We start from the raw sequence: 144,179 nt of genomic DNA, 5'->3' as shown, positions 1-144,179 counted from the left end.
TGTGATGATTATGATTATGACCTGTGCATTCATGTATGTGTTCTCGTGTGACGTTTTCATCACTATTCAGTTTACATATTATGCATGCATAAGCCCTTACATTTAGCATTACCTCGTCTACATACTTGATACATTTTTGTACTGACGCATTTGCGCTATGGTGTTTTATTTGACCCTATAGTTTCAGAGGCATAGGATTCAGAGTTTCCTCAGCAATTCAGTCCCAGTTAGCAGCAGTAGCAGTGAGTTCTCTTTCTTCGAGGATGAATCTCAGTTTAATTATTGCATCAGATTTTATTTATATTCTCAGTTGACAGAGTTAGTTGGGGACATGTCCTATCAACTTCATAGTTCAGATAGTTTAGAGGCTTTTCAAACGGATGTTGATGTATTAGTATTCAATTTTCAGTTTGAGTATGTATATATGTGTTGAACCTTATGGCCAGTTTTCGCATTTATTTCATATATAATGCAGTGTACAGGTATAGATACCAGTAAAGGGTTAGCATATGGTTTTTCGGGTCTATAAGCACCATGTGACATCACGAGATAAGATCTCGGGGCATTACAAGATATCCCATTGGTTGGTTCGAAGTGGGTGAGGCCGCAGTGGTAGGGCTTGACCTGATATTTGATGCCTTGGAAAAATTTCAGTTGATCAGAGAAAGGCTTAAGATAGCTCAGAGCAGACAGAAATCGTAAGCAGACGTGCGTAGAAAGGATCTCGAGTTCGATATTGGTGACTATGTATTTTTAAAAATCTCTCCCATGAAAAAGGTAAAGAGGTTTGGTAAGAAGGGGAAACCCTATCCCCAATATATCGGTCCTTACTAAATTCTCAACCATTTCGGAAAGGTAGCTTACGAGCTTGAGTTTCCTTTAGATCTAGCTTCAGTCCATCCAGTGTTTCATGTCTCCTTGCTAAAGAAATGCATAGGTGACCTAGCAGCCATAGTCCCAATAGAGGGAAAAGACATTCAGAACAGTCTCTCTTATGAAAAGGTTCTAGTCAAAATCCTTGACTATCAGATTCGTAGACTGAGGAATAAAGAAGTCCCTCTAGTCAAAGTTCTTTAGCGGAATCATTCTGTTGAGGGAGCTACTTAGGAAGTAGAAGCAGATATGCAAACCAAGTACCCTTACCTCTTCTCTGCCAACTCAGACTTATCTCAAGGTAACAGTTTTCCTTAAAAACTTACTCAAAATTCCCTTGCAAAACTCGGTATCAGTTACCATTGCATATTCAGTCATGCTTTCATGAATTGTTTTCAGCCATGTGTTCATTGCATTCAGATATGGATATTCTGTAAACAAACCTAGTTTGTCAGTATATTCAGTCATGTATTCGTTGCATTTAGATATGCATGTTCAGTATGAAAAACTCAGTATATCAGTAGTTTCAATCATGTTTCATTGTTCGTGTCCAGTAACTAAGTTCAGTACATTAGTAATCTCATCTTAGTCAGCCTCATTCGAGGATGAATATTCCTAAGAGGGAGCTATTGTAAGACCCCGCAAAATTCTAAACTTGACTCAGTCCTTTAAAGACTACTAAGAGGTCCCAGACTTAGAAAATTTTAGCTAAGTATCAAGACTTAGAATCATTTTAGCCTTTCAAATTTGGAGGTTTTTATTTCCAATCTTCCCGGCCTTAGTTAGTCGATTTTTAAATTGATTCATATCAGGGTTTCTTGTAGGTCATCTCAGGCGAGTTTTGGATTTTTCAGACTAGTGTAAGGGCGAATTTGGATGCCCAAAATAGTGAAGGTTTGCGATACCCCCACATCGTGAGGGCCAGTCAACCCAAGTAAAGGTCGCACCGCGATGGATACTTGACCCGAGTAGAGGTCACGTTGCAATTGCTACTTGACCCAAGAAAGGGTCATGACACAAGGGCAACCCTGTTCAGCATTATTTGAATACGGGTTATGGGGGGGCAAATGGGTCATTTTCTCCATATTATTCAGCCTTTTAATACAAAATTAATCAACCTATAGGGGAAAATCTCATTCTTTCTCTCAAACTCTCTCAAGAACAAGCATTAGGGTTTTTAATTCGAGATTCAAAATGCAAGAATTCTACCATCAATATTCTAAAAAACAAGCATAAAGGTATGTGAAGTGTTCATCCAAGGGCCCTTTTACCCTTGGAGTTCAAGAAACCCTTTTTAAAATCTTAAATCATGATTTCCATGTTGTGGGTTGTTTGTATTCATGTTAATCTTGTTGTGTGATTTCCAAGATGATTTCTTTAATGAATTTCATAAATTTATGTTAGAATGTGGGTTGAAATCTTTGAAATTGAAGTGATTAATGTAGACATGATGTATTGAATTTTTATTCATGCCCAAGTATAATGTGATGCCTCCCATGTGTTTGCCAAAAATGCCTAAGTGAAGTAATTGTGTAATTTGATCCATTGTTGATCTTAATTATGAACTCATGAAAGAACTACATGTGTAAAGGGCTCCCATGTTAAAGCTATGCCTTGAAGGTGTTTGTTGAAATGCCTATGTGGGGGTGGCATATTTTTGTTTTAACCGAAAAAACCAAAAAACCAAACCTAAATTAAACTTTGGTTTTGGTTTTTTTGTTTTTTGGATCGAATTCGATTTGTAATTTTAAAATTTTGATTTTTCGGTTCAGTTTTTTATTTTAAAAAAAATCAGTTAAATAGAAATACCAAAATTTTATAAATAAATAAATAAGATATATATTTTATTATATATATGTTATATATATATAATATTATATTATATTATATTATATATATCTATATAATATTTAGTAATTCACATTCACAATTAACATTTAACAGCAAATTCGCATACGTCGCAGGCTGTTTATGGATTGTTATAGTGGCTCAAATATTTTATGGACTATTTTGGTGACTTTGGACTTTTTTATGAACTATTTATGCAAGGTTATATTATATATAATGAATTATGATGTTATGTATTATGTTGAGCTTATGATTATTTCATTTCGTTTCATTTATGTTGAGTTATTTATAGTTATTTATATTTGAGAATGAAAAATAGGTTTGAAAAAAATATTGTTTCTAAAAAAACCATCAATTTTAAATGCTTAGTTATGAAAAAGTAACTACTTTAATATTTCAAACCAAAATAAAAATCCGAAATAACCGAACCGAATTTGTAAAATTAAAACCAAGTCGAATTTATTTCGGTTTGGTTACGGATGTCATTTTTGTTAATTCGAAAGCCGATAAACCGAACCAATATTAAACAATCAGACTGAACTGACCGAATGCCTACCCCTATGCCTTTGTGAATTGTTTACTCATGACATGATAGCATGCATCCCTATACATGTACAAGTTCAAGATTTACAAGTGTTTGATGAAATGTCTTAGAAAGTGAATTATGAACATGTGGCCATTGTTGTGCCTTCAAGATTTATGTTACGCTTTACTCTTTACGCTACGATTCCTAGGGGTATTTAACACCCAGAAATTTAGCTGTATTCCTAAAGGCAATGTCAGTTATAAAATAGTCTCAGTTAGGTCACGATCAATTGTACTTTTAGTCAGTTCCAGAATCTAGGAAAACTCAGTCAACTCAGTACTAATCCAGTCTAGTTCAGTAATAGTTCAGTCAAGCCTAGTATGAACTAGGACATCAGTTCAGTGTCTATTCAATTGGGAGTAGGATTCAGCACCGAGTGAACCCAAGGATGGGGACCCTGCCAGTAAAGGGTGTAATTCTTAGAAGCAATCCTTGCGTTCCAGAACTACGTAGCCAGTGTAGGTTGAGACATCAAACCTGCCAGTCGAGGGTTGATATGGTGTTTTAACCTATCAGTTGAGGGTTCCACCGTTCTCATTAGAGTACCTGCCAGATGAGGGTATCTCTTCAGTTATCTTTACCCATGGCACGGTACTAGCACCATTCCAACTGGAGTTATAGGATGGACCCCAAAAATCTATTTAGAAAAGAGGCATGTCGGTTAGATGATTACCTCCCACAGTCTCAGATTAAAACTCAGTATAGTTCTACAGACTTCAAGACTATCAGATACGATTATCCAGATAATCAGTAATATAGTATTAGTAAATTCAGATATCAGTAAATTAGTATTCAGACTCAGTATTTGGTATCATCACAATTTCAGTTGCAGTTTATGTATTCATGCATGCACTCTCATTTAGTCATATATACGTTATTTAGTTAGTATTGTTCATGCATCATGAACCCATGCATTTCAGCCTACCTCACTGTGCATACCAGTACATTTAAAGTACTGACGCATGCTTTTTACACTATGATGTTATATATCATAGGTTCAGACGCACGGGCCCCAGAGCATCCTCAGTAGTACAGCTTCTCAGCAGACAGTATAATGGTGAGTCCTCATATTTCGAGGATATGATTATTTTTAGCATTTTAGTTATTCCAACAATCAGTCGAAGTTAGTTAGAGACTTTTCCCATAAACTCCATATTTCAGACAGTTTAGAGGCTTATCAGACTAGTGTTTTTCAGACAGTTTTTTCTAGTATTTAGTTTTTTGTAAACAGTATTGTTTTCAGATTTGAACCTTATGGCAGTTTCTGATCTACTTCCTTATTTTGTTATTACAGCATCTTTATTATTCAATGCTCATAGTAGGTACCAGTCATGGGTTAGCTATTAGTCTTTTGGGATTGTTAGCGCCTTGTAGCATCCGTGATACAAACTCGGGGCATTACACTACCAAACCCCTTCCTAGTACGGAGAGGAGCAACTTCTCAATTATTGAGCCTAATATCTTAGCCGCTGGTTTGCATATCAACATGACTAGAACTTTCACCACTATCAATTTCCTCCACCATGATAAATTTATCTCAAATCATCTCTTCTATTTCTCTTTTCAAAGCACAATAATCTTCAATACTGTGACCCTAAACATCAAAATGATATGCACATCATACATTAGGATCAAAATTTCTTAAATATAGGTCAGGAGTATACCCAAAGAGAAGAGTGATCATGCCCCATTATACAAATCTCTGAAACATGCTGGTATACAATCCTCCAATTGGCGTAAAACTATCCCTAGTCTTCTGCCTCTTTTAATTGTTTGACTTAGAACGAACATCGGTCCAAAAAAGGCTTTGATATGTTTATGAAGTTGGAAGATGACTCTGAGGAGTTTGTGTGTGCCATTGTGGGTAAGATAGGGGTTAAACATGTGGTTGTGCGTTATATATTGGATATAAAGATAGGGGAATGGAGTATAATGGATTGTGGGAGTGATTATGTAGAACTTGGGTATGAAATTGGGCTTAAGCCTGAGGGTAAAGATGACGTGGTCTTCTTGACCATGTTCATTGTCCAACTATAATAGCAGCTACATCTTCCTCATTCTTCTTCCCTCCAGCATTTCCTGATCCCTTTTGACCATGCTGCAAAATTCATAATGCAACTAGTCTTAATGCCATCCCCTATCATCTCCCTTATTTTAAGGACCTCAATAAATGGCTTGCCTAATACAGGTAATAAGTGTTGATAATATGTTTGATCCTGTGTTGAATAAACACCTCCACTATCTTTCGTTCTTTCATTACCGGTTTCACACTAGTAGCTTGTTCACCCCATCTAATCGCATATTCTCTAAAACTTTCAGTACTTTTCTTCTTCTTTTTCATATTAGTTAGGGATTTCTCATCAGGAATCAACTCCACATTGTATTGGAATTGTTGTATGAACTCATTATCTAGGTCATCCCAACTATTCCACTTGTCGATGTCTTGGTCAATAAACCATTCCGAAGCTAGACCTGAAAGACTCTCATCAAAATAAGCCATAAGTAAGTCTTCCTTCCCTCCAGTGCCACTTAGTTGGTTATAATAACACCTCAAATATGCCACTGGGTCACCGTGCCCATCATATTTCTCAAACTTCAGCATTTTAAAATCAAGATAGAGATAACACCTGAAAACATGCACAGATCTTTATACGAGACACTTTTGTAACCTCCGAACCCCTGAAAGTTTCTCATGGCATACTCTAAAATCTTCAATTTTCATATCATGCCCTTCTGTTCGTCTATCACAATAATTTTTTCAGTGTTAAGAGAAAATTCAAGAGGTTGAGCATAGACATAAAAACTATTTGACTTAAATATGAGCCTGTGAGCATAATGTTAATGACCAAAAATATTCAATACAGGATCTCTCGTAGAGTAGGGAGGCACAAACGGTGGATAGATATCAAAAGTAGGAGCTTCAGGTAGGGGTGGTGATGCAAAAACATAAACAGTAGGTGGAGCCGAGTATATGGTAGTTTTGTGTTGAGAAGTGAGGAAATAAATATTGAAAGTGTTTGGATAGTGTTGCCCCAGAGTGGACCCTAATACATGTTGTAGCGTGTCAACAGAAATGGGAAATTATGCATGTGGCACTGGAGGCAAGCTAAAAATACATTCCAGATTATCGATGGGAAATGAAGGAGGTGGCAACCCATTAGGCCAAGGTCAATACATTTCTATCATATGCTGCCTTCATTTCTGAATCTCTTCATTAGGTACTAAATTCTCATTTCCTGAACTCTCTGTCTGATTAGCGACAACAACCTCAGTATCTTTGTTGGCCATGACTAAGTTCCTTTGGGACTTGGGTTAATATGAAAGACCAGCTAGAATTCCACAAACCAACCACCTTAAACTAACTGAATAAGAAATAACAAAGGTGTTAGAATGCAATACTTATCCAAAACCTTTTTTTAAAAGATCACCGAACCTTAATAGGGTGCCTACGTATCTCACCCTGAGAGGAAAAAATCAGGTGTGCGTAGTTTGTGAAGTTTGGACAAAGATGGCTAATCAAACGCTCTTTCTTTTTGTTTTTCTTTTTCTTGAAGCTTTAAGAAGAAAATAAAATAACAAATCGTCAAAAGAATTGACGAACATCTTTTTTATTTTTTTCAGCTTTAAAATCCCTATACAAAATGAAATCTATGATTACCAAAGAAGAATCTTTTTTGAATTTTTTCGATTTTGAATTTCATATGAAAATGAAACTTCAAACTATTAAAAGAAAATATTTTTTTATTTTTTATTTAAAGATGTATATAAAAACCTATTCTAAATGAAGAGTGAAGAAAATCTTTCGAATCTTTTAAATAAGATGAACGAATGCTAGAAGCGCTACCTATGTATCTCATTTCTGAGAGAGGAGAATCAAGTGTACGTAGCTCATTCAGTTTGGACAATTAAAGATTAAATAATTGACTAAACATTGACTTGAGAGACATGACCACAAACAGTCGATAAAAAATGTCAATAAAATCTTTTTTGAGTTTTCAATTTGACACTTTAACATAAAATGACACCAACAACTATGAAAGAAAATTTTTTTTGGTATGTACAAAACTTCTACCATTTCTTTTTTTGTTTTATGAATGCTGGCTAAAGAGAACAAAAGAAAAATCTTTTTGATGGTTTTTGTGTTTTTTTTTTTGTGAAAATAAGTGTAAAAGGTAAAAAAATCTTTTTGAATTTTGAACAACAAAAGCCATAAAGAACTCTAAAAACTATTAAACTATTTTTTGACTTATTTTCTATTTTTATTTTTTTCTCTTTTTTTTCTTTTCAAACTTTCCCTTGCCTACACACGCTTTCCTATAATTTTAGCACATGCTTTCCTCAAATCAATCCTCAAATGACCATTTTAGCCTAAAAATACAACATTTAGCACGTAAGAATGCTTTAGGGGTAAGTCTCCTACAAAGGACCAAGTGGGCCCTTCAAGGTATCAATATTATGCAGATAAGCATGACCTAAAGGCTGACCTAGGTTGGGGTCAACTAATAAGGCTATTCGGGAGAGCGTATGGTCGATAGTGGCTGCGACAACTTTCCACCTACTCCATACACCCAACGGCTCCCCCTCCTAAAATAAGAATGACTCAACTAGAGGTCGTGTACACACGTGTACTATGGAACTTGTTGTAAAAGAATTACTCGGGGTAATGCACATGATGCCAAATATAAAGCGGTAACATATAAGAAAAAACTTTAAATATGTAGCACGTAAGCACTAAACAATGATAAAATAATAACACAAATGATAACACAAACAAGGTCTATACACACATAGTGTCAAACTAAGCCAATACAATTTAAAAATTAAAGCTCAAATTCTAAAAATGTCTAGCAGAGTCGCGAGAGCTGTCAGACCCTTTTTTTACTAAAAAAGAATTAGTTTTAAGGTTTGAAAAGATTTTTTATTATTAAGTGATAAGAGATAAAGTTTTTTTCAAAAAGGATTCTTTTACATTGAACTTAGAGTCGCCACTTGACATAAATCTGGTGTGCTAAGTCACTTTTGAAAATCTTTTTTCGAAATAATTTTGACTCTTTAAAACTAGCCCACGAACAGAGATTTCAGTTAAGGAATTCTGTTGACCGAGGGGAAGGTGTTAGGCACCCTTCTGTCTCGTGGTTTGACCACGATCGTTTTGGGGAGTATATCGGCTAGTACGACACTATGAAATGCATAAACCACACGAAACACACAATGAGAAGAACAAAGAACCAAACAGTCCAAAGTCTAAAAAATAATGTTTAGTCCAATTTATTATAGACCAAAATGAAAATACTGAAACAAAACATAAACTATTCTAACTATGCTTTACCCCATGCCTTGGGCCTTGATCATGATCATCTTCCGCCAACATAATACATCGGGGCATTCCCCGATGAATAAATATAATTTTTCTCGGGGCATTCCCCGGTCAAATGAGTACAAGGAATTTAGATGCGATGAAACAAAGGTCATTCAATACATTCAAATGCTCAACAATCCACAATCCCTAAGTTTCGCCTACTCGACCTACCGTTTGCCTACTCATTTCGACTTATCATGATTCTATCACGTTGAACATCATCAATGAATCAAAATTAACAATCCAACTAAACAAATGAAATTTCTAGTTAGATAATTTTTCATACCGTCCCAAAATTAAGATTTATCCCTAAATTGAGCCCAATTCATTTAATTACTTAGTTCACACAATCAATCAACCGATATCAACAATCTTTCAAGATAATTCAAAATATATCAAATCGACAAAAATGAAATCCACACACGATAATATACCATACAAAGTATCAAATAATTAAGATTAATCGAGAATGAGATGAAGAATGAACCTTAATACACTCTCAATCAAGTATTATTCGATTAAAAGAGATGGAGTCAGTACCGAGAACCTCAAGTCAAAACCTCAATAACGAAACCCGGCTTCGGTAACACCTTTTATTATTTCTCGCCAAAACCTAACCAAAAATGACAAACCAATGAGAGACCTGTATCCAATTTCAACCAAGACGTCGCTTCTTCTTTCTTTTTCCAATGGGTTCTGCTAGTGGGGTGGATTTTGGTTGCTATTTTGATGTTTTCGATTGATTTTCAGCGGTTACAACCATAGGCGATGATTGGGGTATTCTCCAATTGATGATTCCGGCGATGGTTTCACCGAAAAACTGGACCAAAGCCCATTTTCTCTCTTTATGATTTGTTCTCTCTCGCTATTGTTTCTCCTTTCTTCCCCTATCTATCTTTCTCTTCTCCCTCGTCGGAGCTTGTTTGTTCTCAATTCCACTCGTCGTTCATCATTTTTTATTTTTTTTTATTTTTGTGTGTGCCCAGTGTATGTAGTGTTGTTGTGTGTGTGCATAGAGTTGTGTTTGGAGGTGTGGGAGTGTATAGGTGTAAATTCCATTGAGAGTCTCTCTCCTTCCCTGTGAGAATGGAAATGGAGGATTATATGAGAGGTCCCATGTGCGTTTATTCTAGAGTGTGTGAATTGTCCCCTTTTTGTATGATTCTATTAGAGTTGTTAGTGTGAGGATGAAAAATGTGATGGGGCAGAGGGGGGTGATCAGATGGGGTATGGGGTGGTTAGGATGAGGTGTCAAAAATGGTTATGAATTTCTTATTTTCTTGTGTGGAACTTATTACATGGGTGAGGATGCGTGATAAGGTAAAATAAATGCATAAAAATTTGAGAGGGATAAAATTATGTATCTACAATGTTCATTAATTTGTAGGGATTCAATGTCTATTTCCGAAGTATTGAAGAGTGCTTGATAATATTTCATTTCTTGGCACCTATAAATAAAGCCTGTGAAACAATAACTATTAAAACATAATTAAACTGCTCGTGCTTTCTTCCCAATGTAGATATATGTCATTATCACAACATAGTAAACAAATTACACACTTAATGGTTTAAATTTTTTAGATCAACTTAAGAAGAAACTTTAAAAGAAGAAGGCAATAGCTAGTTCACCTTTTTAGCTAACTAGTCACATGTTCACCCACTATTAATTATTATTTTCCAATATATATTCTTCGTTTATTTTTACTTCTTCATGTTTGACTTGATATACTTCTTAAAAATAATAAATATTAAAAAAAATAATTTTACTATATTACTACTATTTAATATTAGTATTTAATAACAAGGTAAAATAAAATAAAATGCTAAATTAGGTCTGAATTTTTTAAATTGGACAAATAAAATTGGACAAATATTTTTAATCTGAACAGGCCTTGATCCGACGTACAATTGGGGTTGGCACTTGGTTCCATTTTCTTTTAATTTTTTAAAGAGGAGTGATTATTTTCCTTTTTCCTTCAAAACCCTAATTAAGAAAATGGCTTACAAAAAGCAATTATAAATTGCAATCAACCGTGGAATCCAAAGACTTTATTAGAACCGGCAAATATAATGGTATCTTATCTCTGTTATCTTTTGGAAAATGATTAACAGATAACCTCCCATTGATCACTTTTTAAGGTTCTTTGGATAAGGCTAAACTCCTTTTCGTTTTGGAATCTTTAATTACCATTCGAGCTTTAAGAGAGTCGTTACTTCTCATATTTACTTGTTTGATATATTAAAAATTATAGCCTAGCTTTAGTGGTCCAATTTGAAAAGGAGATGCTATGTTACCATTTTGTGTATATTTTACCACATTTATTAAACGGAAAAGGCTTAAAATGCCCTTCAACTATCTGAAATGGTTCAAAAGTGTCTTTCGTCTACCTATTGGGCCTGAAATGCCCTTTATATCTACCTATTGGGTCTACTTTACCCTTTATTTTAACAGATTAATTTATAGGCAAAATTTAGAAATAACATACTTATTTTCTTAATTATGAGTTTCATAGCAACTGTTTCATAATTACATAATATAACAAGTTGTATTTTTATTTTTACAAACTGTTGCTACAAAAATACAAATACATATGATTTTTACTGCCCTTATGATCGATATGTATTTTGTATTTTTGTAAACTGGTGCTACAAGAATACAAATACATATGCTACAAAATGTAATTTGATAAAAGTGTTGTTATTTTTCGTAATTTAATATTTAAGTATGCTACTTTATGTATTTTTTTCTTAATTTATCCTCAATTCATTAATGACGGGGCTCTTCTAATTGGCCAACTAATAATTAATTAAATTAATTAATAACCCAACCCATTAAACCTGACCCACAACCCACCGAAACCTAATAATCCGACCCGTTAATACTCCAAACCTAATAACCCGCCCCGTCCCATCCAACCCTAATAATAACGTTAAAAAAAACCCAAATCAGTCAACTATTTTTTTTTCTTAATATTAAACCTCCATCTCGAGATCATAGTCAATGAGAGATGAAAAACAGATTAATCTAATGTCTAAACAGCATTGACAGAGCTCCATTTGGAGCTTATTTATTAAATCTCCTTAAACAGTTCCTCAAGCTTCATTTGAAGCTTCCTTGTCTAAATTATTTTCATGCTCATGCATTGCTGAAGTTTCACTTGACTTGAATTTGTTTAGATGATCTCCCAGTCTGATTCACAGAATCCTTCCTATGACAATTCCAACTTCTCGTTTGGAGAAGTTTCTGTCTTGTACTTTATATTTGAATGCTCTAATTTCACACTGTGATCTTCACATTTGGTCGCGTCCTTGTTTCTCTGTTTTCCTAGTTTTACTTTTAACCTTGGCATATTTTTCTTGTTAGAGATATGAACATCATGGAATTCAGAGCTTGAAAAGTCATTATCCTTATCAACCAGAACACAGTTTTCATCAAACTCCAATTCATAAATCAGATGTTCCACAGATGCTCCATTTGATACTGCTGGAAGTGCTGTATTAGAATTTATTTCGTCAAAATCAAGAACAACACCTTCTTGTGACTAAATAGAGTAAGTTGAACAAGTTAATGATGGGACATTCGAGGTGTTAAAAAATCAAGATCCATGAAATCTATAGTTTTTCGCTCTTGCATAGAAGGGTCAAATTCTAGGGATTCAAGTGATGATGCACTTGATGAAGATTTGGCAGGACCTTCTTCAACTCCTTTATTACCCTCACAAGATGGTGATGTCATTTTTAAAGTTTCTTCAGTAGAAGCAACTACTGCTGAACTTTTACAAGAAAAAAAGAGTGCCTTTTCCAAATTACTTTCAACAAACATCTTCATCGCCTTATCTGCTTGTGGCGGAAGTGATGAATCAACATGCACTCCTTCCATAATTTTCACCGTTAGCTCGAGACAGGACGAATTTCCATGAGAAAGTTCATCCTTATTATCTTTTTGCACACTGATGTTTGACAACTCAGAAGCTGGATGTTGTTCTTCTGTATTTTGTTCTGAAGATAAATTCTGGGGTTGTGGGTTAGGTTTAAGGGGTTGGGTTATTAATTAATTTAATTAATTATTAGTTGGCCAATTAGAAGAAGCCACATCATTAATGAATTGAGGATAAATTAATTTGTTAAAATAAAGGGCAAAGTAGACCAAATAGGTAGACATCAAGGGCATTTCAGGCCCAATAAGTAGACGAAGGGTATTTTTACACCATTTCAGATAGTTGAAGGACATTTTAAGCCCTTTTTGTTTATTAAATACTATTCATTTTTGAGTATTTAGATAATTTTTTCATATAAAGGATATAGTAAAATTATTTTTTTATTTATTATTTCTTAAGGTATATGTCACATTAAATATGAACAAGATGATGAAAAGAGTATATATATTCTTAACTTTCTTTCACTTTTATTTTTATAGTATTTTAGTGATATTTATGAACTTACAAAATGAAGACTTATATGATCGATCTCAACTTATTTGAGATTGAGACATAATTAATTATCATTTATTTATAAAATTTTATTATGTTTTTAACCTAAGATAAATTTTAAACAAAAGCTTTATAGTCTTCTGCCTCCAACCCTTACTGCGAGGAGATGCAACACTCAATCAAAGATTTTTTTGAACTAATAAAAGAGACAAAACAGCAAAAAAGAATGAAAAGGATAATATACATATGCTGACTCATGTTAAAAAGGAGTTGGAAAGAAGAAAAATTAAGGTCACGAAGGACATGAAATATTAGATTTGCACGTCAAAAGAAAATTCATTTAATACTGGTACCTTTTAAAAGCTACAATTTTGAGCTTATATTGCCTTCATACGTCCGACTTTTAACAATGGGCAGGCTGTTACAATAAGCTTGGCCTAGGCTGACTCAACTCAATTTTTCAATTTAATGGGATTGGATTAAGTTTTTTAATCAATTTATGAATGAGACTTATAAGTCCAATCTTACTTGATCTGTCGGCATCAGAGGTCTAATTCACTAGCCTCGGATGTCAGTCCATGGATCGTGACATTAAAAATAATTATTAAATATCTTTAAGTTGTTTATTTATTTGTTAAAAATTATGATTTTTTGAATCTTGCCTAACTAGCTACCTATTTTTTATCCATTCTTTGGTTGATACTAATTTTTTGAAAGTTCTTAGTGTATTTGAAATGGTTGATAAGCTTTGCTTTTAGTTGGGAACTTCAAAAAGTTGATTTTACTCGTGATAGTTTAGTGCTTGTTGCCTTTGCTTAACGTAACATTTGTTCTTTAAATTTAGGCTCTCTTCTATTATGATCTTAATGTTTTTATGTAGATACTTTGTGTATACTTATATTTATTATCTTGATCATATTAGAATTTTTTTTCATGAAATTTATAGCTAATTATCTTTTCTCTGCTTATTTCAGTAAATGCTACGAGCTAATTATAACTAAAGTAAGAGTAAGATGCCTATAAGATGCTAAAATTTAATAGGTGACATATTAAAGTGAAAACATAAAAGTTGATGATTGTGTAGTACTTAAGATATTTATGTTTATTATATTTCAGGATACTTTTTTATTTTTTGAAGGATCAACCCGTTTCAATCCGTTGCCCGCTTAGGGCTGGATTGAGCCGCTATTTTAAAGGTCTCTTTATTAGAAGGGCTAGCCCGTCCTAATCCGTTTAACTCTCTAACCTGCTAAAGTTGGATTGAATTGAGTTGAAACAACCTATTTTAACAGCTCTATGATTATCAGACAAAAGTAATCGCATTCTGTTATTAGATATATAAAATATATAAGTCATGTAATAATATATTAAAAATATGTATTTGTTAGTTACATTGAGAAGAGACATCTCTTGGGTCAAAAACAGAAATGAAACTTCCCCTGCTGCCTTCACACTGAATAATCAAATATCATAAAATCTGATTTTTCATTTTGTTCCCTGCTGTTTTCTCATGAAAATTCTCATATCAAACAAGGTGTCTTTCTTGTATTTATTTTTGTTTCAAACCATTGAAATTGTCCAAGTCGAAAAGTATATCAGAAATACAATTACTTCAAATAATTTTACTAATTTAAGGAAATGATACAACTTTATATTATGAGGTAATAAGTCACCAAGTCAATTATAATATCACGCTCGTAAATAATTCCACTTCACGATCTCGTTGAATTCTTTAATTTTTACATTAGACAAGAACTTAATAATCCTTAATACACTACTGGAAAAAAAAAATGAGCCATGGATAAATTCAGTAACTAAATAGAAAAGTTCATCACTAATTTTATTTAATGACAACTTATCAAATAATTCGATGACTTTTTTACAGGGATGCAAAGTTGTGTTTAGCTCAAAGCTAAAGCTAACTGATGTTTTCAAATGCTATACAATCATAAGGTTTTCTTTTTTTCCGACTTCATCATCCACTTCAAAATTTACCGATTTAATTAATTTAATTTATTGCACTTAAGAATAGAGTTTAGTGGTAAAAAGATAGATTGAGAATCGTAAGGTATTAAATTTAAATTTCAATCGAGGCAAAAGTATTAAATAATTTCTTTTTATCTTTTTAAATTTTAATAGACAAAATTACATAATAACTGTGTTGATGGACAGTAACCTGTATATATATATTCACACTAAAGAGATATACATATTACATTGTTCTGTTCCGCTTTTATAATTGCGTTAGGTACAATTGCATTATCAATCAAGCTAAGTTTTCATTTTGGTATATTCTTTAAATACAACAGTATAATTGCTATCAAAGCTACCTAGCTAGCTTCCATAATTGGTGCCTCACATATGAATAACTACTTTCTTTTTTCTTTTAAGATCTAATATTGGAATGACATGATACGTTGTATATCTCCCACAAATACACAAGTTTGCAGAGTACATAGAAATTATTAAACGGAAAAGGGCCTAAAATATCTTTCAACTATTGGAAATGGTGCAAATATACATATCTTCTACCTTTGAGCTCTAAAATACACTTCCATTCACCTATTTTAATCCTATTTTACCCTTCTCCTTAACGGACAAATGATTAAGACTTTAACGTAAGGTATGGTAATTTCTTATTGAATGATTTTTTATTAATCAAACATCCAAAAACAAAAAATCAAGTTAACCTAAATAACTAAAATCTGCCCGACACAAATCACTAAAAAAATTGATTGAACTTGATATTTCCACCAACAATTTGTCTGGCTTCAGAAATCACTAGAATAACACCACATCAGATTGATTTCTTGTTTAGCATGTACGCTGTTATTACAACTAAGACAAGAACAACAACAACAACAAACCTAGTGTATTCCCACATAGTGAGGTCTGGGGATGGTAAGATGTACGCAGTCCATACCTCTACCTCTAAAGAAGTAGAAAGGATATTTCCGATAGACCCCCGGCTCGACACACGAAATACTAAACCAATTCATAGTAAAGCATGGAACAAGATGCCATAACATAAATACGACACCCACAAGTAATAGTAAATAGAGAAAAGTAAACAAATTCATAATAAAGCATGAAACAAGGTATCATAACAAGAATAATACTCCCACCAAGTAATTCCCTACTCTAGCGACCCAAACTGACCCTAACCTTCTGCCCTAATTCGCGTCCTCCAGATCTTCCTATCTAGGGTCATATCCTCAGTGAGCTGTAACTGCTCCATGTCCCGCCTAATCACCTCTCCCCAATACTTCTTCGGCCTACCCCTACCCCGCTTAAAATCATCCAAAGCTAGCCTCTCACACCTACGAACCGAGGCATCCATGCCCCTCCTCATCACGTGTCTGAACCATCTCAATCGGACTTCCCGCATCTTAATCTCCACTGGAGTCACACCAACCTTCTCCCTGATAGTTTCATTCCAAACTCTATCCCCCCTAGTTAGCCCATACATCCAACGGAACATCCGCATTTCCGCCACCTTCATTTTTTGAATGTGGGAGTTCTTAACTGGCCAACACTCCATTCCATACAACATGGCCAGACGGACTGTCACCCTATAGAATTTTCCTTTAATCTTAGACGGCACCTTCTTATCACATAACACCCCCGAAGCGAGCTTTCACTTCATCCATCCTGCCCCAATACAGTACGAGACATCCTCATCAATCTCACCTTTACCCTGAATCACGAACCCAAGATACTTGAAACTATCCCTCTTACATACCACCTGTGATTCCAACTTCACTACCACCTCATTCTCCAGTCTTACGTCATTAAACTTTCATTCCAAATACTCTGTCTTGCTCCTACTCAACCTGAATCCTTTAGACTCAAGATTTTGTCTCCACACCTCTAATTTATCACTTATACCTCCTCGTGTCTCATCAATCAAAACTACATCATCTGCAAAAAGCATACACCAAGGCACCTCTCCTTGAATACGCCGCATTAACACATCCATCACCAAAGCAAACAAAAAGGGACTTAGAGTAGATCCCTGATGCAATCCTGTCAAGATTGTGAATGCTCTGAGTCTCCTCCCGCTGTCCTTACCTGAGTTTTAGCTCCATCATACATGTCCTTAATTGCTCTTATATATGCCACCAGGACTCTACTCACCTCCAAGCATCTCCAAAGCACCTCCCTGGGGACTTTGTCGTATGCCTTCTCCAAGTCGATAAACACCATGTACAGGTCCTTCTTCCTTTCCCTATACTGTTCTACCAGCCTCTGAACCAGGTGAATTGCCTCCATCATCGAGCAGCCAGGCATAAATCCAAACTAGTTCTCCAAAATAGATGCTATCCGTCTCAGCCTTACCTCGACCACTCTCTCTCAAATCTTCATAGAGTGACTCAATAACTTAATACCCCTATAGTTATTGAAACTCTGAATGTCACCCTTGTTCTTATAAATAAGGATCATAGTACTACACCTTCAAGCCTCGGGCATTTTTGCCGTCTTGAAAATTTCATTAAACAATCCAGTCAACCACATTGAACCAGCCTCGCCAGAATACTTCCAAAAATCCTCAGGTATCTCATCAGGCCCCGTCGCCCTACCCTTTCGCATCCTGCGAACAGTCTCTCTAACCTCCTCTACCTTAAAATACCTACAATAACTAAAATCCCGACACTCCTCTGAGTGCTCCAGCTCCCCTAACAAAATAGCTTTATCCCCTTCGTTATTCAAGAGCCTATGAAAATACGACTGTCATCTATTCTTAATGTGGCCGTCCTCCACCAACACTGTACCGTCCTCCCCCTTAATGCACTTCACCTGATCGAGGTCACGACCCTTTCTCTCCCTATCCTTAGCGAGTCTAAACAACTTTTTTCCCCTCCTTTCTCCTGTAACCCCGCATACAAGCTCTCAAATGTTGTCGTCTTAGCCGCCGTAACTGCTAACTTAGCGTTCTTCCTAGCTAACTTGTACTCTTTCCTATTTACCTACAACTAAGACAAGAAGCTGAAGATATTTCATGTTATTGTAAAATAAATTGTGTTTCAAAGTTAATCGTGGTGTTTTTTTTTTCTTTTTATCATATTGCTTCGTGATAGTTTCATCTACTTGTCATTATAAACTAATGGTAGTGCTCACAGTTCCCTTTTTAATTTTTTTTTCTTTCTTGAGTTGTTTTCTGTTTGTTATTAGTTGAGACAATTCCTTTTTTTTCTCTTATTCCAATCTACTTCCATGCTGCTAAGGGTCTGTCTTGGATGTTATGTCATCTGGTTCTCCAATATTGGTTGCGTGACTTGTAATTCGTTCATATTTATACTTCTTAACAAGAAACAATTTCTGAAGCCAATTAAATTATATTTGAAAATATCAAGCTCAATCAATTTTTTTAGTGATGAATGGGGTAGATTTTGGATTTCGGGTAAGTTGGTTTTTCTTTTTTGACTTTTGATTAAAAAAATTCAACCAATAAGAAACTGCCACGTGTTTAGTTAAAATCCTAATCATTTATCCGTTAACGAGAAAGATAAAATAGGGCAAAATAGGTGGATGAAAGGATATTTTAGAGCCTAAAAATGAAATGAAGATATATTTATACCATTTTCAATAGTTAAAGGGCATATTAGGCCCTTTTTTATTATTAAATGACATGAGTCTGTTGTCAGTTGTCTTTTGCATTTGGATGGCACATGCCATGCACGATTATATGTCTTCAGTCATTTTGATTAGAGGAATAATTTTTAAATACCCTCTTTTTAGTTTCTGCAATTGAGAAACACTACTAAAAAGTCCTGTTTTAGCCATGCAATTTAGTAAGGGACATCCCTCACTAATTAAGATTTAGTGAGAGCGGCCATATTCGATACTCAGTTATCGCTATTTTGATCTTACAATTTTACAGAAAAATATAATGTAGTGTGGGATGTCCCTTGCTATATTAAGAATATATTTAATATTAATTTATAATTTAGTGAGGGATGATCCTTGCTATATTAAAAATATATATAATATTAATTTATTATTTAGCGAGGAACGACCTTTGTTGTATTAAACATATATATAATATTAATTTATTATTTAGTGAAGGACAATGCTTGATACATGAAAATTAATACAAATTATAAATTTATTATAAATTAAACATATTGAGGGACATCCCTCGCTAAGTTAAATAAAAAATTAATTTGATATTTGAATATTTGGAGGGATATAGCTACAGAAATCCCTTGCCAATCTAGTGTTATTATTAGTTTTTTACTGCACTACAACTCAATAGTTAAATAGAAAATTAACGTACAACCAATATTAACCAGCGAAACAATAAGAAAAACACCTCCAAAATAATTTAAACATTAAAATTAAGCAACCAAACTTCATAAATATTCATTCAACTTAAAAAATATGCAAACAATCACCAAACAAATTCTTTTCATACACTCCAAACTAACAAAATTCAAACCTAAACAACAACGCCACCTAATACTTCATTACATCCTCCTAATCCTCTCCACCATCATCATCAAGGCTAGGGGGTGAAGAACGTGGAAGCTTGATTAAGGTATTTACTTGAGCCTTGAGTTCTTTGACGTCTGACTCAAGTGTTGTCCTATGCCGCTCCTCCTTCATCCTTCCTTTTTTGTTCCTCCTCGTACTTTCTAGAAAGCTCCAGAACTTCCTATCGCATCTCGTCAAATAACTCATCTGACATGGTGTCATAACTCCCTATACATTGCAATTCACACTGAAGATGGTGAAAGTTCTTCTTAGAGCAAAGGTTACATGCCCTTTCCTTATACACGCCCCTAACTATGTCTAACCAATAAGAGAGAGTTTCTTCCTCTGATGACATGATTGAATTGCATTGGTCATCTGTCGATTGACTCCTTTTGATCTCTTCAATTGCTTGAACATATCGATTCTACATTAAAAGTAAAATTAGTATATAATAAATGATATAAAATAAATTCTAAGATATGAACTTACGAATCCTCTACCCGTATTTCGACCCAGACTTTTTTTTCATCTCTAATTTTCATATAGGTCTTCTTCCATACCTCTTCATGAGATGTTTCCTGCAAATAAAATAAACACAGTGAACCACAATTACATAAATAATTTACTACCATCTAAGTGTATAAATAATAACCAGTATCTTCATCCAAAAGGTCTAAAAGAATAGCCCAAAAAGAGTGACATTGAGTCCCTGGATGTTTTAATTCCAAATGAGATAAATAATGTATCAGATGTTGTTTGTAAAACAAGTGTATCTTCTCAAGTGACTGCACTTAACTAATTTCAAAACACAAGTTCACATTTGAAGTACCTACACTTGACCATTTTCAAGTATCTAATTCACTTCTCAAGTGACCACACTTAACTAAATTCAAAACACAAATTCACATTTCAAGTACCTATACTTACACATTCTGAAGTCACTAATACATTTCACAAGTGACCACACTTAACTAAAATCAAAACACAAGTTCATCTTTCAAGTAACTAAATTCAAAACACTAGTCACTAATTCAAAACTTAAGTCCATACACTTAAACATTTTCAAGTCGCTAATTCACTTATCAAGTGACAACACTTAACCATTTTTAAGTCATGAATTCACATTTCAAGCGACTAGACTTAAACATTTTGAAGTCACTAGTCCATTTCTAAAGTGACCACACTTAACTAAAATAAAAACACAAGATCACCTTTCAAGTAATTAAATTCAAAACACAAGTCACTATTTCAAAATTCAAGTCCATACACTTAAAAACATTTTCATGTCACTAATTCACTTCTCAAGTGACAACACTTAACCATTTTCAAGTCATGAATTCACATTTCAAGCGACTACACTTAAACATTTTGAAATCACTAATTCATTTCTCAAGTGACCACAATTAACTAAAATCAAAACACAAGATCACCTTTCAAGTAACTAAATTCAAAACACAAGTCACTATTTCATTATTCAAGTTCATATACTAAAAACATTTTTCATGTCACTAATTCACTTCTCAAATGACAACACTTAACTATTTTCAAGTCATTAATTCACATTTCAAGCGAATAAACTTAAACATTTTGAATTCACTAATTCATTTCTCAAGTGACCACAGTTAACTAAAATTAAAACACAAGATCACCTTCCAAGTAACTAAATTCAAAGCACAAGTTACTATTTCATAATTCAAGTCCATACACTTAAAATATTTTCATTTCACTAATTCACTTCTCAAGTGACAACACTTAACCATTTTCAAGTCATGAATTCACATTTCAAGCGACTAGACTTAAACATTTTGAAATCACTAATTCATTTCTCAAGTGACCACACTTAACTAAAATCAAAACACAAGTTCATATTTCAAGTACCTACACTTAAACATTTTGAAGTCACTAATTCATATCTCAAGCGACAACACTTAACTAAAATCAAAACACAAGTTCACCTTTTAAGTAACTAAATTCAAAACACAAGTCACTATTTCATAATACAAGTCCATATACTTAAATATTTTCAAGTCACTAATTCACTTCTAAAGTGACAACACTTAACCATTTTCAAGTTATGAATTCACATTTCAAGCTACTACATTGAAACATTTTCAAGTCACTAATTCACTTCTTAAGTGACCACACTTAACTAAATTCAAAACACAAGCTCACATTTCAAGTAACTATAAATACACATTTTCAAGACACTAATTCACTTCTTTTGTGACCACACTTAACTAAATTCAAAATACAAGTTCACCTTTCAAGTAACTAAGTTCAATACACAAGTCACTAATTCACATCTCAAGTGACCACACTTAACTAAATTCAAAACACAAGTTCAGTTTTCAAGTACTTACACTATACCATTTTGAAGTCACTAATTAACTTCTCAAGTGACCACACTTAACTAAATTCAAAATACAAATTCACATTTCAAATACCTACACTTAAACATTTTGAAGTCACTAATTCACTTTTCAAGTCACCACATTTTACTAAATTCAAAACGCAAGTTTACATTTCAAATGCCTACACTTAAATATTTTGAAGTCACTAATTCACTTCTCAAATGACCACACTTAACTAAACTCAAAACACAAGTTCAAATTTCAAGTACCTACACTTAAATATTTTGAACTCACTAATTAACTTCTTAAATGACCACACCTAACTAAATTCAAAACACAAGTTCACATTTCAAGTATCTACACTTAACCATTTTCAAGTATCTAATTCACTTCTCAAGTGACGACACTTTACTAAATTCAAACCACAAGTTCACTTTTCAAGTAAGTACGCTTCAACATTTTGAAGTCACCAATTCACTTCTCAAGTGACCTCACATAACTAAATTCAAAACACAAGTTCACATTTCAAGTACCTACACTTAAACATTTTGAAGTCACTAATTCACTTCTCAAGTGACCATATATTACTAAATTCAAAATACAAGTTTACCTTTTAAGTAGCTACACTTGAAAATTTTGAAGTCACTATTTCACATCTCAAGTGTCCACACTGAACTAAATTCAAAATACAAGTTCACATTTCAAGTACCTACACTTAATATTTTGAAGTCACTAATTCACTTCTCAATTGGCCACACTTTACTAAATTCAAACCACAAGTTCAACTTTCAAGTTCCTACACTTGAACATTTTGAAGTCGCTAATTCACTTCTCAAGTGACCACACTATACTAATTTCAAAACACATGTTCACCTTTCAAGTACCTACACTTGAATATTTTGAAGTCACTAATTCACTTCTCAAGTTACGCCACTTAACTAAATTCAACACACTAGTTCACATTTCAAGTACCTACACTTAAACATTTTGAAGTCACAAATTCACTTCTCAAGTGACCACACTTAACTATATTCAAAACACAAGTTCACATTTTAAGTACCTACACTTAACCATTTTTAAGTATCTAATTCACTTCTCAAGTGACCACACTTTACTATTTAAAACACAAGTTCACCTTTTAAGTAGCTACACTTGAACATTCTAAAGTCACTAATTCACTTTTCAAGTGACCACACTTAACTAAATTCAAAACACAAGTTCACATTTCAAGTACCGACACTTAATCATTTTGAAGTCACTAATTCACTTTTCAAGTGACCACACTTTACTAAATTCAAAACATAAGTTCACATTTCAAGTACCTACACTTAAACATTTTGAAGTCACTAATTCACTTTTCAAGTGACCACACTTTACTAAATTCAAAACACAAGTAAACCTTTTAAGTATTCATTTCTCGAGTGACCACACTTTACTAAATTCGAAACACAAGTTCACATTTCAAGTACTAAACTTGAACATTTTGAAGTCACTAATTCACTTCTCAAGTGCCCACACTTAACTAAATTCAAAACACAATTTCACATTTCAAGTACCTACACTTAAACATTTAGAAGTCACTAATTCACTTCTCAAGTGCCCACACTTAACTAAATTCAAACACAAGTTCACATTTCAAGTACCTACACTTAACCATTTTCAAGAATCTAATTCACTTCTCAAGTGACGATACTTTACTAAATTCAAAACACAAGTTCACTTTTCAAGCAACTGTACTTGAACATTTTGAAGTCACCAATTCACTTCTCCAGTGACCACACTTAACTAAATTCGAAACACACGTTCACATTTCAAGTACTTACACTTAAACATTTTGAAGTCACTAATTCATTCCTCAATTGACCACACTTAACTAAAATCAAAACACAAGTTCACCTTTCAAGTAACAAAATTCAAAACACAAGTCACTAATTCATAATTCTAGTCAATATACTTAAACTTTTTCAAGTCACTAATTCACTTCTAAAGTGACAACACTTAACCATTTTCAAGTCATGAATTCACATTTCAAAGCTACTACACAAACATTTTCAAGCCACTAATTTACTTCTCAAATGACCACAATTAACTAAATTCATAACACAAGTTCTCATTTCAACTAACTACACTTACACATTTTCAAGTCACTAATTCACTTCTTAAGTGACCACACTTAAGTAAATTCAAAACACAAGTTCACCTTTCAAGTAACTAAGTTAAAAACACAAGTCACTAATTCACTTCTCAAGTAACCACACTTAACTAAATTCAAAACACAAGTTCACATTTCAAGTACCTACCCTTAACCATTTTGAAGTCACTAATTAACTTCTCAAGTGACCACACTTAACTAAATTCAAAACACAAATTCACATTTCAAGTACCTATTATTAAACATTTTGAAGTCACTAATTCACTTCTCAAGTGACCACACTTAACTAAATTCATAACACAAGTTCACATTTTAAGTACCTACACTTAAACATTTTGAAGTCACTAGTTCACTTCTCAAGTGACCACACTTAACTAAATTCAAAACACTAGTTCACATTTCAAGTACCTACACTTAAATATTTTGAAGTCACTAATTCTTTTCTCACGTGAGCACACTTTACTAAATTCAAAATACAAGTTCACCTTTTAAGTACCTACACTTGAACATTTGGAAGTCACTAATTCACTTCACAAGTGACCATACTTTACTAAATTTAAAATACAAGTTCACCTTTGAAGTAACTACACTTGAACATTTTGAAGTCAATAATTCACTTCTCAAGTGACACACATAACTAAATTTAAAACATAAGTTCACATCTCAAGTACCTACACTTAAACATTTTGAAGTCACTAATTCACTTCACAAGTGACCACACTTTACTAAATTCAAAACACAAGTTCACCTTTTAAGTAACTACACTTAAACATTTTCAAGTCACTAAGTAACTATACTTAATCTCTTTCAAGTGACTAATTCATTTGTAGTATAAGTCAAACAATTCAACATGTTTAATAAATCAAATAAGTAGACGCATCGCATGTCCCTTTCATACCATATAATCATCACAAAACCTATGGCTTTTAAAGCCTTCTACAGCAAATAATCCCACCTTAACACTACATTTAAATACTTTACTATAAGAAACTAATGAGAAATCAACTTACATTTTCTTAGCCTAAGTTGAGAGAAAGAAACAGGCGGTCACCGGAAAATAACAAAGCAATTCTTTTTTCGAATTCGGGTTCTGTCAAAAACCAACATCAAATTACTTGCTACTTCATATCACACAATAACACCAGCATCTTCAAATTACTTGCATAATATAAAAGGACACTAGCCAACTTATAGAAAAATACTATTGTACTATTTAATTAAATAAAATAATTCAGAAAAATTAGCACAGTTCTTATTCTCTGAGAATAACATAATATCCAATTCTATTCTAAAAAGAGCAAACACAAGCTTGCGAAGGAGCTGAAAAGTAGCTTTAGGAACTAATTGGGTTCTTGGATATGCAAGAATCAAGCCAATAACAGTTAAACATAGAAGTTTCAACAATGGCAAAACAACATATTCGAGGTAATGACTACCATAATAAAATTGGCTCGACCATTAGAAAATGTTACATTTTTTAGCTTGAAACCACAAAAGAAGCTTCCATAACCTCTATTGAAACCCTCAAAATTAGTTCAAGATCTAGTCAAGATAATGTATAGACATAATATCCAACCATGAATTTTCTTCCATTTGATATGAGTTCCCTAGTCTTTCATTACTATATACATACAAAATCTTAAATTTTAGTACTAATCTTAAATCGTTACAAGTGTTACAGTTAGGGAAGTACCGCTTTCTGCCGGAGTTAAGGATTGCTTTCTACTGGAGTTGAGGAGAAGTATCGCTGCTGGAGTGACGAGATGCCAGAGTGGTTTTGGCAGCTGAACCAGTGCCGGAGTGACTAGCGTCCAGAGTGACTTCTTTCATCACTAAGTACTTCTGTGGATTTCACAAGTCACCGGAGATTCGTCAGTGGGTGGGTGAGATTCGTCGTCGGTGGGTGAGATTTGGTCGCTGACTTTAGAAAATTTGAAGTTCACTAGGGTTATTTCACAATAAGAAAACTAGAAGGGAATTGGGCAATTAAGATGGGAGGAAGAAGGGGAACCAAATCCTTACCATTTTAATTTTTAGTAAACTAAATAACTTTACATAGGGAAAAATGGTGGAAAATAATATGTGGAAGAAGCTGGAGGAACAAGCTAAGCCACGTTTTTTAATTTGGAGGATTAATTTAACCCAAACCCTTAGCCATTTTAAGCCACGTTTTTGTTTGTTTGTTTGGAGGATTAATTTAATCCAAATCCTTAGCCATTTTATTTTTTATTAAAATATGAGCCATTTTATATATTAATTCACCCATAATCCTTACACAACTAGTTGATACTAGATATCGATGGCCCGTGCAATATATGTTATTTTTTTCTCAATTTATGTGACATAAATAGAATATAGATAATCAATCATTAAAATAATTTAAGTTTTTAATTATTTTGATTTACAATTCTTTTTCTTTTGTTTCAATTTAAGTGACTAATATAATTTCGAGAGTCAAACAATTTTCTTATATCTTTTAAATTTTTAAGTTGTTAATTGTGTGATTTATATTTTTTTAAAAACAAAATAATTTCAATAAGATCTGAATACTCTCTTTGTCCCAGTTTATGAGGCTCAAAGAAAATTTTGACAGTCCATCATTTTTTTTACTAAGTTGTTAATTATTATGATTTACAATATTTTTTATCTCATTTTTAAATAATATATGTTACTTTATGTCTTTTTCTGTCTCATCCCAATTTATGTGGTACTAATATAATTTTTATAGTCAATCAATTTTTTTATGTTGACATATCATTTTTTGTCCATTTTAACTTTTTAATGAAATATTATTAATTTTGTAATGCTTAGATGACCATAATAATGTATTATGAGTGATATTAAAATCACGATTGAAGTAACAAAAATAGATACGTCTTATATGACTTTTAATAACTAATTGGAAGTGATATAGCAAAATTATTATGAAAAATACTTGTGAAAAAAAATTTAGGTAGACCTCATATAATACATCAAGTTAATTTAAAATATTAAGAGTTAATTTATCACTTTATGTTTAGTTTATCGTTTTATTAAATATTATTATTTTTTTAATAATTAAATGACTTATAATAATTAATCAGGGGTGAAATAGTAAAATTATGATTGAAGTAGTTGAAGTAGACATGTCAGAAATGTCTATTTTACTTATTTTTATTAAATATTATTAATGTTTTAAGATTTACAATATTTTTTTATCATTTTCAAATAATATATGTTACTTTATATCTTCCTCTGTCACATCTCAATTTATGTGACACTAATATAATTTCGACAATCAATCAAATTTCTTATATTGACATATCATTTTGTGTCTATTTTACCTTTTTTATGAAATATTATTAGTTTTTTAAAACTTAGATGACCATAATAATTAATTAAGGGCGATATAGTAAAATCACGATTGAAGTAGCAAAACATACATGTCTTAAATGACTTCTAATAACTAAATAAAAGTGATATAGAAAAATTAATATAAAAAATACATGTGAAAAAAATTTAAGGGAGTTTCATAAAAGACGTCAAGTTAATTTATAATATCAAGAGTTAATTTATCATTTTATGTCTATTTTGTTTTTTTATTAAATATTATTAATTTTTTAATACTTAAATAACGTATAATAATTAGTTAGGGGTGATACAATAAAATTACGGTTGAACCAACTGAAGCAGACATGTCAGAAATATTTATTTTACTTTTTATATTGAATATTATTAATTTTTTAATACTTAAATGACTTATAATAATTAATTAGAAATGATATAGTAAAATCACGATTGAAGCAGACAGCATAAACATGCATGTCGACCTCGTGCCTTCTTAAGCAACTTAACTCCCTCTTATTATATATAGTAATATAATTATTAAAATATGGGTGAATCAATACTAATTTAATTAATGAAATATTTATTAAGAATATTATTAAAAATTAAATTGACTTTTGATCGATTTTATAAGATGTATTTTTTCATTATATTAAGAGAAAATGGCCAAAAAAATCCCCAACCTTTAGCCAAAATCCCAACTACACACCTATACTTTGTGGGGGTCCTATGACCCCCCCCTGAACATTTTAAAAATAAAATATTAACACCCCTAAAGGCTGACATGGCAAGAGAGTGCATTTCACTCTCTCTTAAGAGAGTGAGAACAATGAAAATTATATATTAAAAATTTATTTTAAATATTTTTTATATAAATATATATAATTTCAATTATTATTTTTTCTTATTCTTTTCTTTTGTCTTCTTCTTCTCTTTCTCAAAACAAAAAATTTCAAGAACCCATTAATGGTGTTCCTCATTTTCTTGATCTCCAATTTTATTATCTTTCTCTATCTTTCTTGAACTCATTAATAAAAATTATATTATTATATCACTTAAATTTTTCACTTTCAGTACAATTACTAATGAAATTATAACTATTAGCAAGTGGATTCTTCACTTTCTGAATCTTTCAACCAAAAATATCAAATTTTTACTTCAAATTTTTCGTAGAAAAATGTCAGGTGGAGTTGGTCCATTTAGTGACATTAGTTTGCCCAAAGATGAAAATTTCCATCACACCAAATCCCTTAGTCACCAACAATATGGAGGAATTTTCAATTTACGGCAGCTCAACATGCTGGCCATCATAATTGTGTTTTCTTCTAGTGACATGGTTAGACTTGAAGATTTCGCCTTCGTATTATTCTCCCTTATTTACATCTTTTTCCTCTACAAAATTGTCTTTCCAAAAATTTCATCTCAAATAAATCCTCCGATTTTCAACAATAAAATTCTAAATCTGTATGTTTCAATTGAAGCCCTTATAGGATTATTCCTCCCAATAGTCTATATATTCGAAGGAATTTATGAGGGCGATAAAGAAGGTATCAAAGCAGTAGCACCACATGTTTTCTTGCTTGCCGGTCATGTTTTTATGGAAGGTGTTACTTTTAATGGTATATTTTCGTTGCCCATAAGAGTTTTTGTTCTGATTTTATATAATTCGAGATCATTAAAGCATATATATGGTGAAAATAAGATGGATACTTCAATTTCTTGGGGCTATTATGACTATTTCTTTCTATACGACCAAGATCTCCATAGCGGTAACACTTGTTCCTCATCTCTAATTTCATTATTGGTGGCCCTCCGGTTGTCGGATAATGAAAGACGGGAAATTTACAGAAGGAAAAAAGAGAAAAGAGAATGGAAAAGGGAAGAGAAAAAGGAAATATTAAAGAAAAAAGAAAAATAATTATTTTTATAATAAAAATTAAAAATTACGTGGAAATATTACGTGGCATTACATGGCACACGTGTAGTGCTCACTCTCCAATACACATGTAGGTATGAGTTTGTAAGGGGTTAATAATTTCACTTTTAAATAGTACAGGGGGGCCATAGGACCCCCCCCCCCCTCGCCCGTAAAGTATAAGTGTGTAGTTGAGAATTGGGGTAAGGTTAGAGGGTTTTTTGACCATTTATTACTATGAAAATAATTACATTAAAGCTTATAGTATTTTTCTTATAGTTATTTGTCAAATTGATTCTTATAATGCGAATTGTGATAAGTAAAAAGAAACTGAGTTAGTATAAGTTGGTATTTCATTTTTCTTTTTTAATTTTTCGATTATAAATCGGCCACTGTTACTAAAAATTTTGCTAAATAAATATAACAATGGAGAGTTAAGATATAAAACTCGTGAACACCCTTATATGTGAGTTACAAATTAATGATTAATTACAAATTAATGATTAAGTAAATTCATGTAAAAAAAATACATTGTTGAGTTGGAATTACCAAAAATGTGAATTTTGTAATTTATTTTATCGCTAAAATATTGATTTCTTGAAAACATTTGTGGATCATGATACTCCAACCAAAGTATATTAGGATAGTATGAATTATGAGAGATATTTTTTAATCTTATCTTTTGAATAATGCTTTGTTTTAATCCTTTGACCTTATATTTTTTTTTTTCTGAGAATATGAATTCTTGAAAAAAGTTTTGGATTAGAATACTTCCTAGCCAAAGTAAATCAGGATAATACTATTTTGCAGTGTTCTTTGATAATTTTATCTTAATTTAACTTAAATATTTAAGGGTATAAAATATCGTTCAATATTTGAAGGATGTTTTAGTGAACCAACATTTATATTCATATTTTTATAATAGTATAGATAAATAGATAGATATGTTGATTAATCAATAATAATTTCTATAAATATTATTAATACACTTATACGTAGTATGATTGTCAAAATATATATTAATATATCATTCTCTAATATTACTTAATCATATTATTAATACTTACGGTTAGTATAATTGTCAATGTATAATTTAGCAGGCAATAATATTTTTTAAAAATCCCTAATAAAACTTACTTAATTTAACTATCGTATAAGTTAATCAATCAATATTATTTTAATAAAGATATTAAAGATACTCTTTTATTATTCTATAATTATTGATATATCGATTAATCAATCAATAATATTTGTAGTTATCAAATTGTAAGACGATCAGTCAATAACATTACATAAGAATATCATTAATTCACTTCTATTTACTACAACATCAACTATAAGCTAATCAATTACTTATTTTGTATTACTTATACCACTAAAATACCTCTTTATTTTCCATTATCAAATAAATTATAGGCTAATATAATTAATCAACATTTATTAAGAATACCACAAAAATGTTTTTACTTATTCTAACAAAAAATTTTTTTAACTTATTCTAATTATCACTATATAAGCTATTCATTCAATTATAACATTTTAAAAAGTATATATATATATATATATATATAATATTTTGATTAGTTGTATAAAAATAATTTAATTTAATAATATGAAAAAAAAAGTTTTAAAGCAATTATTGAGGGATCAAACAATTTATATCATTATTATTATTTTTTTTTGCAAATCTATAATATGGTTGTTTATTAAATACTCAAATTTACATATTTAACTTAGAGAGATACTTTCCTCACGACAATGAAGAAAATCACAAAATAATTATATGTATTGTATTGAGGACTCCTTGGATAAACTTATATTTCATTTTCATTTATTTTTTACTAATGCTTTATTACCAGCAAAAAAAAATTACAAGTTATATTTAAATTTTCTTTGAAATATGAATTTATTTGTTATTATTTAGCGAGAGAAGTCCCTCACTATAATAAATTTAATATTAATTATTTATTATCATCATCATATTTTAGTGAGGAATGTCCCTCTTCTCCATTTTAAAAAAATAAAGATTAAAATATTAAAAATTATATTTAAATTTTCTTTGATATAAGAATTTATTTGTTATTATTTAGAGAAGAAAATTCCTCACTATAACAAATTTAATATTAGTTTTTAATTATCATCATATTTTTGTGAGGGATATCCCTCTTTGTTTTTACAAAAATGAATATTAAAATTATATTTAAATTTTCATTGAAATATGAATTTATTTTTTATTATTTAGCGAGGGAAATCCCTTGCTATAATAAATTTAATATTAATTATTTATTATCATCATATTTTAGTGAGGGATATCCCTCTTCACCATTTTAAAAAAATTAAGATTAAAATATTAAAAATTATATTTAAATTTTCTTTGAAATATGAATTTATTTGTTATTATTTAGTGAAGGAAATTCCTCGCTATAGCAAATTTAATATTAGTTTTTTATCATCATATTTTTGTGAGGGATATCCCTCTCCGTCTTTTAAAAAAAAATGAATATTAAAATTATATTTAAATTTTCTTTGAAATATGAATTTATTTGTTATTATTTAGCGAAGGAAATCTCTCGCTATAACAAATTTAATACTAGTCTTTTATTATCATCATATTTTAGGGAGGGATGTCTCTCTTCGCCTTTTAAACAATGAGAATTATAATATTTAATTTGTATAAGGGACAACGTTGCAAAGTCCCTCACAATATCGACATGCAATTTATCCCTCGCTAACTTTAGTAGCTAATAGCCAAGTTTTTAGTAGTGAAATATTCACTATTTGTGGAGCTTCAAAATTCACTATAAATTTCAGGCTAGTCTTTCAGTTTCACTCGTCAAATTTAAAACTCCAAAGCAATAGTTATGTTTCGAAGATATAGCCGAAAAGTGACTAATGAATGCTATTTTTAGTTCAATTAAATGAAGGGTGGATCTATATATGTTGATGGGGGATTCCACCATCTAATCACTTAAAAGTTACATATCAAATACTTTTTCTGTCACCTTCTTTTACAGTTAAGTTTTAAAAAAATATTTTGTTTAAAAAGCTCAAATAATACTCCTTACAATTTTCCTTGTTCTCTTTAAATTAAAATATGCGACATAACATCTCTATTTATTATAATACTAGAAAATAAAATAAAAACTAAAACTACAACACTTATTTCTATATGAATTAGGACAAATAAATTCTAATCCTAATTAGACATGCATTAAAATAACAAAAAATATTAAATCCTAAACAACTAAAAATTTTCAATATCGAACTTTGAATTATTTTTTCCAACATCCCCCTAATTCAAAGTTGTTCTGTTCAATCTTTAATTTCATGTTTGTGTTGGAGAATTCTCTTCAATCATCAATTATTGATACACTTTCTCATCAACCTTCAATTTGTCCGAGCATTTCACTACAATCTTCAACTGTTGAAGCATTTCACTTTGATCAACTTTTAATTGTTGTAGCACTTCTGTTCAACTCTCGATTATGTTATTGTTGTGATGGAGCATTTCTCCCGAACTTTCAATAGTTGAAGCACTTCTCTTTTGTTAGGGTTTTTTCCTTGATTTTCTTACCAAGTTTAAGTTTTACTATTCTTGAAAGGAAAATAAAATAATAACATTATTACTTTTACTTTTCCAAAAAGGAAAATATAAAACTTTTCATATTTGGCTAACCTCTTTCTTGGAGGAAAGATTTTGGAATACTATAAATAGAAGACCTCCCCTTATCATACAACAACACAGTAGTATCCCTAATGTACTCATCAAAGAGTTTTGTTTAGGAGGAAATTTCTCCCAATAGATTTTATATTTTTCAATATTAGTTTTTCATATGTAGGTCGTTTGACCAATTCATATTAATAATATGTTTTTATTATAGTTTTCCTTGTTATCTGAATTATCACCGTCTTGGTATGCAAACTTTAAGCTTTCGCATGACGCCCTCTTAATTTCGAACCCAATAAGTGGTATCAAAGCCTATGATTCAAGTGGTATCAGTGCCTATGGTTCAAAGGTTCAATGGTTTGGTAAAACGAGTTGAAGACTAGTTAAAGATAGTTCTAATCAATTTGCAATCAATTATATGATAATGAAGATTTTTTGTCTAACTACAGGTGGAGAAAAAGTTTTAAGCATATTTCAACATTTATGTTGCTGCTTTTTTAAAAATAAAGACAAAATATTTATTTTTAAACCACTTTTAACCACAATATTTTAAATCTTATTTTTAACCATGAAAAGCAACAATGATGAAGATTATGTAAAGAACGAAAATCATGCAGGCGAAGAAGGTGGATCAAATTATGTCAAGAAAATCAAACCAAAAAGGGGAGATTTGTTAAGATTTTTGCCCTCATTTTCTTACCAAGTTTAAGTTTTACTTTTCTTGAAAGTAAAATAAAAGTAATACAATAATTACTTTTACTTTACCAAAAAGAAAAATATAAAACTTTTCATATTTGGCTAACCTCTTTCTTGAATGAAAGATTTTGGAACACTATAAATAGAAGACCCTCCCTTCTCATACAACATCACAAAAGTATCCCCAATGTAGTTATCAAAGAGTTTTGTTTAGGAGGAGATTTCCCCAATAGGTTTTATATTTTTCAATATTAGTTTTTCATATGTAGGTCGTTTGACAAAATTATATTAATAATATATTTTTTATTATAGTTTTCTTTGTCATTTGAATTATCATTGTCTTGGTATGCAAACTTTAAGCTTCCATAAGACGCTCTCTCAATTTCAAACCCAATATCTTCTACACCTAATATTTTTTTCTTGATTATGTTGGAGCACTTCTCTTCAATTTTCAATAGTTTATGCACTTTTCTTCAACATTCTATTGTTGGAGCACTTGTCTCCAATTCTCGTTGATGTACTTTGTCACCAATACTCAATTTTGCTGATTCACTTATAATCAACTTTCAATTTTTCTTCTTTTTCACTTTTATTTGGACTATCATTTTTCATTGGCTAGGGGGGCAACATATAGGACTTACATTCGCCGCCAACAACAAAAGTTTTTTGATTCTCTATCAAGATCATAGAAGCTCTGAAATCAACTTGAAGAAAATATTTTATTCAATAAACTCAAATAATACTCCTTATAATTCTCCTTATTCTCCTTACATCAAAATTTCTGGGATAGCACCTTTATTTATAATACTAGAAAATTAAATCAAACAATATCAAGAAAACTTATTCCTATATGAACCCTAGACAAACAAATCCGAATCCTAACTAGATATGAATTTAAATAATATCAAATATTAAATCCTAAACTACTAAGGATTTCTAATCAGAATTGGAATTATTATTTGAATCTCGATATATACATGTATATATAGAGAATTTATATATCAAATACTTCTCCTGCCACCCTCTTTTATAATTAAGTGCTTAGTGCCAGTGGTGAATGGTCAAGATTCCGCGCTCTTGATCTTGAGTTCAAATCTAGTGAAGTGCATGTTCGTATTAAATTTTCTTAAAAAAATTCAACTCACAGAGAATCAAATCCACAATCACAGATAATATCAAAGCACCATAAATGAAATCATTGGAGCTACATTGCACAAACATGCAAAATCTGATACTGTAATTTTAAAATTTCTAAACTTAATTTTTGTCGACCTCTTTCCTTCTTCCAATAATTTTTTTTATTCTCCCAAAGTTTCTTTTCTCTTTTCGTGAATTATCTAAATCATTGGATACATATAAAAAATAGTTAAACTATAATATTTAAACTTTGATAAAGACTGTAATTCACAAAATATATCATATGCACTTAAGGATGACATGAAACTAGAATGAAATATCATTTGATTCATTTTCCAATTTAGATTTAGGCTATTGTAAATTGAAACTTTCACATAAAATTTCTTCTTCATTTATGAATATATGTATGTGACATTTTCAGTCTTTTTATACTTAATTATTATATAAAGTGTGAAATATTTTTAATTATGTCATCGCTGAGACATGTTTTTCTTGCGAAATTTAATAGTTATTTCATCTTTTTTATTCAATAAGTCAAAGTTAACCAAACTGACCCAATATTTATCCTATTTGTTTAGTCTTGTAAATAGCAACATATATTCAAAGTGATGTGGTATTTCGATTTGGTGGAGTTAGGGTTTTCACGAAAGGAATTTAAATTTTGAAGAGATAAATATGTAAAATTTATGAAGAGTTTCAACATATACGATATATGGTCTCAAGCAAGCTCCGTCCTGGCACTCCTAACCTCCAAATATTGAATCCCCATCTAATAAATGTGTTAAATGGACGATTTGGATTATACTTTAGTGACCTCAATTACTATAGTCCATCTTGATTTATTAGTTTATATAAATTTAAAGTTCAACTCAATTTGCAACGCGTGATTGGTTCATCTAAGTGTTACTAATAATTATGAATTTAAAGTTTTTAATTTCCTTTCACGAGTGGAAAACAAACACATTTTGGGATTAAGATAATATATATCCTCTGCACAAGCACAAATGTACAATTTTTTTTTTTCCTTTCTCTTTGATTATCAAACTTTTTAAATCCATAATTGTTAAAGCAACACAAAGCTTCCCTATAACATAAAAAATCTGGTCCTAGGGCACAAATAGTCCATCATGTTGTATGAAGATCTTTTTGGTGGGGCATGTTTCACATTTAGTTAGGGGTAAAAAAAATTGGATCATAAATCGTATCATATCGCAAATTGAGTCAATCTGATATAAAACTCAACTAATGGTTTGGTTTGACAGGATTTGGTGTTGTTATTTATAAATATTACTTAAACTTTTTCATAGGTTTTAATCTTTTAACATATTATTTCAAGTTTAATCTTAAAAGTTCGAATGATATAATAAGTTTTATAGCTTGTAGATATTAATAACTCAAATAAAGTCTACATCAATGCTAATGCTAATAAAAATATTCAATTAAATACTAGAAATGACAATGGTGTTGGATACCTATTCTTTAGTTTTGTATAAATATACAATGTAATTCTTTTTATTTAATATTTATTGTTCTATTTTTTAAGGAGCACCTAAGATAGTTGTATCTTGATAGGATTAAAAAATATTTTGAAGCACGAGTTAATTATTTATTTGTATGAAGACTTCACCAAAAAATTCAAAAAAATTGAAAAGCTCAAAAAAATTCAAAGTTGAATAACCCGAATTTTATTGGTTTGGTTTGGTTTATAGATTTAAAAATTCGACGCGAATGATTTACTTAGACATTTAAAAAATTTAAACCAACCCGGTCATGTACTTTACTACTATATGTCATGGATTAATCGGTGTGAAAAGTTGCAAAAAATTTACACTAACCCGGTCATGTACTTGACTCAGAAAAATATAGTTTTCCAGTTGTCGGATGCGTATGAGAAGAGCTTCTAAAAACTTGAAAAGTTGTTGGCTTCAGCTACTATCTTGACTTTGCCCAAGGAGGGTGTGGGTTTTACCATGTTTTATGATACTTCTTTTGTTGTTTTGAGTGCAGTGTTGATGTAAGATGTTAAGGTGATTGCTTATCTCTCTCATGAGTTAAAGCCTCATGAGAGAAATTACTTTACCCATGATTTGGAGTTTGCAGCCGTAGTGTTTGTTTTGAAGTTGTGGCGTCATTATTTATATGTAGATCCTTATGAGATTTTCTCGAACCATCATAGCCTTCAATACTTCTTTAAACACCACGATCTTATTATGAGGCAGCAACGTTGGCTTGAGGTATTTACTAATTATGACCTCACTACCTTTATCATTGAGGAAAGGCTAATGTGGTTGCGGATGCCTTGAGCCAGAGGTTGAATAGTATGGGGAGCTTAGCTCATCTCTTGACCCAAGAGTGGCCTTTCGCCTTGAGATTCAGTCCTTATCTAAACCGATGGTTATGCTTGATATTTTTTGAGTGTGTTTTAGCCTTTATTGATGGCAGATCTTCTTTGATGGAGAAGATTCGAGATCACTAGTTTACTAATGAGAGTTAGAGGGTGATTTGAGATAAGGTGCTTGATGTCACCCAAAACTAACCTCCAAAGAAGTATGCTGCCGTCGATGTCAAATATTGTAACCCAAATCAAGTTGGGGTAAAACACACAAGGAATACGTAGAACAGTATCTCAAACTTTATAAAATCCACGAGCAGTACGAAAAAGTAAATGAAGGGATAAGGAAATCAATAGTAACACTTAGCCAAATTTAAAAGCTTGAGTTTGTAAATAATGAAAGACGAACACTCGGACTGTGTCCCCCCTGGCTTCTCAACTTCGTAAGTTTCTCGTGCTTGATCTACCTAACCTACTGCTCTACATCCAAAATTGACAAGCTATGTATTATCAACCGTCTTGTGAACATGTTGATAAATCTCACTCTTCACCTTATGAGTCTCAGGATTTTCCTTGTTGTCCCTTACTTATAACCTTAGTATAACTCTCACCTTTTGAGAGAGTTGATAGCCTCAAATCACTGTAGTAATCTCTTTTTCCCAATCTCAAACTCCCTTGTGAGGACGTTCTCGAATATAGGCAATACCCAAGCTTCTGCAGTAGCTTGGAAACAATTAATATGAAGGACATTGTAATACACCCTACTATAATAGAATAGATGAATCACCCACCTACCTTACGTAGCTAATCCACTAGGGTTCGCACAACCCTAGTCAAGGAGATTAGCCGCTCATGTTCATGCAATAATCCATGGTAATCAATGAAGAAGACATGTAATTAATTGTACAATAATGAAAGAATAAAATCCAAAATCTCTAATTGAATACGAAACTACCAATCCCAGAACAATTGTATCAATTATCAAAGTATGTGAAAGTATGCCAAAAATTATCAAAAGTGCGTAAGATAAAAAAGACATCACCCTAGGGTATTTATAGTGTCTTAAAATAACAAAGAAATTGTAATTAAAACAAAATAGAAAAACTAGGTCGGTAGTGTTCACATCCCTAGTAATGAGTCGTTATGTCTCCTTATGACTTGTTGCCTGCTGTCGTAGCTCCCTTTATCTCTTCAGTGGATACGACTCATAAAGCCACATTATGAGTCATATGCTGCTAGTCGTAGTCACTCTAGTAGATCCTCTTCCTTAGGCCACTTGGGTCTGTGTTCTTTACGACTTCTCACTATGAGTCATACTAAGACATTACGTCTCGTAGTCTTTGCTCGTAGCTACTGAAGCCTCAATTTTAAATTCTTTAGACTCTGGTTACCCTACTACTTTCTACTATGAGTCATAGTTAGACTTTAAGTATTGTACCCTTCCATTACTTAGATCCTCAGTTTTACTTCAACCACTGTTCTCTTTACAAATTGGGCTACGAGTTGTAAGGTGACTTAACGACTCATAGCCTGACCAGTATCTCACTTCTTGGGAGCATTTTCTTCCATTCTTCAGTCCATGCCACTTTCTACCTAATTTCCCTGCAAAACACATAAAACACCCATTATATCCGACGAAACAACCTAAGTAAATGCATAATTTCACAATTTTAAGCATTAAATGTGCTATATTACTATGACACATCAAAACCCTCAAATCAGAATGTTTGCATGTCCTCAAGAAAAACACAAAACGAAAACACAAACAATAAACAACATGATGCTTAAACAAGAAGATCCCCAGATACCTTTGACAGTCAATTTTTCATTTTAGTTCATACATATGACCCCCTTCCTATTTTTAACTTTTAAGAACCCAACTTTGTATATCGATTTGGTACAACGCTGTGATAGACAGGAATCAAATAATGGAATTACAATAGCAACAAACAAAGAAGAGTAGATACAAGTTACACTAACGAACAAACAAGTAATCTAACAATGCAATTCCTAAACCTTCTCAATCAAAGAAGTCCCTTTCACTCAAATAGATTAACATTTTCATTTAGGGATGGTTAAGAAACACTCACACTCACAAAGAAGTTTCACTCAGTGTACATAGAATTCGATAGGCTTGCCCTTATGTTCTATACTTTGGTTTTTGGATAGTTGGGTTAGGATCACTTATAGGGCATTATTTGGCTTGGGAAATTTTCAGTGACTAAGCCTCTTTGAAACTCTGATTACTTTGGGTTCCATTTGTTTTCCAACTTTTCTTTCACTCCGCCATTGTTTTTCTCCTTTTATTCCTTTTCTACTTGTTCGGGATGGGTGTGGTTTCTTATTCTTTTCTTTTGAAAATTTCTTTTTCATGATCTTTTCTATTTTTCCAGTTTTCTCACTTTTATTTTTCTACCACACCCAACCTTGTTTTCTTTTCTATTCACACATTTTCTTCACACCTATTCTATACTATGCACCCTTATGATAGCCACCCTCAATTTAGGTGATTTGCCTGATGTGAGGTGCATAGTGTCCCATAAGGAACATGGCCAAAATATGTTCATTGTAGTTTAAACAGAAAGATAAATTGGCGTAAAAACATATAAGTCTATTAAAGCTTAAAGATCAGGATCAATGGAATCATATATCATTTGGTTTGGGAAGTTTAGGCTAAAGTGGACTAATAATAAAAATGGCCTATGATCATCTCATAACCGACCACCCTAGAGCTTTGGCAAGAGCAACTAGTCATTTTCTGGATTCTGTATACACTAAAAACTAAGTAACGCCTCACACACATATCATATAGGGTCACATTGCTAGTTACTACTTATCTAATTATGCAATGATTTGCCGTAGTTGTTTAATCACTAATTCTAATGCCATTATCAGATTCATAGTAGTCGTTAACATGCACATATCACACAATTATCAAAATTTTAGTAGGGGTATCCTTAAAACAAAACAATTTCAGCACCAAACATTTGTCAAAACATATTCACTGCTTCAAATACAAACTTTCTTCCTTTATTGAACATCACACATATAAAAACAAACATAGAGCAAAACAAAACACGTTCTTAAACTTGACATGCCGATTTTGCATTTAAATTGTAGTCATCAAGAAAAGAATCACGATAATAAAAACCCACGATGGCTATGCGGTACACCCCCACCCCAACTATATACCTATGCACTGTCCCTAGTGTATCTAGCAATCTAAAACTAGGGGCGAAGACATACTTGGGTGCACTAGGTGTTAAATCAAACATCATTAGCACGGGGCCCCTTAGATCGGGCCTGACTCTCATAAGTAGTGGTCCCAATAACTATCGGGATATCTTCAGCAATAGTGGAATCGGTGGTGGTCGGTGAACTCAATGGTGGATCAGGCAGTGGAGCTGAATCAATGCCACTATCAATAGGCTCAGTCGGTTTTAAATTACCATCCCCTGCAGCCATCTTTCAGACCCTCATCTCCCAGTTCTTCTCACTCAGCACACTCATTATTTTTGTTGCCTCAATGTTTTATTCTTTTGTGCTTTGTCTCTTTCTTTTCTTTCTTCTTTCTCTCCCCTTCTCTTTCTTTAACTTCACATTAACACCCCAGATATTTTTGACTCCTTCTTTTGGTTGGATATCTTCAATGATATGTATAGAGTAAATAGGACGCTCATGTAATTCATCTACTAACTTTCATAGCTCATCTATATCGACCTTTATTCCTTCTAAATCCAGTGATTGAACACCCTCAAGCTGTCGGGCAATCCATTGCTCAAAATCATCAAATCTCCTCTGAATCATCCTACTTTGTTCTTATATCCTCTTATCAACCTAGGCTATACTCTCTTCTCCACCAGCCATATTTTTGTCTTCACAGTGCTTAACTTTCTCATTACCTTTATTAAAAGGACTGCGACACTATTATATAGCCAGCCAGAACTGACCTGGACGTGTATGGTCTCAGTGCTATAATAGGTGGTAGAGTAGGGTAATGGACCAGATGCATCAAAATGCTGGGGCTCAGATGACCTGATCTCATTAGGAATGTCACCTATATTGGTGAATCTAACAGTGTCAGTACTCGACTCTCTATTTTGAAGTGCTTCTGCTAACAAAGCTGTTTCTTGCTTAGCTTGCTTAGACATAGGGTTTGCAGCGTCATGAATCATCCCCAAGTCAGTGATGTTCTTCTACTCAATAAACTGATTCACATTCAGAAGATTCGGCATACCAGCCTCTAAGCATGTTTGTGTCAATAAGCATGGGAATGCCAGAACCACATCAGTACCAACTGCCTGATCACTAATATCTCTGGCAATGAACTTGGCTACATCAAAATCATACCCTGCCATAATTCCAGCTATCAATGTTGCATAGACTAGACTGAGCACGTTCTCCCCACTTATGTGACATAGTATATGTTGAGCAAGTATCAACCATACTTTCTCCACAAAATTACAAGAGCCTTTGATAGTCTGCTTCGTATTCACTCCCGGACCACCAACTACCCAAGAAGTAGCTTCTCTATTCACAATGATGATACTAGCCATCCACTAAAAGTGCAGTATCTTATCACCAGTGCCTAATTTTTTCCTTGTTATTTTCTATATTTCAACAATGCCGTAATCAATTTCAGTAGTATTTATCGGTGGTTGGAAATCTAGTCCATGCAATATTTTGGAAATAATCCTTGAGGAGATGTTCACCCACACTCCTCTGATAGTTAAAGAATTTAGTGGTTCACCACTCATCCACAGTTGTCCCTGTGGGTAGATTCACTTTATCTCACCCTTGTATGCCTCATATAACTTCTACACTAATGCGAGATTGAATTTCTTGAGAGTTATGGTCATCCACTTGAAGTGGTACTGTCAGAACCAGGCCTCAAATTTAGGCATTTCAGACATGCCTACAGTTGTCAACCTGCGGCCAAGATATATCCTCCTCTAAGGATTTCTGATGAACGGGTTTATAGTTAACCCCGAGATGTATGTGATCTCCATTCTAGGGTTTCCCCATCTTTCAATGGTAGGCACCAGAGCAGGTTCTATAGATAGTTGAGGTTGAAGTGGTGATAGTGGTGGCTGAATATCGATGGGAGTATGTCACGACCCAAATTAGGACCTGGCTATGACGGGCATCTCGAGTCCACTGAGGACCGAAACCACCCACTTTGCCTAATACAATATAGCCAAGTACACCGAGCAACAGATAAATACTAACACAAAACAAAATATGAGATCAATACCTAAAACCAACCACAATACCCATGCCCACAGTAATGTCCAACAAAGACTCTAAAAAAACCCAAGATAGTCTGGTTAGGACATGCCCCCGATCATATCAAAAATAAGTCTAAACAAAAAGTCAAACATAAGGAAATCCAAAGCATAAAATGGGGTATTCCAAAGGATGAAAGCTCGCCATTTTAATCTAATATCTGAGCTATCGCATGAACACCTAATTACTATGCAAAAGAAGTAGAAGTATAATCAGTTCCTACTTCACAAGGGGAAACATCATCTGAATACGGTTAGTAGTTAGAGCGCTAGCATGTAACTCAGGGATACAGGATAAAATAATACCATGATCTATATTACAAAAGCTATTAAAACTAGTGCACAACACCATAAGCAAAGCACACACACACACACACACACATATATATACCACATAACGGGAAAGGGAACAAGGCTTAGCATGAGAGTAAACCTTAACCTGGACTGTGTAGCTTGATCATCCTTTACTGACACCCACAGACTATATAGGTTCAGCTCCCCCTACTGAAAGGGCCCAAGTACGTGTTAGCCGCATGACCAGAGGTATCATAGAAAGCTAGGGAATCCTTAACCTTGGCTATTCTTGATATAAATATATTTAGTGTGACATAAGCACACGATCACTAAGACCAACCCACACGTCGGCAACCATAAGTGATACAAGCCAAATAACCTCTGAGTTGCTAGAGAGGATGCTTACAGGTCAAATGACACTTGAAGACTTCATGATGGATATTAAAAGGCATCCATTGGATGATTATGATGACCAAGGAGACTTAAGGGATGTAAGAGAGGCCAATAGAAGACCAAATGGGGCTAGAAAGTCCCCGAAAGAGGAGATGCACCCTGTCCACTTTGGAGGTATGCCCAACACATTTTAGATTTGCTAGAGTGGGTCAAAAAAGCCTAGTATACCCTTGGGATGTGCCCCATGTGTTCCCTATATGCTCAATAAAGTACCTAATGGGATTCTATGTGTTTGTCTTTCCTAAATGGGTCACTTTTGGGCCCATATGATGTAATAACCTAGCCTATACTATAAATAGGACTTATTTTCATTTTAGTAAGTAGTTTATGTTGAATTATGAATTTAAACATTTGTGAGAGTGTGAGGAAAGCGTGGATTCGCTTGTGTTGATCTTTTGTTTAAAAATGTGGATTGCTTGGGAATCGATTCCCTCGAGGTCTATGTAAGATTTAGGTACTTTATTCGGTTAATTGATTGAGGGTTAAGGGTTTGATACACCCTTTATTTTCTTTTAATTTCTTGCATTGTGTCTATCTTATTGCTTCTCTATGTATCTTTATATTTCGTATTCGTATCATATTTTAGTTTTAGATTTCATACTTTGTTCATGTATCATTTGGTATTAGAGTCGAGCTTGATTTCATTTCCATAAAGTCAATCTTGGGTTCATTATCTAAAAAAAGTGTGTCAAAAAATATTTAAGACCCCCCCCCCCCCCCCCCACCAAAAAAAAATTTATATTCTTGAGTCCTTCTTGTTGTTTCTACACTAGATTTATTTCATCTAGTGATATTTAGATTGGAACTTGGTGATTTAGTGTGTTTGGAAGTGCATTTGAAAGAACCCACCATTGTTGTCTTGAAATTTAAAGAAATGAATTCTTAGATCTACAAATTTTTGGTTGGAATTTGAGGTCGAATAAGTTGAAAAGGTATTTGCATGGTTGAAAGAAGCTTAGTTTTAAAAGATGGTGTCATTCGGAGAAGTTTGAAAAATCCACCATTTTTACGATTTTAAAAGTTGAAGAAAATACAAGTGGGTTTAAAAATCATGAATTTTTGGTGATATTTTGAAAGATAATGTTGCATTTAGTGTGTTTCTTATGTTGATGAGAACCTAAGATTAAAATTTTGTGGAATTCCAAGCCAAAACGAAGAAGTTGTGCATTTTTTATTTTCAAATTTGTTCTTGCTGTTCTTAAGATGATTCATATATTCATGTTGAATATTCATCAAAAATTTGTTGTTTGATCCAAAAATTATAAATAAAAAGTGTACAAAAGTGTTATTACAAGAGCACCTTTGAAGATTCAAAGAATATTCCAAGAGAAGAAGACAAAAAGGGACCATAACAAGTATATTTTGGACCCTTGTGCAAGCATTTCGGCTGATCTTCCTTGAAGGTGCCTTGGATGTGTGCCCAACCTGTTAAATCAGGTCAAGGTAAGCCAAAAACAGTATCTTATGCATTGGGGATGCCCCTCATATGCTCTAGGTCTTCTCCCGATCTGCTTCAGCTTGTTCCAAGCGCAAATCACCCTTTTCAACACACTTTTGGCAAGGTTCCATCAATCTAACTTCATTTCTTGATTCTTAACTTCATATTTTGATTCTTAAACACTAATTAACAACTAATAATTGATCTATTAGTTGATTAATTGGTTCTAGAGCCTGATTCTTTCTTATTTGTTCTTGTGTGCTTTTCTCTTTTGTTTTTGTTGGACCTTCTTGATTTAAGTACGTTAGTTGTTGGAGTACAAACAACATATCAATGCTTGCGATGTCAATTGAGTGAAAAACAAAGGTGTGAACTTTGAGAGCTTGTGAGGTTGATCTCTTAACTTTAGCTTGTTTGTTGTTTTTGTTATACTTTAGTATTCATTTTATATAGGTACGATGGCATCGGGAGAAGGTATCCCAAGAGCTTCGGGAAAGATAAACATAGAAACTTTGATGACGGTCATAATGAGTATGAAACAAGATGTAAATCAAATAATGAAAAGCATGGAAATTTCACTCTCAAGAAGGATGGATAAAATAATAGATCGCCAACACTTCCCTAACTCCGTCCTATCCAATCCACAAAATTCTTGAGCTTCTTTGAGTGGACATGCTCCAAACAAACTTCAAGGTAATCAAACTAACTCTTCCAATCTAGTAAATGAGGCTAGTAGCCAACTAAGTATGAAAGATAGTTTATCTTTAAGTGAACGTAATTTTTCCTTACTTCGTGATGATAATGTATAACTTGAAAGCGTGGAGACACTAGTTGATCCTTATGATGAAAAAATTTAATCTTCTAGTAAGAGTGATTTGTGTCTACATAGTTTTGAAGCCATTGAGCTAAGTGATAGTACATTGTCTTCTGAAAGTCATGATAACTGACTTTTGTGTAAAACCTAGCCCATCACTTGGGAATATTTATGAAGTGTTTAAAGGACATCAAATGAATGGTAATGTTGAGATTTTTAGTTGATTGAATGGGAATGATCCTCTAATTGCCTTTTTTGATCATCATGATAGTATTGAGGGTACAAATGATTTTATTGGTGGTAATCTTGGTAGAAAGAAGTATTTCCTAAACCCATGTCCATGGACACTCTACCCAGTTGATCTCAGTGATCATTTAAAATGTGGAGGTTCTTCTCCACACCACTTGGTTCTTGGGGAAGAAGACAAGCCAACCATAGGTGAAGGTGTTGTAACTCATTCCTATGATGGAAAGTCTTTCTTGGAGATTTCTAATCTACTTGAGAGGCCAAAGTTGTGTAAGGAAAGGGTCTCTAACAAAGATGAGTGTTATAGTGAGGTTATGATCTTATTGAGACTTGGAATCCATGTGAGCCTTCATGATTGGCTCAATGATTACCATGGTTCCTCTATTATATCCCTTTGTCCAAATATCTTGAATAACCAAGTAGCTTTTACTTTGTGGGTTTATAAACCCTTTGTTGATTATTTTGAGGCTTGGTTATATCTTAAGCATGTGCAACCTTGGCATGATTGTATGATTGAATGTGCTAATTCTAACCCTAATTCTATGAGGATATTGTGTTTGTTTGTCCTTCCTTTGGTGTTGCAAGGTTTGGATTCTAGGTCGAATCCTTTTCAAGAAGGGGAGGATGATATAAGCCAAATGACCTTTGAGTTTCTAGAGAGGATGCTTACGGGTCAAATGACACTTGAAGACTTCTTGAGGGCTATCGAAAGGCATCCACTGGATGATTATGATGACCAAGGAGACTTAAGGGACATTAGAGAGACCAATGGAAGACCAAACGGGGATAGAAAGCCCCCGAAAGAGGAGATGCGCCCCATCCACTTTGAAGGTGCGCCCAACCCCGCTCTAGATCCACTAGAGAGGGTTAAAACAGCCCACTATACCCTTGGGATGTGCCCCATGTGTTCCCCATATGCTTAAGCAAGTGCCTAATGGGATTCTATGTGTTTGTCTTTCCTAAATGGGTCACTTTTGGCCCCATATGATGTAATAACCTAGCCTAGACTATAAATAGGACTTCTTTTCATTTTAGTAAGTAGTTTATGTTGAATTATGAATTTAAACACTTGTGAGAGTGTAAGGAAAGCGTGGATTCTCTTTTGTTGATCTTTTGTTTAGAAACGTGGATTGCTTGGGAATTGATTCCCTTGAGGTCTACGTAAGATTTAGGTGCTTTGTTCGGTTAATTGATTGAGGGTTTAGGGTTTGATACACCTTTTATTTGCTTTCAATTCCTTGCATTGTGTCTATCTTATTACTTCTATATCTATATTTAGCTTTCATATTCGTATCATAATTTAGTTTTCAATTCCATACTTTGTTCGTGTATTAATGAGTTTCATGTATTGATCCCCTTGGGACCTCCACCTTCCAAGGTTAGCTATACAAGACCCTTTCAGCCCAACTAAAATAATTTATACATTCCTACCCATTTACCAAGAAGTCTATTATTTAGGCATTAACCATTGGTATTGTCATACCAAAATTTAGAGCTAGCAAGTCTATTCCATTTTTTCCATACAAAACTATTAAACTAAGTTGACTCCAAAGTTTCAGATTTAAAAACCAAAGCCAATGCCACCAAGGCCTTTCCAAAACAATTTAAAAATGAAACCAATTCAATTCATGTTCCATTTACCATTTATGCAATTCAAGGTTTAAAAAATAATAGCCAAACCAAGTGATAAATCATATTCCAAAGCCAATTATGCAAGTGGGTCGAGGTTATTATCAATTTCCATACCGAAACCATTTATTTTGGGAATCGATTGTACCCCTAAATTCATTCACCATCTCTATATACCCAAATAGTTTATAAATAATTAATTCAATGCATAACAATTTAATATTAATCATAGAAAACATTTATACCAAATACATTTAAAAACCTATCCCATAGTTCAAAACCCAAAATCAAAACCATGCATAATAATAGCCAATTATGCCACAAAAAAATATATGTATAGGGAAAGAGGTACATGCCTTAATTACCAAGAATTTTGAAGAAGATAACACCCTTAGAACCCTAGATGACCACCTTCTTGAAATTCTAGCCATGACTTGAAAGGGGAAATTTGAGAGAGGATCTTTAGGAAGTGAAGTAATAGACTTTGGTATCATGAAAACTAATGAGAATTAGCTCATATAGTGATTAAAGGTCATTTATAAGTGAAAGGACCTTATTACCCCTCGTCCTAATTAAAATAGACCCAAACAACCAGATTTTTATATAGGTCCATGGCATGGACCTTATTGCCGAGACTAACCTCTATGCTGTGGATCTCAACGCGGAGACTAGCCTCCGTGGCACGTCAATATCCCGGAGGCTTACCGCTTTTGTGACCCAAAACCATCCAAACCCCATCCAAAAATTCTAAAAATCTTTTGGGACACCCCTTTAACATACCTAAGTAAATTTAAGTTAAAAATCTATATTTCAAACACGGGAAGGACAAAAATAAAATGCTCAAAATTTTAGGGTGTTACATTATCCCCCCTTAGTATCATTCATCCCCTAATGACGAGCTATGATACTTTTTGTACGAGAATACAAATATTACGTAAGAATCAAATGATTGACTCAAATAGTTATAAGGGAAATTGAAATTCATACCTTAAGTTCCTTCACCAACACACGGAATACGAATAAGTACTTAGTCTTTATATCTTCCTCTGCTTCCTAAGTGGCTTCTTCCACCTTATGGTTTCTCCAAATGACCTTCACTGAAGCTACATCCTTAGTCCTCAACCTATGAACCTCTCTATCCAGGATTTCCACTGGTACCTCCTTGTACGATAGGGAATTTGAGATACTAACATTATCAATAAGAACTACCAAGGCAAGATCACCCGGACATTTCCTTAACACGAACACATGAAACACAGGGTGAAAGGAACCCAACCTTGCAAACAATTTTAACTCATAGGCAACATTTACCGTTCTTTTCAAAATGAAATATGGGCCAAGATAAAGGGGACTGACCTTCCCTTTCTTAGAAAATTGCATCACTCCCCTTCTTGGGAGACACCTTCAATAACACCCAATCACCCACATCAAAATTTTACTCTCTTTGTCACACATTTACAGAGTAATTTTGGCGACTTTATGCAGTCTTAAGACTATCCCAAATCAACTTCACCTTCTCCATAGCTTGATGAACTAAATTAGGACAATAAATTTTCCTTACCAACTTCAAACCACCTAATAAGGGACCTACACCTTCTACCATACAATGCCTCAAATGGAGCCATACCAATGCTAGAGTGATAGCTATTATTGTACGCAAATTCCACCAGAGGCAAATGGTCAACCCAACTTCCTCCAAAGTCAATTACATAAGCTCAAAGCATATCCTATAAAGTCTAAATGGTCCTTTTAGATAGTCCATTCATCTGCGGGTGGAAAGCGGTAAAAGGCTCACCTTATTCCCTAAATCTCTTTGAAATGAGTGCCAAAACTTCCATGAGAACTGAGTACCTCGACCAGAGATAATAAACATAGGTACACCATGCAACTTCACGTTCTCTTGAATAAACAACCTTGCATAGTTCTCAATAGAATAATTAGTCCTCAACAATAAAAAGTGAGCAAAATTATTCATCCTATCCACGATGACCCAAATAGAATCAAACTAGTTTTGAGTCCGTGGAAGACTGGCAATAAAATCTATATTTATCACATCTCATTTTCTCACAAGCAACTCAATTTCTTGAGATAACCTACCAGACTTCAAGTGCCCCACCTTCACTTTTTGACACACCATTCACTTAGACAAAAAATTAGCCATACCCTTCTTCAAGTTATTCTACCAGTAGATCTCCTTAAGGTCATGATACATCTTTATTGAACCAGCATGCACCAAATAACATGACTCATTAGCTTCAGCCAAAATTCTACTTCATATCCTATCCACATCAGGAACACACCACCTTCTTTGGTACCTCAAGATACCATTACCCCTAATCTAGAAAGACATTACCTTCTGCCTACCCACATCATCCTTGATTTGCATCAAGATAGGGTCTAAAGCTTTTTTCTCTTTTACCTCAACACCAAGAGATGACTTAGACACCTCTTGTACAAATACACCACCATCCTCAGAATCTAGGAGATTGACTTCAAGATTAGCCAAATGGTGAATATCCCTAACTAAGTCTTGCTTCTCCTCATCTACATAGGATAGACTCCCCATAGATAACCTGCTAAGAGTATCAACAACTATATTAGCCTTACTTGGGTGATAGTGAAGACTTATTTCATAGCCTTTGAGCATCTCAAGACATCTCCTTTGTCTGTGATTCAACTCTTTTTGGGTTAATATATATTGCAGACTCTTATGATCTGAATAGATGTCAACGTGGAAGCCATATATATAATATCGCCAAATTTTTAATGCAAACACCACAACAACCAAATCTAAATCATGAGTTGGATAATACCTTGCTATGCTACATTAATACACAACCAAGTTTCACAGAAGATGCATCACGATAAACCATAAAGCCATCACTACCCTCAGGCAGGGTCAAAACCAGAGTAGAAGTGAATTTATTTTTTATCTTCTCAGAACACCCCTCACAAGCATCAGACCATAGAAACTTTACTTTTTTCAGAGAGCGATCAATAAAAACTTTCCACAAACCTCCTATAATAACTAACTAAACCCAAGAAGCTCTGAATATCGTCTGGAGTCGTGGGTCTAGGCCACTTCTTAACCACCGCTACTTTCTGTGGATTCACTATGATCCCTTCACTAGAAACAACATGACCTATAAACGTAACAATATTCATGAAAAATTCACACTTTTGAAACTTAGCACATAATTGATGATCTTTTAGGGTCTGTGATCTTAGGCATATTTATATGTCCATGCAGCAATATTTACCCATAATAGGACTTGTTCTAAGATCTAAAATGTATTATTCTTAGTGTGTTTGAGTTATAATTGTATTATTTAGCTGATTGACATGATTTGTGTTGTGTAGCACCACGTATTTTTGGGATAAAATTTGAACCATCGTTCTTACATATGTAAACTCTAATCCAATAATTTATATTTGATTATATGTATCATGATCATTATCTTAGTGTTAAAAGTGCTTATTAGGTGAAATTTTTTTATAGGGAACACTTAGAGGAAAGTTAAGCTAAGAGCCTTTGATTTGGCCAAATTTTGGTGTTTGATTCTACAAGGATCAACTTTAACTGTGTATAACTTTTTAAATATGTAGAATTTTGCAGCTGAATACCCACCAAATTATATATAATTGTATTATCTCTACAAATATACCAATTTTGCCTTAATTCGATACTCAAGTAAAAGGTTATGACCATTTTTGTGAGAAATAGTAAGCCTCCATGATAGGTTTGTGTTGTGAGGGCTATTACTCGAGAATAGAGGTCATGTCACAAGGGCTATTTCCTGGGAATAAGGGTCCCGCCCTGGGAATAGGGGTCCTACCACGAGGTCTATTCCCTCATTATTCTAGTTTCTTAAAGGGTCAAGGGGAAATTAGGTATTTTTCCTCAACCAAAGTCATCCAAAACATAATTTGGGACACTCAAAAGGGCATTATTTGGTCATTACCCTAAAAATTTTTCATGTATAAATCCTCCCCTCCCCAAGAATGAGCAATTCATGCCTCTATTCCTAAGAACAAGAAATTCAAGCTTTCTTTCTTAAGAACTATTCCTAAGAACAAGAAATTCAAGCTTTCTTTCTTAAGAATTCAAGGATTTAAGTTTCAATTTCAAGTTTTCCTCCAAGAAATCATCCAATTGAGGTATGTGGGGTATTCATCAATAGGTTCCTTTCATCCATTGAGCCCCAAAACTCTCTCTTTGATTAAAATATGGGTTTTTTTTGTTGATTTTGGAATTTCATATGTTCAAGGTGAGTATTATCCATGTTTTTCTTTAGTATTTTAAATTCAATCCATGTACACATGTGATCCCATGAAAATTAGGTTATTTTATGCTTTAAATTTTAATTTCTCATGTCATATTCACGTGATTTCATGTTATAATATCAGTTTATGTATTAAACTATGTAAATATGTTGTCCTCTTATGTTTAACATATTCTAATGTTCAAATTCATGCTTCTCACCTATTTGTTGAAACATCTTATGTTTTGGGTCTTTGAATTATGATTTCGTACCACTATTTTTAAGCATTGTTATCATATTTTTGTAGTCATTCAGTGCTGGCGGATTATGAAAACCTAACACCTATGTGTTTTTATATGATTTTCATTTCCAAGAAATAAATAGTTAGACCATGATTTTTATTACAACCTCCAGAATATCATATTTATGTTGAGCATTTACAAGTACCATACCATGTCGTGCTAAACAACTAATAATGCCAAAGTCTTTCAGTTGGGAGTAACACTTAGCACCAATTGAATGCATGGATGATGATTCCCCTATGAGGCATGAGTCATTAGTAGCAGTCCCTAAGTTCCAGACTTTGACACCACCATAGATTATAAGGGGTCCCCCGTCAGTAGAGGCATGACACACTCGTTGTTAGAGACATCAGCCTTATTGATCCACATTGTCATTCATGTGTTGGTACCTCTGGCAAGGTACCAACACCCTTCCAACTGGGGTTATAAGTTAGACCCCGATATCTTAGATTGGGGAATATCGATTGTAGTTAGCTCCACAGTCTTTGTACAGTATTCAAAGTTTGTCAGTTCAGGTTTGCATGACCAAGTATTCAGGCATCAGTTATTTAGTTATTGAGATATCAGTTATTTAGTTATTCAAATTCATATTAGTACATGTATATTCTTGGTATTTCATTCATATTTTTACATATTTATGTTTTTCATGTTCAGTATCAATACATGATCCTTAATTCAATTTTACAACATGTTTAGCTATACATGAGATGTACACATAATATTCATGTTTTACAGCTTCCCAATTTTAGTTCTAATTATTCTACAAAAGTAAAGATTTAATAAACTAAGTGTAGTGGTTCACCAACTTATCAGATTATGTATGTTACTTATGTTTTAAGATACTTCAACTGTTCAGTTGGTTTCAATCTATTGGTGGGTCTACTTGCACTTAGCATGCATGTTTTAAGATTTTCTATCTATTCTGTTTTACTTATTGGATTCACCCCAATTACTCAGTACACTTTAGAAGTACTGACCACCTATACATCTGTGTGGCTACATTATTTCATAATATAGGAACCAGTTATATCCCACACATTATAATCAAATAGTTTGTAGCTTCCAGCTAGTAGACGATAAGTTCTCTTATTTTGGGGTCTCCAGTTAGTTATAATTCATGTAATATATTGTTATTATTCATATGTATTGATTAATGGTAGTTGGAGGCATCTCCCAGTTATCTATAGCTAGTATAGTAGAGGTTTCATTGATAGTCAGTCAAAGTCGTTACATGTAATTCAAGTTTCTTTCCTTAGTTTTGTCGTGTTGTAAAATTTATCAATATTTCATTTATTTAGACTTTATCATGATTATGTTTTCTCTTAGTAAATTTAGTTTTTATACAATTTAAATTAGTTGCTCAAGCAGTATGCCAGTAAATGGGTTATCTTGGGATTACTTGTGGTTCTAAGCATCGTGTTACGACTAGGGGATAGCCTCAGGTCATGACAAACTTGGTATCTGAGCACAAGGTTCAAGTGTCTTAGGATGTCTATGAAGCTGTGTCTAGTAGAGTCTTGCAGAATGGTACAAAGATGTCTGTACTTTCTTTGAGAGGCTACAAGGAATTTAAGAAATATTTCTCTTCTTTTATGTCTTATATCGTGCTGTAGAAAGGTTCTCTAAGAAACTTATATAGATTCTCATCATGTTCATTTTATGTCAACTTTGCCTTATTTTGAAGGTACTAGAAACAGTGAAACTTAAATTCCTATAGATATAGTTTTGCCAGAAAGTCCCCATAGATAGTTACGAGATTACACGTTGGCTAAAAAAGTACCCCACTAGTGCCTTTATGCTCCAAAGTATGTAAGATTTCATTTGTGATCATGAAAAATCTGCATTAAGCTGAAGTCAAATGTGCTTTCAGATCCTTTCGCAGAATCCTAAGACAGCATATAACCTAGAGTTAGAAGCATGAACTCAGAAGTTTTAACAATAATAAAGTAGGAATAGTGTTTATCTGGATTTAGCAGATAATGTATCCATGGGGCTAGTTGTATGAAAGGTGAACCAGTAGGTTTGAAATAATGCATGCAAAAATTTAAGTTTATTTATTTAAAATTAAGTATGATGGTGTAGGTGTGATTAGAGATGTACTCAAGGTGATATGGGATTGTATTATTTCTAAGTTTTTTATAGTGTGTTCTCTTGATAGAACCCTTGAGTTGATAAGTGTGAGTGAGGCTAGTTGTGTAGTATATGATGTTCTTACCAGCTAAGTTATGGGTTATAGGTTGTTGATGATGGGTATGTTGTCGAGAAGGGTGTAACTATGCAATGATCATTGCTGAAGCTAAAGAAAGTTAAGTATAATATATATTAAGGGAGTGTTCAAGAATGAAGTTAGTATAGTTCATTAAAAGTTAGGGAATATCCATGTTAAGTATTAGAATCTAAGTTTGAAATTCTAGATGGTGTGACTCATGGTATGTTGATACTCCTGAAGGTTCTACATTAGTTAGTGTTTAAGTTATTATATGATGATTGTTGGGGCTATAGAAAGTTAAGGGTTCTCTCTCAGAAAGAAGTATTAGAAGTGGGTTTTACATTTTTAGTTGTAGCTTTTCCGGGTGAGTTTATTATTTATACGTATTGTTATATCTTGGACCCTAGAGTAAAATAGTTGCAGTTAAGTTTATAGTTTATTAAATGGGTTCGAACACTTAGAATGATGTGTTAAAGCTAAGGGGGAGATGATAGAACAAGGAACCAAGTCAAGCTCTTAGATTCTAGTAGTGATGCCAGAGTATTGTAGAACATCAGTAGGGGAGGAAGATGCCTGACCCATTCTCATCTTAGTGCAAAGTTTTGTACTTTAGTCATCACGACATCTACTCAAGCCTTATAAGTCAGCTCTATGATAATATCTCATCTTAATGCACTTTCTATAGAATCATGTATGCTTCCAGTTCCTAGTATGAGGAGTTCCAGTCCATGCAACAGTACGAATCATATTCCATAAATTTATGAACTTCAAACTCAGGTCATGCATCTCATGACTCATGTACTAATGCTTTATGGAATGTTCAGTTCCTAGTACTCATGCTACACTCTTAATGACCAATGAAATTCAGATTATATCATGTGTGTCCTCTGATTAGATCTCTTTGATGAATCCATGATGTTGATATTCTATTTCTCAAGCCTCAGTTAAGTGTCAAAGTTATGCATTGTGTTCTTTTATGCTTCAGGACCTCATGTTCTAATCTTTTAGTGACCTATACTTATGTTAAGGTATTGGTGATGAAAAATTGGTGATCAATAGTGATGAAAAACTGATGATCAATGATTTAGATGAAAAACTGGTGGCAATCACACTTACGAACCATGCTACTAACCGTATCCACAAGCCAGAGGCGGGTGGTCAGTTTGAATTAAAGCAAAATATGGTGAAACTATTGTGTTCTAGTGGACAAATTGCAGGGTTCTCACATGAAGATCCACAACAACACATACAGACTTTCTTGGAAATCAACGATACATATATTCCTATTAGGGTATCTAGTGATTATGTTAGGCTGACTCTCTTCCCCTTTTCTCTAATTAGGGAAGCATAGAGGTGGTTATATGCTGAACCACCGAACCCATCACTTCCTTGGATAATCTACCTCGGATGTTCCTTATCAATTCTTTCCATCAGGGAAGACAACATATTTAAGAAGCGAGATTCTGAGTTTCAGGCAGAAAGAAGGAGAAAATCTTTACCAAGCTTAGAAAAGAATTAAGGGTATGCTTAGAAATTTCCCTCACCATCATCATTTTAATGATGTATTAGTTCATATTTTCATAGAGGGTTTGGATCCAAACACCAAGATTCTCTTGGATTCAGCAGCTTATGGGAAAGCTCTTAAGAAGACATATGATGAATTATTTACACTATTGAATCAAATTTCACAAGCGAATCCTGAGTGGTATGCTGACTTGAGAAGTGCCCAAAAGAAGGTAGCAGGTGTGTTGGAGGTAGATCATTTTACTACTTTATCAGCTTAACTTGTTGCACTACAAAATCAAACAACTACTCAGTTTAGCAGTATAAAGTTGGGGGTTACACAGCTAGAAACAACAACTAATGCAGTTCAATAGGCAAATGCTTGGAGTGAGATTTGTAGGAGCAGTGAGAATGCAGTAGATACTTATATGGTTAATCCAGCTTCTGTTAATTATGTAGGGAATGGGAATCATCAAGGACAACAGAACTATGGTAACACCTATAATCCTAACTGGAGGAACTATCCCAATTTCTCACGAGGTGGAAACTAGGCATAGAATAATAATCAGTACAGGGGACCAGCACAATAAAATTAATGGTAGTAGTTTTAAGAGAATCAGACCACAACTCAGACTAGAAATATTCAAGAGATATTGAAGAATATTATGGCTACTCAAGCTTAGTTGGTAGCAGATATGAAGATCTACCAACTTATTACAAAGAACTTAGAGATGCAGATGGATCAGTTGGTAGGAGCATAGACTACTAGACCCCAGGGACGTCTGCCAAGTGACACTAAGACGAATCTAAAATAGGTAAATGTAGTCACAAATCAAAGTGGAATGGAGTTTAAGGAGTTAGAACTTAAACAGGTGAAATTAAAGAACACTGATGCTGGAAAAGAAAAAGACGAGAAGAAGTACGAGGAGGATAAACTAGAAGTTAATGCAGATAAAGATGAAAAAGTTAGGCCACCTCTACCCTTCCCACAGAGGTTGTGGAAACACCAAGAGGAGACTAGCTAATCAAAGTTTTTGGAGATTTTTAAACAGGTCCATGTAAATCTCCCTCTTGTTGAAATTTTGCAGAGTGTACCAATGTATGAAAAGTATATGAAGGACATTATGGAAAACAAGAACCATTTAACTAAATATGCTTTAGTATCACTTACTGAGGAGTTCACATCCAAAATTCATAATAAATTTCCCACGAAGATGAAAGATCCTGGAAGCTTCACTTTGTAGATTCTTATCGAACAATCGATTAGTGCCAGGGGTTTATGTGATTTAGGGGCAAGAATCAATCTAATACCCACATCTTGGTTCAGAAATATGGGTCTTGGGAGTTCTAAACCTACGACTATTATCTTGTAGTTAGCTGTTAGGTCCCTAGCTAGGACTGACAGGATTATTGAGGACGTATTGGTGCAAGAGGGATCACTTATTTTCCTAGTGGATTTTGTTGTTCTTTACTTTGATGCTGATCTGACCATTCCATTTATTTTGGGATATCAATTCTTAGAAACTAGGCAATCTCTTAATGATGTAGCTGGAAGGAAGATGACCATAAAAGCTCATGGAACGATCGAGGTTTTTGATGTGTATAAGGAAATGAAGTTGCCTACTATATATGAAGAATTTTCTACTATTACAGTTGTGGACCTTGAGTCTGAGCTCCACCTTTATTTGCTTAATGACACACTTGAGACAACATTGATGGGATATGATCTCTATGTTGATATTGAGGAACTCAAAATGGAGAAAATTATGGATTTGGCTTTCATTGACACCAGAGTTACCAAATTTGAGCCACTGAATAAACTGATTGGACCATCCCCAAAGGCGTATGTTGATGAAACACCTAAACTAGAGCTCAAGACTCTTTCTTCTAATTTAAAATATGCTTTCGCTGGTGAGGATGACACTTTACCTGTAATTTTGTCTACAAGATTTTCTAATGAGTAGATAGAGAGACATTGATGGTGTTGAAAAAAGAAAGAAAGCAATTGGATAACAGATCTCAGACATTACAAGAATCAATCCACACTTTCACATGCACAAAATATATATGAAAGAGGGATACGATGTGAGTGTACAACATCAACAAAGACTAAATCTGGTGATGAAAGAAGTTGTCAGAAAGGAAGTAATAAAGTGGTTTGATGCTGGGATAGTCTATTCTATATCCGACAACAAATGGGTCAGCCCAGTGCAATATGCCTCAAAGAAAAGAGAGATGACTATCGTGGATAATGATGATAATGAGCTCATTCTAACCCGTACTATGACTAGATGAAGGATCTGCATAGACTATAGGAAATTGAATGATGCTACTAGGAAAGATCACTATCCCATTACATTCATTGATCATATGTTGGATAGGTTGGTATGACAGGAGTACTATTTGCTTTCTAGATGGCTATTCAGGGTATAATCAAATCACAATAGCACTAGAAGAAATCACAATAGCACTAGAAGATCAGTAAAATACAACTTTTACCTATCCATATGTCACGTACACATTTAGGCGCATACTTTTTGGACTTTTCGATGCTCCAGCAATGTTTCAGAGATGCATGATGATTATCTTATATGATATTTTGAAAGAATTTGTCAAGTTATTTATGGATGACTTTTCTATCTATGGTAACTCATGTGATGTTTGCTTGTAGAATCTAGATCGAGTCTTAGCTCGCCGTGAAGAGAAAAATCTAAACTGGGAAAAGTGCCACTTTTTGGTCAAGGAAGGAACTATCCTTGGTCATAAGGTGTAAAACAAAGGACTTGAAGTAGAAATTTCCAAGGTTGAAGTTATTGAAATGCTACCTCATCCAGTATCAATGAAGGGAGAGAGAAGCTTTATTGGGCACATGGTATTTTATAGGCAATTTATCGATGACTTTTTGATGATCGCAAGTCCAATGTGGAAGTTGTTACAAAAAGAGGCTAAGTTTGATGTTGGTACTGAATGTCAGCAAGCATTTGAGGGTCTAAAGAAAAAACTAATAGAAGCACCTATCTTAATTTCTCCTAACTGGGAATTATCATTTGAATTGATGTGTGATACTAGTGATGTGGCTTTTAGGACAATATTTTTGAAGTAAAAATACAAGGTATTTCACTCTATTTTTATGCAATTAAAGTCTTAGATGTATCCTAGATGAATTACACAATCAAAGAGAAGGAGATATTAGTGCTTGTTTTTGCATTTGATAAATTCAGATCTTATTTGGTGGGTACCAAGGTAATCGTCATACTGACCATGCTACTGGTATTTGTTTAACAAAAAAGATTCAAATCCATGATTGATTAGGTAGATACTTTTGCTTCAAGAATTTGATCTAGAAGTCCATGACAAAAAGGCAGAAAAATATCAAGTGACAGATCATCTATCTAGGCTTGAGAGTCATGCTTGCATTGCTGAGGATACACGTTGCAGATATTATGAATTTGCAAGTGAGTGGTGTTTACCCCTTAAGGCTACTAGTCAGCAGAGAAAGAAACTATTTTATGACTCCCGTTCATATGTATGGGATGAGTCCTACCTGTTAAAACATGGTCCTGATGGAATTGTGTGTAGATGTGTTTCTAAAGCTAAATCAAAACAAGTGTTGCAAAATTGTCATTCATCTCCTTATGTGGGCCATCATGGGGGTGAGCGAACAGCTTAAAAGGTGTTATAGTCAGGCTTCTTTTGACCAACATTATTCAAATATGATGTTTATTTTATGAGGGAATGTGACCAATGTCAGAGGTTGGACATAATATCAAGGAGCCATGAGATGCCTCTGAACAATATTCTTGAAGTTGATATATTTAAAGTTTGGGGCATAGATTTTTGGGGCCATTTTCCCCGTCTTGTGGCAATTTGTATATCCTGGTGGCTGTTGATTACATGTCTAAATGGGTTGAAGCTGCTTCCCTTCCCACAAATAATGCTAGAGTAGTTATGAAGTTTGTCAAAAAGCATACTCATTTTGGTAAACCTAGAGCAATTATCAGTGATGGAGGTACACACTTTGTAAAAACTTGGTTTAAAATTTTTTTGGATAGATATGGTGTTAGGAATAAAGTGGCCACATCATATCACCCACAGACTAGTGGTCAAGTAGAGGTGTCAAATCAAGAGATTAAGCAAATTTTACAAAAGACGGTAAATGGACAGCGTAAGGATTGGTTAGAGAAGATGGATGATTCACTGTAGGCATATAGGACAGCCTACAAGATTCCTATTAAGACCTCTCCTTATAGCTTGGTATATAGGAAGGCCTATCACTTGCCAGTGGAGCTTGAACAACAAGCCTATTGTGAAGTGAAAAAGTTGAATTTTGATATGAAGGCTGCTGGAGAAAAAAGATTGTTATAGCTAAGTAAACTTAAGAAATTTCACTTACATGCCTATGATAAAAAAAAATTGTATAAGGAGAAGACTAAAAGATGGTATAAAAGCAAATTATGATCCGAGTCTTTGATCCTGGACAACTTGTGTTATTATTCAATTCTAGATTGAGGTTGTTTCTTGGTAAGTTGAGGTCAAAATGGTCTGGACCTTTTGAAGTAGTTAGAATGACTTCTCATGGAGCTGTTGAAATGTGGAATAAAGACAAGAGTAATAAATTCATGGTGAATGGACAGAGTGTCAAGCATTACTGGGATGAGCATGGGGATCAACACAATACATCTATCACCTTTGTAGATGAATGAAGCTGAGTATGGTCGTGCCACAACATAAACTAAGGCGCTGCGTGGGAGGCAACCCACGAATGTAACGTAATAATATAGTTTAATTTCCAATTGTTTGAAGTAAATGAAAGAAAAAATATAGTAAAGAAATAGAAATAGAAAAAGATGTGTCGTGCCACGACCAAAACTAAGGCGCTGAGTGGGAGCCAACCCACTTTTTCTTATGTTATTTTATTATTTTTATTTAGTGTGAAGGAATGAGAAACTCAGTAGCATGAGGGAGAACGCGAAGTAAGTTGGATTTTCTCAAAGGAAAGCTCTTGGGTAAGTAAATATGCACTACAGTGGGGTACAAAGAGTAAAAGAAAAGGGAGATAAGATATCCCCCAAAATACAAAAATTCTTGGCCCAAAATATAATTTCCAGTGAGCATTTGCGTTAAGCTCGTGACACAAAGACCAATCCGATGAACTAAGTTACATGATGCGAGGCCCAATCTGGTGAACTAAGTTGGGCTACACAGAGGCTACACCTCTCGATGCAGATCCATCTCCAAGTTAGGTTAAAACCCAAAACTAGCCCCCTTGTCCTCCCTTCACTTTAAATACTTCATTATTTCCCAATTCCCCTCTCCCATAATAACCCTAGCTGTGCGAACCCCCATTCCCTAAGATTTATACTCTCTTCTATTTTGTGTTAATATCTATCAAATAAAAAGATCTTTTCCTTCATCTTCTTCTTGAAAACTAAGGTAAGTACTCATATTCTTATTCCTTTTACTTATTTGGGTGCAAGAAGTGCAATGAATTTAGACAATAATACACTTGGTTTTCTTGATACTTAGTGAGCTATTTTGAGTTCATAAAGAATTTTTGTTCTATGCAAGTATGTTTTTATGCTACATGTGCTCTGCTTGTTCCATTTTTGTTAAAATAGACTAATAACATGTGATTTTAGTTGAATATTGCACATTTGGGTAACATGCATGATTGAAAAATGTGTAGTAAAGGTGTGGGTTGAGTAGTGACAATTAATTTAGCATGTGGGTTGCACGTTGATGAAAAGGGAAGTCTAAGTACCTTGGGGTTATTTAGTTACACTACTATGATAGCAACTAAGTATGGTATGGTTTGTAAATCTCCACACACTTAGTGGTTGCTATAATATTGTGATGCGTGTGCTATTAGACTGAGTTTATGTTTGAAATTATATATGAGTTTAGGAATATATATGAGTACATGTTGGTCCTGTTGAAGTAAAGAAAAATATGCACCTAAAGTTGTTTTTGATGAAGTAAGGTGGAATATAAAATCTATAAGTTGAACGAAAGTCTAAATTGATGTTTACTTGATACCTGAGGATTTGCGCTTATGTGAAATGAATTTTGAACAGGGGAAGTCTAACTACCCTAGTTCTCATACCTAGGCACCTTTACTAGCAACTAAGTGTGGGGTGTCCACACATTCTCATGCTTAGTGTTTGTTATTTCAAAATAGGTTCCTTGTTAGATATATTTGCTAAGTATTGTGATTAATAGATGGTAGTCTAGTTAACAACAAAAGGGTAAGACCGTGGCTAGACGTTCTGAGCCGACATGTAAAAAGAGTAGACAAACTGGTTGTGTACCCCGACCTCTGGATCTTCCATATGAGCAATCTAGGAGGTTTGACACTAGATAGGTTATTGAGGCTAGCAAGAAGTGGTATGTAAAGCACAATGAGTCTAAGTATTCTACAGATCAATTTATTGATAGAGAGATCTTGTTGAGAGAGTTTCCCATCATGGTGTGTCGGATAGAGGAGCTACATATAAAATTCTTTTTTGAGCAGCCTCATGAGTGCAACCTGCACCTTGTTAGGGCATTTTATAAAAATTAGGACCCATGGAAGAGGGAATCAAAGGTTAAGATACGAGTCCAGGTGGTCAATTTAACTGCTCATTCTTTAAATGTCCTTCTAGGTACACCCGAGTTAGATGATGAGCCTCTAAAGTAGATGAACATTGAACCTCCATTTGCAGACATTCACTAATTATCATGCAGGAATAAGTCTATAGCCAGATTGACACATCATAAAGATAATGAGATTCACTTCACATTCCCCTACTGTCTCATAAAATATTATTTATGCCTTAATGTGTGATAATGTTGATACAAATATAGGTGCTATGATTTTTTGACTATGAGAATGGCATACTTCCGTAAGGAGGCACTCAACTACAGGCTGGCTGTGGACATTCTCCCTGTGGATGTGTCCTACACTAAGGGGATTACTGTATCTTATGGTCCTATATTGACTATGCCTGAGCATCAGGCTTGGAATAAAGAGGTTACAACCCACATGTATGGGTTACAGTTGCTACAGTTGTGGATTGGTAGATGCCTATCTACACAAGAGGAGATTTGAACTATAGAACTGGATTATCTTCTTGTTCATTATGTGAGGACCATGCTACAAAATTGACCAGATTTTTTTGATCCTTTTAATGATGATGAGCCCACTGACGAAGAGCATTAGATGCATGATTCAAAATTAGAGTCAGAGGAGGAGGATGGCGCAGATGACCCTAACTTGGGAGTTGAGGCTTATGGTCTAGATTTTGATGATGACATGGATGATATGTGACCACGGAGTTGCTCACCATCTCATACTTGGTTTGATTTGAAACCACTGGGATAGTGCTTCATTGTAAGTGTGGGGTGGTGGTATCTCATTCTTTGTACTCTTGTTAGTTATGTGTGTTGGATATTTTATTATGTTTTATTCCATTGGATATTTTTCTTTTTATTTAGTTATGTGTTGGATTCATTCAATCTAACTATTTAGAACTATACAGTCAGTAATAGTTAGTATTGATGAGATTTGCTTAATAGTAGTTTTCTTATTAGTTTTGTTGCTTGGTAGTTACTTTTGTTTAAAATTAGGAGTAGATTTTTTGTTTTTGACCACAAGTCAATTCTTAATAAGTCGTCATAGTTAGGTGCCCTTCCCTATGATGGATGGATGATGAGCATCTTAAGGGGAGTTAGTCGTAGATAATAAAGATGCGAAAAGAACCGAACCTCAACTTTAAGGAGAACTACTTTGTGTTGGGCCATGTAGTTGTTGCTTGAATTTAAAAATACATCTAGTGAATAAAAGCATGTCATAAATTAAAAAGGGAGCTAGTTTTACACTTAATCTAATAGGTGTAATATTCGATTTGTTGGCTTAAATATGAATTTGACAAGTTCGAGATTGGAAACCATAGGGATCCGACTTGAATCTAGAATGCATCAAGAGAGAGAGGGTTTTAGTTATTCTACATGCATAGTGATGTATAGAACTTTCCTTGTGTGTTTACAAAGAGAAATAATGGATGTTGGGTTTTGGAAATGATGTAGGCATTTTTGTTGATAGCCATATTTTTAGACCTCGTTTACCTACCCTTTGTGCATATCCCTAGTTAGCCCCTTTGAGCCTATAGCTTATTTTCTTCGGTAGCCTTATAAGTAGACTATTCCCTTTTGGTTATTTAACAATAATTTGATTCAAAACTCCTAAGAGCTTTAGTTGAAATTTATTAGAGTTAAGGAGTAGAAAGTCGAATGAGGATTATGGTAAAATTGAATCCCTTAAGAGATTTCTATTGAGATAGGAAGTTGATATCTGTGGTTGTTAAGATTATGAAATAAAGAAAAGAAAAAGGAGAAAATTGTTGAAAAAAATGGTGAATAGATGACACTCCCGCCACAATGTGTGCAATAACTTTAAAAAGATAGGGCTAAAGCATGAGAAGAAGGGAAGGTACTGAAGAAAGAATTCGGTTGTTACTTTACAGTTTTAAATGTTTGTGTGATGAACTAAAGAGCTTAGGGAGACTAACCACTATTTACCCAAATATGTCTTACCCATACCTTAACTTTTATTACAACCATGAAAGACATAGTGGAGTAGTACACTAAGGGAAAGCTTATGGTTCATTGTCTATCATGTATGAATTCTTTGTTGAGAGTGAGAGACATAGTTTTTGATATTCCCATTTTGTTGTATATATTGTAAGATTGTGGAATGAATGTGGGAAATGTTCTTGTTGTGTAGGTGCATGTGGATGAAAGTCAGGTGATTTATAGTGTTGTTGATTAAGTAACTTGATTAAGTTTGTCAAAAAATTGGAATTTCACTTTTGAGGAAAAGATGTTTGAAAAGAACAATCCCATGCTTATAGAAGTAGATTGACATGTTTTGGCAAAAAGGTCATGTTTGGCTTATGTGTACCCAACACAAGTATTTTGCTTAAAGTGTCATGTTGAGCTTAATTGGGTATAGTATTTGTTTGAAGTTGTTCATGGAAAAATAAGGTTCTAAGTGTGGGGTGGTGATCTTGGGCATATTTATACATCCAAGAACTAATATTTACCCATATTGTGGCTTGTTCTAAGAGCTAAAATATGTTATTCTTAGTGTGTTTGAGTTATAGTTATATTATTTAGCTGATGGACATGATTAGTGATGCAGGTTTGATTTTTGATGAAATTGGATGCATGATGGGAAGCGAGTAGTGATTGAAGCTTTGGGATTGATTTTTGGGACATGAAAAGAAGTGGATTGATCTCCGGAAGCATGCATTTGAAGGCAGAAGCAAGTAAAGAAGCAATGAGCCAAGAAGGAATGGCCCACATGGTGTGAACCCCATTCTCATGGAGTTAACCTCGTGTCTCCCTATGGAGTTTTGGACTAAAGGTGAATTCCAGTGAGGGTCCGCGATAGGCCCACGACGCAGACCTAATTCCTTAAAAATAAGCTGTGTGGACCCAATTCCCATGGACTAAGTGGAGCGATGCGGTTCCTATTCCCTTGCTGCGGCCTCTGTGATGCGTAGGTGGATCATCACTAGGATAAAATTGTCTTACTATAAAAGAAATACTTCAACACAATTAAGGGGACTTTTTACAGACGTATAGGATAAAACACCACAATACTTTACTTAGAGTTCTTTGAACTTCATTCTTTGAAGATTACTTTTTGGTATGATTAATTATTTGTTTTTGATGTTGAATTCGAACATGAGTGGATAAACACCCTTGTTCTAGGGTTGAGGCCAAAAACATGATTATACTTTGATATTCTTAGAGTGGTTTGTGTTGAATTATCGTATGGGTTATTCTTAATCTCTTGTGCTTACTATTTTTATGAATGGCCACCATTAAAATACACTTATATTCCTTTGTTAATCTGGGAGGAGAATCAGAGGTAAGATAGAAGAGTTTAAGGAGCAAGGTTCTTATTCTTTTATAAAATAAAGGATTTGAATTAGCATTTAGGATAGGGATACACCTAGAAGCCTTGTTTGGTACACTTGCAGAATGACATCTTAATGCATTTAATTGGATTATTGCATCCCCTCTCAACAATGTAGTTGTAATGTGTACTTAGGTAGAAGATTAGAGGATCGGGAGACCATGATCATATTCTAAACCCTGTGAATCAATAATTTGATAATCAACCAAACCACGACAGGGATAGAAATTTGTAAGATTGTTAAAAGTATCTCAACCCTGGAATTCTCAGTAGTATTGTTTACAACTTTGCTTACATTGCTATTGTCCACATTGTTATTTCCTTATAAATTAGATTATTACTTAAATATTCAAAACCATATTGATACTATCAACACTTAATACATAGTTTTCAAAAACTAAAGTTAGTAGAACTACTAGTTAAGTAGTCCTCGTGGGTACGATATCCGACTATCTAATTCACTATATTACTTATACGATTGCATACAACACGGAGGTGATTGGCATGATCCAAATCACTAGTAGAATATATCAAAATATCATCTATAAACACAATCATGAGCAAGTCCAAAAAGTGATGGAATGCCTAATTCATGAGATCCATAAATGCCGCTGGGCATTGGTCAACCCAAAAGACATGACCAAGAACTCAAAATGTCCATACCAGGTATGGAAGACAGTCTTAGGAATATCTCCTCCCTAATCATTAAATGATGATAACCTAATCGAAGGTCAATCTTAGAGAAATGCTTAGCACCCTGAAGTTGGTCAAACAGATCACCAATCCTAGGAAAAAGGGTACTTTTTCTTCACCGTCACCTTATTAACTAACGGTAATCCATACATATCTAAAGAGAACCATCCTTCTTACGCACAAATAAAAAAGGTGTACCCCATGGAGACACACAAGGGTGGATAAAACCCTTATCAAGAAGATCTTTCAACTGTTCCTTATGTTTCTTCAACTTAGGCGGAACCATTGTATTAGGAGGAATAGAGATAGGACGAGCATCCGAAAGAAGATCAATCCCAAACTCAATTTTCCTATCAGGAGGAACACCTGGAGGATCATCAGGGAAGACCTTGAAAATTCATTAACCATGGGAATGGATTGTAAAGAAGGATCCTTTGAGTTAAAACCTTTAACCCAAACCAGATGATAAAGACACCCCTTGGAAATCAATTTTCGAGCTCTAAGATATGATCTGAACCTACCCTTAGGTACTAAGGAACTCCTTTCCCACTCCATAACCTGCTCATTAGAGAATTTGAAAATTACCTAATGGATCTAATAGTCTAAAGAGGCGTAGCACGAATACAACCGATCCATCCCCAAACTGACATTAAAATCTAGCATGTCTAATTCAAATAGATCAACCAAAGTTTCCCAACCACCAACAGATACCACACAAACCCTACAGACCTTTGTAGTAACCACTGAGTCACCCATCGGGGTAGAAATGAAAAAGGGTTTCAAAATATACTCAGGACCAAAATCAAAATGCACAACCACCAATGAGTTCACATAAGAAAGAGTAGAACTTAGGTCAAGTAAACAATACACATCATGAGAGAAGAGTTTTAATATACCAGTGACGACATCAGAAGATGCCTTAGACTGTCGATGAGTAGTAAGAGCGTACAGGTAATTTCAAACAGTGCCAGTACTAGAAGTGGTATCCCTTGGTGCAGAAGATGATGACGTGGAAAAAAATCTTTTTAAGCCCCGTAGAACCTTACGCCCAGGTAATTCTTCAGCATGTGTCCTGGCTGGCCACAACTAAAACATTGGTTCCTCCCCTCATTACAAAAACCATGATGCAACTGACCACAAAGTCTGAAAGAATGATACAATAGAGCTGACTGGGCCCCATTGGCCTGAGATTGGGCACCCCATGCGCTATAACCATTACTACTCTAAATACATCAATCTCCAGAATACTTCTGAGAAAGTGCACTAGCCATCAAATAAGAGCTAGAGTTGCCTCACTTCTTCTTAGACCACTTCCACCATCCCTACCACTATATTGCTGACCCCTGACTTGTTTTGAATACTAAAACTTCTTACTCTACCTCTCCCCCAGCTCTGTTTACTTATTATTTTCCTCCTCAACCCATGGTATATACACCACTAATCAAGAGATATCCATATCCTTGTTCAAAAAGGCAGGCTTGATATCTAAAATTCATTCACGAGATAACCAGAAAGCAATTTACTCATTTTAGAACTCATAATAGACACTAGCTCAGGGGCGTATCGCGACAACTGGTGGAATTTGAAGGCATACTCCTTTACCATCATCCTTTCTTTCTTTAAATTCACAAAATCTTTAGTGTATGCCTCCCTAAACTCTTGAGGAAAGAAGCAATCAAGAAAGGAACTAGAGAAATCATCTCACAAGGTTGACTCAACATCATTACCCCTAAGCCGCTCCTACTCTTTATAACATTAGTATGTTACATCCTTTAACTAATAAGCAGCGAATTCCACACCTGCTACCTCAGTGGCATGCATAACCCAAGAGATCTTTCTATCTTATCTATAAATCCTTAAGGATCATTGTAAACCATATTACCAGTGAAAGTTGAAGGGAGCAACCTCATAAATCGGCCAACTCTAGTGGGTACAGATGAATTCCCCGCAATACCAGCAGAGATCGTCTGATGTGACTGAGATATCACCAACTGGGTCAGTAGATGAATACATTGGCGACACTCGACATTAGTAATATTTACCTAAGGTAACTGAGTATAAGTTTTACCAATTGGAGGAGGATCAGTGGAGATGGGTGGAACTCCACAGGAACTATCAATAGCAGCGACCCTAGACCGAGTTTGTACCTCTTAGGTGGGATGAGATACGCCAACATTATCTTCAGGAGGGATAGATGGGTTCCCAAGAACTTCAGATCGTCTGAGAGGCATGATCGAAAGGAGAAAAGATAGGAGTTATAGGAATCCAAGAACTTAGACTCTATAGCTAGAAAATAAGACCACAAGAAAGGGAACCTAAATTCCCCGTAGCCTCTCTCTTCTAAGTGTGGTGCACTACAAACCCATAAAAGACGCTCTACTTAACATGGCTTTACGAACTCCCAATAAACCATGAACCTAGTCTCTGATACCAACTTTGACATGACCCAAACCAAGGCATGGCCGTGATAGATATCTCGAGTCCACCGAACACTGGAGACCACCCCCTTATCCTAATCCAATATAACTAAGTACACGTAGAAGTAGATGAATACTAACATAAGATAAAATATGAGGGAAAATCTTAAAGAATATATAAAAGATAAATACCTAAAACTAACTAAAATAACTATGCCCACAGTAATGTCCAACAAAGCCTCTAACAAAATCAAAGATAGTTTGGTCAGGACATGGCCCCAAAGAATCGAAGCTCACCACTTCAGTTTGACACCTGAGCCATCCCACGAATACCAAATCACCGTAAAAGAGGAATAGAAGTATGGCCAGTTTCTGTATCACATGGGAACACAACATCTGAAGATGTTAGTAGTTGGAGAGCTAGCATGCAACTCAGGGATACAGGATAAAATAATGCCATGATCCGTAATACAAGTGACATTAAAACCAGTGCACAACACTATAAGCAATCCATACTTATAGATATACCATATGCCGGGAAAGAGAACAATACTTTGTATGAGAGCAAAACCTTAATGTAGACTATGTAGCTTGATCGACATTTACCTATACCCATGGGCTATATGGGTTCATCTTCCCCTACTGAAAGGGCCCAACGTTTGTTAGCCAAAAGACCAAAGGTATTATAGAAAGCCGGGTAATACTAACCCCTTGCCATCCTTGATACAAATATATATATAGTGTGACATAAGAACACGATCACAAAGACTAACCCTCACATTGGAGAATGTGAGTTTCCACTATTAATCCCCCGGGACCTCCACTTTCCACGGTTAGCTACACAACTCTCTTTGAGCCCAATTAAAATCATTTACACATTCCCACTTATTTACCTAGGAATATTTTAATAAGGTATTAACCGTTGGTATTTTCATACCAAAATTTAGAGCTTGCAAGTCTATTCTATTTTTGCCATACAAAACCATTAAACCAAGTTGACTCCCTAGTTTACAATTTAAAAACCAAAGCCATGGCTAGTGAGGCCTTTCCAAAACCATTTGAAAACCAAACCAATTCAATTCATTTTACATTTACCATTTATGCAATGAAAGGTTTCAAAAAGAACAGCCAAGCCAAATGATAAATCATATTCCAAAGCCAATTATGCAAGTTGGTCAAGGTTATTATCAATTTCCATATCGAAACCATTTATTTTGGTAATCCTATAGCCTTAAATTCATTCACCATCTCTTTGTACCTAAAGAGTTCATAAATAATCAATTCAAATCATAACAATTCAATAATAATCATGGGAAAACATTTAAACCAAATACATTCAAAACCCTCAACCCATAGTTCAAAACACAACATAAAAAATCATGCATAATAATAACCAATTCATGACATAAAGGAAAGATAAGTATATGGAAAGAGGCATATGCCTTAATTACCAAGATTTTTGAAGAATATAACACCCTTAGAATCCTAGATGACCACCTTCTTGAAACTCTAACCTTGACTTAAAAGGAAAATTTGAGAGAGGATATTTTTGAAGTAAAGTATAACTCTTGGTATCATGAAAATCGATGAGAATTGGCTCATGTAGTTATTAGAGGTCATTTACAAGTGAAAGGACCTCATTTCCCCTTGTCCTAATTAAAATAGAATAAAACAACATAATTTTTATATAGGTCCGTGGCACAGATCTTTTTATGGAGACTAACCTCCATGCTGTGGATCTTAATATGGAGACCAGCCTCAGTGCCATGGATGCTATTGCGGAAGCCAAACTCCATGGAACGTGGATATTGTGGAGGCTTACTACCTCCGTGATCCAAAACCACCCCAAACCCCTTCCAAAAATTGCAAAACTCTTCCAGGACACCCTTTTGACACGCCTAAGTACAACTTAAGTAAACAATTAATATTTTGAAAATAGGGCAGCCAAAAATAAAAATTCTCAAAATTTGAAGGTGTTACAAAGTAACATTCTCCTCAATCTCACTGTCAGTTTCTTCATCATAGGAGGTTGATTCTTTCTCACCAACATCATCACCATTTTATTCTTCATCATCATCATCATCATCACCATCATTATTAGAGGATATAGGTAAATATAGTGGTGAGGTTCTTGGATTCTTTATCATCGGTGTGGTCCTAGGGGGTGTGACCTTCTCTAAGGTATTTTTGGCACCCTATGCAGCTTCTCTAATGGCTGAGGCTGCTTCTATAATGGGTAAACCTCTTTTGAGCCACTTGACTTATTATTGAGGTATTTGAGATGTCGAGTGGTCTAGCCTGTATGCTTTCTTAGATTTTTCTTTGATGATGCTCTCTTTCTTATTGCATCACCTTTCAGTGCCATTTTCTTACACAACATTTATTAGTGATGTTTGAAAAAAGGAAAGAAAAATAAGAAAATTTGGTGTCAATATGCCTTTACTGAACTCATTATGAATAAATGATATGAGTCATAACCATTTTGTACGACTCATTTAGATAAGTCATAAGGTACATAATAGACAAGTTAGTATTTGTTGGTTAGGTTACAAGTCCTCCCAATTAATCATAACATTAGCTTACAACTCGTTACCAATACTCATAAGATGACCAAAACATATCATATTATGCATAGGTCTCTCCACTTATTACTACTCCTGTCTAGGAGTCGTAAGGATTGACTACGACTCGATTAGGTGAATCATAATGTTACCAGAACCCCCACTTTTCTAAACAACCATGTTACCAGTAGTTATGAGTTACATAATGACTTATTAGGTTTCCCTTCGAGTCATAACAAATCCCTTACCCACTGTAACATAGATGTTTAGACTAGTTAGTTTTGATACTTAATCCTTTGAAAACATGTAACATTCAAGCACAAATGAACATTTCATATATCCATTCCTAAGCAATAGTTTAGAGCATATATTTGTACTCCCATTACCATAATACATAGCATAATTCTCAAGAATAGGGTTCGATTAATTTTGTGCACACATAATTGAATCAAGAAATCCAAGTAAATTATACACATGTTTAGGAAACAACTTAATATATAGAGTTGTTATGAATAAAACACTTGGTTGTTACTTGTGACTTGGATTTCTTAACTTTAATAAACTTCGTGCCCTAACTCTCAAGATTCTAGGAATTTTGAGAGGTTTGATTTTGTTGATTTTTGATTTTAGTGATGAGTATGAAGTGTTTTGATGTTGTGGTAGCCGAAGAAAATGGAGGGAGTTGTATTTTGAATGATTGGAAGGTGAATCATTTGGACCTCTTTGTTTAATTAGTTGATTTGGGACCAAGTCAGCCCGCTAGGCCTGAAATGTTGGGCATAGTTATGAGTTTTAAATATGACTCATAACCATAGCTTACGGGTCATAGACTTCCCCTTGTAAAGACTAAAACCTTAACTGGGTCTCCAACCATTGTGACTCAAGTTAATGAGTTGTAGTCTCTGACCATAACTCATTATGAGAGTCGTAATCACTCCAGAGACCAATTACCTAAAAATGGTCTGAGTTCTAGGTCCTTATGACTCTTGATCATGGGTCGTAATATCTTGTTACGAATCATAAAGAGCCCCGTATAGCTGGTACTAAAAAATTGTCTGGATTAATCCTGCAATCTCTAGTCTTTCACATTGAACATATGTTACCCTATAATTAACTAAGTACAATACATGGGTTCCCTCCCATGCAGTGCTTAATTTAACTCATGCCATGGAGTGGCTAGGTTGGATACTCATATTTTGCTAAATAGCCCCATGGGTTGCCTCTCATGCATCCCGATTTAATATCGCGACACGACTAATTGCCTTAGTTACTCAGACTTCACCAAGGCTCACATTATCAATTACTTTTATCTCCTCAGTGATCCCTATATAGTGCTTAACCCTTTGCCTATTCACTTTGAATGGGGCTTAATTGTAACGCTTTAATTTTATAGCGTCGTATAGGTACACTCTCACCATAGCGAATGGTCCATACCACCAAGACTTTAACTTGCTTAGAAATAAGCGAAGTCTCAAAATATATAGCAATACCTAGTCAACTGGCTCAAACATTCTTTTCTCAATTTTTGGATCATGATGCAACTTCATTATCTCCTTGTACAATGCATAACTTTTATAAGCCTGGAGTCAAAACTCATCTAACTAATTTACCTTACTCAATCTCAATTTTGCTGAATTATGCCACTCCAAATTCAACCTTTTCAAGGCCCATAGTACCTTGTGCTCAAGTTCAACAGGCAAGTGGCATGCCTTTCTATACATAAGCTAGTACGGGGAAGAAAAAATGTGAGTTTTAAAGGTAGTCCAGTTGGCTCAAAATGCATCATCTATCTTTCTAGACTAATTAATACTTCTGGTATTCACTGTCTTCACCAATATAGGCTTTATCTCTCTATTCGAAACCTCAACCTGTTCGCTTTTCCGAGGGTGATAAAGTGTTTCCAACTTATGATTTACTCTATATTTCTAAAGTAGAATCTTGAACAGGAAATTATAGAAATATGACCCACCATCACTTGTAATACCACACAAAGTCCCAAATCAAGAAAAAAAATGCTTTTTTAGGAATGCGGTGACACTTTTTCCATCATTATTAGGGAGCGCTACTTCTTCCACCCATTTGGACGCATAGTACACTGCAACTAAGGCATACCTCATACTATAAGAGCTCACAAATGTCCCCAAGAAGTCCACAACCCATACATTAAACAATTCCAACTCTAAAATAGGGGTCAGAGGGAGTTCATGGTTCCTCAAAATATTTCCCTGATGCTGGCATTAGTCATAGGCTGCAACAAAGTCATGAGAATCTTTGTAGATTGTGAGCTAGTAGTATCTACACCGCAATATCTTATGGGTTGTATGTGTTCTACCATGGTGAGACCTAGTTGGTGAAGCATGACAAGACTCAATAATGCTCATCATTTCCTTTTCAGGGATGCATCTACAAATGACCCCATCTATACAAATTATGAATAGATAGGGTTCATCCCAGAAGAACTACCTTACCTTATACATAAACCTCTTTCTTTGTTGGAAGGATAGATCCTCAAGGACAATATCACTTGCTAGGTAATTTGAAAGTTTGCAAACTAGGGGATTAGGTATTGTGATGCTGCCAAAATCTACTCATCTGGAAAAATATGCTCAATTTTAAGCCCATTCCCTACTTTTTGCATTGCTTTATCCTAAATTTTGGACAACTGATCAACAACTCGATTCTTTGTACTCTTTTGGTCTTTTACATCAAAATTGAACTCTTGCAGTAAGAGAACCCAGTGGATCAGGCAAGTCTTTGTATCTTTCTTTGTCATCAAGTATCTTAGGGCTGCATGGTCTGTATGAACAACAACCTTAGTGCCAATCAGAAAAGATTAAAATTTCTCAAAGATAAAAACCACGACTAGTAACTCTTGTTCTGTAATAGTATAATTCTTTTTGAGAAGGTTTTAATGCCTTGCTGGCATAGTAAATAGGGTGCAAAATCTTTTCTCGCCTTTGGCCTAAGACAACACCTAGGGCTATATCACTTGCATCACACATAATCTCAAATGGTAAAGACTAGTCAGGAGACACTATGATAGGGATTGATACTAACCGCTCCTTCAAGATTTCAAAAGCTTTTAGACATGTCTCATCAAAATTAAACTTCACCTCTTTCTTAAGAAGCTTTCAAAAAGGGTTTTTAATCTTTAAGAAATCCTTGATGAAGCGTCTGTAAAAACTAGAATATCCTAGAAAACTCCAAACTCCCTTAATTGAAATTGGCAGTGGTTTTCTTAATTACTTTAATTTTTGCCTTATAAACCTCTATTCAGCTTTTTGAGATTTTGTGCCCAAGAAAAATTCCTTTTTTTTTACCATAAAATGGAACTTTTCCCAATTAAGTACCAAGTTGCATTCTTTATATCGGCGTAGATCATTAGCCTAGTGGACAAAATAGTCATCAAAAAAATCACCAACCATAGAAAAGTCATCCATAAATACCTCAATGGTGTCTTTTACCATGTCTGAGAAGATACACAACATGTATCTCTGAAATATGACTGGTGCATTGCACAACCTGAAAGGCAATCTTTTGAAAGAAAAGGTCCCATATGGGAAAGTAAAGGTTGTATTCTCCTAATCTAAGGGAGCAATCGTGATCTAATTGTAACCCAAATAGCCATCCAGATAACAATACCAGCCCTTTCCCACAATTCTATTCAATATCTAGTCCATGGAGGGCATTGGAAAGTAGTTCTTTTGGGTCCATGTGTTCAGCTTCGGGTAGTCCATGCACACTCTCTAACCTGTGACTGGTCTCATTGGCACAAGATCATTTTTCTCATTTGGCACGATAGTAATTACACTTTTCTTTGGTACGCACTGAACATGACTGACCCATTTGATATCAGCAGTGGGGTAAACAACACTAGAATCTAACCACTTAATTATATTTTTCTTTACCACCTCCTGCATAAGAGGATTTAGTCTCCAATGATACTCTATACTAGGAATGTAGTTTGGTTCCATTTGGATCTTGTCAGTACATATGACTGGCAGAATACTAGTGACGTCCAAGTTATACCTCCACTCTGAAGATGATACAGTTACTGCTAAATATAGGAACCCAACACTGGTTGGAGTTGAATACCAAGGGAATATGTATAATCATGGCTCTTAGCTGATGTAATCAATAGGAAGAACTGGAAAAGTAAATGAGGGGTTTTTAGTTAAAATATCAAACAAGTGGAAAATATCAACTTTGGTTGTAATCAGTCATAAGTGAACACTAGGATTTTGTTCCCCTGGCTTCTCAACTCCATAGGCGTATAATGCTATGTTGAACCAACCTGATACCTTTCTTGCAGAATCAATAAGTTATGTACCTTCTATAGTCTCTTGGACGAGCAGAAGGATTTCACCTTTTGCCTTTTGAGTCTCAGGATGTCACCTTATTAACCCTTATCTTGATCCCAGTTAACTATTACCTTTTAAGTCTCTAGTTATTATGTGAAATCCAACAATCTTACTGAGATAAAACCTAGTAGCGTGGACAATTAAACTCAAAAGTACTGTTGTTATTATCTTTTCCTAGTCACTACTCCTCTTTTGGAGTAAGCAGAAATAATTTAGGCGAGATCATAATGTGTGCATCCATTAAGAAAACTATTAAAAGTAAGATAATACAATGCATGCATGGTATCAATTCTGTACGACAATAGAACTTCCCCGACTTCATCAATCTGTCAGTGTTTCGACAACCCTGGCTAAGGGTTTTTAGCCGCTCATACTTGTAAAGTAAAAAAAACATTCATGACTAAAAACATAATATGAAATCACAATAATCATAAGTAAAAACCTAAATCCATAACTGAATTAATCAACCAAAATCAATATAAGAGAATTTGAGGACGAAAATTGAATCTCAGAATCAAATTATGTTTGAAATATCAAGAGTGCGTAACTTCTACTAAAAATCACATAAGGGGTATTTATAGCACATAAGGGAACACTGAAACCTAATATCAAATTAAATAGGAGACAAAAAGGTTGGTGGTTATATGTGGTCACCACATGTGGCCTAGCCTTGGGCATATGCGGTACATGCCGCCTCTAGGCTGGGCGCATGGAGTGACCACATGTGCCTAGACCAAAATTTCCTATAGGTTAGCTCTTAAGATTTTGGTATTTTGACACATGCTTTTCCCACATGTAGTCCATATTTTCTACACGCGGTCTGCATATTGACTTAGCATGTGTCGAAAGTTACTTTTTCAGCTCTTCTTTCATTTCCGCACATGTTTTGGTCACAAACAAACCAAAAAGTATCCCGAACATCCATAATTGCTCCCATAAGTAGCCAAAAACACCTTTTCCCTTTTTTTTTTCGCGAACTTAGCATCCAAAATCTAGTTTCCTGCAAAACATACCCAAAACGCATCATATCTAACAAAACAACCTTAGAAACTTGCATATTTTCATAGTTTTAAGCATCGAAAGTGCTATATTTCTATAGCATATCAACACTTTAAAATTAGAATTTTGCATATTCGCAGGAAAAAAACACAACACAATAAAAAAGAACTAAAAACGACACTAATCTAGAAGAATCTAAGCTATTCAAGGTAGTCAGTCATCACTTTAAGCTCAAAACATAACACCCCCTCCCATTTCACTTTGCAAAACCAACTGTTTATAAATATGAAGCTAATGTGACCCAATGGGATCAAGGTATGACATTACGTTACCAACATACAACCATGCATATGTATAAGTTACACTTCCCAAATACGTAAGCAGCTAGCAATATGACTCATGTGCCCTCATAGCAAAGATGTCCCACTCACTCATTTGAAATAGTGCTTGTCAATGAAGGGATAGTCAAGATACCCTCACACTCAGTTGAGAAGTTCCAATCAATGTGCATCAAATACCATAGGCTTGGCCTTATTTTCTTTACCTTAACATTCACACAGTCAAGTTAGGATCACTATAGGATTTTTCTCAACTTGTAATGTAGGATTGGGGGCTGGTATGGTACATATGGACATATCAAGTGACTAAGACTCCTTTGCACTTCACTATCCTTGGGTTCTCACTTATTAACTAATTTTTTTATTCGACCCTTATTTCTCATATTGTATTTTAAAGCACATTTAGGTTCAGTGCTGTTTTTTATTCTTTCTTTTCCATTTTTTTCAAAATTTTTCATTTTTTTTCTTTTTATTTTTCAGCCTTTTCTACCACACCTAGCCCTACATTCTTTTTCTTTTAATTATCTCTTCTATGTACCTATTTTACATTACACACCCCTATGATATCCACCCTTAACTTAGGCAATTTGCCTGAGTTGAGGTGCACAATGTTTAAGAAGGACCAGAGCCAAAACAGGATCATTATAACACAAAATGGGAAGATAAAAGATGAAAACAAAGAAATAAGCCATAAGGCTCAAACTTAGGGATCAAGGGATACAATTCACATATGGAAGGTCATTTAGGATAAAAGTGGACTAAAATAAAAAATGACCTATAATCCTTTCCTAACCGACTAATCATCTGCCTAGGCAAGACCAACCGTGTAAGTTTTGAATTCAACACATAAAGAGAAGTATCTCGCACACATGGCACAGAGTCAATACTACAATCTACTACTTATCTGGTTCATGTAATTGTTAGCAAGTGATTATTATGTCCTTAATCCTAATGCCATAATAAGATCCATAATGTTCACACATATATACATTCATCGAGTTCTAAAACACAATTTCTGGTGGAGTATCAAAAATCAATCAAAACATAACTACTACCCTAAATACTGAAAAATCTCCTAATTACACAAAAACACAATACAATACTAAGCAAAAAACAATACAACCCAAATTAACCTAGAGATGCCAGTTTTACAACCATATCATGATCGATAAGAAAAGAAGCATGACAAAAAAACCCAAAGCGGATATGGTATACCCCACCTATAACTAGAAAGCTATACACAATCCTCAGTGAGTGAAAGTAATAAAAAACAAAGGGAAGTGAGAACATACCTAGGATGCACTAAGCGTCAGTGTCATGAGCATTCCCAAATGGGGGCATATCAGCTGGCAGAGGCGGTGGTGGTGGTGGCGCACTGCTAAAAAATGCACCAGCTACTATCACACCTCACCTCTTCTCTTAAAAAATACAAAATCATTCAAATCATATATGTCCTTTTTAACGGCCTGGTCGTATGGCATATCAAGATCCTACAAGTCTCTTATGCGACCTCTCTTGTCCCCAACTGCTAAGGCCTCCTCCTCATCCTTCATAAAGAAATAAAAATATTTGGCTGCATGCAGAGGTGATATATAGACCACTGGGGGTATGAGTGAAGGAGTGAAAGCTACATGGCTCCCTGTAAGAGAGAGTACCTCTACTCATAATATATCCATCTTCTCTCTCATCTAGGTTAGATCTAAAATCTCTGTCCTTTTAAATTAGGATGTAATCTATCTCTCAAACTCATCAACACGTGCCTGTAAGTCAGCACGTAGCTCAAGCAGTGCAGCTCTCTGTGTGTCCTCCCATCTAGACTCTACCCTCTCAAACCTAGTCCAAACCCCTGAATGTATCTGCTCGTATAAGGTAGTAATCTCGGTCTAAATAACCTATAACTGAGCATCAGTGGCTCTCTGACTGTCCACTAAGGTCTATAAGAACTCTTAAGATAAAGTAATCATACCTGTAGTAGGAGTTGTAGTGGATGGGCAAGTAGGCTCTTAAAAAATGCTAACCAGCTTTGAGGTCAAAGTAGAGGCTGATAAAGAAGTGGCTGGTGTCCCGTCGCCTTAATTACTTATATATGGAGCCTCTCTCTGGTCCCTTATCTCAATATCAACACAAATACCTACATTTCCTCCATGTGCATCACCAAGCTCTGTGGAAACTGATAGACCCTCAGTCTGGGCTTGAGGTGCTGCGGCAGGCTCATTAGATCTCCTGGGAATGCCCAGACATGCCAAATCCTTCATACTCTTTGTTTGCATGGTAGCTGTCATAAGTAGCCTCTCATCTACTCTCGATATCTTTGGTATACTTGCCTCGTCACATAACCTTTGAATCAAGTAGGGGAATAGAAAATTAGCCATCTCCCTAAATTCTCAATCATGGATCTCATGTCAGAGGATAATTGTAAAATAATTAATGACTTCGCTTCGATATTTTCAATTGTACCTAAAGGAGACTTTGATCATTCAAATTTATCTTCTAAAAGACAAACCATGTTACTTGGAATTTTGGAAAGTGAATTCTTTTAATAGAATATCTAACCATTAAACTAGCAACTAGGGCTGCCCTCTTCCAAGTCAACACATTATTTGAAACTGTGGGGAATTTTTGATATTGGATGAGAAGGCACCAAAAATTGGCTTCAAAAGTCAATGTACCCTTTTTGATCACACCATGATCCTCGATCCATGGGGTCTCATTACCTATAGGTGAAATATAGTTGGATATCCACGTGGACATCTCAACCTTCTCTTATCTATGCTCATCCTCTCACATAATGTGTCAATCTCATGCAAATCTCAATCTTTAGTTACACTTTGTTGTAGCTATGGGAGTGATATAATCTGGACCAAAAATGACCCAATAGATAGTCTTTGCTGAAAGATCTACTCTGACCCCTCTCACATATATATGATCAAGATATGGCTACTCCATGTGTCTCATCAAGCCTGGAGCTCTGTGCATAGAAAGAACTATTATAGATCAATATGATGCATTAAACTCTTGCACCATATCTAGGCTATAAGAACCGAGTGGTATGGTCATCCACTTTAATTGATATCGATCAAAGAAATCCCATAACTATTGTACTCTGCTAAGCCCAACTAGATCAATTAGATTCTCTTCATAAATAGGACTCTTAGATCATTCGTCCTCCTAAGTACAATTGTCCATATCAAATATCTCCCGCTTCCCCTTTACACACCACCTAGAATTTTCCTCCTTAAGAGGTTCCTCCAAGGCATGTGTGGGTGAAGGACTCTGCTGCTTCTGTACTGGTGTATAATGGGAAGCCTACTCTGTACCCTCCTTAGACTGGAGCACATCTAACTACTGTATTAAGTGTCATACTTTTCTCAGACTGGGGTACCGCTGATAACTCCTCCTGCTCTATATCCTTGGATTAATGCTAAGACCTTTTCTCAGACTAGAGGTCCTGAGTACTGACTATGAGATTGGCTCTAAATCTTCCACATCCTCATCATCATGATCACTTAGTAGAGGAATGTCTAGGGGTGATATCTAGGTGGACCTTATCCTCGGTCGGGCTGCAATAGCCCTGTCTTACCTGGAGGATTTAGCCTGAGACTTGGGATGATTGAAAGTTGGCCATATTCCCCATTATGAATGCTCAGGTAGCAGCTGTTCTATAGAGCCTATAATAATAGTCTCAACTACTTAATGCATCTACCCTTGGGTCACTCTACGTGTTGACTTAATTATAACATCTCTAAGTTGTGCAATAGGGTACTTTTCCACAAAACCACTGGGCTCGGTTGATTCATCCCGTCTCCTCGATGTCTCCACCTTCCTCTTCTCAGCTACTTTTGGTGCCATATGAACTTGCAAAACTAGTCATTAGTTTCTAAAAAAAATGAGGGATTGCAAAATTTGACAAAAACTCAAAATTCATAAAGTTCAAAATTTTCCTTAATTTTCACACCCCTATAACTTATTTGAAATTCCAAAAAGTCCAATGTGTACACACTTATCAAGATTCAAGATTTCCAAAGAAAATAAAACATGTTAAACCTATGGTATTACTGTACTCATTCAAGTTCAACTTTTGGTTGGGGCCTAACCATAGAATTTAATTTAAAACAAGTCCCTATATCCATATCACTAAGTATGATATAAAGCAGAGAATTACAATATTAAAACATGTGGGGTTTGATAAACAACAATTTCAGCTGAACATGGTATAGAATTATAATTCATGGGAGTTCATGGTTAAAATCACAATTTAAAATCATAATAACTTGTTAAGATCATAACTTTGAATGTAAAATTAGATACTTGGGCTCCATGGGTGAAAGGAACCCATAGCTGAACACTTAACATTCCTGAGTTGATGAATTTATGAGAATTGATGGTGAATTATTGAGTTTTGATCTTGAACTTTGAAGGCTAGGGTTTTAGTTATTGAAAGGAGATTAGTCGCTTGGAGAGTATTTGTGAGTATTGGGGAATATAATGCCTCTTTAAGATTTTAATTTCGTGTTTGGGATGAGTTTAGGACCTTGGGAAAAGACCAAACAATCCCTAAAATTTAAATCACAAAACTAGAAATTCTAATTTTACATGTCAGCATGATGCGGTGCAATCACATCGTTCCACTGGAAAAAATACAATTCCCATTTTGCCAAATGACATGATGTGGTGTTATTGCATTTCACCTCTGGAAGCAGACGATCTCCATCTAGAAACTTAGCGCGATGCGTGCCAATTACGGTGCCCCACTAGAAAAGGACAATTGCAAAATAGCTGCTTGGCACAATCCTGTGGCAATTGTGTTGACATATTAGAAAATGATGAACGCTATTTTTGGGGTCACCGCGATTCGGTGCTACTCGTATTGAGTTACTGCTTTCACTAAAAGTGCCATAACTTCTCACCGAGTATCGGATTTGGGAGAAATTGGTATCACTGGAAAGATAATTGAATTTCCCACAGATTGGTGGTCCTTGATTTGGAAAATTCTTAGTAGAGCAAAATATATGCTCATTTAAAGTTGACTAAAGCAACATTTCTATCAAAAATTCAATCGATAAGGAATATTTGATTCATCTAACAGCTGGGAGTTATTTGAGACCTTAATATACATCAAACTAACTCGAAAAATTACCAAGGGACTATAAGATACTTTGCATGATCTTGGAATAAGGCTCTAGCATGGGTTTGGATTTTTGGGGTACTATAGTAAATCTATTATAGCCAGACGGGTATACAGAAATTGCCCGGTCACGGTATCTTAAAAAATCATCTCAGTTGATCTTGTAGAGTTAGAGATGACCGATTTTGATGTCATTCTCTCATGGATTAGCTCCACTCATTCTATGCATTATTTTACTATAGAAATAGAGTCATTTGGTTTTAGTTTCCCAATGAACTAACCATCGAATAGAAGCGTAGTACTTCAGTGCTTAAGGGTCAGATTGTTTCATATCTTAAAGCTAGAAAGATGATATCTAAGGGGTGTGTTTACCATCTTTTCTGATTCAAAGACTCAAATTCTGAGACTCCCAGTCTTGAGTCAGTTTCAGTTCTAAGGGTTGGTCTGGGTTGTGTTTTGATGCAGAGAGTCAAGGTCATAGGATACACCTCTAGATAGCTTAAACCCCATAAAATAAATTATCCAACCCATGATCTTGAGTTAGAAGCTATTATTTTTCCTTGAAAATTTGGAGGCACTATCTTTATGGGGTTTATATTGATGTGTTAATGGATTATAAGAGTTTACAATACGTGTTTACGCAGAAAGATCTAAATCTTTGTTAGAAAAGGTGAGTTGAGTTGTTAAAAGATTATGATATAAGTGTGTTGTATCATTTGGACAAGGACAATGTAGTGGCAGATGCCCTTAGTAGATTATCTATGGGTAGCGTTGCTCATGTTCAGGGAGATAAGAAGAATCTAGTCAGTAAGATTCATCATCTTGCTAGACTAGATGTTTGGTTCGTTGATTCAGCTAAAGGTAGTATATAGGTTAAGAATGGCTTAAAATCTTCATTGGTTGCTGAAGTGAAAGAAAAACAAGATAGGGACCCTAGTTTGGTTAAGTTGAAGAAGGAATATAGAGATCAAAAAGTTAGAGGTTTTCACCCAAGAGGGAGATGGTATGCTTTATTGTCAAGGTAAGTTATGTGTTCAGAGTGTTGATGGGTTGAGAGAACATATACTTTCAGAAGCGCATGGTGCACAATATTTTATTCACCTAGGAGCCACTAAGATGTACCATGATTTTTGGGAAATCTATTGGTGGAATGGTTAAAAAAGGATGTTGTAGAGTTTGTGGATAAATGTTCAAATTGTTAGCAAGTTAAAGTTGAGAACCAAAGGCCTAGTGGTATCTGCTAGAGTTTAGCATTCCTACTTAAAAGTAGGAAGTGGTGAACATGGATTTTATGGCAGGGTTGGCTCGTACGTGTCATCAACATGATTTGATATGGGTCATTGTAGATAGAATGACCAAATCAGCCTATTTCTTTCCATTTCATACTTCGTACTCAGCTGAGGATTATGCCAGGATTTATCTTAAGTAGTTGGTTAAGTTGTATGGGATTCCGTTGTCTATCATTTCAGATAGGGGTACTCAGTAACCTATCACTTTTGGAGAGCTTTTCAGAAGGGTCTTGGTACCCAAGTTCATCTTGGTACAACTTTTTATTCTTAGATAGATGGTCAGATAGAAAGGACCATTTAGACTTTGGAGAACATATTGAGGGCGTGTGTTATTGATTTTAAAGGTTGTTGGGATGACCACTTACCATTGATTGAGTTCACCTATAATAATACTTATCACTCCAGTATTCAAATGGCTTCATTTGAGGCTTTCTATGGGAGAAGATACAGATCTCTTATTGGTTGGTTTAAGTAGGTGAGGCTTCATTGATAGGGCCAAACTCGGTGTTTGAGGTAATAGAGAAAGTTCAGTTAATTCTGGAGAGGCTGAAAATAACCCAAAGTTGTCAAAAATCTTATGCATATGTAAGGAGAAGAGATCTTGAGTTTAAAGTTGGTGATTTAGTTTATTTAAAAATTTCACCCATGTAGGGAGTGATGAGGTTTGGCAATAAAGGGAAGCTCAGAACCCGATATGTTGGACCTTATAGAATCTTGAACCACTTTAGGAAGGGAGCTTATGATCTTAAGTTGCCTGCAGATTTGGCATTAGTTCATCCGGTGTTTCATGATTCTTTGTTAAAGAAATGTATTAGGGATTCAAAAGTTGTTATTCCTTTAGAGAGTATGGATGTACATGATAGCCTTTCCTATAAAGAAGTCCCAGTTGAGATGCTTGATCTTATGATTTGTAAAATAAGGAATAAAGAAGTTCCCTTGGTTAAAGTTCTATGGCGGAATTAGTCTATTGAGGGAACTACTTAGGAAGCAAAACAAGATATGCGAGCTAAGTACCCTCATCTTTTCTCCCCAAACTTAGATTCAACTTAAGGTTAAGATTTTCCTTAGATTAGTTCATTTTCATTCTCTATTTTAGCTATGAAACCGTTCTCATGTCATTGCATACATTCACAAAACAAATTCAGTTCATGTATCAGGTTTTAAACTCAGTTATGTAATCATGTTCAGTATACTTTCTCAATTGCCTTAGTGTTCTCAGTCTAACCAGTCTCATTTGAGGACAAATGTTCCCAAGGAGGAGATATTATAATACACTATAATATTCCTAGCTTGATTCAGCTCTTACTTGCATCCATTTGGGGTCCAAGGATTGAAAATTTCACGAAGTGTTGGGGACTTCATCATTTTAAAGACCCCTAAACTTTAAGGATTTTTAGTTTGGCCATCCCATCCCCAAAATGTTGGGTTTTAAGTTGATTCATGTTTAGGGAGGTTAAAAGCATGTCATGAAAAAGTTTCAGATTTTTTAGATGAGTTTTGGGGAATGTTTGGATTACGAAAATAGTCATTCTCTGAGTTGATTCATGTTTTTTATGCTCAAGATGGATTAAATTCATGTGTTTCATTTGTATTTTGACTCTATTTATGTCCAAGAATGATTTCATGAAAAGTTAGGTTATCTCGTGATTTAAGCTTCAATTTCTCATGTTATATTCAAGTGAATATCATGTTGTATTATCAAGTTATGATCTTAGTCACATAACCATGTTGTTTTCCAATGTTTAAGACATTCCTACGTTCAAGTTTATGATTCTCACATTCTTGATGAAATGCCTATGTTTTGGGATCTTTGAACCATGATTACAAACTACAGTATTTCAAGTTTGATATCATATTTTCATTATAATCATTCAGTACTTGCGAGTTTTGAACACCCAATACCTATGTGTTTTATATGTTTTCCATTTTTCAAGTAACAACTCAGTTAGACTATGATTTTAATATCATATTTAGAACACTATGATCATGTTGAGCATTATCAGTTTATACATTTATAATTAACTCAGAATCCCTATGCACTGTTATTTTCAGAATACTTTGACTTGATCTTATCAGTTGTCAGTTCTCAGTGCATGCACCAGTTAGTATTTCAGTGTCTTTCAGTTGGGAGTAAGATTTAACCCCAAGTAGGAAGTGTGGGTTTAGTGCATCCTACTTTCCCAGAAACTATATGCCACCATAGGTTTAGGGGCCTCGCCGGGGATGTTTCCCCTTGCCCAATATAGGCTTAATTTAGTGATCACTCCAATTCATTTTCGAATTTGATGGCAAGGATAAAACATCCTTTCTCAATGTGTGTCAGAAATTGGAATCCATGATATCTCACATAGTTTATGTCAGTTACATAATAGCTCCCATAATATTTGTCAGTCTTTCAGTGTACTTCAGTTCAATTTGCTGGACCAAGTGTACAAATTACTAGTTAATTAGTCATACCAATTTCAGTTTTTTAGTTTACAAATATTTCAGGAACATTTTTATGCTTGGTCTTGATTTCTCAAAATATTATACGTTCATGTATTCATGCTTAGTTATCTCATGCATTTCAACCAGTCCTCATCTCATATACCAGTACATTCAAAGTACTAACCGCATAGTTTTCTTTGCGCTATATTGTCATATAACATAGGTTCGGATGCACAGTTTCCCGACCGTTCTTAGACAACTAAGCGTTACTTAACAATATTAGTGGTGAGTCCTAATCCACTGAGGACGTGATTTGTTTATCTCAATTATTTAATTATTTCCTTATGTCAGTCTGTCGGAGTTAGTTGGGGGACATCCCATCAACTCCTATGGATAGTTTGATTTCCAGTGTTTTATTAGATATTTCATACATGTTTTGATGCATATTTCAGTATTCAAATTACAATATTTCATCATCTTATCTCCCGCGCATGTATTATACTATTGTTTTACTCAGTGCTCATAGTAGGTACCAGTTCATGGGTTAACTTATGGTCACTTATGACCATTAGCACCATTGTTGTGACTGGGGGTTAGCCTCAGGCCGTGACATTTGTACAATGAAATCATCATAGTCTATCACCTCTCTTTAATTATCTTTTTTATGCTAAAATTGACATTAGACAACCTAGTCAGCAACTCCAAGCCTACCCTAACTGTGCTCTTCAAAATCTCTAAAAGAATCTTATCAAGCCTTGTCTCTATTCTTCTGGTCATCCTGTAAATAACACCCTCAAGGTCATCAATATTTGTAGACCTGTAACACCCAATATCTCACTATCTCTCGGAGTTATCCAAGTCTTCCAGCATAATGTCTTATCTCCCTCTTCATTTAAGATTGTATAGAAGCATGACTACTGCCTTATTTTAATGAGTATCTCCTTTACCATTACTCTACCTTCATCATTTTTATGTACTTGGACCAAGTCTCAGACCATCCTCATTCTCGTCTTATTGAACTTGTGAAACTTATTATATCTATTTCTGTTCCCTAATTACTCAATAAAAGTTCTTAAAAATTGTTATTTATATATTTCTCTCCTAGTCGACCTATTCTCTATGTCCTTTCTCTCTACCATTGTTTCATAAGCCACCTTATTTGCTTTCACTTTTCATTGAGCTTCACTATTCCACCAACAATATTTTTAATGTCCATCAAAGATACCCCTTAAAATCCCCAACACCTCTTTTCCATCTTTCCTTATGCTACTAGTTGTTCTATCCCTCAAAATAGCTACATCCATGCCCATACTCCTCTGAGCTACCATTTCAACCAATTTTCCCCTATAACTTGAACACTGATAGAAGTCAACTCACTCCATCTGATCCTTAGCTAGTTATTCTCAGTCATCTTCATCCATATAATCTTCAAATCCATCACTAGTAGGTTATATTGAGTTGCATAATTCTCTCATAAAATAACCTTGTAGTCCATGAAGAGGCCTCAATTTTTTGTCTTAAGGAGATTTATAAATTTGAGTCTTTGTCATAGTGCTATGGAAGGTAATCAAGTGTCTCCTTCTCTTTAAAACTTTAATATACAAACACCCAATCAAAAACTTTTTCATAATTTAAAAGTGTGGTTCCTCCTTCATTACAATCATTAAAATTACAACCTTTGTGTACATCAAAGAAACTTTAGCGGTTGTCCGAATGTGGCCATTGAAATCCACTCCTACAAGTAATTTATCGATAGACAGTATACGTCTTACAACCTCATCCAAATCCTCCCAAAAAAGCTTCTTGACATCCTAGTCGAAGCCCACTTGGAGAGTATATATGCTAATGATACTCAAACTAAGACCTCCCATGACTACCTTAATCGTTATAATCCTATCAATTATCCTCCTAACCTCTACCACTTCTCCCTAAGATCCTTGTAAACTCAAATGCCTAGTCCACTTCTATTCTCATCTCTCCTGAGTGCACAACTTAAATTTTTTCACATTTTGAGCCTTAGTATCTTTTTGTTTTCTATTAGTATCTTTTCTAACAATCCTAGGTTCCTTACCCAACTTGTTTGGATTGTATCATATTGTTATTTTAAATATAATACTCATTTGATTTTTATGTTAATTATTGTATCACATCATTAAATTTCATCTTGACAATGATGAAACGTCATGTTTTATGTAATATTGATGAAAAGTCCACTTAATATTGCTACGTGTGACATTATGTAGCATAAAAAGCAATGTAATCTCATTAAATATTATGTTTACCAAGATATTACTATAAAAACTCATTTACATAACGTACACCATAATTTGACGATTTTTAGAAATAAACATATGAAATTTGATTGTGATTTGGAGACAATATTGACTTGATATAAAAAAATCTGAAATGCATGGAATGAAAAAAATACTGGATAGAGCAAATACAAGGACAATATATAGTGATAATTTATAAACATTATTGTATGTAACTATATTTAAGTTTAATAGAAATACACCAAACATAGACATATTTTTTAATTTTAAATCTAAACTATCATTTGTACTAGGGTTGTTCAAAATTGAACCCCAACCGATAACCCAACCAAAAAATAAGTTTACTGGCCTATTGGCAATAGGTTATTTAATTAATGAATATATAATGAATTAAAATTTTATAGTTTATAACTTATCAGTGCGGGATTGAATTACTTATTTTTTTAGTGAATAAATTGTTAATCCATTAAGAATTATTATACTTATATTTTTACCCCTAGATATATCATGTATTGTAATAACCTAAATTTGTGAGCTTCCATTTTTATGTGTTTTGATCATTTTTCCCTTTTCTATAGTTGCTACATATTACTTTTGGGATTTGGGGATGGTCAACAAAGTTTTTGATGTGATCGGTAATGATTTGAGTGAGTTCGTGATATTTTAGAGGCTTCAAAAGCTATATAGTTGACTTGGATTAGCATATGATGATTTTATTATTGGAAGGCAAATTATACTACGCCAATATATTCACAATATCAAGTTTGTGTTAGTAGCAGAGTTGGTTTGGTTTCAGGACCTTTATATGTCATTTTAATCCTTCATTTGGAAAAATAGAGAAAAAGGTATCCCAGAGTTTAATTTATTGAAAACAACCTTTCTTTCAAGAAATCGATGTCTCCACTAATATTGAAACATCAAAATTATCATAGTAGCATATACGATTTACTTCTATTGGGCCCCGATGAAATTTCGAGGGTCCATTCAAAGATTTTGGAAATCATGCAATTAGCCGATTTGCTGGATCTAGTGCAAGTGTAAGAACTTATTCGCAAATACAGGTCTTTGAAAATAAATACGTATAAGGAAAATATCTTTAATTGAGATCATGAGGTGGTGACCGTGATTGGAAAGGGTTAATTAGGTTGAGTTAGGTCAGTCTCTTCTTTGCGAACATGAGATTTTGGGTCATGGACCTTTGTGAATGATAAGCCCTCACTGTGAATGTGAATGCCAAATTAATTGGCCAACCAAAGTTTACCCTCACGGACATGAAGGGTTGACTGTATTCGCGACGTAATGTTCACTAAATACTGTAAAAGCCTTTACATGTTTTTCCTCTATTTTTGGATGTTGAGCTTCCGATTTGGGCGATTCTTAAGGATTTCTTTGCCCTTTGAGATTGGGTAAGCTCCAAAACCTTATTCTCATTATTTTCATCTATTTTATCATCAAAAATAACTTTTAATCATGATTTCAAAATATAATTTTTGGGGTTTTACCGATAAGCTTTAAAAAAAGTTTTTCTTAGATTCAGACCTCATTTTTAATCTATTTTGACATGGATTTTATATTTTAGACTCCTGCAAAATTGGAGATTGTGTTTTAAAACAAAAATTCCAATTTTACCCCTTCTATTTTTAAACGCATTTTGAACCCAGCCTAAATATAGACAATATTAGTATCATTAGCTTTTTTTTAATGTGCAGATGCAATATTGTAGTTGATTTTGAGGCCCTTCAAAAGGAGAAATATCCATGTTGAGGCAATTTAGTCTTGGATTTTATTGTTTTGAGGTAGGTTATGGCTTAACTTCTTTCACATTGAGCTTGGTAGTTAATAATAAAGTAAAGTATTCTATGGGTTGGGGAAAATAACAACAATGATTATATTTTAAGATTATTTTAACTATTGTGCATCTATGAGGTTGCTTATATTCAATTGTGTCTGGTTTTTGATATCTGATATTGTGTGTTGCTCATTGAGGGATATTTATTTGGCATCATTGGCCTTACCAATGCATTTGAACGCCTTTATTCTAGATATGTTGCTCGTGTGGTGACTTATTTTAATATTATAGGCCTTATTTTGAGCATTGGTTGCCTTTATGTTTATAAAAATGCCCAAGTTAGGGGTTGATATGATATTATTAATGTATTACTTGCATATTTATTATGATGGTGCCTGTAACGCCCTGATTTTCTATAACTAGAGTGCTACACAATGCTTAAGATCCTAAAGGACCACAAGCTAACCCTTTTCTGGTACCTGTACTGAGCACTGCATAATCTAATAAAATTTATTCAGAAAACTAGCAAAAACTTGCGATAAGGTTCAAAAACTTAAGATACAACTGAATAATGTCTATCAATATCAAAACTAAAAAAAATGTCTATATAACTAGTTTGAAAAACTCTGTACTCTAAAAGCCTTTAAACTGTCTAAATAAGGAGTTGATGGGACATGTCCCCAACTAACTCCAACTACTAAAATAAACTGAATCTAATGTAATACTGAAATAAGAAGCATCCTCAAATGATGAGGACTCACTGCTACGTCTACTGTTGTTGACTGAGTCTGGACTACTAAGGGTGCTCTAGATCTTGTGCTACTAAACCTATGGTATAAGACACCATAGCGCAAGAGAAGAGTATGCATCAGTACTTTGAATGTACTGGTATGCTAGATAAGGTAAGGCTAAATGAAAGGGCTTATGCATGACCAATACTGACTAGACAATCTCAATATGCTAAATGAGAATACATGTATGAATGGATAAACTATCACTGAAATCGTAGTAACACAGAATACTAACTTCTGAATACTAGTTTCTAAATACTGACTTACTGATGTCTGAGTCTACTAGTACTGATATCTGAGTTCACTGACTTTAGGATACTGAACAACAGAGTCTACTCATAATAATAGTGATTGACTATATTTGAGATCAGGCCAATCTAGTGGGTGACCTCTATGTCTACTGTGATGATAATGGTTAATATTTGAGATCAGGCCTATCTAGCGGCTGATATCTGAATCTATTAATAATTATAATGATTGACTGAGTTTGAGATCAAACCTATCTAGTGGGTGATCTCTGAATCTTGGGAACTATCTAAGTTCCTCACTAAGATGTGTGACCGTATCTAATGGTCCTAAATCTAAAGAACTATCTGAGTTCTTGACTGAGACTGACTCTGAAGCTGAAATTGTGGGAGTTCTCACTTAATCAAGATGTCTTGATCTGAATTGGTGGGGTCTAACCTATAACCCCAGATAGAAAGGTGTCTGTACCGTACCACAAGTAAAGGCATTACTATGGTCAAGCATCTCTAACAAGTGACCCTGAATAGGAAGTCATGCCAAAGGAATCGGGTGACTCCTAGAAGGTAGTCAAGCCTTAATCTAGTGGGTGACTCTTGGTCCTACCCTGGAGTTCAGGGACTGATGCTAACGACTCTACCTCTTTAAAGAGGAAACCATCGTCCCTGCACTTGCTCAGTGCTAGTTCCTACTCCAACTGAAAGACACTGAACCAATTCTTAAACTGTATTAGAATAAGCTAAATCTGTTACTGATCATCTTACTTGACTGATCTGACTGAGTTCACTTTATTCCATTGTCTGATGGAACACTTCAGAATTCTACTTTCTGTTTGAATACTATTGAGTTCTATAACTTACTGAGCTTTATTGAAATCTAAACTGAATTCTGAATACTACTGACGTTCGAACTAGATACGGAACTGAGTTAAACTGATAAGAAGACTGGATTGAACTAGTACTGAGATTACTGAATTTTCTTAAGTTTTGTAGCTGACTGAATTCTACTGATCATAGCATAACTGAGATTATCTTGAGAATGACTCAGCTCTAGACAAGCAACTAAGTTTTCCGATATGAATACCCCCAGGACTCGATAGAATAAATATCATGACAATGGACTTTCACTCACCACACAATCAATACGATATCTCGTCAATCACTTGAATGTCATAAACATGTAAATGTATAGGGTATGCATACTAATATCTCATATTGTTCAATAAGGAATACACATGGATAAGAATCCATGCAACTTATCATAATACATTCACTAAGGCATTTCAACAAATGCTTGGCTTGTACTAGTTATCACATAATTGGGGATTTCATGCTTAACATACTAAAAAGGCACTATTCTCTTTACTTAAGCATTCTATAAAAAATATGGGGAGCATGCTTTGGTTATACCACAGATTCTATACTTAATTATCATAAATACATCAATATCATGCAACTTGAAGGGGTTTTATTTTGAACATCACGTAGTAGGATCAACGCTTGGACTTTGAAATCTAGTCATGAATTAAAACTCATCAACAACATGAACTTCAATTTCTATTCACAAAAATCATGACAATCTCATAAATATATAATCTAGAATTTAGAAAAGGATTCTTGAACTTTTTGGGTGAAAGGAACCAAGAATCAACACCTAACATACCTCAAAAGATTGAATCTTGAAAGAGAATGACTTTTTTTGAAGGTTCTGGAATGGAAATCTAAATTCTTGATTACCATGTGGAGAGTGTCATGGGGTCTTGAAGTTAATTGAGAAGAAACCCTAAGTTTGTTCTTGGGAACAAAGAGGGTTAAGAGCTTTTGGAACTAAATCACAATATCTAAGTACGTATTTTTGGCATTTTATGTCATGGGGGTAAGGTTTTGGGTGAGCGAAAATACCAAAATACCCCTACGAAATCACTTCCCAGTTGCTGAAATTTTCAGCTGATGACCAAGGCTGATAAGCCGTTTGATCTGTGATAGACCATCAGCCCAGGTCATCACCTGGGAGCTGAAATTGATGGGTTTCTATCTAAGTCTGATGACATGGTCTGATAAGCTGTCAGATTTGTGATAAATTGTCAACCCATGTCGTCACTTAGTTGCCTGGCTGATATGCTGGAGTAAAATGAGTATAAATTTTTGCTCCTATATCAGATTTCGCCAAAAATTGGTATCGTTGGAAAGGTAATTCAATTATCTATTTTTTGGTTGGTTATCATCTCAAAAATTCATTGTATAACGAGAGATATGCTTGTTTGAAGTTGACTATACCAATATCCTTCCCAAGAATTTAATCGGTAAGGGATGTTTTGATTCGTCTAATATCTTGGACGTATTTGAGGACTTAATATACATAAAACTTGATCATAAAACTAACAAATTACTAGTATATATTTCTCAAGAGCTTGAAGTGGGATGAGAACATCTAAAACATGAATATGCAACTGTAACTACTGATATTCTGAGTTTTTATTCTTAACATGCATATCTAATGCATGAATATTTGACTGAACTGGATCTTGAAAGCATGACTGACTATGCAATGATAACTGATGCAATGCTTGTAATGAGAATCTAGGCATAAAATTGAATGGATTTTAGGAATTGAAAACAACAGGGAGTTATAGGTTATCTCTCCCTTGGTACACTATGTCCCTCTAAGAACACTTATTTTATCGAAGTATTTGAGAAAACTGAGGTGATGCACAAGGCACCTATGAACTGGTTCATAACTAAACATCTAGGATCTGAATCTAATATATGATGCATGAACTAAGTTATACTCATAACTACTAGAATATTCTATCTTTAAATAGTTACATGCCTAGATTTTTGAATGCATGATTACGTGAAAAGACAAGAAAAAAATCTATGCGAATCTGACTGTCTGACTGCTAAACTTACTTGCTAGCTCTACTAACTAACTCATGCTGAATATTATACTTAACTAAAGTACTTCTATTGTACTCTTTCTACTATACTCTCCACCTTAGCCTCAAGTCATCACCGTAAGTCTGTGAATACTTTACTAAACTCTGAACTACTAATACTATCTCCTGGGATACAACTCATAACTCTCTTTAGTCTCTGCAATCATCATCACATACTTACACTCCTTTCGACATATGCTTGTGTCACTAACACATTATCTGCTTCTATTCCTTTATAGGCTACTTATACCACCTACACACCTTAATACTTAGTTTGAAGCCCATAAACTTAAATTCTCCTTGCATTGTTCAAGCCTACTGAAATCTCTAAAACATGTCTAGCCACTTAGATATCAACATAACATCCGCTACTATCATGGGCTACTAATATCACATCTTTTAACTTACATCCACACTTTCATACTTACTCTAAACTCCACCAACTTAAATTCTTCAAAGATTTCAATCTTAGTTTCTAAAGCATAACATGAATATCCACAAATCTTTAATAATCTTCTCTCACCCTAGCCTTCAAATGTCACATCTAATAAACTTATATTCTCCCCATACTATAAGGATTACCACTATACTCACATTAATAACATATATAACTTTGAATTACTAAACTTAAACTCTTGCACACATTATTTCAAGTCTACTGATTCACCTTTCATAGAACTAACCCCATGAAATATACTCTGCCCAACTTTAGACAACACTATCCCAAAACTATCTATAGGGACTGTCTGAAAAAGTTCTATCTGTAGGACTTTGGGCATCACTACTTCTGTTACCTTAAAAATAAGGTAAAGCTATTATGAATGAAACATGATGAGAATCTATATAAGTTTCTTAGAGAGCCTTTTTACAACACGATCTAAGACATGAAAGAAAGGAAATTATTTCTAAAAATATCTTATAGCCTCCTGTACATAAATATGGCGCGCAATACACCCATACATAAGATTCTACTAGATATGGCTTTTAGACTCCCTAGGACACTATTGAACCTTAGGCTTTGATACTAAGTTTGTAATGCCCCGATTTTCTATAACCTGAATACTACATGGTGCTTATGATCTCGAAGGACCATAAGCTAACCTTTTTCTGATACCTGTACTGAGCACTGTATAATATAATGAAATACATGTGGAAAACTGACAAAAATTTGCCTTAATTTTCAACAACTTAACATATAAATGAATAATGTCTATCAATATCAAAACTGAAAAATCTATTTGTATAACTAGTCTGAAAAACTCTGTAGTCCGAAAGCCTCTGAACTATCTAAATAAAGAGTTAATGGGACATATCCCCAACTAACTCCAACTACTAAAATAAAATAAATCTAATGTAATACTAGAATAAGAATCATTCTCGAATGATGAGGAATCACTTCTACGTCTACTACTGCTGACTGAGTTTGGACTACTAAGGGTGCACTGGATCTCACATTTCTGAACATATGGTATGAGATACCATAGCGCAAGAGAAAAGTATGTGTCACTACTTTGAATGTACTGGTATGCTAGATGGGGTAAGGCTAAATGCAAGGGCTTATGCATGAATAATTCTGACTAGAAAATCTCAGTATACTGAATGAGAATACATGCATGAATGTATAAACTATCACTAAAATCATAGTAACACAAAATACTAACTTCTGAATACTAGTTACTGAATACTGACTTACTGATGTCTGAGTCTACTAGTACTGATATCAGAGTTCACTGACTCTGGGATACTGAACAACTGAGTCTACTCATATTAATAATGATTGACTATATCTAAGATCAGGCCTATCTAGCGGGTGACCTCTGATTCTACTATGATGATGATGGTTTTTATTTGAGATCAGACCTATCTAGTGGATGATCTATGAATCTACTAAAAATCATAATAATTGACTGAGTTTGAGATCAAGCCTATCTAGTGGGTGATCTCTGAATTTGGGGAACTATCTAAGTTCCTCACTAGCTGTGTGATCTTATTTTACGGTCCTAAATCCAAAGAACTATCTGAGTTCTTTACTAAGACTGAATCTGAAGCTCAAACTGTGGGAGTTCTTACTTAATAGACATGCCGTAATCTGAACTGGTAGGTCTCAACCTGTAACCCCAACTAGAAGGGTGTCAGTACTGTGCCACGGGTAAAGACACTACTACAGTTAAGCCTCTCTAACGGGTAACCCTAAACAGGAAGTCAAGACTAAGGCCTCGGGTGACTCTTAGAAGGTAGTCAAGACTTAATCTAATAGGTGACACCTGGTCCTACGCTAGCTATGCAGTTCTAGAGTTCAGGGACTAATACTAATGACTCTTCCTTTCTAATGGTGAAGCCATCATCCCTGCACCCGCTCAGTGCTAGTTCCTAATCCGACTGAAAGACACTGAATTGATTCTTAAACTGTATTAGACTATACTAAATCTGTTACTGATCATCTTACTTGACTGATCTAACTGAGTTCACTTGATTCCATTGTCTGACGGAACACTTTGGAATTCTACTTTCTGTCTGAATACTATTGAGTTCGGTAACTTACTGAGCTTTACTAAAATTTGAATGGAATTTTGAATACTATTGAGGTCTAAACTAGATATGGAACTGATTTAGAGAGATATGGAGAGTGGATTGAACTAGTACTGAGATTACTAAATTTTCTTAAGTTCTATAGCTGACTAAATTCTACTGCTCATAGCACAACTAAGATTATCTTGAAACTGGATCGGCTCTAGATAAGAAGCTAAGTTTTTGGATATAAATACCTGCAGGACTCGATAGAATAAATAAATAATATAGGACCATACTTGAATATCATGAAAATGGACTTTCACTCACAACACAATCAATACGATATCTTGTTAATCACTTATATGTCATAAACATGTAAATTTATAGGGTACGCATACTAATATCTCATAGTTGTTCAATAAGGAATACACATGGATAAGAATGTATGCAACTTATCATAATACATTCAATAAGGCATTTCAACAAATGCTTGGCATGTACTAGTTATCACATAATTGGGGATTTCATGCTTAACATACTAAAAAGGCACTATTCTCTTTCCTTAAGTATTCTATCAAACATATGGCGAGTATGCTTTGGTTATACCACAGATTCTATACTTAATTATCATGAATACATCAATATTATACAACTTGAAGGGGTTTTATCATGAACATCACATAGTATAATCAAAGCTTGGATCTTTGAAATCAAGTCATAAATTAAAACTCATTAACAACATGAACTTCAATTTCTATTCTCAAAAATCATGACAATCTCATAAATATATAATCTTAAATTTAGAAAAGGATTCTTGAATTTTTTGGGTGAAAGGAACCAAGAATCAACATCTAACATACCTCAAAAGCTTTAATCTTGAAAGAGGATGACTTTTCTTAAAGGTTCTGGAATGGGAATCTTAATTCTTGATTACCTTGTGGAGAGTGTGATGCGGTCTTGAAGTTATTGAGAAGAAACCCTAAGTTTGTTCTTGGGAAAAAAGAGGGTTAAGATATTTTGATACTAAATCACAATAGCTAAGTATGTGTTTTTGGCATTTTATGTCATGGGGGTAAGGTTTAGGGTGAGGGAAAAGACAAAAATACCCCTACAAAATCATTACCCAGTTGCTGAAATTTTCAGCTGACTACTATGGCTAATAAGCTGTCAAGATCTGTGATAGCCCATCAGCTCAGGTCATCACCTGGGAGTTGAAATTGATGGGTTTTTGTCTAAGTTTGACGGCATGGGCTGATAAGCCATCTGATCTGTGATAAGCCGTTAACTAATATCATCACTTAGTTGCCAGGCTAACATGCTGGAGTAAAATGGATATAACTTTTTGCTCCAATATTAGATTTGGGAGAAATTAGTATCGTTGGAAATATAATTCAATTATATATCTGTTGGTGTGTCTTTATCTCAAAAATTCATTGTATAACAAGAGATATGCTCATTTGAAGTTGACTATACCAATATCCTTCCTAAGATTTAATCAGTTAGGGATGTATTGATTCGTCTAATAGATAGCACGTATTTGTGGCCTTAATATACATCAAACTTGATCATAAAACTACTAACTCACAAGAATTTATTTTTCATGAGCTTGAAGCATGGTTCTACTATCGGTTGTGAATCTCGGGGTAGTACAATGCCTAATTGGAGTTGATAATTATGAATTGTGGACATATTGAGTTGATTTCTTGGATCACATATATATATATATACATGTTTTATGGATTGGATATCATATATTGAGTTGATTGTGAGCATCTCATTCCATACTTTTACATTCATGAGACATTGGTATCATTGTGAAACACTATTTTTGAAAAAAATTAGATACCTTTATGAAAACCCTCTTCGTGAACACAAGTTGGAGAGGTGAGTTCAGATTAAGATATGAGATATAGTATATGGATTGTGAACCCCAATGGGTCCTACCTAGGATTTGAGAGATTAGTGGGTGTATACCAAAAGTCGTGCAATGACTTTCACCATTCATTCCATCTAGATTGCATTGCATTTACATATGCATCTCTTATGATTTTTTTAGTTTCCTTGACTTTTGTTATTTTAAGTATATTCTTCGTGTATGTTGTGTTACTTTCGTTTCTTTTCATATATTAGAACTGTTGGTGGAGATGGTGTGAGCTGTCATTTGGGATATTTCTGCTTGCTAATGGCGTGCTCATAGTATATTTTACTTGTATTATTTTCTACTTTTCTTAGTCATCCTACGATATCTGCTGAGTATAAGTGGACCTTACTCACTTTTATTGTGCCTTTTTTATGCAGATCTAAGTATGAGTATAGGGCACAAGAGTTGATTTCATGCAGATTTAAAGCGATGTTTGAGGTACTGGATGCTCTATGGATTTTAAAGTTGAGTTTGGTCCTCTTCTTCTTTTACTTTATGTCTTTATTTCAATTTTAGAAATACATATATATTTCCAGATTCAGTTATGTATAAGATGCTTTTACACTATGACACCAAATTTTATAACTTCTGAGATTCTTTTCAAAATTGTATGTGAATTATGTTTCATATTGACTTGATTTCATTCTAGAAGTCTCACCTTAGTTTATGTAATTGTTGATTTTTTTTCTTTATCCATGTGGGTGTTCACTTACTTATCAAGGCTTAGTGCGATAAAGGCCATAATGACCCATTTTTGGGTCCTAACAAATTGGTATCATAGATAGGTTCACCAGACACATAAGTGTAAGATATGGATGTCTAGTAGAGTATTGTGGATTGATATGTAGATGTCTATAGCCATCTTTGAGAGGCTATGAGTTTTCTATAGGAAAAACTTCTCTATTTTGATTCTTAAGTAGTGTAGGTTGTTCTTACCCAATGTTCTAAGTTGTGTTCCACTTTTTTTTACATATATGATGGGGACTAGATCTTGAGAGGCTAGGATTTTAGGCCAACACTTAAAATTTATGCCTTCTGATGATCATAAGAGATTTGAGAGGTTTATTAGCATGGGTTCACCCAAATTTAGTAGAGCTATTAGTGAGGATGCCTATAAGTTTTTAATCAATTTCTAGGAGAAGTTACTTAATCTTGGATCCCTAAAGTCTATTGGAATTGGTTATGCTACCTATTAGATGACGGATGTGGCTACATATTAGTGGAGTTTTATGCCTTTGGGTTCTCCTACTATGTCTTGGACTCAATTTTCCGTGAACTTCTTGGAGATATTTGTATTATATAGCTTGAGAGATCAGATGGTGATGAGTTTGATTACTTGGAGAAATGCTCTATGACTATTAGTTAGTATGAGGCTTCTTTTCACACGTTATCCAGGTATTCAGTCGCTAGCATCTCCACTAAGTTGGGGAGTATTTTGAAGTTTGTTAAGGGGTTAGATGGTACTTATAGTTTCTTACAACCCAGATGGAAGTTTTAGGGGCTTTTTAGATAGGGTAAAAGAGAATGCCAAGTTGATTGAGTTTATTACCCAAGATACTTAGAGAGGCACCAAAAATGTGTGTCATCATAGCAAGTTTAGTGAATATTCCTCCTGAGGTAGAGATTTCTCTTATAAAGATTTCTATAATTATCATGGTAGGCCAGTTCAGGCTTTGTTGTAGGGATTTGGTGGTAGACCTTCAGTTCCTGTGACTTCTGGTAGCCAAGCAGTTGTAATATTTGCTAGGTAGAGGATTCATAGACCTAGTGTTTCTCCTTGGCTTGTTTTAATCTTGTTCATGAATAAAAAGATGGTTCTATGCATATGTGTATTGATAATAGGTAGTTGAACAAAGTGATGATAAATAAAAATTATCCTCTTTTTTGTATTGTTGATCTTTTTAACCAGTTTCAGGGATCTTTTGTATTTTATATGATTTATTTGAGATTTGGGTATCACCAGTTAAAGATTAGGGCTTTGGATGTTCCACAGATATAATTTTGTCCCCAATAGTCTTTTTGAGTACCATCTTACGTCTATTAGATTGACCAATTCCCCAGCAATATTCATAGAGTGTATGAATTGAAAGTTTTGTTGTATCTTAACTCCTTTGTGATTGTATTTAGATATTAGATCTTGGTTTATTCTAAGAGTGAGGCCAACTTTGTGAAATATTTGAGAATTGTACTCTAGAGGTTGTGTAGTGCAAAGTTGTATACTAAGTTTTCTAATTGAGAGTTTTGGTTGGGTTCTATCTCTTTCTTGGGCCATATGGTGAATAAGGATGGTATTATGGTTTATCCAACCAAGATAAAAATTATTCTTGATTGGGCTAGACCTACTTCTCCTTCTAAGATTTGGAGTTTCATTGGTTTGGTGGTGTATTATTGGTATTTTGTAGAAAGTTTCTTATCTATTATAGCTTTTTTGACCAAGTTAACTTAGAAAAAGATAGTTTTCCAATTGTCAGATGCATATGAGGAGCTTCTAAAAACTCAAAGTTGTTGACTTCAGTTCCTATCTTGACTTTTCCCAAGGTGGTTGTGGGTTTTACCATGATTTGTGATACTTTTAGTGTTGGTTTGTGTAATAACCTGTGATTTTTTCTAGCTTAAATTCGTTCCTAGAGTGTTAAGGGATAGCTTCCACAACAAATACTATTTATTTAGCATGGAATTCCTTAGATTTGAACTTCCAATTACATAGGAAATTGCATTAGCTTTCCAACGATATAAGATTCGCCTAAATCCGATAACTGAGTAAGAAGTTATGGCTATTTTAAGTTCCAGTTGTAAAACACCGTCGTTTGGAACCTTAGTGCATCGTGGATCAGTGTAAATTTTTAATTGTCCCATTCCAGTGGCCCTCCGCGATATTGGCGTGTCGTGTATAGGGTCAATTTTCCGTTTGTCAATTTCAAGAGTCCTACGCAATAATGGCGCATCGCGCCATGAGCCAAAATGACATTCCAAAGGGGCACCATGATGTCTCCACGTCACAAAGTCTGCCCAGTTTCCATTCGTCAATTTCCAGTGAGCTACCATGATAGTGGTGCATCATGGTAGCCACCCAGATCGGGAAAATATACATTTTCCAGTTTCTTATAAACGTTTAAAGGGGGTATTTTGGTAAATCTCTAACCCCAATCCATCCAAAAAAAAAAGATTAATCATATTTCAAGCATTATATGCTCTTTATTCACCATTCTTTTCAAAAACAAAACCCTAGACATCCAAAGCTCCTTCTCCAAGAAACCCAAATTCCTCCATTTATTTTTCAAGAAAATTCAAGACTAAGGATTTCCAATACAAGAACTCTAAGAATTCATCATCAAAGCATCAATAGGAATCCAAGATTTAAGTTCTAGCATCAAAATCATCAAATTAAGGTATGTAGTATTTGAACAAGGATAATTCTTTCATCCTTGTTCCCAAAACTTTATTTTAATTACAAATTAACTGCAATTAGTGAGATTTTTCATGAAATTTAAGTTAGAGTTTATACCCATTATCATTATTTGCAAGATTATGTGATTTCCCATGATTTAGAAGTTGAATCACATGACTTTATTCATATTTCTATGCATTGTGCAGTAATTTCTAGATTTTATGATGAATTATAAGTGTTTACATTAGCAAGCATGAATTTTTAGATGTTTTAACGTTATATTGATGCATGGGTCATTAAGCCCCAATTTAAGATTCTTATTTCAAGATTATCTATTCTATGTGCACCCTCAGATAAGATTACTCACAGATTTTGACAAAGATTTGACCTTTTAGTCCTATACTAAGATAAGAATCCACTTTGTTCAAATAACTTAAAATTTTAAAAAAGAATAGCATAATTGGTTTTCTTGTAAGCCCTTGTGCTATTTTTGAAGTGGATTTCTTAAGATTTTGAGCATAAGAATAGGAGTACTATTTACCACCGAGATGGGTAGGTTACTACGATTTCAGACCCCAAAACTACGTGCCAATATAGGATTTAGATTTATTTCCACTTCTACGTGGATGTCGCAGATTGTGATCACTTAAGATAGAAGTTCTATTCCGATGGTAAGGGTAGAACATCCCTACCTAATGGGGTCCAGACGTGGGACTCCATGGATTCTCACATGGTGCATGTCGGTTAGAAGAACCTCCCAAAAGATGTCTCTTACTCTTCAAAAGTCTATTGATTTAATGCTTTAAGTTAAAAACATATGTTTTTAAATTTATGGTTTTAAGATTCTTAAGTTTTAAGTTAAAGTATTTTACAAATCTCAAAACAAAGTGTAATGGATCATGAAATTTACGTTATCTATTTTATCATTTACGATTTATGATCTTCAGATTTTGAATTACTCAAGCCTATGTAAGTCATTTATATTTAGAATGCATGATTTTATAAACTGTGATGATATTTCTTACTTATTGCATGTACCCCCATATATTCAGTACATCCTCAAAGTACTGATCCACATATATGTCTATATGCTACATTGTCTCATAATGTATGTTCAGGTGCTTAGTCTCAGTAGCATGAGTGATTCCAGAGCATAACATCTACATCTATACAGTTGGTAAGTCCTTATAGTTCGGGGACTTAGTTATTCATTCTTTCAATTTATTTGTAGATGTTCCTTTATTCATTTCAAATAGTTTGAGTTAGCTTGGGGCCTGTCCCAGTGACTCTAAAGATTCAAATAGTAGAGGCTTGTCGGACTACTAGATTCAGTTTTAGACATTTGATTCAAAATTAAGATTTTTCAGTATTGTTTTATCAAGACTTCTAGCATGTTTCAGATAAATTTTTCCGCATTATTGTGATTTCATATTCATATTTTTCCTATGTTGAGATCCAGACTTAGTAAAAAGCAGCCAGGGTTAGCTTAGGACTACTTGTAGTTCAGAGCACCGTGTGGCATCCCGAGAACTAGATTTTAGGGCGTTACAAACATGGTATCAGAGCCTAAGGTTTAGAGAGTCCTAGGGAGTCAGACAAGCCTCATTTCATAGAGTCTTAATCATCGGTGTGAAGTGCTCCACATCTATGAGCAAGAGGATATGGAGCATTTTAGGAAATCATCTCTTCTTTTATGATATATCGTGCATTCATTGTGTGCTTTCATATGACAAAAAATGCCTCCTCGTCGAGCTAACACCCGTAGAAACACTAACCAGCCACCTCAGCCAACAAATTCTTTAAATGAGAATGTGTCACATAAAGATTTTTAGGCTGCCTTTCAGATGCTATCCCAAGCTATGACAACTAACTTTCAGGCAACCGTCAGGCTACAGTCCTACCTCAGTAAGATGGGGACTTAGCCGTAACCATAATTTGAGATTTTATGTGGATGAACCTACCAAAATTCTTTGGGTCGAAAGCATATGAAGACCCATAGTTTTATCTAGATGAGGTGAAGAAGATTACCCAAATTATGCATGTTTCTGAAGAGGATAGTGTAGAATTGGCATCCTATAGGCTAAAGGATGTTGCATATGATTGGGTGGTGATGTGGAAGAAAAGCATAGGAGAAAATGAAACTCCCATGACTCGCCAGATATTTCAGGATATCTAATCATCCCCTTGTGCTAAGTATGGTAAGAATCACAGAGGTAAATGTCTGTGAGGCCAGAAGGGTTGTTATGGTTGTGGCCAGCAGGGTCACGAAATGAAAGAATGCCCATATGCTAGATGGGGTAATAAAGATGTTTGTCCTCAAACTCTAGCTAATAGTGCTCTAGTTCCTCCTCAGGGTGCATTATTTAGTACCAGTCGCGGTCAGTGCAAAAATCGGTTTTATACTTTACCATCCCGTCAGGAGAAGGAGGATTCACTCGATGTTGTGACTGGTATGCTTCATCTCTTTCTTTTTGATGTTTATGTGTTGTTAGACCCTGGGTCGAGTTTCTCTTATGTGACCCCATTAGTTGCTGTGAATTTTGAGATAAATTCTGAAAAGATCCTTGAGCCTTTCTTGGTTTCTACGTCAGTAGGTGAGTCAGTTGTTACCGACCAGATTTATAAAAAATGTCCTATCATTGTCCTTCATAATGTCATGTTAGCAAACTTGATAGAGTTAGAAATGGTTGATTTTGATCTTATCCTTAGTATGGATTGGCTCCACTCCGGTTATGCTTTTATAGATTGTCACACCCATATGGTGAAATTTCAGTTCCCAGAAGAGCTAGTCTTTGAGTGGTCAGGAAATTCAATGTCTCCCCAGGGTTATATCATATCTTACCTTAAAGCCAGAGGGTTGATATCCAAAGGTTGCATTTACCACCTAGTTTAAGTTAAGGACACTAAGTTTGAGACTCTAATAATACAGTCTATCTGAGTGGTCAATGAGTTTCCAGATGTTTTTCAAGAAGATCTCCTAGGGGTACCTCCTAATAGAGAGATAGAATTTGGTATTGACCTTCTCCTAGATACTCAGTCTATTTATATACCTCCGTATCATATGGCTCCTACAGAGCTTAAGGATTTGAAGGAGCAACTCAAGGATTTTTTAGATAATGGTTTCATAAGACCTAGTGTTTCTCTATGGGGCACTCCCATCCTATTCATGTGAAAGAAAGATGGTTCTTTGCGTGTGTGCATCAACTATCATCAGTTAAATAAAGTTACAGTAAGGAACAAATATCCTCTTTCTAGAATTGATAACTGATTTGATTAACTCCAAAGTGAAAGTTATTTCTTAAAGATAGACCTTAGATTCGGCTATCATCAGCTTAAAATAAAGGAATATGATATTCCAAAGACAACCTTTAGAACCTGTTATGGTCATTTTAAGTTTCTAGTCATGTATTTTGGGCTAACCAATGCCCCAATAGCTTTTGTGGGTGTTATGAATTGAGTATTCAAACAGTATCTAGACATGTTGTCATAGTATTCATAGATAACATCCTTGTGTACTCCCGTAGTGAGGATGACCATGTAGATCATCTTAAAGTTGTCTTTCAAACTCTTAGAGACCATCAATTATTTGCCAAATTCAGCAAGTGTGGATTTTGGTTAAGATTAGTATCCTTTCTCGGTCATATTGTCTCTGTCAATGGAATTAGAGTAGTTCCCTAAAAGACAAAAGCCGTTAGGAATTGGCCTAGAAGTATCTCTCCATCAGACATTAGGAGTTTCTTGGGTTTAGCTGGTTATTACCTTCATTTTGTTGAAGGTTCTCTTTTATCGTTTCTTCGATGTCTAGATTGACCTAAAAAAAGTTATGTTCCTATGGTCAGATTCCTGTGAGAAGAGTTTTCAGGAGCTGAAGACTCGACTTAATTCATCCCCAGTTCTAGCATTACCTGATGGTACAGATGGTTTTGTGGTGTATTGTGATGCCTCTAGAGAAGGTTTGGGTTGTGTGTTGTTGCAAAGAGGTAAGGTCATATCCTATGCCTCTAGATAGTTGAAGCCTCATGAAAATAATTATCCAACCCATGATCTTGAATTATCTGTTATGGTGTTTTCTTTGAAAATAGGAGACATTATCTGTATGGTGTTTATGTTAATGTGTTCACGGACCACAAAATCTTGAAATATGTGTTTATTCAGAGGAAGTTGAATCTCCGTCAGAGAAGGTGGTTGGAGTTGTTGAAGGACTATAATATGAGTGTGTTGTATCATCCAGGCAAGGCCAATGTAGTAGTAGACACCTTTAGTAGGTTGTCTATGGGCAGTGTCTCTCATGGTAGAATGATAAAAAAAAGTTAGCTCGAGAAGTTCATCTTTAGGCCAGATTGGGTGTTAGGTTGGTTGATTCAGTTGAAAGGAATGTTTAGGTTCAGAGTAGTTCCGAATCTTCTGTAGTTTTGGAAGTAAAGGAGAAACAAGAAAAGGATTCTAGTTTGTTCAAACTCAAGGAGTCGGTTAAAGACCAAAAAGTAGAAGTTTTCTCCCAAGGGGGAGATGGTAAGTTAAGATACTAGAATAGATTATGTATGCCTTGTATTGATGAGTTGAGACAAAGAATTATGGCTGAGGTGCATAGTGCATGTTATTCTATCTATCCAGGGGCTACCATGATGTACCGGGACATGAAAGAAATCTATTAGTGGAGTGGAATAAATAAAGATATAGCGTAGTTTGTAGCAGAGTGTGCAACTTGTCAATAGGTTAAGGTAGAACACTAAAGACCTGGTGGTACATTGCAAGAGTTTGGTATCCCTACTTGGAAGTGGGAAGAGGTGAATATGGATTTTATGACTGGTCTACCCCAATCGCATCATCATCATGATTCGATTTGGGTTATTGTAGACATATTAACTAAGTCAGCTCATTTTCTGCCAGTTCATACATCCTATACAGCTGAGGATTGTGCTAAGTTATATATCCAAGAGTTATTCAGATTGCATGGGGTTCCCTTGTCTATCATCTCAGATAGGGGTACTCAGTTTACTCCTTAATTTTGGAGAGCTTTTCAGAAGGTTCTTGGTACCCAAGTCTATCTTAGTTCAGCTTTCCACCCTTAGACACATGGTCAAGAAGAGAGGACCATCCAAACTCTAAAAGATATGCTGAGGGCATGCGCTCTTGATTTCAAGGGTAGTTGGGATGAACATTTTCCATTGATTGAGTTTTCTTACAATAACGGTTATAATGCTAGCATTTAGATATCTCCATTTGAGGATCTTTATGGAAGGAGATATAGATCACCCATAGGTTAGTTCAAAGTGGGTGAGCCCGCTTTGCTTGGGCCTAACGCAGTGTTTGAAGTCATGGAGAAAGTTAAGTTGATTAGGGAAAGATTGAAAATAGCCCAGAGTCATTAGTAATCCTATGCAAATGTGAAAAGAAGGGACCTTGAGTTTGAGGTTAGTGATTTAGTGTATCTGAAGATTTCACCCATGAAAGGGGTGAAGAGATTTGGTAAGAAAGGATTCTATGTCTCTATGCTTAAGAAGAGTATCAGTCGTTCATCTTGTATTCTATGTCTCTATGCTTAAGAAGAGTATCAGTGATTCCACTATTGTAGTTCCTTTAGAAGGCTCAGATATTTAGAACAGTCTTTCTTATGAAGAGATTCCAGCTGAGATTTTAGATCATCAGATCCGTAGACTAAAGAACAAAGAAGTTACCTTGGTTAAAGTTCTTCGGCAGAATCAGTCTGTTGAGGGCGCTATTTGGGAAGCAGAAGCAGATATGCGAGCCAAATACCCTCACCTTTTCTTCGTAAATTCAAATGTAGCCAAAGGTACCACTCTTTCTTGAATCAATTCTTTTTTAATCATACATTACATTCAGCTATATAGTTTTCATTATGTAAGTTCATGCACTCCTAGATTAATTAGAAGCTCAGAATGAATTAGATTCAGATTCACAATTTATTTTAGTTATGCATGCAATCTTATATTCTCAGATTCCTCAGAAATTTCAGCTTAACTAGCTACATTTGAGGAAGAATGTTTCTAAGAGGGAGATATTGTAATACCCTATGATTTTTCCTAGCTTAAATTCATCCCTAGAATGTTAAGGGATATCTTCCAAAACAAATACTATTTATTTGGTGTGGAATTCCTTAGATTTGGTCTTTCTATTACGTAGGAAATTGAATTATCTTTCCAACGATATAAGATTTGCCTAAATTCGATAACTGAGTAAGAAGTTATGGCTATTTTAAGTTCTATTCATAAAATACCGTTGTTTGGACCCTTAACGCATCACGGATCAGTGTAAATTTCCAATTGTCCCATTCCAGTGTCCCTCTGCGATATTAGCGCATCACGGAGAGGATCAATTTCTCATTTTTCAATTTCTAGAGGTCCAGCGCAATAATGGTGCATCGTACCATGTGCCAAAATGGCATTCCAAAGGGGCACCATGATGTCTCCACATCACGGAGTATGCCCAGTTTCTATTCATCAATTTCCAGTGAGCCACCACGATAGTGGTGCATCGCGGTGGCTACCCAGATCAGGAAAATATACATTTTTCAGTTTCGTATAAATGTTTAAAGGGGGTATTTTTGTAAATCTCCAATCCTAATCCATCCAAAAAACAAAAGATTAATCATATTTCAAGAACTTAATGCTCTTTATTCACCATTCTTTTCAAAAACAAAACCCTAGACATCTAAAGCTCCTTCTCCAAGAAACCCAAATTCCTCTATTTATTTTCCAAGGAAATTCAATACTAAGGATTCCCAATATAAGAACTCTTAGAATTCATCTCCAAAGCAGCAATAGGAATCCAAGATTCAAAATCTAGCATCAAGATCATCAAATTAAGGTATGTGTAAGGTTTGAACAAGGATAATTCTTTCATCCCTGTGCCCAAAACTTTATTTTAATTACAAATTTACTACAATTTATGAGATTTCCCATGAAATTTTAGTTAGGGTTTATACCCATTATCATTATTTTCAAGATTATGAGATTTCATATGATTTAGAAGTTGAATTACATGGTTTTATTCATATTTCTATGCATTGTGCAGTAATTTCTAGATTTTATGATGAATTATAAGTGTTTACATTATCAACCATACATTTTTAGATGTTTTAACGTGAGATTGATGCATGGTTCGTTAATCCCCAATTTAAGATTGTTATTTCTAGATTATTTATGCTATCAGCACCCTCAGATAAGATTACTCATATATTTCGATAAAAATTTAACCTTTTGATTGTAAGCTAAGATAAGAATCCACTTTGTTTAGATAACTTGAGATCTAAAGAAAGAAATGCATAATTGGTTTTGATGTAAACCGTTGTGCTATTTTTGAAGTGGATTTTTTAAAATTTTCAGCATAAGAATAAGAGTAGTATTTAGCACCGAGATGGGTAGGTTACTATGGTTTTAGACCCCAGAACTACTTGCTAACATAGGATTCAGATTTATTCCCACTTCTATGTGGATGAATCAGATTGTGATCACTTAAGATAAAAGTTCTATTCTGATGGAAAAGGTAGAACAACCCTACTTAACGGGGGCCAGACGTGAGACTCCATGGATGCTCACATGGTGTATGTCAGTTAGAAGAACCTCCCAAAAGATGTCCCCTACTCTTCAACAGTCTATTGATTTAAAGCTTTAAGATAAAAGCATATGTTTTAGAATTTATGGTTTTAAGATTCTTAATCTTTAAGATAAAGTATTTTACAGATCTTAGAACTAAGTGTAATGGCTCGCCAAATTTATGTAATATGTTTTATCATTTATGATTTATGATCTTCAGATTTCGGATTACCAAAGCCTGTGTGAGTCATTTATATTTAGCATGCATAATTTTATAAACTGTAATGATATTACTTACTTATTGCATGCACCCCCATATACTCAGTACATCCTCAAAGTACTGATCCACATATATGTTTATGTGTTACGTTATCTCATAATGAAGGTTCAGGTGCTCAGTCTCAACAACGTGAGTGATTCCTGCGCATCTAATCTACATCCTTGCAGTTGGTGAGTCCTCATAGTTCGGGGACTTAGCTATTCATACTTTTAGTTTATTAGTAGATGTTCCTTAATTCATTTTAGAAAGTTTGAGTTAGCTGGGGGCCTGTCCCAGTGACTCTCTAGATTCAGATAGTAGAGGCTTGTCGGACTACTAGATTCAGTTTTAGACATTTGATTCAAAATTCAGATTTTTTAGTATTGTTTTACCTAGCCTTCTATCATATTTCAGATAAGATTTTCCGACATTATTGTGATTTTATATTTATATTTTCCCTATGTTGAGATCCAGACTTAATAGAAAGCAGCTAGGGTTAGCTCAGGACTACTTGTAGTTTTGAGCACTGTGTGGCATCTCGGGAACTAGATTTTGGGGTGTTACAATTTGGGTGTAGTGTTGATGTAAGATGTTAAGATGATTTCTTATCCCTATCGTGAGTTAAAGCCTCATGAGGAAAATTATTTTTACCCATGATTTGTAGTTTGCAGCCATAGTGTTTGTGTTGAAGTTGTGGTGCCATTACTTATATGGATTCCTTATGAGATTTTCTCAAACCATCATAGCCTTTAATATTTTTTCAAACATCGAGATCTTATTATAATGTAGTAGTTTTGGCTTGAGCTGATTAATAATTATGACCTCATTACTTTGTATCTTTAAGGAAAGACTAATATAGTTGCAGATGCCTTAAGCCTAGCTCATCACTTGACCCAAGAGTGGCCTTTTGCCTTGAGGTTTAGTCCTTATCTAACCTGATGGTTATGCTTGATATTTCTTGAGAGTGTTTTAGCCTTTATTGATGACAGATCTTCTTAGATAGAGGAGATTCGAGATCACTAGTTTAATGATGAGAGTTAGAAGGTGATTTAAGATAAGGTGCTTTATGTCACCCAAAACTAACCTCCGAAGAAGTATGTTGCGGTTGATGTAAAATATAGTAACCTAAATTAGGTTGGGCTTGAACCCACAAGGAATACGTAGAATAGGATCTCAAACTTTACAAAATCCATGAGCAGTACAGAAAAGTAAATGGGGGGATGTAGACATCAATATTAACACATAGAAAAATTTAAATGCTTGAGTTTGTAAATAATTGAAGACAAACACTAGGACTGTGTTCCCCCTGGATTCTCAATTTCGTAAGTGTCTTGTGCTTGATCCACCTAACCCACTTCTCTATTACAATTTTGACAAGCTATGTATTATCAATCGTCTTGTGAACGTGTTGATAAATCTCACTCTTAACATTGTGAGTCTCAAGGTTTCACCGTCTTGTTGCTTACCTATAAACTTAGTACAACTCTCACCTTTTGAGTCGAATTGATAGCCTCAAATCACTATTGTTTCCCCTTTTCCCAATCTCAAACTCCCTTGTGAGGACATTCTCGAATATAGGCAATACCCAAGCTTCTGTAGTAGCTTGGGAGAAATTAATATGTAGGAGATTATGATACACGCAATTGCAATAGAATAGATGAGTCTCCCACTTCCTTTACGTAGCTAATCTGCCAGGGTTCCCACAACCCTAGTCAAGGAGAGTAGCCTCTCATTTTCATACAATAATCCATGGTAATCAATGAAGAAGACATGTAGTTAATTGCACAATAATGAAAGAATAAAATCCAAATATCTTATTGGATATGAAACCAACAATCTAATAACAATTGTATCAACTATCAAAGTATGTGAAAGTATGACAAAAATATCAAAAGGGTGTAACAAAAAATAGGAATAACACTAGGGTATTTATAGTGTCTCAAAATAACAAAGAAATCCGAATTAAAAAAAAATAGGAAAACTAGGTCGGGATTGGTCACGTCTTTGGAAACGATTCATTATGTCTCCTTATGACTCATTGCCTGCTACAGTAGCTCCCTTTATCTCTTCAGTGGCTATGACTCATATAGTCACATTACGAGTTGTATGCTGCTAGTCGTAGTCACTCTAGTAGCTCTTTTTCCTTAGGACACTTGGTTTGTGGTCTCTACGAATCCTCACCATGAGTCGCACTAAGATGTTACGACTCGTAGTCTTCACTCGTAGCTACTGAAGCCTTAATTTTCAATTCTTCAGACTTTGGTCACCCTACAACTTTTAATATGAGTCATAGTCAGATTTAATGACTCGTAACCTTCCATTACTTAGTTCCTCGGTTTTTATTAGCCACTATTCTCATTACAAGTTGCGATCCAATTCATAAGGTGAATTAACGATTCATAGCCTAACTAGTATCTCACTTTCTGGATCATTTTCTTCCTTTCTTCAGTCCATGCCACTTCCTACCTAATTTCCTTGTAAAATACATAAAACACCAATTATATCCAATGAAACAACCTAAGTAAATGCATAATTTCACCATTGAACATCAGTGCTGAGTGGCCAGGCTAAGGCAGTACCTCTTGATTTTGATGGATGATTTGAGGTGGTTCTATGCACTATAGTGATGTTATCTTAGCTATTTTAGCCTTGTTTTGAGGACAAATTGTGTGCTTAATCTGTTAATGATAATATAATTTAGCATCTAACTATTTATGTATGTGATTACAATGTTCATGGTCTCTTTCAAAAAAGTTTCTACATAATTTGGTCACTTAAAGTTCAAACAAGAAAACCAATTTTACTAGCTTGAGCTATGTGATTGTCTAATCTATCTTGATGGATTCTAATGTGTTAAATGAAATAATAAGGGTTTTATTGTGTAAATATATGTGGAGCAATGTTTTCATAATGTTCAAGGGTTATTTGAATCTAGCCAAGAGTCAAAATAATAAGTTAAAGAGCAATGTGAGCAAGCCTAGTCTTAATTTGAGTTTCTAGTTCACCGTTCTTGATATTGTGTTGTTTTGAGATCAAATCCGTGGTGTATGATGATATAGGATGCTTGGTTAAATTATTATGGTGATATATGAAAGATATAAAAATTGTAAATCAAAGGGAAATGACACCACAAGGTTTAGGATTACAGGGAAAGTGCACAAATAAGTTAGACGTCAAATTGAGACTTTCCAGTAAGATCTTGCGATAGAGGTGCATGGCGACCTCAACTTGACTTGAGAAGCCATTATGACACGACCCCTATTCAATTGGAATACGTATTGAACCATTAACCCTAATCAAGTTGAGCCACCATCGCGGGGCGACCCTAACTCCATACACTGCCAAAACCTCCTAATATAAATACAACACTTGTTCTTGTTTTTATTCACTTTGGATGACTTAGAGAATTTGAGAGGCGATTATACACTCTTTAATTAGGGTTTATTTCTCTTTAGTTTATCTTTTGAATGTATTTTATCATGTGTTCATTGAATTGGATTATGATTATGTCCATTAGTGGCTAAACGCCCCCTTTCTGGGGTTAAGACCAAGAACATATTAAATTTTGCTTTGCATTGAGTTTGTTTGGATTTCTTATCATGTTTGATTGTTTTTTTTTATCCTTTTCACAACTATTTTAAGGATTTTATACCCTTATAATACATATATTTTTGACCTTGTGAACCCGGAAGAGGGAATAGGAAGATAGAACATGGGGATGAATAGACTAAGATTCTTATTCTTTTATGTAATAAGGAATTTAAATTAGAAACTAGTATAGGGATATACCCTGAAACCCTTCTTGGTTCAAATGTAGGATGACATCTTAATGCATCTTAAAATGGATTATTACATCCCCACTCAATGATGTAGTTCTAATGTCCAGTTAGTTATAAGGTTAGAGGTCGGGAGACCATGGTCATACGATAAACCTATCAACAACCAAAATAAGTAATATAACAAATGAATTTCAATAGTGTAGTATGATTGTTATTAGTGATTTAACCTCGAGTATTCATCCATTGATTGTTCAAAGTCTTTACTTTTCCGCATTATTTTAGTTTACTTTTAGTTTATAAATTATCAAAACTCTTTTGGTTACGTTTGCACCAATTTCATCTCAATAGTCAAACTAGAATTGAATAGTTGTTTAAAACGTCTCTGAGGTATTTATATTTGACTTTATTTATGGCCACTTCATTACTTGGTGAGACCGCGTACACTTGCGTGTGCACTTGGGCGCAACAAGTTTTTGGCCCCATTGTCAAGGACTTGTAAATTGGATGACTTGTAAATTGTCAACTAATTTTATTTTAGTTTTAATTTTTAGATTTCTTTGTTGCTTTACACTTGTTCTTGGTATTGAATTTGTAGTAAATAGGCTTACACACTAGTAAGCTAGAAAAGAATAGGGAATTGATTGAACCAAGCCCCAAACTTGAGCAACGCTTTCATCAATTAAGGAAAGAAGTAATCATTCTCCTCCATATTCTGCAAATTCAAGAGGAACAAGATAATCCTTCTCTAATGGCTGAAGATCAACCAGCCCGCAGGATAGTTCATGAAGTGACAATCTCACTTTTGATAAATTTGACCTCCCCTTTTCAGAAACCGGCTACTGGAGGTAACTTTGAGTTGAAATAGCATATGTTGCAACTTTTGATCAGCAGTGGACAGTTTATGGGGCTTTTACATGAAAATCGACAAGTCCACCTGTAGAACTTTTTAGAGATTACTAATACATTAATTCCTACAGGTGTGTTAATTTATTGTGTTAGGCTGATACTGTTCCTCATTTCATTATTAGGGGAAGCTAAGAAGTAGTTGAATGTTGAGCTGGCAAGTTCAATCAAAACATGGGATGACTTAGACCAAAAATTCCTCATTCAATTTTTCCATCAGGCAAGACTGCAAGATTACATAATGAGATTATGTGCTTTAAATAGAAGCCAGATGAGAACTTATATCCTATTTGGGGGAGGTTTAAAGCACTTCTTTGGGACTATCAATATCATTAGTAGTATAATATGGTATTAGGTCACACTTTTGTTGAGGCACTTGATCACAACACAAAATTTTTGCTAGATTTAGCTGCAAGTTGTCAAGCATTGGAATTGACATATAATGAGCTATATACCTTATTGAACTGGATTGTACAAGGAAATCTTGAGTGTCATTCTAACTAAAAAAGTACTACAAAAAGGTTGTAGGTATGTTGGAGGTAGACCAGTTTATTGCTATATTCACTCAGATTGCTGCATTACAGAATTAGTTAACAACTCAATTCAATAATATAAAGTTAGGGGTTGCATAGCCTGTAACAATAGTTAAAGCAATTCTGTTGACAAGTACTTGGTGCGTGGTTTGTGGCAATATTGGTCATTTTGCAGATATATGTGCTGCCAATCCTGAGTCAGTGATATTTGTGGTTAATGTTCAAAAGGTGAATAATGGGAACTCCTACAATTTAAAGTGGCAGACTTATCCACCAAATCAACCAAGGAATGCCCAACAACATCAGTTTCAGCAGAAACAGGTTTAAGGGAATCAGGCCACCAATAATTTGGAAGGGATGCTAAATCAAATTTTAGTAGCTTAAGCACAACTGACAACAGATATAAAGAGCCAACAAGTGGTTACAAAGAGCTTGGAGTTGCAGATAGGTTAGATAGTAGCAGCGCAGAATACCAAGCCTCAAGGTGGTTTGCCAAATAATACTAAAAATCCTAAATAAGTAATGGCATCACTTTGAGGAGTGATAAAAATCTTAATTAAGAACCTCCAAAGAAAATTAGGGAGGTAGATGGGTAGTTGGCCCCTAAATAGGTAGATGACAAAGCTGCTAAAAATTTGAGAAAGTCTGAATACTCAAAAACAAAAGTTGTTGAATAGGTGAAAGAGAGACCAACACCACCTTTCCCATATAGTCTTAGAAAAGAGAAAGAGGATTCATGCTTCAAGAAGTTCTTTGATACATTCAAAGAGCTTCACATTAACCTTCCTCTTTTAGATGTTTTGCAGGAAATGCCCAAGTATGCAAAGTACTTGAAAGACGTGGTCACTAAAAAAGTTAAGCTAAAAAATTTTGAAATAGTAGCACTCACTAAGGAGTGCAATTCTGTGGTGATGTAGAAGATGCCCAAAAAGCTCAAAGACCTTGAGAGTTTTACTCTTCCAAATCAAATTAGCAGAAGTGAGGTGGTCTACACACTTAGTTGGGGCAAAGTATCAACTTAATTATTCTCTCCTTATTAAACATTCTAGTCTTATGGAAGCTTAGACCTAGCACAATTAAATTCCAATTGGCAGACCAGGCGCCAGCTCATCCTAAAGGAATCATAGAGAATGTTCTCATAAAGGTTGGTAAGTTTATTATTCCTGCTAATTTTATTATTTAGGATTTTAAGATAGATAAAAGAATGCCAGTCATCTTGGGATGTCCATTTTTAGAAATGGGAGGAGCATTGATAGATGTGAGAGAGGGCACACTCATAATGAGGCCGGTTGATGAAGATGCGGTATTCAAAGTGTACAAACCACTCAAAACACTATCAGACTACAAATATTTATGCATGATTACTATGATTGATGGGGATAAGTGTGGGGTGGTGGAGTTAAGTTCACAAAATACCTCATCGGACTTTCTCATTGAGCAGGCTAAGCCACAGTCACCCCAGTCCAAGATGATGCAGATTGATGATCCTAAAAAGGCTATTATTAAGAGAGCTATTGATCGTGAGATTTCACACTCAAGAGGCATATATCGAATAAGAAGATTGCATCCATGTGTGATGAAGAGGTTAAAGGAAAATAAATGAGTCGTAGATTGGGTCATGTCGCAACACTAAATTTGGCTTTGCTTAGGAGGCAACCCAAATTAAGGTATATTTTATTTTTGGCATTTGTAGTCTTTACTTCACTAGTTTTTATCTTTTTTATTCACATATTGATAGAAAGTTTGAGTACCGAAAAAATTGAGCTAAGGATCACTACGAAGACTAAGTGTGGGGTCCCTAGTCTCTTTTGATGTATAAGGATGCCACTATCTAGGCCTAGAGGCCTCAGGGAGAATTTCTATCTATACTTTTAAGTATACTTTGGGGACAAAATATATTTTTAAGTGTGAGGTGGGGAAATTCCCATTTTTAGGGTAATTTTAAAGTTTTTGTGTTAGAAATAAATAAAACATTCTTGTTGGTGCTATATTTGATTGCATGATGCAAGTGTTTTAGATGTAAGGAGCATTTTGATTGTGTGAATTACAACCTTGGAGACTCTTAGGCTCATTATTATGACTCTTGTACTTGTTGCCATAAAGTTTAATTCATGCTATTGTTTGGTTGAGAGTCTATGATGATCCTATTTGAGTTGAGCATATGCCATATATTTGTGACGATTGTTGTATATTCCTTGTTGAACTTGATGCTAGAACTTTCATGGTGTGTGTATAAAGCAAAATAAAGAGTGTGGCTTTAGGAGATGATATAGACATTTGTTTGATAGCTTTGTTTATACCTTCATTTTACCTACCCTTGTGCATAATCCTAGTTAAATCCATTGAGACTTTAACTTATTTGCTTTGGAAGCCTCATATGTAGCCTAATCCTTTCTTTGGATCCAAAGCTCCTAAGTGCTTTAGTGTAAAATTAATTGAGTAAGGATTTGAAATTCAAGCAAGGAGAAAGTGAAAGTGAAGCTCCAAAGTAAAAGTTATTAGTGTGTAATATTGATTTGTTGTGGTTGGGAGTTAAAAAAGTTATGCTAAAAAAAATTGAATCAAGAATTAATAGACAATACTCCCACCAAGTGTAACTGAATAAGCTTAATGAGAAAGGGAAAAACAAAAGATGTGTAAAGGTAGTAGAGGTGAAAGTTGATTGTTAAAGATTGGTCTTAATTGTATAATGTGATGTATTAAAGCGCTTAGGGAAGATAGTCACTATTCTTGGCCAAAAATAGTTCCTACCCATCTCTTAGCCTATATTACAACCCTTAAAGACCCATTTGTTCCTGTGCTCCAACATTCTAATATTAGTTGAGTACTATACTAAGGTCAAGCATATGGTTCATCTTGTGTAACTTGTGAATTCCTTGTGAGAGTGAGCGTAACTCAATTCTCGTACCTATTTTGTTATAAATTTCATTTATGCTAGTGATTATAGGTAACTCTCCCATTGTGAGGGCACATACTTGATGATAGAAGGTGAATTGTATGATGTTATTGCTTGAATAGTATGTATGAGTTTGCAAACTGGGTGAGTCAATTCTTGAGGCTAGAATGTTTTAAAGTAGTATTCTAGAATAGACAATTATACATAACATGCTTAGTGTAGAAACTTGCATTTTATGTAGTCATTGTAATAGTAGTTTGAATGTCTTGATCGCAGTAGAAGTGTAGAGTTACCTCAGCTTATGATGCTTAGAGTAAGGAGTTGTTTGAGTATGAACAAGGTTTTAAGTATGGGGTGAATGGAGTTTTTAGGATTGGAGGCCTAGTTTATGTACTGAGAGTTGGTGAATGGGTGAGACTGATTTTGGCAGAGGAGTATTATTCTAGATATTTTATCCATCTAGGTGTGACCAAGATATATGGTGATTTGAGGTATCTTTGTCGATAAGGTGGTTTTTAGTTAGAGATTACCCATTCCTGAGTAGAAGTTGTAGAAGATCGCTATGGAATTTGTAAGTAGTTTACCTCATACTCCTTGTAATTCTGACAACATTTGGGTCATCATGAATTGGTTAGCGAAATCTTCCTATTTCATCCCTATTCAGATCTCTTCCAATATAGAGATGTTAGCACGAATCTATGTTCAGAGATATTTCATCTTCATGGGGTACCATGTCTATTATTTCAAACAAAGGCTTAGTGTTCATTTTTACCTTTAGGTAGACTTTTTAGGAGGATTTGGGTACTTAGGTTGACCTTTTCATAGCTTTTCATCGCTAGATAGATAGTTAGTCAAAGTGGACTATTTGGTTTTGGAGAATATGCTCTATGCATGTGTTATGCACTTTGGAGATTAGTGGTAGAACCATTTGGCTTAGGCAGAATTCACTTATAACATTAGCTACCATTCGAGTATTATGATGGCCCTTTTTAAAGAATGTATGGTAGACATTATCAATCTCTTATTAGTTGGTTTATGACCTCAAATATTTGACCGTGTGGTACCGACTTGCTTTGTGAGTCTTTAAATAGGTTTGGGTGATTCTGAATAGGCTTTGGGCAACCAAAAGTAGACAAAAGAGTTATGCAAACTATAGGCTTCATGCCTTGAAATTTAGGATCGGTGATGGAGTTTTCCTTCGCATGTCACTCATAAAGGATGACGTGATGAGGTTTTGGAAGAGGGAAAGCTCATCCCAAGGTACATTGGACCATTTAGGATTCTTCGTACAGTTGGGAGGTTGCGTATGAGTTGGCCTTACCTATATAATTTTCATTTGTTCTTCTAATTTTTCATTTATCTATGCTTCAGCTCTACAAGCCAGATGAGTCTCAGTGTGTCATTGGGATTTAATTCAATTGGATAAGAAGTTGACCTTTTTTTAGAAAATAGTCTTTATTCTAGCCAGAGATATTAGGCGGTTGTAATCTAGAGATATATTTATGGTTAAGGTTTAGTAGAGACACCAACCTATTGAGGATGCTACTTGGGAGGTCAAGTCTGATATACGTAGTAGTTATCCTCAGCTTTTTACCCATTCTAGCATTTCCTAGCCTTTTAGTTCAAGGATGAACTAGAGTTTTAGTGGAGGATGTTGTAATAACCTGAATATGTAAGCTTCCATTTTTATGTGTTTAACTATTTTGGTGCATCACCTTAGTTGCTACTTGTTGATTTTGGGGTTTGGTGTTGGTTGGCATAGTTTTGGATGTAATTGGGAATGATTTGGGTGAGTTTGTGGGTTTTAGAGGATTCAAAAGCCATATAGTTGACTTTGGTCAACATTTGATTCACTGAGTCTGGATGATAATTTGTACTTCCCAGCAGATCCAGGATGTCGAGCATGGGTTAGTTGCAGGGTTACTTTGGTTTTGAAACCTTTATATCTTATTTTGAACCTTTGTTTGGAAAAAACAGTGAAAAAGGGATTTTGAGGATTTATTTATTGAAAAAAACCTTTGTTTTCTGAAAAATTGACATCTCTACTGAGTTTGGAATGTCGAAATTAGCCTAGTAGTATTTAACCTGTTGGATCCCAAACGAATCTCAAAGGTTAATTTATAGATTTTTGAGACCATGCAAATCAGCTAGTTTGCTGAATTTGGTGTAGGTGTAAAACCTTTGCGAATACGGGCTCCTATCCACAAAAATGAAGAAGGAAAATCCCATTCATCACAATCCAGAAGATATGGTCACGATCGCGAAGGGTAATCAGGTTAGGTCGAGTTAGTCCCTTCTTCCTGAATATGATTGGGCTGTCATGAATGCGAGGGTCCAGGTCATGGACCTTCATGAATGTGAAGGCTTAACCATAATGCAAGGATCAAATTAATATGTCGGCAAACATTGATCCTTCCAAATGCAACGAGTTGACCACGTTCATGACACACTATTTACTGAACATGATAAAAGCCCCATTTTCACATTTTCCTTCATTTTTGGACCTTTGAACTTCAAGTTTGGGAAATTCTCTAGGATTTCATTGTACTTTAAACTTGTTTAAGCTTAAAAACCTAATTCCTATTATTTTCATCTATCATATCATCAAAAACAACTTTAAATTATGATTTCAAAAAGTAAATTTGGGATTTTTACTGATAATGTTTAAAAAAGGATTTATCTTTGATTCGAACCTCATTATAAATATATTTACACGTGATTTTTATCCTGCACACTCCTATAACCTTGGAAAATTTGGTTTTAAAATAAATATTCTAGTTTTATCCCTTTCATTTTCAAACTCGTTTTATGAACTCATTTTGGACCTGACCAAATATTGTTTTTTTTTAACTCATTGATGCTATATTTGAATGTTATAGTTAATTCTGAGTTTTTTCAAAAGGGAAAGCTCCATGTTGAGGCACTTTAGGTATAAATTAATTTATTTGAGGTAGATTATGGCTTAACTTCTTTTAGATTGAGATGAGTAGTTAATAAATAAGTAAAGAATTGTATGGGTTGGGGAAAATAACTCCGGAGTTTATATTTCAATATTATTTTTACTGTTGTGTGCCTGTGCGGGGGATCATATTCTATTGAGGTTATCTGATATTGTGTTTCCTATGTAGCGAATTTACTTGATATCATTGGCTTTGTATGTCTATTTGAATGCCTTTATTCTAGACATGATGCCCGTATGGGGGCTTATTTTACTAATACACGCCTTATTCTGAGGATAAGTTGCCTTTATGATGATAAAAGTACTTGAGTTAGGGGTTGATATGATATTAATAATGTCTTACGTGCTAATGTATTCTGATGTGCCTATTGGAGTTGATGATCATGAATATGGACATATTGAGTTGATTTCTGGCTTTACTTATAAATATATACACTACAACATTTTAGCCCTACTGCCACCCTTGTAAAGTTTTACCTAAAGTTGTAAAAGGTGTGGCCTTTGATCAAAGGCTACGCTTTTGGACTTTAGGGAATACTTTTTGGAGGGTTGCCTAAAAAGGCGTAACCTTTGACTTTAGTCCATGCTTTTCAAGTGTTGTTATATTAGCTATGCTTAAAAAAGTGTGGCCATTAAAGTGATAAGACCATGCTTTGTAGCTTTTCATTGGCTACACTTTTATCTAATAAAGCTACTCTTTTAAGTGTTTCCTTTGCTTTATTATTGGTCACGCTTCACAAGCGTAGCCTTGTATAAAACCTCTATAACAACACTTAAAAATGTGATTTTTTCTTTTTTACTGGCCACACTTTAAAATTGTAGCCTTTTATACATCCTTTATGACAACATTTGAAATATGTAAGCATGTTTTAGGTATATGTCACAATTTAATTAATAAGTCACACTTTTAAAGTATGGCAATATTGTATAAAATTTGATTGTTCAAGCCACATTTTACAAAAATAGCTTTAGATCTAAAACTAATTTTTTGGGTCGGAATATATACATCACTAATCACATATATACATACATATACATAATCTCACGCACCAATTAGGTAATAAATAATTCAAATGCATAGATTTGCAATGAACTTGAAAACATCTCTTTTACCACACATACTAATTAGAAAATAACATTTTAATGAGTTGTACTAAGTTCCACACAAAATCAAATGTATTTAAACGTATACAAAAATAGTTCAAAAATTCTTCATCATTTCCTTCAATCTAAGATCAAGTTGAGTTGTTTCATCCACTATTCAAATTTGATCACTTCACATTGTTCCTACACATTCAAAATACACAAAGAATTAGAAAAATGTTATGCTCGACAAATATTCAAATATTTTTCAATCTGAAATGAGGAAGTATGTGAATCAAAAGTTTCTTTAATTCATTCAATCATGTTAAAAGTTCAGAATTTATGTTTCTTGTGAATTTGAAATATAAAATACCTTTTCATGATCCCAAGCATGAGCTGAGCTAGAAGAATTTGAAAGAATTTTCCATCTTATAACTTGTACATTACTCATATCAGGTGAAGGAATGTTAGATCCGTTACCCTCTGGTATATCTTAAAAATTCAATCCAGAATTATATTGCACCAATTGACTAAAAAAATGTCGCATTTCTTCTATCATTTTACTTATTTCTTCCTTCAGAGAAGTGACTTCATTTGCATGCTTTTGTTTAAGATTGTCTATTTCCTCATCATTTTTCAGCGAAGTTGTTGTCACTAATCTACCAAAGCATTTAAGTTGACCAGGCTTCTCCCTTCCAAAAACTGTCATGAATGCATCGTCTATACTACCGTGAATGCATCATTAGGTGTTTCCCCAGCATTTTGATGATTCTAAAGTTGATACTGTCAAAAAATTAAAACAAGCAATATGAGAAAATGACTGTTGAATATGAGCACCGTAAGTTACAATTTTTTCTTTGTAACAAGATGTTGATAACACACAACTGCTTATAGGGAAAACAGTAACAACAACAAAGTAAAGAAGATAACAACACCATCAGTAGTAACGTAGATTGCACAGGACAGGAAACTAATCAGTGTAATTACCAGAATTTGAGTTCTCATTGAAGAACATAAACACATCAACCAATGACTTCAAGGCAACAACATCAATAGAGTAGGAAAAAATACATGACTATACATCTTGTCATTACTCTGCACTTTAAACATAATAATAGATCTATTACAGCAGAAGGAGATAATAACCACCGTTTTTTATATTGTGTATATACTAACCAGTTGTGGCAACTTTTCCTGATTTTGGCTAGCCTTAAATGGATTTTGCCAGAAAGATTTTTGAATTTTTGATAGCTAGGGATCAAACTGGGAGGAATGTAATGCAGATGAAATACTATAAGTCAAAGGCAGAAGTTGATGTGAAAAGAGTGATGGAGAGAGTCAGCGGTGTAGATATCAAGACACATTTCTGTTGGATTGAGGACAAACCTATAAGCTTCTACAATGATTTCCATATTAATATTCTTGGTCTTGATTTTGTTAAGGCACAAATCATGACTAATTTTTTGTTCATATCATGGCTAATTATTTGTTCACTATTTCCATTTTCAACTTTATCTTCAAACTTTGAGATCTAATTAAGGCCTACATCACAACCTTTTCCAACTTACATGTACTCAAGATATACGTGACATTCCCCATCTTAGAGTTGTGTTAAATCTTATATTATATCAGAGTGTCATGTATTTTATGATCTATAAAACTTTATGATTCCAAATAAATATTTTGCATTAACTGAAATACCTGCAAAAACATCTTCTCTCAAGTTGATTGTTTTGGATGCTTTACCAATGCCGCCTCTTGTCAAATGAAATACTCAATCAAAACCTGACCCTAAAATTTCCAACAAAAAGAAAAATTACCTAAGCAATCTGAATAAAACAATATGTAATTGTTGTTTTCATCATGCAAGGAGCTTTTAAACAAGAAAAATACAATCATACTTTTGAAAAGAATAGAGCTAATGGTAGAAACACACCTAAAATATCATTTTTTGCAGTTTCATACATCAACTATCCGTTTTACTTTTTACCTACCTAAATTACCACTTCCTTTGTATTAATACACACCTCTAAGTTGAGTTGGCCAAATATTTGGTCCTTAGTCATCAACAAGCGTGTGTAGCCCAACTCAACATTGACGTGTCTTTTAATACAAGATGAGTGATAGTTGAGGTTTGGAACTTGCAAAAAAATGGTTGTTTAGATAAAGAAATATAGATCATGGATAGTTGAAGTACGAAACTCACGAAAAGGTGAATGCCTAGGTCTGTCTTTTACTATTGACTCAAAGGAATATAGAAATAATCTATCATCCCCAGATATAATTTCATTATAGTCATTTGACCACTATTATATAAAAGTAAGCATGTAAAAAAAGGCTTAAATTACCTGAGTGGATTATCCAAAAGCCTCTGGACAATGGTGAAAAAACTGGTCTTTTGATAGGACATAAACCAAGCTAAACAAGAAATGTTGCAATCAAGATGAAAATTTCTTTAGAATTTTATTCAAAAATTTCTCTTGGATACTCTTATTTTCCTTTTAACATCTATTCCCTCTTTCTAAAGTTAACTCATTTCACATAATAGGAAAAAATATTTTTGAAAAAGTTTGATGCAAGGAATTCCCCATGAACATTTATAGCTTAAAGATGTCATTCTTCTCAAGTACCATGCTACAGTAACTCAATTTATGTAAAAAGAAGTCAAACTCTAGTGATAACCTAAAAGCAAAGTGTAGGGCCTGCCATCTCCACATTGAAGATTAACAATGAACAATGAGTTCCAGATAACATACTTAACCATATTAAAATCCATTAAGAACACAGGCAAGTTGCTTTTGAAACTAAAAGTTTTCAAATTTTAAGATAATGGAAAGAAACTATAGAAAACCACAAAAGCTAAAATTTAGACAATTTGAGCCATAGGGTTAAAGTCTTAAAAAATGTAAAGAAGGCCTTTTACTAGGGTGAAGGTATTAAATAGTTTCATAATAAGGTCACAATAATCACAATTCTTGGATGCTGACCTTCCCGTAAATATATGTTCTCTCATGCCAAGTATTGTGGGAGGACGCTAACAAATGGTCTTTCAGAAACTCTTGCAAGACATTTCACATTTTCAAAGCTTCTAATAAAAATTATACTCTAAAGAAAAGATATTAGAACAAATATATGTGATTAATTCTTTTCAAAAATGATAACACTGACGAATACCTGAGTCATGTCAATTGTTTGGAGCATTTCACCGCATATGAAAATTATGGAATGATTTTGGTTTTCAGGTTTTCCTTCTCCAATATTTAGTGGTCTTGGAAGCTTTATGTGGTACACCTCCTAAAATAGTTGAAAAAAGATTGGTAAGAATAAACATAGATTCATTTGATATATATGTATATATAAACACAAAACCAATATATACATCTCCCTTACTGCATTTCTTGAGAAGGCATATGCACATCGACAGTGAAGTGTCTAAAAAAATCAAGAAGAAGACGTGTTTTTAAACTTTCTAAGCATATAGAGTAGATTAGCAATGTGATTAAACATTGGAGAGATAAAAGAAGTCTTTTTTGGTAAACTGCAGCTATTAACTACTAAGTTGCTTGGACTCTCCAAAAATATTGCTACACCCGTGTTGGATCTTTCAAAACTATACTATTTTTGGAGGATCCAACACACACCCGAAGATACTTTTGAAGGGTCTGAGAAACTTAGATTAACTATGAGATTTTGTAACGAACACAACTATAACAACAGTCAGGAACTCGTAATATCATTAATATGATGCATTGACATTCAAACTCAACGTCTTATCCTTATAAAGGCGTATTAGGCATAAATTCATGGGACTTGAACCCAACATATTATCATCCCTTTTGATAATATTATTCTTGAGGAATAAATTTAAAATATAAATGGTTCCAAACCAAATATTCTTTTTTCCTCAAATCCAACAATAATTATATCATTAGTAGAAAAAGACAAATAACATAGGAAATTAATAACCTTGAAATTACCTTTAGAATAATAATCTCACCTTGTGTTATAAAATATAAAGCAAAGAAGAAGAGTAGAGAGAATAGAGAGTAATTGTTATTTCTCGTAAGGGATTTCAGTGCAAATTATAATGAAGGAAACCCCTTTATTTATAGGAGAAATTTACTCCTAGTTTCTTACTAAAAGACAAATACTTCAAATCCTGATATATATCAACTAGATCTTGTAGATCTTATTAGACCTAGATAGATCTTATCTACATTCTTGATAGACTTTCACTATAATGTAAATACATTTATAACACACCCTCTTAAATGTATAATTGATAGCTAATATGTCTCATTAAGACCTTAATAGAAAAATCCAATGGGAAAGAAAATCTAGTGAAGGAAAAAGAGTACACATCTCTAACAATATGCATATTGGCTACTCCATTAAAAACCTTACTAGGAAAACCCAATGAGACAAAACCTTGAAAGGGAAAAAGAGTACAATGCGTATTTGTTCTTATGCTAGAGTTCTAATTGAGGTGAATGTTGCCCAACCACTTGTAGATTCTATTGAGCTACTCATACCTTCAGGCAGCTTCCAATCAGTAGACTATGATTGGTGACCCAAGTTTTGTACGGAGTGCTTAAAATTTTTCCACAAACCAGAAGAATGTTGGGACAAAGAAGATACCATGGAGAAATATGAGTTCTAAGAGGTGAATAAAAGGCATAGAAAAAGAAGGAAAGCAAAGACAAAGGAATAAGTTATGAGAAAAGAATGGGCAACCAAAAGGTGAACCCCCTAAAATAAATTAGCCCAAGAGAGTCAGAAGGGTGCAGAAGTGGAAAATGCACAAATACTAGAGGAAAATCAAGGCCAGCCCTCAGTTTTCAGAAAGGACAAAGGGGTTAAAGCATTAACCAACACCAGTACCACACAGAATAGATTTGCTATCTTACAAACTGCAGGTGCTAACTAATTGAGGCTATGAAGCTACAACACAAACCTCCATGATAGTCTCACCCCAGAACATAAGAGGGCTTAGTCATCCCTCAAAATAGAAAAAGCTAAAACTCTTTCTGCAAAAGAATAAGGTGGAGATTATGGATATCCTAGAAATAAGGGTCAAAGAAAATAAAACATAAGGAGTAATAAGGAAGATTGCTAACCAATAGAAATATTGCTTTAACTATCCTATGGCATATAATGGTTGGGTGCAGCTAGTTTGGCATACAAATATTAAGCTGCAGGTTGAGATACTACATGAACAATTTCTACATTGCAAGGTAGAGATACCTATAAGACAAGCTCAGACTTACCTTACTAAAGTATATGCTAAAAATGAAAGTCAACATATGGAGATACTATGGCATGAACTGATCTAGTTGGGCAAGAACATTTCAGAGAATTGGTTGATCTGTGGTGATTCTAACAATGTACTAACAATTGAGGATAGGATAGGGTCACCAATTCTCCCAAAGGAAGTGGATAAATTTCAAGCTTGCATTGATGTTCTTTGCCTCACATCACTCAAAGCTAAAGGTTGTTATTACACTTTCTGCAACAGTCAGGAAGCTAGTTGCAGAGTATATTCTAAAATGGACTGGGCATTTGGAAACTCTCAGTGGATAACTGCCTATGGTCATATTGACGTAGAGTAAATACCTAAAAGAGTATTAGAACAGTCAACCATACTTATCAATGTTTTCCCACAAACAAAATAAGGCTTAAAATCTTTTAAGCTATACATGACTGTGCTGAATTATCCTAATTTCAGTAATATTTTGGATGAGACCTGGAATACTAGTGTGAATGGAACAAAAGAGTTCATATTATGGACCAAACTGAAGATACTACAAAATGAACTGAAGGGGTTGAATAATCATCTGGCCTTATACAGTTAGAAGATTTAGCAGGCTAGAATTAAATTGGAGATCACACAAACCAAGATGATTGATAAACCTATATGCTCTAATCTGATTAAATAGGAGAAGGCATGGTTGATTGAAGTCAAGAAGTAGAGTGATATTGAGGAACATGTCAATAGTCAAAATGCCAAAGTTAGTTGGATAGATGGTGGGGATGCAAATACAAGATACTTTTATGTACAAATGAAGATAAAAACTAGCAAGAACACCATTACATCCATTTATGATGACATTGGGGTCAAGCTAAAAGATCCTGCAATAGTGGAAGCTGAGTTTATAAAGTTCTTCTCCAACCTTATGGGCATAGTTGTAGCACGACTATCTTTCCCAAGAATTACAGTAATAAGAAGTGAAACCTATCTCTCTTATGAATAGAAATACAACTTAATCAACCCTGTCACTGGAAATACATGAAGCACTAGAATGAATGCCATATGATAAAGCTCTAGGTATTGATGGGTATCCTGCAGAATTCTTTAATCTAAATTGGCCATTAATAAAACAAGAGGTAATTCTTGCTATTAAAGAGTTCTTTAAATTTGGTAGATTGTTGAAATCATTTAGCTGCACAGTTGTGACCTTAATCCCAAAAGTAGCCAACCCTACTTATGTTAGGGATTATAGACCCATAGCTTATTGCACCATAATTTATAAGATCATCACCAGGTTTCTTACAAAAAGACTCAATTAGCTTTTGTGGAAGGGAGAAGTATTGTTGATAACATCCTGTTTAGTCATGAAATTTTTTAGTGAAACAATAGGAAAGATTTGTCCCCAATATATGTTATGAAAATAGAACTTAGGAAAGCTTATGATTCCATTGAATGGGGGATCCTAAAGACTCTCCTGGCTGAGATAGGTTTTCCTAGTAAATTTATAACTTGGATTATAGAATGTGTCACTCCTGTCTCTTACTCCATGGTTATAAATAGAAGTCTAGCTAAACCCTTTTAGGGGAGGAAGGAAGTAAGATAAGGGGACCTATGTCCCCTTATCTTTTTGTCCTTGCAATAGAGTATCTACATAGAGAACTCTAATCAGTGCAACAACACAAACACTTCAAGAATCATCCCAGATATAAAAGGCTAGGTGTGGTACACATTAGTTATGCAGATGATCTTATACTATTTGGTAAGGCAGAACTAAAATCTATGAGATTATTGCAAGTAGCATTTTCTAGATTCTCAGCTGTATCAGGCCTTCAAGAAAATCCAAATAAGAGCTCTATATATATGTTAGGTGTTAAACCCTAACTAAAGTAAGAGCTATTGAAAGAACTTGGGTACAATGAAGGAGAGCTTCCTTTTAGGTACTTAGGAGTTCCTTAATCATCTAAGAAGCTCACAATATATCAATTCTTGCCACAGGATAAGAGAATAACAGAAAGAATCAGATACTGGACTACTACGTTACTTTTCTATGCTGGCAGAGTTCAATCAATTAAAGCAGTGATCTTCAGCATTCAGATATTTTGGGCACAATATTTGTCCTTCCCAAAAAGATTCTAAAGATTATTAAAACAATCAACATGACATTTCTCTGGACAGGATCCATAAGGTATCAAAAAAATCACTTGTCTCTTGGGAAAAAATTTGCATGCCATAAGGTGCAGGAGGGATGAATATACAAGATATAAGACTTTGTATAAGGCAACAATCTTAAAGCTTTTATGGGTAATCAATGAAAAGAAAGACTCTCTCTTGATAAAATAGGTCCAAGAGTATTATTTGAAGTCTAAAGAAATAGAAACATGCAATATACCAGTAAATTCCACTTGGGTGGTAAGGAAAATACTGGCATCTAGGACATATATCATACAGTACTCAACTATACAAGGTGATCTCATAACTAGATTTCAGGCAATGGTTGTTAAAGGTAAATTTAACATCAAGAAAGTTTGTTTATAGCTATTACCTCAATACCAGAAGTTAAGATGGAAGAGCATTGTACTTTAACGAAGCATACATCCCCAACATAGTCTTATCACTAGCCATCCAAAGAAGACTTACAACAGTGGATAAATCACTGAAGTTTGGAATTCATGTTCCACAATCATACAGTTTCTGTGATTCACAAGTAGAAACACTTGACCACCTATACTTTGGTTGCACAGTAACAAAGAACATATGGAAAATACTATTGAATTTGCTAAGGAAACAAAGAACCATTGGTGGCTGGGAAGAGAAAGTCCAATGGGCTTCCAATTGGGCAAAAAAAAGTCAGGAATGAGAACCATCATCAGCTATGTGTTTAGTATGCTGGTTGCTATAATTTCGAGAGAAATAAATCACCTCAGATTCTAAGTTGGCCAATTCTACTCTAACAAGCTATACAAGGAAATTGCAGTGCACGTTCATATCATAGGCAGAATGGAAACACAATGGCAAACTATTCTGTTACAACTGAAAATATTCCTTAGAAGCTTGTATTTGCTAATAGAAGATGTAATAGATAAGAAAGTTTATCTATAAATTGATTTTGTTTTCATTTTAAGAGGCAACAGGTCAGCTCATGCCTAGTTTTGTAAAAGACTCACTTTGGTGTAAATAAAATTCTTTTATTTACCAAAAAAAATTGAATCCTAACTTATGAGATGGAAGGAGATCTCTCTCGCTCCCTAAAGTCATAGAGAGTTTTTTTCATAACGACCTGGAAATATCTTTTTCATATAGAAACGGATAGAGACCCCTTGTTTTCTTGAATTGAGCTCCTTCTTTGAAAATTTGACTTCCTCCATGAAATGTGGAGTTAGAACACTGTAAAGTAAACATGTCCATGTGACTACCTTAAGTAATTCACATAAAAAACAATGTTGTTTTAAAAGATGTATCTCCAATGATAAAAAATATATTTTTGCCAGCCAATTACCCATTTCCAATGGCGATGCTGTTAAAAGACTTTTTAAGGAAATTGATATGTATGATATGACAGATATTAGTAGATCAGATATATTCCTAATAGGTGGAATATATTTTTCTTTTTCTCTAATGATACTATGAAAAAGAATTCCACATAGGAGTAAGAACTTTATAATAAGTAACAAATGTATCCAGTGAATGTAATGAGATCTGACCTAAATGATAACATGTTCCACACCTTTGGATTACTTGGCATGTTCATACCAGAGAAGTGGAGAAAAAGAAAATCCATCAATGAGCCTCTAAGTTGGTCGGCATAGCTAGTGCTTTATCTTTGATAGTAAGCAGTAACCGAGACCGCTTGATCTAAAATTGAAACTAAATTAGTTTCCATACATGTAATAGGTTTGTCTAGCTATGGGTATGCTTTTTGTTAGAAAGAGCACACATCATATGTAAAAGCCTATGACAAGTACTCACAAGTACACTACAGGTCAAGGAAACCATAAACAGTAAAGTATTTGGAACATCTTTTCCAATAAGAAATCACTATTTGACAATGACAAATGGATTGAATCCATAGATGCAAACAATGGTTCTTCAATCCAGACAAAAAATTTAGGGACCTCTTCTCTACTATGCAGGTGAGCATCAACTGACATCAATGTTCTGTAAACATGAAAGATAGTTAGACAAAACATAATATAAGATACTATGACTTAAAATTATTGAAGAATCCTACCTTGATCCATTTAACATCATATCGCTTGTCACAAGCTCAAAGATATCTTGAATTGCTAATATGATTTTGTTATGAGGGATTTCATTCCCCTCAATCTAGATAAATCAATATGTTAATATGGAAGGCATGAGTCAGACAGATGAAAAGATTGGTAATATGACGGGAGCAAAAGGTTGATGTTTGTGTGCAAATTTACCAGAAGTTCAAGTAAAAGCAATACACTCAGCACATAGAAGCAGAAATTTGCTCATCTTAAAGTCCTTGAGAAGGGTTGATCTTTGAATACTTTCCTCAATTTCATCTAATATGTAAAAAATCACCCAGAAAAGTGGACAACCATGTTAAGAATGGGAGTCTAAAATTGAAAAAAGTGAAAATGTAGAAAGCATAGTTAGTTGTATTGATTTTAATATTAAATACCTTTTCTCAAGGTCACTAACAACAAAAATCTAAAGGATGTATTTCATCAATTCAAAACACTCTATGAAAACCATATACATGTATGTATCCTTCTTTATTATTCTTAAAAACATTTCATCCTTTCTCTCAAAGTCTCGTGCAACAGATAACGCATTTGCAAGCTACCAACAGATAGAGGATAAGTTAAATAGTAATTAATAGGATGTTGACTAATATAAAATTAGATAAAGCTCCAAGATTAAGATGATACCTTATCTTATAAAAGAACAATTATTAAACCTTCTTAAGCACTGGTCCACTATGTTCTAATAACCTAAACAAGTGCTTAAAAGGATTTAGGCAGTGTGTTGGAACTTTTTGTAGTATGGATAAGTATACACCAACAAAATACCCTTAATAGCATGGGATCTTGTATGTAGAAAAAAGAGAGAAGAAGGATTAGGGGTGATTGAATGCATAAACTGGAACGAACATGAACTCTGCTTCCTCAACTCCACTTAATTGCAATGAACATGAACTCTGCTTCCTCAACTCAACTTTCCAACACAAAAACGAACAAACAAATTAATATCAATATCCAAATTAATCAAATCCCAACTAAATTAACAACCAAACAATCTCATAATGTTCCCCAATAAATTATCAAACAGAATAAAACCCACATTTGAAAATTGATTAAAAGGCCACAGGTACACCAAACACAGCTTTACCAGTTAATAATCGATAAATTAAGAAAATCGATCAATGACAAAAATAATAAAATGAACAAAAAAAATTAGTAGTAAAATATGAAGAAAATAAAAATAATGGGTTTACATGGGAATTCAAGCTCGGTGGGATAAATATTATGAATTCACCAGTGGCCATGGAGATTTTTCAATAAAATTTGATTGGAAAACTGAGAATTTCAGGAAGCTTATCTAGTTTTTTTTTTAATTTTTAATTTTTGCTTCTTCAGTAAGAATGATCGGAGATTTTTTAGTCAGCACCTATGAAGAAACTTTGCAACAGCCTAATATTGCTTGGTCGGTAGCGATAACCATTGATAATTTAGAAATCAACCAAAATTTGTGCAATAGGTGGTGGAAAATCTACGTACACCTCCTAGAATGGAAATCTCTCGACACATTGTGGGAATTAAGCAAGCAAAGGTTGAATTGAGTAAGAGGGTGCCTACCATAAATTCAAACCCTAGATAAAATTATTCAAGAATCTACTTTATTATGATATTGCCCATTTTGAATTGAATGTTTTTGAGAGTTGAGGATTTTTTGAATTGAGCTAGAGAATTATTTATTTAGATTTAAATTTTAATGTTCTATGATTTTCTTTGGGTAATTAGAAATTGGAGGGAATAAAATATATTGGAGGAAATATAATATTTTGGTATAAAATTTTGAAAAGTTATAAGGCAATACTTTTAAATTGTTGTTTTAAAATAATAAAAATAGCACATTTTAAAAGTGTAACCATATTTGTTAAATGCATTGCTAATTGAATAATGATTTAACAACACTTATAAAGTGTAGCATATAACATTAAAGAGCACGCTTTACAAGCATTGTAGAAATTATTGTGTCTTAAAGTTAAAAACTAAGGCTACATTTTAAAAGCTTGCCAAAAAATATTTTAGGCAACACTTTACAAGTGTTGTCTAGATTTAGTGTGGCCTTAGGCCAAATATGTTGTAGTGATATATATGTATATATATACATATATATATATATACATACATACATTTATCTACATTCATACATATATATACATACATACATATATATATATACATATATATATATATATACATAAATAGGATATGATACAATCTCTGAAGACTCAAATCTATGATGTAGAAAGTAAAGATGGAAGGATAGGATAACAATGATAGAAATATAGATACAAAATTGATAACAAAAGGGAAATAAAAGGGTGTTTCAAACCCTAACACCTCCCTTAATGGATTACCAATTAGCACCTAAATCTTACTTGACTGCAAAGAGGATTAGATCTCCTTTACAACCAACGTTTCTAGTCAAGGTTCAACATCGGGTTTTCCAAGCTCTAAAACACTCCCATGGAGTTCTCATGAATTCATCATATAATTAATCAACAAAAAAATAACTAATGAAATATCTAAGGCATCTATTTGTAGTAGTTGCCTTTTCACACCTAGACTATTACAAATATAACCCAAAAGTGGCTAGTTCAAAAATAACTCACAAAGGCTCTTTTTGTTACTTGCACCATTTTTTTCATCAGCTCAAATCTGTCTTTCAAAAAGAAATTGCTTGATTATGAGCTCAAAGAAGGGCCTCTAAGAATATTCTTGGATCCTTTGGGCAATCAAGGCTTGGATCTCTTTATGTTTGGATCAAGTTGTGTGATCAAAAGTGTAGACGCCTATTTGACTTGTATCAATATATGTACATGTTGGATGGATTGGATATCGTCATATTAAGTCAATTGTGAGCATTACATCCTTATTTCATACACATACATTCATTAGACACTGGTACTATTGGAAAATATTATTTTTTAAATAAAATGAGACACCTTTATAAGAACCCTCTCCACAAACATAAGATAGAGAGGTGAGTTGAAATTGAGATATGATATATAGTATATGAGTTGCAAACCACCCATAGGTCCTACCACGGAGCTGTGAGCTCAGTGGGCATGTACAAAAGATCATGCAATGTCTTTCACCATTCATACCATCCATATTGCATTCACATATGCATCTTATATGATTTCTTTAGTTTCCTTGACTTATATTAATGAAAATATATTCTATATGTATGTTAATGTTATTTTCATTTCTGTTCATATATTAGAATTATTTTTGGAGATGGTATGAGATACTATTTGAGACTTTTATGCTTGTAGATGATGAGTGCTCATAGTTTTCTTTATGTTAGAGTAGTCACCCGAATTATGTTGAGAAGACCTTGAAAGTTTTTCAGTGTAACCCATATATGTAATTTTAATGAGGTCTGTGGTGGTAGCATATGGATCGGGATGAGAGGCCTGATCCTGGAGGCCACCACTGATCTCGATGGTATTATGAGGGTGAATCCCTCCATGGTATAGACCTTTATGTTTTGGACCTAGGACTTATTTGTATGCACGTATTATATAAGTTTATTTAGTGGGTTATTTTATGTATTCAAAAAATACTCATTCTCCATATTGTACTCCTCTACTTTCATTAAAGTGAAATATCCTTTGCCTCTACCCATAGTTTTTCCCACAAAGGTTTCCACGTAAATTTGTGTGTTCTTGTTTATTATTTTTCTTATGGTTTACTTTATTTCTGCGAATTTATAATAAAGTGGTATCAGATTTTAGTCGATTGTTTTCTCGGGGATGGCAACCATAAAGTATGATATTCTGTTGTTGGATTGCAACACCAGATTTTTGTTATGTTAGGTTAAGATTTAGGCTGTGCTAGCACAGCTAGGTTTGGATGATGTGCTATTAGGGTTTGATCACATTCCATTATCATGGACAGATGATGATAAACCGCATAAGGATCGGAAGGCTCTATCACAGATCCACCTTTATTTATTAAATCAAATTGTACAGGATGTTTTGAAGGAGACCACTACCACTGCATTATAGTTTAAAATGGAATCTTTATGCATAACAAAGAGTCTGACAAGTAAGTTGCATTTCCAACAATGACTTTATTCCCATCGTATGTCTGAGGGTACGTCTTTGGAAGATCACTTATCCCTCTTTAAAGAAATCATCTCTAATTAAGAGACTCTGGAGGTTAAGTAGAATGGGAAAGATTTAGGGTTAATTTTGTTGTGTTTGCTGCCTGCATCATACACAACCTTTAGGGATACAATTTTATATCATCGTGATATCCTGACCATAGATGAAGTATATGATGCATTGTTCTCTAAAAAAAGATGAAGTATCTTGTGAATGGGTTAGAGAATCAAGGAGATGGTATTATTATTTGAGGAAGGACTTATGAGAGAAGTTCTGGGGGTGATGATAGGTTTAGGTCCAAATCCAGAAACAAAAACAAAACCTGTAATTACTGTAAGAACAAGGGCCATATCAAATTTGAGTGTTGGAAGCTATAGAATAGAGAGAAAATAAAACTTCCAAAATAGAAGGGAAACTAACTAAAGAAGTTTGGTAAAGCCAGTTTTGTAGAAGATAGCGGTAGTGATGGATATCTCTTGGTAGTTTCTAATGGTAACTCTAAACCCTGTGAGGATTAGATTCTTGATTCAGCTTCAACGTTTCATATATGTCACAATCGAAATTGGTTTACAACATATGAAAAAGTCTTTAAAGGTGCTGTGTTGATGTGAAATAACACACCTTGTAAGATAGCTTGTATTGTAATGATCAGGATCAAGATATTTGATGGAGTTGTAAGGACACTTGGTGATGTACGGTATATGCCAGACGTGAAGAGAAATCTTGTTTCCTTTAGTACCCTTGATTCGAATGGTTATAGGTACACTGGTGAAAGTGGAGTCTTAAAGGATACTAAAGGTGCTCTTGTTATGATTAAGGGACAAAGAAAGTCTACAAATTATATGTCCTAAAAGTCTTTACTATTACATATGATGCAACTATTTTTACCTCCTCTCTATCAAAAAGTGATATTGCTAAACATTGGCATATGCGCCTGGGGTATGTGAGTGAAAATGGGATGCCTGAACTAAACAGGAGAGGACTTCTTGATGGGCAGAGTATTACCAAATTAGGGTTCTGTGACCACTATATTTTTGGGAAGTAGAAGAGAGTCAGATTCACTAAAGGCATCTACTCAACTAAGGACACACTTGATTACATTCATTCTGATCTCTGAGGTCCTACTAGAGTATCTTCTAGAGGAGGCGCTAATTACTTGTTGACTATTATGGATGACTATTCCAAAAAAGTTTGGGTGTTCTTTCTGAAGCAAAAGAATGATGTGTTGCCTACTTTCAAGGAGTGGAAGACTATGAATAAAAAATAGACAAGGAAACAGGTAAAATGCCTTCAGACTGATAATGGTTTAAAGTTATGTTCTAATGAATTTAATGCTTTGCCTAAGTCATAAAGAATTGTGAGTCACTTGACAGTTCATCATACTCCACAGCAGAATGGTATGGCAGAATGAATAAATAGGACTATAATGGAGAAGGTGAGTTGTATGATCTCTAATGCTAGTTTACCCAATTTTTTTTGATGAAGCTGTTTCCATAACTTGTCTTCTTATTAATTACTCTCCCCTAGTCACAATTGATAAAAAGACTCCACAAGAGGTATGGTCTGGTACTCCTGCTATTTATTCTGATTTGAGGATATTTGGATGTCCTACGTATGCTTATATTGATAATGGAAAGTTGGAATTTAAATTTGTCAAGTGCTTATTTATGGGTGATAAGCCTAGTGTTAAAGATTATAAGCTATGGTGGCCAGTAAGAAGAAAGTTTATAATTAGTAGGAATGTTGTGTTTGATGAAACTTCCATGCTTCGGGCTCCCTCCGAATCTAGTGCTTCGCCCTCAAATAAGCTTAGTGACATGAATCAGCAAAAGCCAAGCATCCATGTTGAATTGCAGATTGGAGCAAAGTCTAAACTAGTGCGTACTTCTCAGTCTAGCCTGAAGATATAGGGTAATACTATTTCATCTTCACCACCAGTGGTGCCATAGTATTCTATTGCTAAAGACAGGCCTAGAATAGATATTAGACCTCCTCAGAAGTATGTTAAAGCTAATTTGGTTGCTTATGAATTGAGTGTAGCAGAAGGTATTGATTCCAATAAAGATCCTTTTTTTTACTCAAAGGCAGTTAGTTGTGATGATTCTGGCTGATGGATGATTGCTATGCAGGAGGAGATGGAATAACTTCATAATAATAACATATGTGATCTAGTGAGATTGCCTAAAGATAAGAAAGTTGTCCGTTCTAAGTAGGTATTTAAAAACAAAGAAGGAATATTGGGAGTTGAAGATGCTAGGTACAAAGCAAGACTAGTTGCTAAAGGTTATAGTCAGGTTCTGGGTATAGATTTCACAAATGTGTTTTCCCTAGCTATAAAGCATAGTTAAATTTGAGCATTGTTTGGTATTGTGGCCATGCATAATCTTCAGCCTGAGCAATTGGATTTCAAAATTGCATTCTTACATGAAAAACTTGAGGAGGACATCTATATGCAGCAACCAGAGGGCTTTGTAGCCTTAGGAAAGGAGGACTATGTATGCTTGCTGAAAAAGTCTCTTTATGGCTTAAAGTAGTCACCTAGGCAGTGGTATAAGAGGTTTGACTCTTTTATGACCTCTCATATATTTCAGATGAGTAGCTTTGATAGTTGTGTCTACTTCAAGGAGGTAAGTGATGGTTCATTCATGTATTTTCTTTTGTATGTTGATGATATGTTGATTCCAGCAAAAGATATGAGAGAGATAATCAAAGTCAAAGCCTAGCTCAGCAAAGAGCTTAAAATAAAAGATCTAGGAGCAGCAAAGAAGATTTTTGGCGTGGCAATTATGAGGGATAGAGAGAAGTGTAAGTTATATTTGAGTCAAAAAAAGAATATTGAGAAATTGCTTCATAGGTTTAATATGCAAAATGCCAAACCTATAAGTACTCTAGAGGTAGCTCACTTCAAACTCTTGGCCATTGTATCTCTAAAGACAGTTAATGAGCATGACTATATGTCTCAAGTTCCATACTCTAGTGTTATTGAGTCTCTTATGTATGCAATGGTGGATGGAATCACTTCATAAGAATGACACATGGGATCTGGTGAGATTGCCTAAAGATAAGAAAGTTGTCCGTTGAAAGTGGGTATTCACAAACAAAGAAGAAACATTAGGAGTTGAAGATGCTAGGTACAAAGCAAGACTAGTTGCTAAAGGTTATACTTAAGTTCCAGGTATTGACATCACAAATGTGTTTTCTCTAGTTGTAAAACATAGTTCGTTTCGAGCATTTCTTGGTGTTTTGGCCATGCATAATCTTGATCTTGAGCAATTGGATTTCAAATTGCATTCTTACATGGAGAACTTGAGGAGGATATCTATATGCAGTAACCAGAGGACTTTGTATCCTCAGGAAAGGAGTACTATGTATGCTTGCTGAAAAAGTCTCTTTATGACTTAAAGTAGTCGCCCAAGCAGTGGTATAATAAGTTTGACTCTTTTAAGACCTCTCATATATTTCAGAGGAGTAGCTATGATAGTTGTGTCTACTTTAAGGAGGTAAGTGATGGTTCATTAGTGTATCTTCTTCTGTATATTGATGATATGTTGATTGCAGTAAAGGATATAAAAGAGATAGTAAAATTCAAAGCCCAGCTCAGCAAGTAGTTTGAGATGAAAAATCTAGGAGCAGCAAAGAAGATTCTTGGCATGGAAATTCTGAGGGATAGAGAAAAGTGTAAGTTATACTTGAGTCAGAAAATGAATATTGAGAAAGTGCTTCATAGGTTCAATATACAAAATGCCAAATCTTTAAGTACTCCATAGGCAGCTCACTTCAAACTCTTGGCTACTGTATCTCTAAAGATAGATGATGAGCATAACTATATGTCTCGAGTTCCATACTCTAGTGCCATCGGGTCTCTTATGTATGTGATGGTGTGTTCCTGACCAGATTTATCTTATGCCATCAGTGTTGTTAGCAGATACATGGAAAATCCTACCAAAGAACATCGAAAAGAAGTTTATTGGATTTTCATATACTTGCATGGATCTGCTGATGTTTGTTTGCAGTTTGGGAAGAATAGAGATGGAGTAATCGGGTATGTTGATTCTAATTTTATAGGAGATCATGATAAAAGGAGGTCCCTTACAGGCTATATTTTCTCCATTGGTGTTTGTGCTATTACTTGGAAAGCTACCTTATAGACCACAGTTTCTTTGTCAACTACTGAGGTAGAGTAAATAGGTATTACAGAAGCTTTCAAGGAATCTATTTGGTTGAACGTTCTATTTGGTGAGCTTAGCAAAGACTTACAAATTACTACGGTCTTTTGAGACATTCAAAGCGCTATCATCCTTACAAAAGATCAGATGTTTCATGAAAGATCAAAGCATGTCAATGTTCGGTATCATTTTATGTGTGAAATTATTGCTCGTGGTGATATTGTAGTAAGCAAGATTAGTACCTAGGATAACCCTGCTTATATGATGACCAAGACACTACCAAGTGCCAAGTTTGAGCATTGCTTGGACTTAGTTGGTGTCAGCTATTGAGATGTTCCCTTAGGGGCTTTTGTGGAGGAGGTGGAGAGTTTGTCTTGAAATGGATTTGAGTTCTGAATCTCCTGTCAAGGTGAAGATTGTTAGAGTAGTGACCCAAATTATGTTGAGCTGACCCTGAAAGTTTTATGGTGGACCTTGATGGTTTTGGGCCTAGGATTTATTTGTATGTACGTATTATATAAGTGTATTTAGTTGGTTGTTTTGTGTACTCTTCTCCTTTCATTATAGTGAAACATCCTCTGCCTTTGCCCGTGATTTTTCCTGCAAGGGTTTCTAAGTAAATTTGTGTGTTTATTATTTTTCTTGTGATTTGCTTTATTTTTGTAGATTTATAACACTTTACTTATATTATTTCCTAATTTACATGGTCAGTCTATGATAACTTCTGAGTGCAAGTGGATCGTACTCAACCCTACTATGCCATTTCGATGTAGATTCGAGTATGAGTATAGGACGTAAGAGCTGATTTCATACAGATTTGGAGCGATGTTCGAGGTAATGGGTGCTTTATGGATTTTAAAGCCAAATTTAGGCCTTTTTTTGTTTTACTCTGTCTTTATTTTGATTTCAGAGACATATATGTATTTCTAGATTTATTTACATACCAGATGCTCTTGCTCCATGACACCAGATTTTGGAGACATGGGATTTCTTTCAGACTTTTGTTTCGTATTGGCTTGACTTCACCTAGAAGTCTCTCCTTGGTTTATGTAATTGTTGATTTTGTTTCTCTTTATCAGTGTGGATGACTAACTTACTTATAAAGGTCGAGCCCCAATAGGTACTATCATGACCTATTTTTGGGTTGTGAGAAGTGTCTTTTGTAAACCAAAAAAATGAAACTCCATTCTATTGTATATATATTTTGTATTGTAGTAAATGTCTACTTGTATTTTTATTAGGAGAAAAGGAAAACCTAATTTGATTTGGAGTGAATGCCTATTCCTTGAGAGAAAAGGACCAAGTCAATTCTCCCCTATCAATAAAGGGGTCATCCTTATTGTAATTCACCCCTCAATACAATCTCTTGAGAGAAATAAGAACTACTGTCTTTTCTCTCACTTATTATTCTTGTCTATTCTTTATTAGTTCATAACATGTTATCAGCGCGAGACTCTATCATCTCAAGAAAATAATATGAAAGCCTCGAAGATATGTGTGCATTGGCCAAAGAAGTTGATCTGATGGAATCAACTCCTACTATGTTTGCATGTACACCATTGCCTCCTGGTAAAAATTATTACGTAATTAATAATTAAAGAAAAAGTTAACAATTTTGATTTAAAAGAAAGAGATCATAACTGGTGTACAAACGGCCATACCCATAACCCGATATGATCGTCGAGACCTTTGAGACATGTATATTCATATACAATAATTTCATTGGTACTTGTATTATTGATATTTCTTACAAAATCTTATATTTTATATATTTTATTATTATAAGGTCGAAGATTTTGCTTTACAACTATACTGCATTAGTTTTTTTCATATATAAATATCATATGTTCCGTGATTGTTGATCCAAAGCCTACATGTATATAACTTACTCAAATTAAGATATTATTTTACGTTACATTCCTTCTATTTCAGAAATTTCATAGTAATTAAATCTTTTGTATTTGTATAACCAAACGTGATTAAATCTCATGGTGCATCATGTTGATATGGTGTTGGGTTCAAGTCCCACAAATTTATGCTATAAGATGTATTTATTTGAATAAGGCATTAGGTTTTAATTTCAATGCACCATATTGATTATATAATAATGACTAAGGCATAATAATGTATGTGTTTAGTGAAAAGTTATAAAATATGTCTCACTAAATTTGCTCATTCTCTAAAGTGAATGCGGTAATAGTATGTAATATATTTGTAAGAAGGCTTGTGGTTGAATGAATACACATGAACAATGAAAAGGTATAATTGTGTACTGTGATTATAATTAAAAATATGTTAGAGAAAAAATCTCTACACTATATATATGCCTCGATTTGCTCTTGAAGTAGCAATATCTCAAAAGAAATTCTAACTTATCATAGTTTGATAATCTTTAGGCACAATTATTTTTCATTCACGAGGATGAGAACTTTGATTGTTATAAGTACAGCAATCCCGAAAGTTAATGTGATAATAATTATTGAGGCATACTAATACAAATGTGAGCTTGGTTGTGAAAATTATCACGACTCACCTCAGAACGTGGTAGAATAATTGAGGAAAGTTATTCAAAAATTTACTCTTTACTCCCAAAGTAGTAAATTTCTAAGTTCAATCAGAAATTTACTAAAGTAAAAAAAGCACATGTCATGGTAAACTTGGAGTTTATTGATGTGCCATAAACATATGACACTTAAGATGCTTAAAACGAGGAATATATGCTAGTATAAAGGAACTTTTATGGTCTTGATGTGTTTCTTTTAGTGTTTGAAGGACTTTTGTACTTTGAGAAGGAAAATACTTAAGATTGGACAAAGTTAGCATCAGACGAGCCGTACCACGATCGTGGGATCTAACAACAGTCATGCCTAGGTCTTTGTACCATTGAGTCAGAGATTCTACAAATTAGAGGTCTCTCAAAATAAAAGAACCACAATCGTGAGTTAACGTCACAATCGTACCATGTGATTATGAGTGCAAATGAAAATTCACATATGCAGGAGTTAAGTGCAAGAGGATCAGATGGTAGCTTCCCATGATTGTACCTTGAAAGCCCGATCAAACCATAAGGTTGTGGGAAGAGACTCCAGTTGTTTCAAAGTCTTAAAACCTTAGTAGCATAATTATCAGACAACGAATTTCATGGTCATACATTCAAACCACAGGTTCCTACTGAGCACCATACCACGGAAGATCTAAAAGTAATCAATTCCAAGTACAAACTACAATATCGTACCTTCTTCTCATCTAAGGAAAACGACAAAGTTTTCCTTTTCTATTTAGGATAGGATTTGTTTTGTCTATAAAAACTCTTCTAGGGTTATTTTTATAGGATTACACAATTATTACATACACTACTTCATATTATACAATTCTAAGGCATATTCTTAGGATTGTATGAACATTGTTACTAGGGTTTAATCAAAGTTGAGATTTTGCAGTTTATTTTTTATTGTAAGTTCATAATTATGTCTTCATATATGAATTTTAATTGTGTGCTTATGATTATGAGCAACTAAATATCACAACTAGGATTGTGGAAACCATTATGAATTATCAAAATGGGGAAAGTGTAAAGCTAGGTTAGACAAGTGTGCTTATAGGTATTTCCTTCGGTATGATTGCTTTTCTAATGGATACATAAATTATAAACTCGCATCTATTCAAAACTTTCTTAGAATAGAGGTATAGATTAGGAAAAGAGAATAACAATAGAGATTTAAAGCTATTAATCTTTAGCTAATAACTAGAGCCATAACAGGGATAGTTAATCTGAGATCAAGAACAAGGGCTAGTAGAGTAGTCCCCTGACTTCTAAAGGAGATGAGTGAAATTCATCTATAAAAAGGTCAAAAGATGTTTAGGTGATACATATCTTGTTAGCTTTTGCATACAACACATTAGGATAGACTGCTAGCATATATAACTTGTGGAGTTATGAAGTCATAGGGATCACAATCCTAGTGTTCGTCTCATAGTTAATACAAATACAACAAATCAAAACTTGTTAGTATTGATATTTTCTTAATAACTACCCCTTCCTTTTTAGTTGTCAATTACTTTGAGAAATACTTATTGGCTTTAGTCGTATTCCCTATGAGATCTACCCCAACCTAGTTGAGTTATATATTTAATATGTAATTGCTTTATCCTTTTGGGAGGTGTAATTTGGGAGACATTAAATTTTTGCACCATTATTGAGGAGTACGGTAAAGGAGCTGAATTATTGTGTTTTCCGGTCAATTGGCATTGTTTTTTGATTTTTCTTCTTTACTTTTTCTTGGGCATATGTCAGTGCATGACTAATATTCAAAGTCAAGAGAATCACCTTATTCATTTGATCCTGAAATTTAAAGAACTCTAATATAAAATCAAAAGATAGATAGAGAGAATTCATGATCAAGGAGTCCCACTTAAAGGGGTTCGAAATGACCTAACAGTTGTAAATCTGCCTCCCTAGCATGATGTTCAAGAAATTATGGAATAGGTTATGGATCGACTATTAGCTAAGGAAAATTCCAGGAAAGCAATTACCCAAAGAGTAACAAGGAAAGAAAGGGCTAGGTAAGAAATGAAAGATCGCTTAGGTGTACTTGATGCTAGGGGCAGAGTGAGAAGAAATAGGGATAAATATCCAATCCAAAAATATTTTCCTATTTATGATGATCTAAAGAAATATTTGGGGTATGTCGAGCCAACTGAAATAGGTGCAATTATTCTACCAAAATTACCTTAAGGTACTAAGTTTGATATCACCATTGTGATGATTCGGTTATTAAATTTGAAGGGCATGTTTGCTGGCTGGCCTACTAATGATGAAAACATGCAT

The 144,179-nt window shown here is 34.3% G+C and overlaps 1 non-coding gene across 1 annotated transcript; it reads right to left on the bottom strand.

Annotated features, from left to right (window-relative positions):
- Window positions 1-55,521: 55,521 nt before the first annotated feature.
- On the bottom strand, window positions 55,522-55,628 carry LOC124887472. Its single transcript, XR_007045246.1, has one exon. It is a non-coding gene; the product is annotated as a small nucleolar RNA R71 (small nucleolar RNA).
- Window positions 55,629-144,179: the final 88,551 nt, after the last annotated feature.

The sequence above is a fragment of the Capsicum annuum genome, chromosome 9, assembly GCF_002878395.1.
Source record: "Capsicum annuum cultivar UCD-10X-F1 chromosome 9, UCD10Xv1.1, whole genome shotgun sequence".
In the NCBI taxonomy this organism is placed as follows: Eukaryota; Viridiplantae; Streptophyta; class Magnoliopsida; order Solanales; family Solanaceae; genus Capsicum; species Capsicum annuum.
Note: the sequence above shows the minus strand (reverse complement) of the source record. Positions and strands in the feature narration are given on the sequence as shown.